The following is a 144,179-nucleotide window of genomic DNA, read 5'->3' as shown; positions in this document are numbered from 1 at the left end:
CGTCTTCTTAGACTTTCAAATATGACACACAGATCTATTTTTAAGCATCTATTTTCAGATGCAGAAATAAACTCTTTCCTTGTTCATGTCTTTTTTTTTTTTTTTTTTTCAAATATTATGGGAAATATGCCTGATGTGACGTTCCCTTCATTCTCAGCACTCTCAGCCAACTTATTCACTGCTCATGCTGGAGACAGTGGGAGCTCCAAACGTGCAAGCACAACACGCCAAGCCCAAAGTTCAGTCTTGCTCTGCCATCAGGAACTACAGGGAGCAAACTGGGCTTTGGCACAACACTCAATCCTTTGAAAATCATTTTATTATAGGTGCATCTGTTTTGTAAGCCATCATTTTTATATTTCTTTTGCTTATAAGAATGAAAACTGGACCCTCAAAACCCTTTGTAATTCAGCCTAGCAGCCATGAAATACAAATATTTCCATAATCCAAGTAAGAATTAAAAGTCAAATTACTTTATGGATTTATTTATATTTGTACACCAGGGACATCATCAAAACAGACCTCAAGAGCTGAAAAACAATTTTTTTCTTAAGCACAGTTTTTCTCCTTCAGTGTTAGGTTAACAGGTTCAACTTTGTGATATTGCAAGCCAAGAGGGGAAAAGCAACTGTACTCAGTGAATTTAATGAATCCGATACTCATGGTACAAGGCATCTAAACATGTGTGAAAGAAGTGTGAACATGTTACAACAGTGTTTTAGTGCAAATGTTCTCAGACTCATCTGCACAAGTGTGTTGTTGAGATTTGCATGTGGCTGCACCATGCCCTCGGTTCAGCACAAGCAGAGGGTGATGCACCCAAATGAGCTCCATCCCTGTGCCACAGGGACTGAGGAGTCCGGATGTGTTCCCCTTCCCTGCTGCATATTTACCACACAATTTTAATCATGGCTTTGTGGTGAGTTTGCTTCTTTTTTTTTTCAATAACTCGCCTTTCACATTTGGCGGAATCTACTCTTTTTACCAGTTGAAATTTGGGATTATGTTAAAAAAAAAAAAAATAAGAAGAAAAAGTGACCTTTTGATGCAGCCTACAAAGTACTCCCACTAAACAGGCAATAAGTGAATCTAATAGACACCCCAACCCACGCCAAGTCCCATAAAATCAGGGTGTGAAGCATAAGGGAGAGAGGGATTCATATTAATAATTCATTCCAAGCAACCCCCTGGAGCAGTTTTACTATGATATGCTATGCAGAATGCTTCAACACACTAATTAATATTTTCAAAGTGTTCCACGAGCCCCTTTTAAAAGCACTTTTGCCATTCATTGAGCATTCTGCATTTTCTAAAGGAAAGATGAGTTTTGCCCCCCAAACCAACTGATGAGCTGCCCTCTTCAGCCGAGACTTTCGGAACGGAGGAAAGTATTGCGAAGGCAAACACACCAAACATTTTACATTCACTGGATTAATAGCCTGTGCATCTTTGCTCTTCAAATCCAAAATTAACTGGAATAAATTATGCTCCCTTTGCAATACATGTAACCAAAAACGCAGGTGACCTCAAGAGATATCTCGTAATTGCAGTGAAGAGTCCCTGCCGCATTCCCGTTCCTAAATAACACAGAAATAAAAGCACTCTAAATAACTTGATATTGATACAGCAGTAACTTCTTATGCACAGTATCTATTGTTTTTGTTTGTTTTGTTTTTGTTTTGCAATACATTAGAGCATATCTGCTATTTATTCACAAACAGCACAACTCCTTACTCCTACTAACAAGAAAATATAGCAGGGATTATTCTATGATGAAAAAGTGGAGCTTTATGAGGAATGGACCTAAGCCAGTACTTTCACATCAGTAGAAAAACCTATCTGTAGCTGCACATCAGCATAGGTCTCCCCATCATATTTCTATTAAATGCACTATAACACATTAAAAAAAAAAAAAAAAAAAAAAAAAAAAAAAAAAAGACCCAGGGATAAAACATGACCCACACATGCTCAAAAATCACAACAAAAGAATTTCTTTAGTAAAAATGAGGCAGAACGTACAACGTGAGTGAACTCTGCCCAAATGGTTGTTTCCTGTTTTGTACCAATAATCTCTTTTTTAATTAAGCACTGAAGAATTCAACTAGTAAATTATTTTTAACCTCTGACACGCCAGAGAATATTTTGAAAAAGTCAGGGGTGAGAAGCGGTCTTCTAATAAATGAGACCCTAATCTGGCACTGGGATAAATTGCAGAAATTGATGGGTTTGAGATGGAAATGGTGGAGAATTAAGCTGTCTGTGGAGCCTGGGAGTGTGGACTAAATATGCTCAAATCTCCTGCGTGCATGCAAAACTCAGGCCCTCCTTGTCCTTTGAAGAGCCAAACAGTGCATTTTTGCAGAATCCCTGCACAGGACTCACTGCACCTCACTCTGGGGCAAATGTCAGGGTTTAACCTGAAAGAGGTGCAGTCAGCCAACCTCTAGAACAGCTTGTATGTTAAACTATCTTGACCTTAATGAAAAAGAAAAAAAATAAGATTGTCCACCAGTTAGATGGATTAGCTGCTGTCCAACAGGCACAAAGCAGGGTAGGGTCTGTTACTGCACATGCATTTACAGCAGTTTTGCTAATGCAAATAGTAATAACCAAGGTGATCGTGTTGGTTTTGGACACTCCCTGGAGAATGCCCTCAAACCCCAGCCTGGCTGTGGTTGGAAGATGCAATCCCATACAGCTCCAAAGTCCTGCTCCCTGCTGCTCCCAGAGCCTTCCCCTTGTACCTAGGAGTGTTAAGGCAAAGCCTGGCAGCCCACAAGCACCCAGAAAAGAGCCAAACTGTTCAGAGAGACACCAGGGGCAGGTAGGGACTGAACCACCATGCTGGGAGCACACACAGATCAGGCCATCATCCCCCATTTAGACATGCAGCATGGAGCCAAGACCCCAGTGGTGCTGTTACCCTGCCCAGCGCCCCCATCCCACTGACACCCCCAGCACACCAAGGAGGAGCTCTCCTGCCAGCAGAGATGCCCCCCAGCAGCAGCCCAGTCTCCTGGCACCACCAGGATCCTTTTGTGCACAAGGGGTCAGAGATTTGTCCCTTTTTTGCAACATTTGCTGCATCTGCCCTTGATTTGGCGACACAGTGACCCACTGATACCTGTGTTTTAAAAGGGCATGGGCACAGTTTGGTAGGGTTAAATCAGAGCACGGAGAGGTTGGTGTGGGGACAGCAGACGTGAGGGCCATGATGAAGGCCCTCTGAGCTTCTCTCCTGGTCCAGCTGCTGGCGCTGTTAGGGGTGGGTTTTCCAGCAGTGAGATGTTGATGTGAAACTCGCTTCCCTTGAAAAATGGGTTGGCACACGCTGCCTTGGCAGGGGCGGTGATACTAAGCGCTAGTGGCTAAGACCTGGTGGAGAAGCTTAAAGTTCTGCATCCAATAGGTGGGTGATACCTTCAGGTGAAGAAGGGAACAAAGGAGGGAGATCTTGTGCTTTCCCTGCCAGGAAAACATATCGGGTCAGCGACCTGTACACAGACCCAGGGCAGGCTGCTGGCTGAGCAGCACCGGCAGGCTGCGGAGCCAGAAAATCCTTCCAGAGCCTGACCACAAGACCCAAACCCACCTGGCAGGCAGGGGGAAAGGAGCAGAAATTGCTTCCACGGCTGTGCTGGTGTGCAGTGATGTGCTGACTTTTCCGACAGGCACACACATACCTCCCAGACAGGATGATATAGCCATCAGGGTAGCTGCACGGCGAAGAACAGGATCTGCCCCCAGCACCCCTCCGCCTCCCTCCCCTCCTACACGAGCTTTAATATGGAGTAAATTTAGCACTCCCAGAAGTTGCCAGATTGATAGCGACGAATTCTTGTTTTTAAAAGACCCTTAATAGCTGAAACTGTTTGAGAAAACAGCCCACACTGACTTTTGTACAGCTTAGGCTGTGCGGAATAAGCTATGAAACGCAAAATATGACCTTTTCCCCCAATAAATGTCCAAACACAAGCCTGCCCTTGGGCTTGCCTCCGTGGGCACCGAGGCTGAGGAGGGGCCGGGGACAACCCGGGACATTTGGCCTTGGAGGGGGACTCCAAGTTGCACGCTGCATCCCCCCAGTCCCTTCTCCTTCGCTTTTGGCAGGGGGGAAAGAAAAAACAGATTTTGCATTAAATGCAGAGTTAAATGAAATCGTTTGAAAGCTTAAGAGTGCCATCGTGTGGATAAGGAGACCCTGCTTCGAGGGCCGGGAGCAGGGTCGAGGCCCTTGCCCCAAAAGCCCCATTTCAGGGGTGCAGCAGTGAGACCCCCACTGGGGCTGGTGCCCACCCGGCCCCAGCCCCTGTGCGGAGCCCACCTGGTGCTCAGGGTGCCCCTCGTGAGGAACACCGCTCCGGGATGCCCTCTGTGTCCCCCCGCTGCACATTTGGGGTGGGAGGGTGCTGGTGGCAGGCACAGAGCCCCCCGGCCACTGGGGAGAACCAGGCCGGACAGGCACCAAGCCTCCCAAAACGCCCGTGTGATTCGGGAGCACAAATCCAGCTCATGAGCCTAAGAAACACAGAAATGTTTCCAAAGCCCCCTTCTCCCTCACCAAACACAGCGGGCTTTACTTTCCTAACGAGTCTATTTTGGGGTCCACTGACTCATCCACCCCACACTTGCTCTTCACTCTTTTTTTTTTTTTTTCTATACAGTCATCGTTATTTTTTATTGTCATTGCACTTCATTACCAGTTTAACCTTTTCCCTTTTTTGTTTATAGAACACACTTTGTCCTGGCACAAATCACATGAAACTAAATAAACCATGTTACAGGGAAGCAAGAAGAAAATAAATGTCTTCATTCTGAAGCCATTTCCTTTGTGCTTTTGGACTACAGGGCTATTTGCATCTCAGAGTTTCATGTTTTACTTGACTTTACTGCCAAATTAGAAAATAAAATGATAAACTGCTATTTTTGCTTTTGCTTTTGCTTTTGCAATCTATAAAGAATTACATTTGCAATATTGAAAATCTGTGAGGTTCTAAATTCCATACATATTTAGGAAATCTCAGCTATTTCCATATTTTACTGAAAGCAGACTACGTTTCACCAAAAAAAAAAAAAAAAAAATATAGTAAAAAAAGCAGGGGAGGACCTTTTTTTCTTCAGGTTTGAACAGCCATAGGCAACAAAAGACTTTTCTTTTTGTCAGAGTAACTGCTATTAATTAATGAAATACAGTTAACAAGATATTTAAATGCACGGGACTGATCCCTCTCTGAACTTGATGGCCAAATTCCTTCTCTATTCAGGAGCTCTGGGTTAAATATCGGTGAGTTTTGAGCCAGCAAGGTTTTAATCCAGGCCCACTGAAGTCAGTACGGTGGCTCAGGCTGCCTTAAGGGGGGCACTTTGAGCCCCAGAAGAAAGCTCTGTCCTTACATATCTGCCCTTAAGCCATCCAGGCCCCATATCAGACCTGCCTCGAAACCATCACGCTCTGCTAAAGAGCAGCTTCTGGACTCCCAAGCGTTTGCTTCTTTCTTGAAGAACTTCCAAATTCGACCGCCGTGGGGGGAATGCTAAAAAGACAGCTCATTTCCATGGGGCCACACAAAAGCAACGCCACGTCCCCTCCGAGGACAACTGCTCAACACCTCCTGCCTGTTTCCCAAGCAGCACGGCCATCAATCACCGCGACGGCGCACAAAGACCCCGCGTCCCTTCCCGGGTGGTTCGGTGCCTGCTCCTCTCCACGTCCTCTGCATCATCTTCTTACGAAAAATAATAAAAATAAATAAATAAAACACCGCCAAGCTTAGGAAAAAGAGCAGCATTTTACCCAAAATGCTTTCAGGGGCGTGAGCTATCATCCACCCCACCTCATCCCTGGGTCATCCCCTCTTCTCCAAGCACCAGAACCTTTCTGGGGACCAACAGCTCCCCAGTGACACTTCCAGCGTGTGCTGTGTCACCAGGAGAGGCAGAGCCCCAGCGCCCCATGTCGGACCTGGGGGTTTCCCCTACCAGGGGCTGCAACCTCAGCTTCCTGTGCCCCCACGCTGCAGGGGGAAGCTGCACCCATCCACTGCAACTGCACCCAGAACAGACAGGGAGAATACCGGGGTGGGAAACTGCATCTAATTTGTTTTAAATCCACAGAAGTCTTAATCTTTTGGGACGTATTTTTACTTTACATATTTGTTAATGTGAAATGTTCCCGTTGCCAAATATGCTTAATATGCAAGTGGAAACCGATTCTGCTTTCACCTCCTTACTCTTCCTAAAACAAAAATAAATCTGCTTTTGCATTACACAGATTTCCCTCGTACACCCATCCTTTAAAATGCCAGCTGAGAAAGTATAAGCACAAATGTCACCGGGAGGGTGGGATTTTCCTTTGTTGTAAAAAATGTTGTGTCAGAAAATTCCTGCGCTCTGCTTTTCTAAACAGATATTGTTGTGGCTTTGGAAGAAATAGTACAAAGCTTTTAACACGGGGCACATTTATTTCGAGTGTTAAATCTCAGCAACTGAAAGTGGCTCTTACAAACTTCATTTTAAAAGCAGACTAGACGCGGGCTATTACAGCCCTGAAATTGAATAATTCATATTATTTGCAATCACTTAGGAAAGCTGCTGAATGCAAACGAATAAATATTTTGAGAAGTACAGAAAACTGTCCTTCAACAACAGGGAAAATAGAGACTTGCCAGCAGGAAAGAAGAAAAGCATCTTTGTGTCAGACACATTTTGCTGTGTGATGGCACGAGTAAAGGACCGGTTTGAAGAGCATCTGCCCAGCACAGCCAAATAAAAGGTTCATAAGAAATTGTCTCTGGATGGCTGTAAGCCCAGCCTGACCGTGATAAGCCCAGGATGTCCTCAAGGGGCTGCCCGTGGACAAGTGGCACCCCCGGCAGGTCCCAGCCACCCACCACTCGCTATGGGCTCGGCTCTGCAGCCCCGTCCGAGGCACAAGGCTGTTTAGGGTCTGGAAGAAGCCCTGCCTAACACGCATTACTTCTATTACTGCATTTGTCATCAGTCATATGATGGTAATAAAATTTGTAACTGTTTCACTTACACTAGTGCTGCGATTTACCTAGTCTAATAGACAATGCAAATGCTAAAAGGCACATATACATCTTCATTATATAAGCTGGTGCCTGAGTCATTTTCCTCCAGAGACAGTTTTATTCATTTTTATACAATTTGCCTACTGTACAGTGCAGATGGTTTCTATTAAGTAAAATATCTGTTTGCTTCCAAATTTTTAGTTTTCATGATTAAATTACTTCAAAATGATGGTACATTGTATTATCCTCTTTCATGACTTAATTTAGTTGCAACAGCACAAGTATAAGCTCTAAAACCCCGTTTCATCCACTTAGAAGGATGGATATTTCGGCCACATGCTGAGAATTTCTTAGGTCTGGTTTACACTTGCCGTGGCATTTTCCCATCGGCCGCACGCGTGCGGATTATTTACCGCATTCACACCCTAACGGAGGGCTTAAACAAAAGCGTGGGACAATGCCACAGGAGGAGGAAAAAAATAAAAACAGCGAGCGGAGCCCATTGCTCGGCAGCGGGGCCGAAGCGGCGGCAGGGGTCTCGGAGCCCCCCGACAGCCGTGGCGCTGCTGCCCCCGGGTGGACGCGGGCCCACGCTGCACACCGCAGCCCCCCGAAAGCCCCCCGGGGTCCGTCTGTCCAGCCGGGGGCTTCGAGCAGCCGGGGGGCTCCATTGGGGTGGCTGCAGGCTGTTGGTGTCTCTCTTTTGCTCTTCTTTGATGATCCCCGGCACCCCACTCTGAGCAGACATCCAGAAGGGGAGGCTAAGGGGAGACCCCATAAACCCCGTCAGTCCCTAAAGAAGAGGCTGCCCGAGGAGGTGTCGGTCTCTTTTCTCAGGGGACAAGTGAAAGGCAGTGAGGCAACAGCCTCAAGTTGTACCAGGGGAGATTTAAGTTGGATATCAGCAAGAATTTCTTCATGGAAATGGTGGTTGGGCACTGGGACGGGATGCCCAGGGGGGTGTCAAAGAGATGTGTGGAGATGGTGCTTAAGGACCTGACTTAGCGATAAACTTATAGTGTTAGGTGGTGGTAGGACTTGGTGATCTTAAGGGACTTCTCCAACCCAAATGATTCTATAATTCTCCAACTGTGGTCTCTCCCGAGCCTCTCTACTCCCCCGTTACCCCAAAGAGCGGGTTGGGTGCCTGGCCAGCAGCCCCTGCCTTTGCACAGGGCCACCCCCCTTACACCGAGCTCTCACACAGCCACATCCTGCCCGCGCACGGGTAAAGTGAATCACTGGGTCCTGCCACACTGTAATATAAAAACCCCATCTGGGACACGGAGCTACCACAGCTGGCTGCTTTTGAAGTCCGTAGCAGCAGGCAGGGATGTAGGAGGTGGGTCAGGGGTTGTAGGGTGGGGAAGGGGGAGCGCCAGGCCCTGGCTGGGGTCTGCTGCCTTAGTGAAAGCGCACTGGCTTTGGGGACAGCAGAAAACCTGCTGGGATGAAAGACTGGCACAAATAAATAAACAAAAACAAGCCACAGCATGTCTCTTAGCCAGTCCTCGATGCCAAATATGACCTAAAAACAAGCTAACAACACTTTCAGGCATGCACAGAGCTCTACTAAATGCCAGAAATGCTAGCAAGGCAAACTGGTAAGGGAATAAGTGATCCAATTTCATGATCTGCAATGGCAATAAAAGTTCCCTCCCAGGGACTGGAGGATAGAAGCAAATCCTAAACAAGCGGCAGCCCCAAGCCGAAACAGTTCTGGTGGCTCACACAAACAGTAGCATAAAGCCTTCCTGTTCCCTGCCCAATCCAAAAAGAAAGCTTGTCATGTCTTCCAGGATGTACAAATCTTCTGGAGGAAGATAAGAGGAAGAAACACACATCTGTAACAAGTCTCCACAACGTCAAGTAAAAATCCATTATCAGCACAGATAATCTACTGGCAATGGCAACACATACTCATAAATCAGCCAAAGCAAAATATTACTTTCATATCCGTTTGAGATGTTCAGGGAAATAAGGATCTCATCTCTTTAACTGACACAAAAATTATCTGTTACATCAGAAAAGACAGATTTTGAATGTCAGCAAAAGCAACAAGGATATCTATTATACTCAGCTTGTCCACAGCCTTTGTCCTTGATAGAGGCCAGTGGAGAAAACCTTACAGGAATGAATAGCAGCCTCTGCTGTGGTCAGAGTAGGGCACATAACAGACTCCACCAGAAAAGTTGCCTGGATGCCCACTCCACACCCGCAAACATCATCTTGAAGGAGATAGGACACGGAGAGCAGATCACTGGCTAAAAGCACCCAGGGGGACAAGACTTACGGTGCATCACAGAAAAGCAAAACTGGAAGCCAAACACTACTCCTGTCTCCAGCCTGGCAGGAAAAATGGCAGGCGAAAATGTTCTTATGAGCCTGGGTAATGTAATCACACACATACAGAGGAATGGAAAGCAACCACAAACACAGATTCCTGATACAGGCTGTAATCTTACAACTGTCTTATCTCTAAATTTAGAGATTTGTTGAAGATAGGAAGCAGGACATTGACATGTACAGCATGCTGGGTATCAGTGAAATGTACGATTCTTGTTCTCCCATCTGCCATCTCTCAGCAGGGTAAAGAACTTCCTCCTACGACACATGAATGGCCTTCCATTTTAGACTTTTTCTATGGAAAGCAAATGAAAACTCTCAAACTTTGGATATATCAAAACCATCTTGAACGGTCTTTCAAAAGCCACCTTTCTGATAGCTGCACCAGCTGCACTTAGTGATGCCAAATAATTCCTTGATGGATATCCAGTGAGGTTTAAGATGTAACTGGAGCACCTGCAGTTCAAATCCGCAGGATGACTATATGTGGTTGATAACACGGAGAAATGTGGTTGCCAACAGAAACAACACTGCAAATGAATTACAGGTAAGCAATTCAAGTAAAGCCAACATTTTTTCAGAATTAAATCCCACAGTATGATAACCACAGAATAAAATCATTTCCTGGCTCTAGCACACAACTTCATTCTCTGTCTACACGGGATCTTTGTAAGCACGATGCCTGAAATATGTAACTACAAAGTTGATATCAGAAGGATGATGTCAAGCTTACAACCAATGTCCAATGTGAACGACATCGCTAAACAGGAACGGACTGTGCTGGAGCTGGATTCATATGCAGTTAGCAAGAAAAAAAAATGTTGACCCCAAATTCTGAAGATACTACTCAAAGTTTTTCATTTTTGAGCTTCTGTGCTCTTAAGATATGTCTCCATTAGCAATTTTGTGCACTCCCAGGACAGGACAGAATCGCAATGCCTTTGAAGGTTTCTGGTCCCTAGAGGCAGAAGCAGTTTGAATTTTAAGTTCACCAGGAAGTTTTGTACTTACTGAAAAAAAGGAGTCTGCAGACTAAGTGGAACATACTGAGGTGCCAAAGCAAAAGTGCTAAAGTAAATTAAGCATTGAAACAGCACTATAAAGCATAAACAGAAACAAAATCTTAGTATCTGGAGTTCTCAGAGAAACGTCCAATAATTTCTTTAGGCAGGAGGAGGCGAAAGCAATATAGTACTTGAAAAGGTGCACTGATTTTCAGCTACCAAGCAAAATGATGATGAACAGAAGACACAGTCCTATCAAAAAAAGTAGAGAGCAGAAGATGGTCACTGCAGGGTATTGGGTATTTCTGCAGCCACACATCACCGTACTCCCTGGGTGAGAGATACCAAAGAAACGAGACCTCTGAGTACAAAATTGGCAGACGGTTCATCTAGAAGAGAAATATTGTCTGTTCTGGAACTGACTTATCTCTTGGATATAACATTAGAGAATAAACCATGATGGCAAAAGGGGATAGTGCTGTGAAACCTTCCAAGGGTGGGAAAGGCCAAAAAAGTCAACCTCCTTGCCCAGACAAAGAGGGGAGACAGAAGCTCACAGCATGCCAAAATCGGGGAAGAAATAAGCTCTTACCCTGAAAGTGCAGTGGGCTTCTGAGCAGCCTGAATTCAGAAAGCCTGTAAGACAGAAAGATAGTGTCCAACCAAGCTTTACATGAAACAAATATAGCCAAAACCAGAAACTATGTCTCCTGTTCAGAGTGAAGGGCAGAGAACACAATAATTGGCCGTGGTAGTGAAATAAATAAGTCATATCAATGAAAACTCTCACAAACAGAAACACTTTACACAAAGTTGCCTTTACTGTTAATGTCATTTCATTTGAAGTGTTATTAATGCACAGTGATTACTTGTACTTCAACAGAACAGCAAAGAGGAGTGTTCTGATTTAGTACCACTCGTAACTGACCATGTCAGAGAGACAGCCCATCTTGTAATGAAGGGGAGCACTTGTCCCAGAGTACATTTTGTTACACAAAAACTATAGCATGATGTGCTATACATGTATTATTGTGAAGCTTTGGGATAATAATGCATAAATTGGAATGTAAATGCAGTATTCCAGAGGTGGAGGAGGAAAACCAAAGAAAGAGGAAATAGGGAAACTATTCTCTTTGTGAGAGAAAAAAACACCTTTAAAAAAATTTGAGTAGAGTACACGTTTTAAGTGCAGTGGTATATAATGACAAGCACCACTGCAAATGGCAAGTAAGTGAATTAATCCCCTGTTCAGCAAAATGTTTAAATCATCACCTTGACAGGACCATTCACATGCCTTTGGGATCAGGTTCTCAAAGGGAAATTAAGTCTTGATCTTAAAGCATTGGAGTGTGAGTCAAGAAACATACTTTTCAGGCTCTGCTTCAACACAGGTTTCTTTGGGATTCTGAGCAAGTCACTTATGCACTCTGTACATCCATTACAGCCATATAAAATAGTGCATCACTGCTGTGCTCAGGGATAAAACCTTATAAGCACTGAGATGGTCTCTCAGGAGATTTTTAAGGCGCCTTATATAAGGAGAGCCATTTTTGGTTGAGACTGCAATACAAATAAGAGCTGTTCACAGGTATTCCCAAATCAAGGTCAGCAGACCAGGTCTGCTACCACATCCAGAAGAGTAAATATGCACCTTCGTTCATATCCCCTGATATAAATCTCTTTGATTTATATCTCCTGCAATCAGAATTGTGACTTCAACTTCAGACAGGTGGCCAGTCCAGCAAGTTTATTTCAGTATTGTGGCAGTAGTCATTAAACCTGATAATGGACTAACACTTACAGCAGTAAAGAACTTGCCCTGTCTGCTGAATAACTCAGGTTCTAGTGAAATGAGTGGATCCATCCTGGCTGCAGGCCAGCTGAGAAGTAGAAAGATTTATGAAAACTCTCAAGAAAACGTTTCAAACAGCTGTAACAGAAAGGAAATCCATGCAACATCTGAATCACAGAATTATTACCCTGCCACTCCATACAGTATTGCCAGGGTCCCTCCAGCAACTACATTATTTAATAGACCATTTAATAGACTATTACGAATCCAGTTGTCTTCATTACAGCAAACAGGCAAAATGCACAGATAATGGAGCTGTTTTGTGGGTGGAACAACTGCTTGGAACAAAAGGTGAAATAACACACAGAGAAGCCTCACAACTGGCAGAAGTAAGAGTGCATTATATGGGCTGAAAAACAAAATTTCAGATACTAAACAGTTTCATTCTTAGGCTAGCTTCGACAGCAGGAAAAAATAAGTAAATCAGTTTCTATGAATGGGAGGGTGGAAGCATGTGGTGCTAATTACCTGATATGCATCACATTTTAAAGTGCTTGCACAGATGTTGACCATTTTTTAGGGTGAGTCAAGATACTGTCTGGTTCTTCAGGACAACTGCAACACCTGCAAACAATCAAGATGGAGACAAGGTCCAGCATTTCACATCACTTTTGCTGCATACAGTGATTTAATATTTGTAGGGTCATGATTCAATCCCGAAACTGAGTGTGGATGAGCCACGCTGTGTCTGATCCAAGGAGGCACTGGACGCATGCAAGAGAACAGAGAAAAGCATGTTCAGGAACATGCCGAGCGCTCAGCACATGACAGCACCAGCTCCTAAATCAGTCCCACCCACAGCCCTGCTGAAGCATCACGGCCAGTGCTGGGTTTGGAGGCTGGAGATTACTGCATGGAGCTAACAAACATGGTGCTTAACCAAAATGCCGTGGTAAGGTTGGGGCAGTCAGGAAATGCTTTTTTTGCTGATGCAAAAACTTTGCAGATTAAAATAAAGAGTCCTTTTCAAATGTAAAACTTGCAGCACTTTCCAAAGTGAGAATCGTAAAAAGTTACTAGTTCAGAAAATATACACTAAAATAAAAATTTACAAAGAGTAACTCCCTTTTTCACAGTTTCCCAGCCACCTTGACTTCAGCAGTGGCTTAGCAATCGGCCCCAGCTGAGGAGCAGCTGTCTGAGAGATGAAGCTCAGAGCTGCGGGGCATTCCCTGCCTCCTGCTGGTGATAACACCAGAAAGAAGATTTCTTCCCCTTTTCGGAGCAGCAGCACTCTCCTCCATGATATGTGCCAGGGCTGCAATGGGGAGGAGGTTTGGGGTTCTTGTGATCCCAGGAGGAAATGCTGGGTGTTATTTCTTCTCCTGTTAACTCCATGCACAGCCAGCTCGGAGCCACAGCAGCAATTCCTCCTGATCCTAGTGTTCCTGTGGCTGTCCATCCCTTATGAAGATCCTGGGTGTCTGCCACTGAAGGGGCCTCCAGTGTTACTTCCTGACATGGCTTTTAATGAATCATTAACTAAACATCAGAGTAAGCCACCCAAAATGTTTTCGATTTTAGTACTTCATAAAGCAAATTCAAGATAACTTTAGTATTTTCTATATTTTAATGAAGCAGAATTCAGGAAACTTATAAAGTTTTACCTGTTCTTATGACAAGGCAGAGTGACAACACCTCTGAAGCTTACAGAAACCTCTCGCAGCATTCCTAAGCAAAGAAGAGGTCCCACTGAAAAGCAGAGAGACGCAGTATGTTTAATACTCCTACACAAATCAGGGAAATAAGTATTCCATATAGCCTCAAAAGGAGTCAGGAAAACATATAGCTGTTATTTTTTAGACCCAAGACAGCCAGGCATTTTAAGCCTGATGTCCCACACTCTCTAAATCTCGGGGTGCCTTGGGGCTGTGGTGGGTGCAGACCCATGCAGACATCCCAGGGCTGAAGCTGTCAGGGATCCCACACCTGGGCACAAAGAAGATTTGTTGTTGTTTTTAAAACAGTCTTTCAGAAGAGTTCCACGTGGTTCTGTATAGCTAGAAGAGAACTAGCCACTAATCTTGCTTTCCCACTCTCCGTGGTGTAAATTAAAACTCCTCTAGGACTGTTTACTGCAGAAAGACAACGTGTGGTAGTAACAAGCCATTTACAGCAGTGAACCCGAAATAAACAATTTGGACACTTTGATTCTCCACACACTTCAGCTTGAAAGGGAAGTAAAATAAGCATGTGGACTTGCAGCTCTGCCCATGTGCAAACAATTTTAAAGACAATTAACCTTTCATTTATAAGACTAAAATATAGTGCTGTGTAGGAGCAATCTATCGTGCCTGTGCTTATAACCAGTAGCTCTCACTTCTGAAGATAACTTAGAGAAAAAGCTAATCCACTCTTTCAGAGCCCCTGCTGTGTCTTGAAACAAACAGGAATCTACAATTATTCACATTAAACATGCTAATATAATCTGAACAGAAAATTGGATCACTAGGAAAAATAAATTCATATATGAAAATTTTACCAGAGCCATCATTAACACAGATCAGGATGTCTAACGTAAAGTGTGTGCTCCAGTGGTCTTAAATACAAGAAAAAGTATGTCCTGGTAAATTAGTTCTCTGGAGGCCAAAGTTGAGAACAGAATAAGAGCATATCTTCATTTTCAGCAAACATCAATTCTTTTTCATGGTAATATCATTAAACAATCCTGTCAGCGCAAAATTTCTCAGGGAGCGTTCCGGGACAAAAGTCCTTTTTCCTCTGGGATTTTTATCATGCCAAGCAATCAATATTTTAGCAATGTTTCACCCATTTAAGTGCAAGCCCTGCCATAGCAGGCAGATGATAACGTGTTCATCTGTGCAGAGCTCAGGGCATTTCCAAGGCATGTTGTCACCTGGTGCATCACCGCATTGTATGATGCGTTTAAACTTTTTCTTGGTCACAGGAAGATAAAATCACTAAAGAGGTGCTAAAACTGAATATATAACACTCGGGGAATATTGCTTGGGACTGTGCTTAATTCTCCCTTCCTGCTGAAGATGGGCAGGGTGAGTTCATGGTAAACAGATCCACTGGAAGCGCAGGAAACCAGTGCTCACAGCCAGACCTCGCTCCATCAAACCAACCAGGAAGGCATGTTCCCATCTGGATATTAAATAAGGAAGCGGCCCTCTGTTCTGAATGAGCCCAACATCCACATTTTACTATGCTAGCCACATTAACAAGGTTTTGTTTTTTCTAATTTCACAGTGTATCAAAACAGACACGAAATGTTCTAAATTGCCAGTACAAAATTGTAACCCGCTCTAGAGCCAACGACAAAGCCTGATAGCTTCCTAGGGAAAACACGTTTTTCAGCAAAACTGAAAACTCAGAAAGTGTAAAATTTGTACCAGCATTTGCGTTGGCACCCAGGGTGCAGGTGCTGCTGCATGGAGCATAAAAAAGAGGAGAAAACGGGAGGTTTTCTTGCTTTGCAGTTGAGATTCAGCCTTCACCAGTTGTGCAAGACTCCTCACCTCACAAAATAATTTCAAGAGGCGGGCTTTGAAAAAGAAAAAACATTTAAATTAAAAGGTGTCACCACCTGCACGTAACTAAATGAACTTGTTTACCTCGCGGTGCCCAATAAACATTAAAACTTTGGCTTTTATTTGTCCCAGTTGTAATCCATGGAGTGCTACCATGTTTCTTTAACATCTGGGACTCATCTTATCTCTGCTAATGACTCACTGGTCTGCAGAAAAGGCATGCTGAGGCGCAGATGTGCAGTGTCACACAGGCTTAATGGCATGCAAAGGGAACAAATAAAAAGGTACGTGTTAACGATTACAGGGGTAAGTGCACGCGGTTCAAAAGGTGGAGGATTTACATTGCGAGTGGGGAGGCAGCCAGCAAAGCGCTGCAGTCGGGAGCAAGCAAGGCTGACTTCCTCACTTCGGCACGGTTATTAGGCTGGGGAATGGGCTTTGCCAGAGATGCACAGTGCAAGATCTACCTCCTCCGTGCCAGCATCCACGTGTTGCCGCTGCTCGTGCTGCACCCAGCCGAGTCTATGGAGGAGATGGATATTTATAAGACATGTAAAGTTACGGTATGCAAGGACACATCAGTCAAATCCTATTTCTGCTAAAGAAAAGGGAGACTTTTTCAAAAGTGGTCCATTAATAGAAATTTGACTTTGCCCAAGACATGTATCTTTAAACCGCACCGTTGAAGAAAAGCTATTTCAACAAGTACTTCTTTTATAATAAATACAAGGAGATTCACAACCAGAAAGGAAATTGTATTTAGGAATAAATTTGTGTTAGGATTTTATTACTAATTCATTACATTCTTAATCTGAAAAATCCTGAAGCAGCACAACTACTTTAGAATTATCATTAATAATTACACTGATACTGAATTCTTTTATGCAAATAGTACAGTAGACTTAGAGATAGGACCCTTTGTAAACCTCCTGAGTGTTTGCAGGAAGTTTAATTCATTTCATATCTCCTCTAGTTTGCAAATGAGGTGTGAAACAATTGTCTGCTTCTGGAAGGTGTCAGCATTCAAGTGCCACACAGAGTCCATACGCAGCTCCGTTAAGTTAATGGATTGGTATATACTGTCGTCCAATATATCCAATGTCACGCAGCCATCGAGTGAGGTCATCCAGATACTATTAATTATTACAATTTATTGAGCGCTGACAGCGTGCGTGGCACCGTATGGCTGGCCTGTGTCACTTCGCAGTGAGCCTGAAGTCTCCGTCTGCTTGCCATCCCGTGGGAAGAGGCCGCGAGGGGCACATCACCCATGGGAAGGGGGCCAGGCACAGCCCCAGAGCACAGGACCACGCTAGTAGGAAGGGGACCAGCTCTCTCCTGCCATTGGGAGCGCCTCTGCCTTCCCCAAGGAGGGCTGAGCTCCTGAGCACACAACCATCAGGATGGCTGATTAACGAGATGCTGTAACCAGCCTCCCAGATACCTTTTTTTAAATTATTTTTTATTATTTTTTTAAGGGAAGACATCTTGTTGCCAAATATTTCTGTGAAAGAAACAAGACACTTTTGCTAAAGAGATTTCATTTGAATATGTTGTGTCTGAGCCTCATCCTGGAGTGTCTCAGCTTTTGCATCACCCTCTGCTAATGAGTTTATCTCCCTGGGTAGTATGTGTCTGGTAAATTTTTCAAGAACTGATCATTAGCAATGTTTTGTATATTTTATTTTCCTGTTTTCACTGTATATAGAGTTGTCATTTTTAATTCATTGCCCACTGGAATTTTTTGAAGGAAAACTTGCATTCTCTTAAAAAGAATACGAGCATGTTGGTACAGATTTTAATAGAAACATACTGTGCTGCAGGTGAAATCTTCTGATTCTACATGAGAAATTGGGTGACGCAACCAGAACTGTGCAGAGAAAGCACAGGGATAAGAAATGTGCTCATCCCATGCAGGAGAAATACTGCACCAACAGGTTAGAAAAGAGTCCTAAATTGTCCCTGTACATACCATGGCCACTGCAGTTTCTGAAGCACGTTGCTCCTTCTGGACTCTGCCACCAGATTAGAGAACTTGAGCTCAATAAATTGGGGATTTTGTTGGTGCAAAACCCTGAAAAATTCAAGTTTAATCCTGATTTATGGGGAAAAGAGTAACATAATCTTCTTACATTATGTTATTTAAAAGCACATAGCAGAATTATCAAGTAGTTTAACCTAATTTAGCTTTTTTTCTATTAGATTTGCAAAACAAGACTAAATAAAATTAGTGTGCATTCACATAATGCTTCTTTTCATAATGTTTCAAGAAAAATCTGGCAAAGAAAATTCCATATTGTGATACAGTGTTATAATGTAATAAAGTGCTTACTGTTAATGCACCCTTATTTTTCAGTTTACTACACCACTACATCAGAGCACTGACGTTTTTCTCTATTTCATCATACAGGAGTTATGTGTGATTTGCAGCTTGCTGCAGTGTCTCCCAAGTTTCAGCTGAGTCCCAAGGAGATCACCACTTCAATACCACCCCAGTGAACTTCCCATTCAGCACAGGCTGCATGGCCTGGAAATAAAACCACCTTTCCTCTCTTCTCAGCTGTCTTCACCCATTTTTTCCTGCAGAGAAACACTGGGCTCTGTGGAAGCACAAAGCACTCCATCCCCAACACCTTCCCACAACATGGAAGACCGAAGAGAAGTCCTGCTAACGAAGCCTGGGTATATAAAGCTATATAGCACAGAAGTTGGTGGGTCTTGGTCATTTCTTTCTCCTCCTGAACTAAACCTCAGAACCACAAAGCTCAGAGCAAGCAGCTCCTTTCTTGCAGCTCCATTCATGGAGAGCAAATCTACAGCCTTTAAACACAACCTCAAAAGCACACTGATATGGGTTGCTTAGCTGTCGCCTCTGAATTTGAAAATCCCAGGTTCAGAGTTTAGTGTACAAAATAGATTATATAAACAGGGCTGTTTTCAATGCACTTGAATCGGTATTTTAGAAACCATTTTCTCTTGCACTTTCGCAGTGAGAGAGCACACAGTCTGGTTTGGGATTTCACTGTCTGAAGCACTCCAGGAGTGCAATGCAAATCAGCTGTTATCACAGCCCATCCACGCATCTTCCCGATGCAAAGAATCCAGATTTCACATCTCTGAATGTGTCACAAACTAAAGAAAATCCATCAGAACATCGCGCAGAACACTTCTGAATTTCTACTTGAAATCACAAACGTCTTCGCTATGATGCTCATTGATCATGAGGCCAAGCATTTAAAATATCGCAACAAAACATCCTGACAACTCCAGTGTCTCTCAAGGAACATACAGAGCAGAACAATGTGGACATTTTGCTGAAAACTGTGCATATTATATGACAGCATATTTATCTGTTTTTGTTCATCCTCTGAAAACACGTTTTATTGTGACTAAAGAAGATGGATAGTCTGAATAAGTTATTGGGTAACTAAGCCCAGATACCAGAGGACAAGGAAATATTTGACATTTTAGTGGTAATTTTTAATCAGAAGACCTGCACAGAAAAAAAAAAAAAAAAAAAAATACATAAAAGAATACATAATAAAATGATTCCACAAGAGAAAAATGTATGACTTCAGTCTTACCCATAACATTATAAATGGATTTTGTCAGCTTGCAGTCTTACAAAGCTCGTTGATAGTAAATTAAATTTGGTCAGTTTATAAAGGTATTGCTTTCATGTTTCTCTCATAAGATCTTACATTCCTCCGAGGTTTGGAATCACCTTGCTTCTCCTAGCTTGTCTTCTGTCTTCTATTCTTCATTACACAACAGATGACCTATCAGATATTCTTCTTCTACTCCAACAGATTTCCCGTTGCCAACCTTCAATGAGAATAAAGCCTGCAAGCCTTTTTATCTTCATTCTGCTGCTGTTTCCGTCGTGTGTTTTTTTTTTCCTCTTTTTTTTTTTTTTTTTCCTAAAGATCGTTTGCCAGCACTGCTTTCTCAGTTTTACCCAGTGGAACAAGCAGTGTCTTCTGAACTGACAATTCTGACTTTTTGCTGCTTGTGATTTTTCTAAAGCATGACAACTACTTGCATGAAGACATGGCAAACCTTTTCAGATAAGGAACTCAAAAAAAAAAGAACAGCCTTTCAAAGAACAGTAGTGGTTACTGCAGAATGAAACAAGTCTCTTATGTATTAATTTAATTCAGTCATACCTTTTCCATGGCAAGAACAATTAGAATCATGTTGTGTTTTTTTTTAACACATTGTATTAAATTATTTTTTTTCAGAAAACATGCATTATTATACAAAATTCAGAATGTTTTTTTTTCTAGCAACATACAAAAAACTAATAATATTTGATATTTTTTATTCTGTATGAAAAATATAAATTGAAATAAGTAGAAATTGGATCGCCTCCATTGTATTACAGGAAAAGGAAGGTTAGAGACATTATTTATTGAAGTATTATTCTCTGCCTGTATGGGATCTGCCACTTTGCAAATTAATTATTGGTCTATCAGTAGTAATAGGCAGGCAGAGATGGATGCCGTGGTTGCTACTGGTTGGTGTTTATTCTTCGTAATTAAGCATTAAGGAGCTGACAAAGACCCAGCAGCATGCCCCAGCTTCCCATCAGGAGCAGGTGAAGCTGCAGAAGTGAAATGTGTTCATCCCCATGCCCCAGGTGCCCTGGTTTTTCTCTGGCAGAACATACTGGCTCCTGACTGTCCATGTGGTTAATGGAGGGGCAGCAACCAGGTAACGCAGAGGGGAATCCATCGCATGGCAGAATACATTTGGGTTTGATATTCCTTTAGCAAAATGTCTGGGAGTTTTCCCTCTCTTCCTCCTCGCTACTTTTAAATAGGAAGGAATTGTCAACTCTCCACCCTTTCAGTGCTTGCAAGGTGTAGGGTCTATTTCTCAAAAGGTTGCCCAGACTATGGAGAACTAAAAGAAACTGACTTGTTTCTGAAAGAAAGAAAAGGGTCCTTGAATGCGTGCCTAGGAACTGCTTCTGTAAAGCCCCTGGTGTGACTAATCTAGCAGTGTGAGTAATGAGGCGAGGCTGGGGAGGGAGCGGGGGCACTGAGGGAGCTAACAGCATGGTGCTGCCTAAGGCAACGGCTGGGTGCTGGGGTGCAACAAGGCAGGCTTACGGGCAGACGTGAAATAAATAAACAGTTCTCGAGTCTACAAGTCAATAGGGATGGTTGCATCAAGGCCCTGCTGTGAGGGCTGAAGCCTGGATCAGGAGGATGCGGCTGAAGGGGACTCAGACGATGCTCAGGTACCGAGGGATGCTGCCAGGGGAAGGCTTTCTCAGGTCTGTGGTTTGAGTTGTAAAAGAATTACTAACAGTGATGACAGAGGCAGTGTTTGTTTTGCACAGCTCTCTGTATGGCAGATACAAGTTAGAGGAAAAAAAAGCTGGATTCTTTTCAGAGTGAAAGGCATTGCCCACGCCTTTATCTCTGCTCTTCAGTGGGAGTTCTCATCAATACCCCACCTAGGTGAAACGCTACGAAGACATATAGTACTGAGGACAGCTGCTGCTATAAATGCAGCTGGAGGAGGGTAAGTCAATAGATCCTTACCTACAGAAACAAAACTATTTTATCCCTCTTCCGTAATGGATTGGGAGAACAGCTATCAGGTTATATTATCTTATTGTAAATGTGAATGGAGGCAAATAGCCTTCTCCAGTGCTAAATTAAAAGGAGGATTGAATCAATATATGTGAGAAGATGAATCAAGTGTCCATTTCCTTGAACTGATAGCAAAAATAATGTGGTAATGCATGAGAAGCCCTACTCTAACATTGCTAGCGTGTAAGTATAGGGTTTTCACTCAGCGCCAGCAAGAGAATGGGGCTCTTCTGGCTTGGGAAGCCAAAAATGAGAGCTGATGTAAAATGCATTGCCAAAAGAAACAAGCACTGTGAGTTCAACTGTTTACCAATAACTTTAGCTCGGCAGCAAATCTGTCAACTCATTTGTTTTTCTTGTCTGCCAGACTGGAAGCAGTGCAAAACAGATCCTTTAAAATCATTTATTATCATATCTGCTATTGTCTGTGCATGCTGGCAGCATCTCCACCATAAGTGATGGCCCTGTAACAATTCCAAACTGGCTTTAGGAGTTATTTTGAAAAACTAAGAGGCAGCAATCAGTAATACATCACCTGCTATCTGCTGACTTGCCTCAGGCCAGGCAAAACAGTTTATAGGTGAGAGCATGCAATGTGACTCAATCACACCTTACCTCCTCACAGTGTATCTTTCTTCTTAATGCCATCAGCACTGCCCATTGCCTTAAATTTTTCAGAGGATTAAACTACAATTGCAAAACAGTGCCATTGCCACTGCCATTATGTTTTCAGCAGTACTGATTAATCTCACAAGCTTTCAAACAAATTAGCAAGTTCCTCACTGAGATAATGTGCAAGGGAAAAAGAGGTAAACGAGATGGTTATTGACATTATTAATGTATTGATTTTGGAATAAAGAGCCTCTATTCTGTTTCCAGCCCTGTCACAGACTTTGGATGTGACCTTGAGCTTCTCACTTCCTTCATCTCATTTCCCTACCTGTACAATTGAGACAATAATAATTCCTCACCCTTCACCTTTGTGCTGCAATGGGCAACACAGATTATCTTTTGACAGCACATTAAAGCGCCTTTCCTGAGCACACTTAGGTATGATATAATACAGATATGACCTTTTCCTCCCACTGACAGTTTTCCTTAAAAAATAAACATTTAAAAAAAAAATCTATGTGAATATGGCTTAGAGCCTGCTTAGTATTTCAAATAGCCTTACCATATACTTGTACTATCCGTATCTGTAAAATCATCATGCAATAACAGGTTGGGAGGGACCTCAAGAGAATGTCTAATTCACACAGAGCAACAGTTTTAAGCTTTTATTCATAGGTAAAAAAACTGCACAACACATTTACCAATGGTTAATCTGAAACATAGCCCAGAACAGCCCAAGACAGGACTATTCTGCAGTACAGCAGCGAGAACTCCTTTTTCAGGGAAACTAAGGCCGATTCTCTAATTCTGTCAACAATGCTCATCTTTGTTTCAGTCCTATTTCAGCAGCCTCTATTCATCCTTTGATGAAATCCCTAGATCCACGGGCCTTTCTGGAAATTAACTGCTTCTCTTTCTCTTCCCTTTCAGTTATCACTTTCCTCTTTTGCCCTCTTTGCCTGACTCTGCTGGCCACCCAACAATGGACCTCGACCTCTCCTGGCAGTGAGGTCAGTGGCTGAGCAGCCAACCCACACAGACAGTGTAATGTCCATTTTTACAGAAGTGGCTCTCAGACCTGCCTCTTCAGTCACATTTTGCCTCCTTTCATTGAGCAATGCCTTTCACTCTCTCTTGACACCTATTCTGCCATGCAAATTCTAATTTAAAGTAACTAAAATTGGACTCCTGATGTCCTCTTAAGACAATCTCCTTCCTGAATTCACTGTCAGCCCTGTTAATACTCTCATCTCTCCTGTCATTCAGAACTGTAAATGAAGTGGCCATTAATGATGGCGTCGTATCTTGAACATTTTAGCCAATTAACAGTGACTAAAATGACAGAGATGTGAAGATAACGAGTACCTGTGCCATAGTTTGTAAATGTATCCACGCTCAGCTAGAATTTCAATTTTTATCAGTGAAAAATATTATCTTAATATACTTATATAGAAAACATATTGTACATAGTATGGATGTGCTAAATCTAAAATCTGGAAATAAAGCCTATTAACCATTACAGGTTTTCTGTAACTTCTCTGAAAAATATATTAAATATTAGAAAGAAATGCTTAGAATGGTCCCTGATTAGAATAAGTTTTTAACAGATGATTGATGAATAGGATGAATAGGATAATAAGATGAAACATGAAAGTTTATATGTTAGATCTGCACTTTTAGAAAAGTGATGCATTCACATTATCCCTACATATATCTAATTCTTTCACAGCCCTAGCAAGGTCTTACAGAGGAATTAATGTGTTTTTAAAAACTGTATTATGGGTGAGAATGAAACTCCTGTATATTCAAACACCTTCTAGCAACGGGGACCTAATGCAGGTCACGTGCGTGCCTCCACACTACCCAGTGAACACAAAACCTACAGGTATCAGTCCTGCTCAGCCCAGGCTCTCGGATACAGACCCAGGTGGAGAGCTGAGCACCGTGCAGATTGACAAAGCGTATGTTCGTGCACTGCAGGATCTCAGCAGTCATCATGTTTTTCCCTGAACCGTTACCGTGTGGTACTGTTAGGCAGAGAGGGAGAAAGAAGAACTAATAAATCAGCAAAGTGCAGGAGGGAGAATTATGGGCAATACTAGATCAAAATGTAGCTCTTGCTTGCAAAAAGTAATTAGTGTAAGGACTAGCAAGAAGGATGCAAGCCTCTGAAGTTCTCTGCATTCTTCCCATATGCACCAAAAGTTGTGTTCCTTGTAATTAACACAGATAACAAATAAAAGTCCTTGTGAAAACTTTTTTTTTTTTTTCTTTTGAATCACAGATAATCTAATATATCTCAGGTTTTATGCTTCCCTTCCTACTTGCTACAACAGTTTCTTAAACATAATAATTGCTGACTTAGCCTGCCAGGCTCTGTCATGTGGAGAAGCTACAAGACCCTTCTCCTGTTGCAAGACTGTCGTCCTGCTGCATCTCTCACATGCCTTCTGGCTGTAGATGCTTTCAGGATCCCCCAAAGGCTTCTTCACTCTGTCAGAAAATAAGTGAGCATCTTGTTTCTGTGCAAGATGTTGTTTTCTAACTTTTTTTTTTTTTTTTTTTTTTTTTTTTAAATTTAAGGTCTGGAACAAAATAAGGCATTGTCTTGAAATGGAAAAAGCACACGCTCTGCTGTCTGCCAGGTCTTGCAGCTGTTTGAGGAACATCAAGTAAAGTCGTCCTGGCTGAGCTGTGCTTTGGTTCAGAGAAGAGCGTTCAAAGTTCACAAGGGGCAGAGATTCCCCCTGTGAAATCACTAATGGCAGGTTTGCAGAGTGTGTGTCAGTCCTGCAAAGATACTTAACATAGATCAGACAAATTAAAGTCTTACACAACCTCAGCTGGCTCATTTAATTCACTGTAAATGCACCTTGAAACTCCAGATGATTCTAGGTGCTTGCATGAAAAGGAAGTCGGTCTTCCTAGATAACACAAAGGAAAATTCAGAGTAGGGCTGAATAATCTTTTCCAATCAAAGACTCATTTGGGATTCCAGCAATGTTGCCAGCACAAATGAAAGCAAGACTTGTCATATTTCTTACCAAAAAAGAGAGAGAGAGAGCACATATCCCAGCATTGTCTATTGCTAAATGATCGGGACTTTCATCTGGGCTGCAGGGACTCCAGTCAGTCCCTGTGATCTGCTTGATTCAGATGAAAAAGCATAAAGGTGGTATTTCCTAGACCAAGGTGAATAATCTGACCACATTGGTATTCTTGAACTCTCACACCCTGAGCATGAATTTCATCCTGAAACGGAGACAGGTCTTCACATAGAAGTCTTTATCAAAATTGGAAGTCCTGGCTTTTCCTGCAGGTGTGCATCTATCGAGGGAAAAAGAAAAAGGCAGTAACACAATTCCAGGCAGGGCAGTTCAAGGAGTTCTGCATAAGGATGTAAAGCAGTTTTAATACATAACATTAGACATATTAGCTGAAGGACAATTTGTTAGGCTTCTCTAACTGGGTACTGCTTTTAGCACTGCAAACGTAGTCCTGGCGACACCCCCTCAGCATGGATAAGTACTGAATGCTTTCTGAAAGTGGCAATTTGTTCACATAAAAGTGAGCAAGATACAGTGAGAATTCCAGTCACAGGCAGTGCAGCAGCTATGGCTGGACTGGAGAGGCTGTGCTGGGCTCTCAGGGGCATGCGGTGACCCATGGGGTTGAGCCCCTCAAGACAGAGCTCTGCTGGAGCCAGGCAGGGGCAGCAGCCACCAGCCAACCCACACAAAGTCTCCTTCTCATCCTTCCATAAACCAAAAACATATATGCAGAAGAGCTCATCAAGGTTGTGAAGAGGACTTAAGGAAACAGCTTCAGAAACAATATTAGGTTCATCATAAAAATAAAAATAAAATTAAAAAAAAAGAGAGAGAGAGAGAAAAAAAAAATGAAGTCAAGAAAAGGGAACTATCTGCCCCGAGGCAATAGTGCCCTGTGCCAGTAAGAGATCTGGCTTGCAGCCTTTTAGCAGCAACTTACTTTACACTCATTTGGGGTGAAATCTGTGTTAAAAGCAATGGCTTCACACCTTGACTCAGCCTCTCCTGCAGCAGCCCCCATTGCTTGTCTTCATATCGTCCTTGCTCCTCTCAAACCCACAGGGTGTGGTTCGACACCGCAGTCACCTGCATTCCCCCAGCACACTGCAGGAGCAGGAGACGGGCAGGAGGAGGCCATCATCCTCCCTCCTTGGCCTCTGCACCCTGAAGGCTCATCCCCAAGCCAGGCGTCTAGCTGGTGTGCTAAAAAAACCTTGTGCTTGTTGCATCGGGGCTGCTGCTGGTTGCTGCTATGCCCTGGAGTGGCTGTGATGCTGTAGAAGAGCAGCTGAGAGCAGCCCATAAATACACACTTGCAGCTCATTCCATATCGAAGCACTTTGATTTACTTAGGAAATAAAGTATCTTCTGTTGCTCCATTCAAATGTTATATACAGATTTAATCACAGGCCCCATGATACTTGGTGTTTTTCGCAAAGCTGTGCTTCTTGACATCTCAGATTTCTTTTTTTTCTTTAAGTACCCATAAGGTAAAAACCAAACAACAACAACAAACACAAGCAAAATACAGGGACGCCAATGACATTTTGCTTTTTAAATCTTATTCTTAAGCCAAATGACATGATCTGAGGAACTCACCTTAATTTTGAGTGCTTGGGATTGCTCGTGCACTACGAAACATGCTCTGTCATTGGCATATAGCACATGACAAGGCTTTGAATACCACAAGTGACTAGACAATGCTGTAACAAAAAGGAACGCAGTCTGCTGGGGGGTAAAACAAGGAGGAAAGGAACAGAAGCAAGCTCCTGGATTCAATTTAGGAGAAGAAAAGGGTCCCTTGAAAGCAATAAGAGCTTAGGAAAAGGAGTAAGGAGAAAAAGCTAAAAAAAAGGGAAAGGTTGAAACAAAGATTTGAAAGGGTCACACTTGTATAAAGATGCTTATCGAAACCACCAAAGCTTTGTCAAGACTGAACTTCTGAACCTGCTGAGATATCAAATCCATCTTTCACTTCCCTGGATTCAGAACATGTCCTCACACTTCCCCTCCGCGTTTCTAACCTTCCCTCCCCAGCTGCTCTCCAAGACATTTATCAGTCCCCGGGGAAGGGAGCTGTGATTCAGCTCGACCCCTGCTAGCAGGCCCCCAGCATTTAGCTCAGAGACCTTCAGCAGTAGCACCGAGGATGGAAAGTGCAGGAGCCACGGGGCTGGGAGCTGGAAGGCAGCACCAGGAGCAAGGAGACAGCAGCAGGAGAAGCAGGTGCAGCAGCAGGGCTAAAACCCGCTCAGGCCTCCTTGATTTAATATGTGCACTAGGTTCAGGAGAGCTTGCACTTACTGGCCCTGCTGATCCTAAAAACTTACTACTTGTGTACATGTGTTTATGTATATATGTATATATATATTCCAAAACTATGTCTGATAATTTATGAAAAAGACAGTAAAAGTTTCCACATGAACATATTGTTGTGGATTGTTGAGCAGATAAAGAGAGAAAAGCCATAGCACATCTGGCTTTTTTTTTTTTTTTTCCTTCCAGAAGCACTTTTGGATGTGTTTCTCTTTGCTGGAGGGTCTCTAAACACCTTACTGAGCTTCCCTGGTGTCTTGGGGTCATTCATAGATTATCCAACTTGAAAACTTTCTGGTTTGCTTGAATACATTTCTTCTTCACAGGTATCAAAAGTTCGTAATCCTTGGAAACTGTACTGACAGCAGCCTATCATGCCATATCCTCTGACCTTGGATAATTGCTGACTTTCTTCATAAACACTTCATGAACTCTCACTTAAAATGGACCATACCTCTGAGCTCTTTCACTTTCACTTTCAGACAGCCTCTTTCATTCAGCGACCAGGATTGTAGTTTCTGAAAGCATTCTTGGTAGTCTTTTGCACTGAATCCTCTGAAAACTCCCTCTCCTTCACATCTTGTCTACATTTCCTAAGCCATGTTTTTGGTGCTTCATACACTGTGCCTTGGGAAAAAGAAATACCTTCCAGAAGTACTTTCTAAGGGCACAATGTCCCTTTTGCTGCTGTGCTAACACACTTCTCGCTGCCCACGTTAGCCAGGGAGCTTTGTTTGGGGGAATCCTTTGATTCCGTTTCCTGACGTGTTTGCCAGCACTGACTGCATCACAGACAGCCTAATTGCAATTTGGCAGCCTCCTGCATCAGTGGAGGGAGGTTTGAGAGCAGGTGTAGGATCCCCCAGGCCCCGGGCACTGCTCTGGTGCCTCCTCAGCGACTCACATCTCCTGGCCGAGGTGCCACCAGTGGTGACACACGAGGACGGGCGGCGAAGAACCAGGCTGACAGCAGCGGTCCAGGGACGGACAGACAGCAACAAAACCTCTGTAGCATGAAGGATATTTAAAGGATGAAATAACTGCTAAGCACCTCAAAAAGAAAAATGCAGAAGTAGCTTTTGTCTCTAAGTGGATGTAACACTCCGAATGTATTTGTTATTTTAAGCAGTTTTGTCTTTCTTAAATGTCTGGCCGTAGTCAAATTTTGTGGCCAAATTCAGCCCTGCTGTAATTAGCATATCATTTATCTATAAATTTGTTTCTCAGTATGCCATTCTTCCTGCCAAATGCCTATTCCTATTCCAGTAATCATAGCCATGAAGAAAAAAAAAAATAGATTTATGTACCTCGTGGCAGTGTTTTTTCCCAAGGCAGATCTGCAACTTGAAGCACATTTCCCCTATGTAGCTGTGGCAATCACCACCCTTTTACATTTGGGGAAGATTGTGTCTGGACTGCCAAATTTGCAGGTCAAATCTACATCGATTAGAGAGAAACGGACACTCATATTTCCATCAAAAACCTAAGCCAGCAGCAGTCAGGTGGGTGAAACAAAACCAGGCTGGAACAATCGGAGCTGGGGAGAGACCGATGCAGCGCTAAAGGGCATCTTTGGGAACTGTCCCACTGCCCTCGAAGCCTTGCTGGACCGAGCCATCAGTGACCAGGTGCACATGGCCCTCACCTGCCTTGCAGTAAGCTGTAGCTGGGCTCTGCCACAACACAGTCAGCTCTTGGAAAGTGAGCAATGAATTATTGCAGCGTCCTTCAGCAAAGGCATTACAGGAACAAAACGCTGGGTACCGGACCACCTGTAAATATGTCAAAAATCAGAGCAGACACAAAACTTAGGCTGCTGTGGTTTAAGTCTCTTCTCTGTCTTTCCTGGAGCCACAGCTACACCCCCCTGCAGATAAACATGGTGCAAGGCAGAAGGAAAAGACGCTGTGGAGCCCTCCACACTTGCAAAGGTATCTGGTTAAAACGTGGCCACATGACAGAACCAGGTTCAAGGTATAAAAACCCAAGGATTGAAAACTTTGCTCATATATATTCTTCAAGTGGTGTTTAATACTGCTTCTTTTGTTTGTTTTGACAATGGATCTTATCTTTTGGTAAGGGCTGTGTTCAGGACTATTATTACCCTATATAAAAGCCTCATAGTCTTTCTTTCCACTTGTTCAGCACACCAGAGTGGCATAGCAAATTTAATCGAAGAACGCAGCTCCAGGGAGAGCCTTTTGAGACTCTCCCCTTTTTCATAATGCTGTTATCTCCACTTCCTTGTGTTGGGGATGCATAAAAATCACAAAAAAGTCATTCTGAGTATATTCTTCCTGATAATTATTGTCAGACTCCGAGATAAGTACCCTACGTGATGTAATGTGTGTTAGAACCGGCTCTCTGAATGCAAATCCTGCAACTCTTATAGGCCCAGACAATGGTAGCCCTAAACACTAGGGCCTAGTATTTTGCCACAGACAAGAGAGAGCTTTGATTTTTTGTGTTTTGATAAGGCACAATCTGGGTGCCTTTATCTCAGCTGTTATATTTAAAGATGACATTCTAGCCTTGCAGCCTTGCCTATTGTTTTGACCCTGATTATCTCCAAATGTTGTTGTTTAGTCAAACTCACCAGTTTAATGAAAGGCCTGCTCCCAATTTAAGGAAAATTATTTAAATGCAGAGTATCCTATACACTGTGGTTTCGAAAAGAACTAGGCGGTTAATCAAAAGTTAATTGTATAATTCTCATGCAGATTAGGGCCTCTTGCAAATGAATCCCAGGTTGTGATTATTAAAAAAAGGGAAAGTGCTGGAGAAATGCACAAGGGTCTTCAGTCTGGTAAACAATCAGCTAAGGTTTAATTTGTGGTAAACAAAGTGCTGATACACTAGGGGTCTCCAAAGGAGACAAAAAGGTGAAAATAAATTAAAAAACAACATACAGATATGATCTTTTTGTTTTTAGGCATCTTTCAAAAACACCAGCTAAATGAATAAAAAGTAATCCATTAATATTTACTGGCAGCATCCTGGCAATATGCAAATGACAGCAGTTGTATAATTATACTCCAACCCTCGGACAGGGATCTTGATCATGAAATGTCGCCACCATCTCCAATAAATACCTATGTGGTGCTCCCAAGTACAATAAATGGCTATAATGAACAGTTTGATTAATCGCAAACTGTTTCTCTATTTGCCAATAAACAACCTTGGCAGAAAAGAGCACAAGTGATATGTTTAAAGCCTGTAAGTATGCTCCAAAGGTATCTGAGCAAAGGAAAGGAAAGTGATGCTTTCTATGCCAAATAAATATTACAAAGTTAAAAATAAAAATAAATAAAAAGGTTGTTGAAGTCAATCTTTAAAGCCTATCATGATGAAGTGGTGACAATTACACTGACTGAATTGTTTTTTACTAGTTAGAGCTATCTGTGATGAAAAGTAAGTGATGTGGACACAGTTATGGGAAGGCCGTATGTGACTGCAAAGCCCACTGATGTGGCGCTGTCAAGTGGGACTGGACAGTAAGAACCAGAAGTGCTTGTCTGTCTGCCAAGAATTACTCTATTATTAGCTTATTTATTTACTGATGACAATATGTTTGGTCCTGTTCAAACCAGACCTCGGGAGCATCCCCAGACCAAGACACAAACCACCGCATAAGCCCTCATCCCGAGAGACAGATGCTTTTTGACTGGTCTTCAATTTAATACAGGGTCTCATGGACAACTGTACAGCTGACCCTGGCTCTTCAACACACCCTGAATCATAATTTTTTCTCTGCGATGAAGAGACTTATCCTTTAGCTTTCAATTAAGAACAGGATCCTCAGCCAGATACTGCTGAATTAAGCAAAAACTTCAAATGTCTTCTTAGCTGGCCACATTCAGTCAGACTGAACAGTTTTCAAGAAAAGAAAAGGCTTATGTATATTTAGATAATTATATTTATATATGCACAGGCTCACAAATATAAATACTTATGCATCTCTGTCTATATATGTATATTTATGTATGTATAAAACTATAATAAACATTTTCAGATTTTCAGCAAGAAATAGTAATGCAGCAGTCACAGTCAGATCCACAATTAAAGCATTAGCAGAACATGCACAGGTTTTACCAGAATTTGGCACAGTTTCTGAATGTATTAAATTAAATATGGAAGCAGGAAAGAAAAGCAGGGACTAACCACAAGAAACTATAATTCTACCTTCAGTAACAAAATGCTACCATTAACTACAGTTTCAAGAAGAAATAAATGCAATACTCAGAAATTCTAAATACTCAGAATTTTTTTTAAAATATATTATAATCTGCCAAGTATAAGGATTTTACAGAAATCATTGCAATATTTTAAAGACTATTTATTTAAAAGGTAATCACCAAAGATAGAAAGCCTTCTATAATTTGTGCTGCAGCCTTCATCTGGAGGTGAAGGGAATGCTATCTGACATTAATTAGTAATTAAGGCACACTTGTATTTGCCAGTAAATTGAAAAAGATTACTAAGAATCAAAAATGTCTCTAAAGGGGGTTTTATTTCCTTTTATTTTTAATTATTTATTAACTGTATTATTTTTACTTACAGCATTTTATTTTGAATGGAAGGCAGGAATAATGCTGCCTTACAAATAAAAACCTGGAAATTATTAATTGCCCATTATTAGCTTTAAAAAACATCAACGTTCACTTCCATATATGTGCATCATCATAATTAAAATAATTTCCCAGGGAGCCGAAGTCTGCCTGAAAACATTTCGAAACTCTGCTGTGGTATTACTGCATGCAGCTGTAGGTGCTCCAGAAGTGCACTACAGCCAAATAACTCTGCAGCAGGAATCTGCTGCGCCAGGTCCTCTGGATGGAGCTTGTCTTGTGGTGACCTTTGCAACCACATCTGCAAGTCATCTGCCACCATCTGCCCCCGTGTTATTGGCATGGTTTTGCCCTGCATTTGTAAGAGCGGAAGCAAATGACATTCTCTGCAAAAAGCAGGAAACCTGGAGCGTCTCGAGACGCAGGGCCACCATACGGGCTCCTGGGACAACAGACGAGCAATACCCACTGCACACAGAGTTTGAGGTTATTGTTTCTTTTAACAGAGGAACCCCAGAACATCAGAGACCTTTAAATAGCATTGCTTGGGGTGCAGGTAAGGTTAGCGTTGACTTTTCACATGTTTCAATCAGACCTTCGTAGATACCTAATAAATCTTACATCAGAGAAAGACTTTTGAAACTAAATTGTTCAGTAATATGCATTTTCAATCAAAACACAAGGGAGACTTTAAAAATTTACTGAGCATAAATAAAATATTTGATCTTTCCGATTCTTATTTTCCAAACCCTTACAGACACTTCATACTAATATTGACATTAAACTTCAATATTGATGTAGGAATGATGAAACAGAAATGTGCAGTATAAATATTTTAATAGGATGCAGTGGGACGTTTCCACAAAAATAAGTGTTTTTCAAGGCATGCTCATGCTCGTTTCCCCACTAGCATGAAACACAAGTCCCAGGTGGCTGCTCCCACACCTGATGAGGCTACCAAAGCCCCATGGTTGTACCCACAACCTGCAGGCATCTGCAGGCAGAGAGGCAGGGCAGTGGCAGCAAAGTGCTCAGAACTGAGCAGGTTCTTACCTTGCTCTCAGTGTTGGTGGTCCCCACTGCTCCCTGGCTCCAGGCAAGTCTGCAGAGATGCTTAGAGAAGGCTGCAGACTTCTCCCCAGCCTCAGCATGGCTGGCAAAGCCCAGGAGCAAACAAATCATGCCCCATGGATGCACCTCTCTGATGTGGTCCAGTCCCATGTACCCTGTGTCACTCATACTCCTCAGGTGAGTTGAGACATCTACAGAGTTATAGTTCCTACTAAAGCACATTAGATGCCTGCTCAGCCTAGCAAGTAAAATCACAGTCTCCAAGGCACATGTTATTTTTTCTTGAAAAGCATTTTGGTGTCATTTTATTTCTTTTTTATGAAAATCCCCTTTTTACATTTAGTCATGTTCTCATTTCATTGTGGAGGAAAAAGCAAGGGATCTGAGCCAACATGAAAAAAGAGTCTAATCTACTTTAAAAACAACAACAAAATTCAAGTAATTAGAGCCAGGTTGCATGGGAATCATTACAGAAGTCAATATCCAGCACCAGGAAAGTTATCTACAAAGTACCAGATGGTCACTAGTAAAATAAAAGGATGTGAGAACTCAAATGCGATCTTTCAGGGAAAATAATAATAATAATAATAATAATAATAATAATAATAATAATAATAATAATAATAATAATAATAATAAAGAAAAAGGAAGAAAAAAAAAAAAAAAAAAAAAGATTGTGAATTTTCCTTGGGGGAAAACAAAAATTACTTTCTTCAATTTTGTCATGAGTTTGGCTAATCGATATGTAAACATAAAGGCTGAGCTGCAGAGTAAGCTCCTCTTGCCTTTCACATGAGTAGAGAGGCCCGGCTTTGAGGTACTCAAGCAGTGAATTCAAAGCAAGAATTTGTCAAAATACTTGTCTGAATAGGACAGAGCATATGGAGTAAATAAGGAGAGAAGGGAACACTCATAATACCTCTCCGGAGGTACCTCCAAGCCAGCAGCATCCCTGGGCCATGTGCCATCTCCGTGTCCGTGCAGACAGGGCCCAGTGCTGGGGCCTGGCATGGTTTCTCCTCCTCACACAGCCTGTCATCCTCACACGGTGTGGCCTTCCTTCACTAGGCAGGAGGGCCAGGAGGTCTTTGCAAAGGTGTGCAGATGTTTCTCCAGTTTTCTCTTACGCAATTATTGCAAGTGAAGCTCAAGAAGTCACTCCCCCAATTAACCTTGGATAACAAAATTAACTAAGAACTCTTCTCACGTCCTCCTGAGAACTTACTTTTCACACCATGCCTTTAGGCATCCTATGGCATCCAGCAAAAGTCTTCTTTCCCTGAACAAATGGGATGTTGCCTTCTTTGCCAGCAATGGAAGTGTGCCCATGTGATCGCTGTCAGAAAGTCTGACTAAAGTCTCCGAAAAACTGATTGCACCCACTGCAAATTAAGAAAAAAGCCTCAGCGTAAATATTTAGAGACTCGTATCAGACTGCCATTTCTACAGCATACTTTTCAAAGTGGACTTTACAATAGGAAATAGGTACAATAGGAAAATAATTGAAGGTGGTAGATCAGTTGCTAGCACAGTTATTCAGAGCACTTAAAGTAGACGCATCTTGGCCTGTTGAGGGTTTTCTGTTAATTTTGTTAGGCCTGTTTTGAAGTGATAGATATTTGCAGAGATGCAGGCAAGCAAGCAACAAGCAGGCATGAGCTGCCTACTGAGGCAGAATTTAATTGCAAATGTGACAGGGAGAAAGGTCCCAGTCAGAGACAAGAGAGCAACAAGCCCTGGCCACCTGAAGGGTTTCAGCAAGCATCCTGGGATCATGGGCTCTTCAGATCCCAACAGCACAAATTTTTGGGAGCCCCTGGGCTGAGCTGCACATGGGCTGAGACCTAGGCCTGCAGAGACACGTCCTAACCACAAGCTCAGAAGCTCCAGCCTTGAGTTTAACTGAGGAACTTCCTTCTGCTTCACCCAAAAGGAGGCTCAAGACCAGTGATGTTCTTGTACACAGGACGGCTAATTCACCCTTAGTGCCTGATGAATGACAGCAAAACGCACACTCAGGAAAATCTGATTTTTAGATGATGAACTCCTTACTTCATAGAATTTTTACTAATATTTTGGCTATGTCTGAAGAGAGTAACAGCTGCAGTACAGGAAAAATAAAGGAAAAATAATCAACTTGGAACAAACTGTCACTGATTTCCTTGTAGTCCATGAAGTTAGGCATATTTAATCCAAGCATGTGTTAGGTTTTCAGCCCTGGGCCTAGGGCTGAAGTGTGCCTCAGAGTATGGTAGATAGGTGGCCAAAGTAAAGCTAAGTGTCATTTTTAATTCTCTGAAGCTCCTTTGCAATGTAGGGTTGAAGTCTTTTGCAATCTGTGAATTCATAAATACATAAACACGATCATTTGGCATGAATTTAGTGTAGGTTTTGATTGTATCTAGATATCACTCTTAGCACTCTGAAGCAGCCAATATTAGTGTTATTTCAGCTAAAGAATAACTTAATTGTCTGGTAATTAAGAATTGGACAAACGGAGGAATGCTAAGCATACTGCCCAGTACTTATTTGGCTTTTCTGTAAAGGGTTCAGATAATTTTCATAATTTTATATTTACCTCAAGTTTTAAGACACTGAGGTCACCTATGCAAATTCCCTACTGTTAGCTTAAGTGCAGAAAATATGCAGAGGCATTAAACTGGTAATTTATACTCTTCCATGAATCAGTCAAGGGCTGTTTTCATGAATGTCAAGACTGAGAAAAAGAGGTTAGACAGCAAATATACATTAAAATTATAAAGCACTCAGTGATAAACATCTAGAAGACCCTGTTTTAACTTCTACATTATTTCTGCCATCCATTAGATAACAGATCAGTATTTCTACTATTGCAATGAAACTTGAAATACTTTTAAGCTCATACAAAATGAATTCAGCTGTACAGCTTCATGGATGTTACGTTTGGTGTAACAACCTACAGAGGAGTCACTTTATTTTAAATGAATTAAAGATGAAAAGTGACTCCATGACATCACCCTGACATTTCCTAAGATGGCAAGAGCAAGCTGATGTCACACATATTCTAAGTAAACATGTTGAAATATATTAGCTAATATTTTTATCTGGACAGCAATCAAATTAAGTCAACAGAAAACAAAATAGGTTGAAAGCAAACATTTCAATTTTTACTCTCTTGAACAGGAAAGAACAAATTATTTATAACACTGCAGTTTTTACGTGCAGGCAAGACCTTCACTTTAGACTTTAGGAAAGAAAAAAAAAAAAAAGTATTACAAGCAAGCTTCTTTTCAAGTCTGCACAAATCCAAATTTCATAGGTGTACAAGCCAACATACCCAGAGGACCATGATTCATAATTCTATCTAGAAATGGGCTAAGTAGCACTTTTTCTAATGTGAACATTGCAAGAGGTTGGGAAAAATACCAGATGCCTGTTTTTTTGTTTTTGTTTTCACAGAGACAGACACTGTTTCTGTCTCTCATCCCGGTCCCACTGTGAATCACATAGACAAATACTGGCACTTCTCAAAATTGCATTTCACCCAAGCCTAAAAGGCAAATGGCAGTGACTTTGCAAACCTAGAGAGACTCATTCGGAAGAGTTTGAATCTCTGTCAAACAGCTTGCTGCAGCTTTAAATAATAAATAACATTTTCCACATTATTGACACATTTGTCATACAAACAAATGATGGGAGAGAGCAATGCCCATCTCTGTCTCCATGAGCCTCAAGGCCCACATCCCTCACCTGTTGCACAGCAGTGAGATTAAATGCCAAACCTGACACCAGGTGGAAAGCTGTTTTTATGGTTTTATCTACTTTTTTTTGTGTTGGCTTCACACCCAATTTTATTTTCAATGACAAAGCATACTAGAGTCTTTACATTTTAGCAGGAATATCTGGTACTAGGACGAGATTACAGCAACAGCAAACGTGGCAGCTCAAGCTAAAGCACGACTGATTACAGCCCTCCTAACTCAGGTGCTCTTAATTTTCTCAAATCCCTGTGGGGCTGAAATTTTCCATGTTTGCTCTCCGCACAGAGGCAAACAGTTTGTTGTTGAAAGAGTCAACAGAACCTGTTTTGCTTTCTGTAAATGTTAAGGGAAAAGTTTTCTTTAGTCCTGCAATCCAGCAATGTTCACTTGCAGTTCATTGACAGATCATTTTTGACCATTTCCAAGGTATTAGTGTCTGTGAGGAAAAAATGAAGTTTGAAGAAAAAAATGTTTGCACATTGGGAACTACAACTCTCAGAAAATTTAGAAAGCTCATTTGTATAATTGGATTTTTCAGCTAGGATTTTTTTTAGATCAAAGTTGCGATCACTTGTTATTCAGAAATTTTCTTTAATTGTAGCTTATGTTAAAATACACAAATACACAGGCCTTTCAAATAACAACTGGAGGAAGGAGAAACATTACCACCCAGTTTATTGATGCCAAAACCAGGCTACTGAGAAAAATTGAGATTTTGGCAGAATGAAGCTCCCTTTGCATGACAGAAGGAAGCCAGAATTTGTTTGGTGATTCAGATAATTCAATACCAGAATCAAGATCAGAATGAAAGTTCTCGGGCAACATCAAATTTACTGAACTGGAGCATACCTCCCTGTGCCCAAGCTTTGCCACCTAAAGAATGGATAAAATAATCTGCACTTCTCATTAGTAAAAAAAGAACAACTTTCTCGTACTCTGTTCTCTAATATGCAAACATGGAAGAGGCAGGTAAACTCTTTCAGCCTGTAAGATAAGTAAAGGCTTATTCCTCATCCTCAGAATACAGCTTAGCGGAAATAGTTTTGTTGATGCGGAAGCATGTTTTATAAAAATAAGAATGAAGGTACGCACTGTTCCAAGTAAGTTCTTTGGCTTTGCCGTAAGGGATGGAAAGTGCTCTGAACATCTGCTTTCAAGTATTTATCCGTACTTATCCACAGCTGCAATCTTTCACAAGGCAAGATCAGTCTTTATCTCCAACTGGATATACCACATTACATACAGTGAACTCAGTACATTTTTCAGAGAACAGCATATAAACTAAAACCTTTTCTGCTCTGTAGACATTAGGAAGTACATGGTGGTTTTTGTAGAAGTAAGGGATTTGTATAACTGTCCTGATATTAAATTCCTTTATGGATGGTTGTTGGACAGCATCTCGCATGTCAGTGGGCTGATGTTCTCCTCCCTGAGAAATGGTTGTGTCCAAATAATGTCATTTGTAATGGTTAAATAAAGAAGAAAGAAAGAAGATTTAAAAGGCAAAACAATATCATGCTAAACTTTGCTAAAATCTTATTGTAGTAAACCCTGCTGAACTGAATTTTATACTAAGACATCCCCTAGGTAATAGATGAAGATTAAACAACACAAAAAGAGAGTGCTGGTTAGTTAATCAGACCAGCACAACCACAAATTTTGCTTGATGGAAATGTGCTTAGCCAAGGAGTTAACCAGGTATTAAGTATGCAGAAATTATGCAATCTTTAAATGCACATATTGCTAAATTAAGATAAAGAGATTTCCTGGGTACTCAAGAGAGGTTGGTCACAGGGAACCAAAGTTTCAGAAATATAAACTAAACAGCTCTGGAAGTTTCAGTGTTCATTCTTCGTTTTCTCTTTAACCAGAATCAAAAGGAAAATTCTATGTAAACTATGTAACTTTGTTTACAGTTGTAAAAAATGGCCAGTCTGTGGCCAGAAACTTCTGAGGAAAAGTTCTTCTAAAATCTTCTGATCTCTTCTTCTTCTTCTCTCTCTCTTTTCTTTTCTTTTTTTTTTTTTTAATATTTATTTTTGTTTTTGCCAGATTAAGACAAACTTTTGCTAAATAACATAGGAACACCATAGGGATTAATCATCATGTACACAGAAAAGGACATCATCACTCGTAAAATTTCAAGTTTTCATTGCAGTAGCCAAAAAAGTGCAAAGAGTAGATGGGCAGTTACTCAGAAACAGCTCAAATTATCTGCTGCCTTTGTGTCTGAAAAAAATCTCACACCCAGGGAAACAGGAAGCTTTAGAGAAATGCAGCCTAGGCATTCATTTATTCAGCATTATTAATACAGTCACCTGCTTCTCAATTTACCTGAAATAAATAGTCTGTTTCTATTAACAACATTTTGTAACATTTGAAATAAATGCAGAATGATGAAATAAAAAAAAAATATATTTGAGAAATGATAATTTTCTTGTCACAGGCCAACAGCCACACATTATAATAGCTTGCTGTATTTCTTGCATTTGTTTTCCTCAAGTGTTTTTTTTGTTGAACATCTCCAGTACCAGCTTTTTGCACAGGACAGCAGGGGCTTGGGGCATATCTTTTTGCCCCATTGGAGACTTTTTCCTCAGTCTCCCATGCTATGGAAGTACTACCACACGAGTGATGCTGAACATTGCTCTTGCCTTTGTAACATTTCAGTTCTCCCCAGTCATCCAGTGTGTTTTAACTAGCTATGACGAATAACTGCTGGTGGTCTCTTGACACATAAACCAGATGTTTAGGAACAATAGAGCTGAAGAACATAGCTTTGGTGCCGACTTGTTGGCAATGCCTTAACACATTGCTGTTCTTGCCTTGTTTATCAGGATATATTACCAAGATCTCACTTTATAAGAGGGCATGAAGACAGTACGTATGGAAACAACCACACAGCATAAGATACTGACTGTAATTGTCCAAATTTCACAGCCATGCAGAAGAACAATGATGACAGCTTCACAGCAGGAATTTATTATTTGAAGCTAGCTACCACTTTTATTCCATATCTTTAATGTCCCAGATCTGCTCAGCTTTTGCTATTTTCTGAATATTTTTTTCACCACCTGTGCCATGTTTTGCGATAACAAAGTTCGTCTACAAAAAGTTTGTCTACAAAGTTCGTCTATTCCTGCATTATGAACTGTAAGAGTCTGAAACAAGATTTGCTTTCATATGCAGACCAAACCACTGGGCTATGCAGGCAACAGTCCTTGCACAGCTACCTAATCTGTGTGCAGCAGTTCATGGCCACACCAGCTGCCCTGTGATCTTCAGGTAGTGTGGAGTCTCTGCAGACTGGCTTCACTTTCAGATGATTTTAAATGCCAATTGTCTCTAAAACAGTGGATGTTTAAATTGGAAGCTGCGCAGCCTTATTTTACATCACATTGACTGCAAAGACTCTGCCTTTGCCCAAATCAAATTTGATGCTCACCTGGCATGATGGAAAATGTCAACATTTTCCAGTTTTTCTGGGCATCCATGTTTGTGCAGAGGTTTATGAAAGCCTTCACCTCTATTGACAATGAAGGTTTGGTTTAATACAGCAAAACTCACAAGTCAGCCATTGGAGCCAAAGTGACTTTCTGGAGGAATCTTTACAAGCAGCCTCACTAACAAATGAACAAATGCTAATTTTTTTCTTCTGGCAAAGGCTTTCCATCAGTGGAATGTTATGAGGTTCATGGGTAGCTGAAAAACAGATGATGTATAATAGTATATGTTCAACAAAACATACATTGTTCCTAATGTTCTAAGGATTTTACTTCTAATTGTATATATACAATATATACACACACACAAAAAGTTTGAGCTTCACTGCACATAAATGCATGTTTAGAAGACGGCAGCAAACACTAGGCTATAGTACAGGCTCCCCATGAGACAAATATAGACTTACTTCATCTTTCAATTCTGGCATGCACTTGGGTTTTATGGGTCTGGTACAAAGCCTGCTGAAAAATCACTCCATTGACTTCATATTTCTTTGAATTAAACTCATCTTGACTGAAAGCACCAGCTTCTAGTGTAGGTTGGCCCCTGGAAATACATATTATTTTATCCATTAACCACAAAGAAATTAATTCCTAGTTATGTATAAAGTTCCAGCTCTCTCTCCAAATCATTCCTTTTGCTTACACATTTCTGCCATTGTGCTAGAGACAATATTTGGCACTCAGTTGATGGCCTTGGTATAGTCCTCAGTAAATATAAGGGACTATACAAAAGCAAATGAAAGATCAGATGTCAGACCGCTTCCTCTTTCAGCTCTGAAAGGCTGAGCATTTTGAGAGCAGCTGTATTGGCTCCAGTGAATGTTTTGTCGAGCTCTACAAATTAGTTTGATGTAATTCTACTTCTGAATGCCAGCAGAAGGACAAGTTAGTTGCCTTTTTTTTTTTTTTCCTCTTCTTCCTCAGCTATCCAACCCATTCATATTTTAGTGCTCAGAGGCTGTACTTGAGAAGTGATACCCTAGATTACCCCTAGGCGGTCCCCTAGCAGTGTCCAAGCATTACCGCAGGAATCTGGCCATGTTTGTTCAGCTTCGATAGAAACCTCGACACTCCAATTTTCACTCAGTTTTTCTTTTAACATAATCCTGAAGTACCACTTTCCAGTAATTGCAAGGTCACAAACTATTCCTATGACAATAACCAGTGTTCACCAAAATCTGTTAGTGTTTTGAATGGGATTGCTTGGATGGGATTTTACTGGGATTGCTCAGGAAAATACCTAGTGAGGTTGAACGACATTTTCTTGAAACATCAGTAAACTATATAACACGCAGGCCACAACATCTGACAGTTAATACATTGAGGTACCACAGACCCAAAACAAGTTAAGTTTCAGGCTTCATCTGGTAGAAATTAACATAAACCCACTAAAGTACATGGAACAGCGCAATCACATTGACTTATCTATTTTCAACACCAATAAAACATGTTCTTATGTGGCAACATTTCTGTGCACAACCCTACAGCATGTTTTTTCTCCTCTGTTCCTCACAAAAATTTAATTCTACCTGCCTTACATCAATGTGTTTTTTATATTTCAGGATATCTAACGTGTTCTTCAAGACATCAGACAAGATCTTAGCAGGTTCACATAAATAGCAGCTTGGACAGGACTTTTCAGGTTTAGCTATTCCCCTCCATTTGTCTTTTCCCTTCACAGTACCTTTTTACTCCAGATCATGCTTTATTTTCTGCCATCTTCAACCACTGGAGTGCTATATAACATTGTTTTGTTAGTTAGTGCCTGCTAGATATAACACAAAGATTCAAGACCTAAGGAGCAAGAAATCACAAAACGAACACAAAGCATTAAGTGGTGATACCAAAGTGTAGGGGGAAGAACAGGGAGCTGACAAAACACAAGGATGGGAGCAACATTACAGGGGGAGATGTTTCGATTACGCTGAGGAAAGCATAGCCAGTGGTGAGCCTGTCTTGTAAATGATCTCAGCCTTGACCCAGCTTTTCTCTCCCATTTTTTTCTGGAAAACACTTTGGAGATCGTTCTCAAGGCCACGTAGCTCCAGTTTAGTAACATTCTCTCTAAGCCATCACTACATGATCTGCTTAGATGCAACACATAGGAACTGAAACCTCGCTAAGATCCCATAAGAGGTACCTAGTTCTGAAGGTAGAACCTTTGACCAGTTCCTGACTGAGCAATGATATTGGATAGTTGTGAAGACTTTGAAATTTTCTGGTCTAATTCTCATTTCAGTGAATGTGAAAACACTATGATTTTATTTATGTACTTATTTATTTTTCCTGAGATGCTCTTTGGAGGACAAAATAATTAAAACAAATTTTTAAAAATTATATTTAATTTTCACCCTCATTGAGGATAAATATTTTTGAATGTTTAAAGCAATGTAGTGCATAGATTTTTTAAAAATGATCAAAAACTATATCCTGGACACAAAAAGTACAATACTTCATTTTTGCTACTGCTTTTGAATAAGCACCAAAGTGCACCTCTCTGGAGATGTGTGCTCAATATGTGCTCAGAATCAATTTGTAGTATATTGTAGTGATGGACTGGACTGGAGCAGCTACAGTCAATTGTGTCAAAGTGTATTTTGGGCAGCCTTTAATCTGAAGAGCCACTCGAGTGTTGTGTAACTAGGTACGTTAAACTCATTACATTTTTGATAGAGTATAGTAAGTCCCTATTCACAACAGCCACTTTCAAATTTGTGACTTTTTTTTTTTTTTTTTAATAAGAAAGACCATAGTCTGCATCACTAGCTGACAATATTCGAGACCATTGTATAGAATAAAGTGATTTAAAGTGACAGTGATCCTCTGGAAGGACTCTGTAGCCTGAAAATACTGCGTATGTCACCACGACTTCATTTATGCTTTGCATATCTATTTAAAAAAATAAATACCGTATGTAAAAGGGGGTCATTTATATTTAGGTTAACAATTCATTATGCATTTGTACTTGCAAAGGTCAAATATTTACAAATATTAGCAAACAAGAAGCAATGCAGTGTGAATGAAAAACTTTTGTTGAAAGAGGGAAATGAGAGAACTTCAGTGACTTGCCCCATCTCCATACTGGCTTCCAAGACAGCAGCTGATGTCTATTTACACTCTTCCTCCTCAGAGCAAGACTGCTTTTTGCCAGGATTCCACTCTGCACAAGTCTTAAAATAAATAAAAAAAAAGAAAATGAAACGAAGGATACTTTCACTTGCCCACCCTAACAAAAATACCTCTTTCTGACGAATTTGCCAGAGTTATTATGCCTTTCACAGAACTTACGCTTTTTCTAACTGATCCTTTGCGTGAGGAACACAAATAGATCAGGCTCTGTATGAATACCCATACCCACTGTGACCGTAGCTGATAGTCTTCAACCATTATTGACTTCTAAAAGCAACGCTAGGGAGGGGACACTGCAACTATCATTCAATCCCTTGTTGCCGAAATAAAAACCCACTAGCAGAAATTCCATTTAGCAGGGATAAAAGATAGAAAGCAGAAACTGTATTAGCAGTGCCATTCAGCTGCAGCTCTGGGTTTTCTCTTTCTCTGAACTCTGACCTATTCTGAACTGTAGACAAGGCAACCGGCACTTCCCCGGAGGAAGGAACACATCTCTGCTGAAGAACTTCTCATCCAGGCTTTGACCTGGATGAGCCAGACTTGGAACCAGGCTCTGAGGGTGCCTGGCTTTGTGCTGGAGCTCTCAGCTTTCTCCCAAAAGTAGTCCTGAAAGGAAAGCCTGCCAAGAATAAGCAAACTGATGTATTCATATGAGCAAATTACGTGCCCCTTGAAGTAGTACACACCCAAACATCACCAGCATTACTCAGGAAAGCTAGAGATGCTTGTGAAAATGAATTAAGATAAGCTTGGGTCCACTTGAATCAAAGGTCAGGAAAGACTACATGCAATCAAAATATCATAAAGGAGATAAAAATAATCATAAAGGAGGTAATGACAATGACATGAATAGGCTTAGGACATTACAAACTACTAATTTTTCAATGCTTTCTCTCTTTTGCTGGGCACCTCAGAGGAAGCAGGGCCTGAGACACTTTGCAAAAAAACTCTGCATAAAGAGAGGTGAGATGGCAGCACACTTTGTGTTTGTAACAATGATCAAAAAATTACCTAGCAATATGCTTTCAACATACACAAATCTCAAATGCAAATTTGTATGTGAACCTAGAGTCTCTGGGTGACAGACAAAGATGGTTTACAGCCAGACAGAAATTTATATGACATATAGCTGGATATACAATATAAAGATATTAGATACAGCTACACCAAGCTCAGAAAAAGATAAGATTGCTACAGAGATTATAAACAATTAAGAATTATTGATACCCTTTTAGAAAGTCGATAACCCTTTAAGCCACATGATTAATTTCTTCACCACTTAAGTTCTAAGGAAGGGAGCCCCACCATATGGATGTCCTATGTCTTCGCTCTCTGTTCCTTCTCTCTCCTGAATTCACTCTGGCAAAGATTTAGGTTAAGGTTTCTACAAGTGAAGCACAGGGTATGACATCTGTCTGTAGGTCTGCAACAGGAATTTGGGAAAGAATGACAGGATCAATTGATAGCCCGAGAAATCCGACGCTGTTAGAATCAATAATGTGTGTCTGGAGCTGGGTTATCAAAATGATGTGGCCAGAGTCCTGCCTGAGCCTTCTAGTGGTCCTGGAGCTGATGAGCACAGGAAAGGAGAAATAAAGCAGTGCCAAGGCTTGAGACAGGGAAACGGTGCTTGGCAGCAGTCCTGGACTTGCCTCCTCCCAGGATCAGATCTGCTGGCACTTGTACCAGGAAGTGATGAGCCACAGTTTCTGCTTGTGCAACATTTTCAGGATGGGGATTAAGAAACCATTCTGCAGGCAAGACTTACTAAGGGATGTTATGGAGACCCAGGAAGCAGAGCATTTTAGGTTGAATTAAAAATATATGTGTATATATGCATATACATATATATACATATATATATGCACATACCACGTTCACAGACTAATTGCAAATTGCATTCTAGCATCTAAGAAAGCATATATTAGTTTATATCAAAGCAATTTTATTAAAAAATAGGTGGTCATGCAACCATCGGAACAGCTCAGGGTTGGAAGGTCTGGTTGGAAAAACCAATGCCTGCTCACCTGGAGAAGAAGAACAAGGGCTCCCAGTGTGTCTTACCTGGTTACTTACTGAAGGACTTTAGTAGCTAAGCCAGCCCACACTTGCACTGGAGTGGTAAGAGCAACGGCTCTCCTCAAAACCCTGAGAGTCCTCTTGGCCATTGGCTTTTACAGACCCCTTGGACAAGTTTCCTGGCCTCAGCTGTACAAAACTTCTGGCCTGGGCTCAGCTGAACCTCTGGGGAAGAAATATCTTTGAGGATATTCTAAAAAAAAAATACACCGAACCCTTCATCCAACCTGAGAGAGTATATAGGAATACCCAATTTGATTAAGGAATAAGGCAAAAAGAAACTCTTTGTTGAAGGTAAATCGAGAACTTTTGAGGACAGAAGTTACAAGAAGCCAAAACTTCAATACTCAAAGTTGAACACTGTTCCCCATTTAGGAATGATATGATTTTCCATCTGAAAAAAAAAAAAAAAAGCCTGGATAGCCTGGATATTGCTGATGAAGGGTACGTCTATGTAGACCTTAATATGAAAAAGGGAACACATTTTGTTTGAACATTACAGCCGTTGGCATCTGCTCAGCTGCTTATTAATTTTTAACCATACCTCTCCCTGTGCCGCATTCAGCCCACTTTCGTTTCACTGCAGCCAACGGTGTTACCCCAGGGGTGAGTTTGCCCCACTGCAATGTGCTGCGTGGTGGCCTCTGGTGACCAAATTAGCATCTTTCAGTTTCCAAGAAGGTGAGCAAAAGCCCTTTAAAGCTTAGTAGAAAAAAATAAAAAATAATAATAAAAAAAATAACCCTGCCAAATAGTAAAATTTGGCCATCGTTATTGCTGACTGCTTTTCTTTTGAAAAGCAAACTTTGTTGTCAGCTAACTCGGGTTTCCAAAATTAGGTATATTTCTATTTTGAAATCTGTTAAACTACAAAGAATCCTATGGCTTTAAGTCTGGGTTGGCACACAGGTATTATTACTGTTATTAATTATTTATGTTCATAACAAAATCTGCCTTACATTTCTGTCACTTTTTTTTCTATCAAAATTCAAGCCAATTTTCTACAGAAGTTGATACAACTTTGGAATTGCCAAACTTGACTTAGTGTGTCATAAATAGCATGGAACTAATAAGGCTCAAAGTATCTATAGGATATATGAAATATTCAACAAAAAGATCAGAAATTCTATTTCTAGATGCAGAAACTTCATGATTCTGGTTTTCTGAATATGGGGAACAATTTTTTTTGTTTGTTTTATTTTTGTTTGTTTGTTTGTTTGTTTGAAAACATGTACAGGTGACATGTGCAAGGCAGAATTACATGGGAAGAAACTGTTAGAATTGTGCTGGAACTAATGGACTGACAGGGGCAGCTGGCAGTCTTTATCCCATGATGCTAAATTAACAGGACTAAAACCAAAAAAAAATCTACTATAAAATGGGAGATTATGAGAGAGAAATTAAAGTGCAGGAGATAAAATGTACCTGTTGTTTGTAGGCTGATCCCAGTGAGACAAGGATTTCAGAATAATAGAAAGGAACTATAAATACTTGGCAATTCTTAATCTATTTTAATATTAGTAGCTTGTAAATGCCTGCAACAACAGAGGACTTCTTTGACAAAAGAGAAAGGTGAGAGAGTCTAAGAAGAATCACATTTTACAATTTTGTAAGAAAATTAAAAGTGTTGTAACAAATGCCTCATACACGTTTAATTGTACCGTATTTTCTAAAGCCAAATCTATTGTAAATTCTCTTATACTTGTATCCATATAGTTCATAGTGAATCCTTGAAAAGTTCATCTTCCCATTACAGTCTCTTTTTTAAATATACATCTGGGAAGAAGACAGGTTTTTGTTTGTTTGTTGTTTGGTTTTGTTTTGTTTTGTTTTGTTTTTTTCTGTTTGCTTGTTTTAACCTGATGAGTAAGTGCTTCTAGTTGAGGCAGCTATAGGCTCAATTAATTGTAGGAGGAAGTCAGCTTCACATACAATCTATATAAATCACACATTTAAGCATGTGTATTTTTAATAAGTGTTCCTTAAGAGCACATATGAAAAAAGATCAGCTCAGTATTTCAAAAGCAAAATTATTCAAGGTTTGATTCTATTTCTGCTTAGACTCAGCATCTGCTTCGCTGGGCAATGGGTGTCTCTTGACATCAAGTACACGTGAAGCTAAGGGAAAAATGTCAGGAGAACGGTAATAAAATCTAAAGAAATAGTTCCAAAGTAATGTTTCTTTCTGCATATGTTTCTGTATCACTTCAACAATACCTCAAACAAATCAGAAAGCTTGTTTGAGTTTTTTCACTTCTAAGTCTTTGATTTTATTACTTCTGTAACTTTGGGCTTTGATTTTAATTGTTTGATTTTATGAGTAGTTTATAAAAGGACAGCTTTCATGTATGCTTATTGTATATTCAAAAATAATTAAACTGCTAATGGTCAGTTATTTACAAAATCACTTGCAGGAGACAATATAAATCAACTGCTGATGCCAGAAAATAACTTGAAGCAGGAAAAAGATGGGTCTTGGTACATGAAGGTTACTAGAAAGATTAGTCTAGGAACAGCAGTTTAAGTAATCTAATGTTATACTTTTCAAGATTTTTCCCTAGGAAAAGAACAAGACCTATTTCTTTTACTTCTCATTTACATTTTCAGCTTTCCTCATAGACAAATATTTACTTACCTGTCTTAACATGATTTCTTTTCATTCTCAAAAGGCGTTTATGTAAACCATTCAAATGAATTCATGCCTCTGTATAAAAATAAAATAAATGTTTCAATTCTGGGCAACCAGTTAAGCTCCAAACCAGAGCCGTGCCAGGTGCTGGGCATTCAATTGTCACTGACTTTGTTGGGTAGTAAAGGTGTCCAGAACCTTGCTGGTTCAACCACAAATCTTTTGTCTGCATAGTAAAGCACCTATTAATTAAGTACATGACAGTTCATAATTCTACTTTAGAGAATTGGGAAAACAGAATTGTTTGTACTGATAACATGCAAAACCAGTTCTTTATCAGCTGTTTTCTACCATTACTATACCTTTTGCAAACAGCAATGCATTGATATTTGGTCATGAGTAATAATTCCGTTGCCCTGCTGCCAGAGTACATTACACGCTCAAATACACGTTGTGAGTAGGCATTAGAAAATAAACTTCCCTCTTGCATTCTTCAGCTTTGCATGCTAATTGTCACGCTCCTACAGCTGAGAAATTACATCAGCCATCGCAGTGCTGGAAACGCTCTTCCATGCTGTTTTGCCAGTACACTTCAGTCCTGCCCTTCTGCATCCCTGTTATTCCAGCCTTTGCCCTCTCTTGAGCAGACGCTGCCAATTGTGTTAAATTGGGTAGTGGTTTTGGAATTGAACAAATTGGGACTAGAAAAAGACCCCAAGCTCATTTTCAATTTTGTTCTGAGCTCCTATTTGAACTCAAGTAGTTAGGAAAGCAATAAATAGGCCAGGGCCATAGGGGAACAGCACTTGATGTACATTTGGGTCAGGGGCTACCACTAGGATTTCTTTAGAAATCCAGATGATATTATATTGAAAAAAAAAAAAAAATCAAACCACAAAAAAGTTTTGTATGGAATATTTTGGCTAGTTACAGACACACTACTTCCATAGATACTACAATAACAGCAAAACCTCAAACGAGGTAAGAATAATATTTAGAACAAAGTTTATTTTACCCAGTTATTTACACATAGTAAAGTTAGCTTCCCAGATGTCTCATCTTCCATTTTAAAATTGTTATTCTACACTATTTACAAATAATTACTATAAAAAGAGAATAATTGTGGAGACCTTATGTTTAAATCTGTTTTTAATAAAATCCGTAGTTTAGTCTGTAATAAATCAATAACAGCTTAATAGCTATTATTATTATATACTTACAAAATAATAGTAGTTTACTACTATTATATAGTAAGCTATAATAATAGCTATTATTATATACTACTATTATATAATTATTATACTATATACTATAGTATATACTATACTATTATTATATATATTATTATGTATATATTATATATATACTTTAAACTGCATTCATGATTATATTATCCAAGTTTCTTATAGCTGTATAATTATGCAAGCACACAGATCTGTCTGCACTTTTTTTTGTTCTTCACTTTTTTTTTTTACGTGATTAAAAAGGAACATGGTGATGGAAAATTGGTTGTTTATTTTTAATAGAGACTTTATTATACTTGTTTAGAGTTTGGTGGGCTGTTTAGCTCAAGCTTGCTACACTTTTCTGATGCAGAGCCTGTTAAGGATTTACCTGAGAATGGGCAAGCTTGAAGAAAATATATTTGTGCTTAGAATGGAAGGTGATTAAGTTCACAAGGCAAACACACTCCCTGGACACTGGACACACAGTGAAGCGTTTAGCTCACAGTGTGGCAATGTAGTGGATTTGCCCCCACAGAAATTTCCTCATGAGATTTTCATAAACAGAATTAAAAATATAACTTTAATATCTTCAGCTGAAATTTTGGGAGCATCAAGATCAAGACTCTTAGACAATCGCAGACATATCCAGGTTATCACATGGGACAATGTGCTACATGAACTGATGCTATGCATTCTAGATGTGGGGTGATCCAAAGAATGGGATTTCTGTTTTAATTGTATCTTTGCAGAGATATTATAATCTCATTATTTTAGAGGGCTCTACTTGCTTCTTTTTAAGGCACTTTTAAGGATATGCATAATTAATAGTACATGAATTCTTTTATGTTCATTATTGGCATGACTTTTGAAGTAATGAAGGGGATATTTTACTATTCATACAAATAGTTTTGATTAATGCAAACAAGCAATTGTTGTTTACCTCTCATTCCTTCAGATTTGGACAATGTTTATTAATGCTAATTTCTGAGTGAAAGAAAACATTGAAATAGTTCTTTTAATTGAATGTATTATTCAAATAAATGACCAAAGAATACAAATATATATATATATATATATATATATATATATATATATATATATATATACACACACACACACACACACCATGAAACACCCATCTTTGCTGGTATGGAGATAATACCCTTTAGGGACACTCTGGTATGTTTCACTAACCCTAAATTTACTTCCAGGAAGAATAAAATCCACAAAAATCTTCAAATTGTTTACAAAATTGTCAGAGTGGTATGAATAGTAATTGGAGGCGTTTATTCTCATTTTTTTTGAGATCCAGTTTCTATCACTTTAGCAGTCAGAAGTTTGCAGCCCTTTAAGTGATACAGAATATGTTCATTGAATTAGAAATAAATTAGGAAAACAGTCCAGGAAACAGAAGTGACAAAGCTTAGAGCTATACTTTTGAACAGTCCAAGAGCAGAGTGTTTTTTTTTTAAAATGTAACTTTTACCAATGATATGATACATGCTGGATTACACAAAGGTTTCCACTTTGGTACAAAGGAATTAAATTTTCTGAAGAAAGTGATAAGCGTACATAAGCAAAATGCTCCAGTCAATTCACACCACTAACCATAAATATCTGAATAAATCTAAGTTGTCTGTTGAGGAATTGACTAAACTTTCTTCAAAACGGGACACAGATTTAGAACAGCCTGATAGTATCTGTCTCAACATTATTTGTTGGTATCCTAAAAAGACAAAAGAGATTCTGAAAAAAATGAAGACCTCTTGCTTATACAGTGCCAACTCCTGAGGCAGGTTGCTACGTTGATTTTAGACCTGTGTACAATCCTTTTATCTAAATAGAAATGATATTCATTACATTAAATGCAGAAGAGCACTAGGTTATAACATCCAGAATGTCTACTTACTGAAAGACTTTTCATTCATGCTTATCACAGGGAAACAAGACTTAGCCATAAAGTTGTTAAGTTACTTTTTGGTAAGAAGAACATCTAAACAGAAATATTTAACCTGGTTCTGGGTAGGTCCTGAATGACATGCAGATGTAAAAGAAAGCATTTAGTGAGTATGGAAATATCTCACTACTTGGTAATTTGTTTTTATACGTTAACTTCAGGTTTATGTGAACTGACTTCCACCAGCCGTACAGACCACCACAGCCCTCTCATAATCTTGTCTTCAGCTAAGGTGAGAAAACTGGAGACTGGGGTATGACAGACATCAAAAGTGAATCTGATCTACAACAGCTCTAGCGCTGGTTTCATGCTTTGCCACGATAGTAAATGAGGTAAGGAAACCCTTCCCTGTGTGTGATAACACCTGGCAAGGCCAACAAAGTTGCGGTTCCAACTTGCAAGAAGTTTTGGCCAGGACTGGTAGCCAGCACACTGCACACTCTGCACGATGCAGAGGTGGCACAGAAGTACCAAAACCTTAACCCCCAGCCCCCAGGTTGATAACTTCTTCCTAGTAATGACCAGAAAGCAGCATGGCAGTAGAGAAACACCTGTAATGAGATCTGCTGTATAAGTAATTTGAAATAATAAAATAAAATAAAATAAAATAAAATAAAATAAAATAAAATAAAATAAAATAAAATAAAATAAAATAAAATAAAATAAAATAAAATAAAATAAAATAAAATAAAAGTTATGGAAATAAAGTTACTGGTTAAAGCAGAAATAGTTTGGGAGATCACACCTTCAGACAATTAAGAGCAAACAGGGTGCATTAAACATTTTAGAAAAGTACTCTTCCAGATCTAATAACAGTACGGAAACTTTTGGAGGAGAAAAGGAGAAATGATGACTTTTCTAAGTCTTCCTACAGCTGTTTTCCATTCTTCTGCATAGGGAATAAGCAAACCTCTTCATTTTCACTTAATCATCTTTTTATGCTTTAACTTAAGCTTCAGTGTCAGCCAGTTAAAAAAAATTACAAAAATTCATAGCTGCTAATCAATCTATCTTTTTTGAACATGGACATTTATTTCATTTATTTGTTTGAAACTAATTTACTTGAAATCAGGTTATGTGACTGTAAACACTAAAACTGTAACTGGCCTGTTCTCAATGCAGTTGAGTGACTGATGCCACGTCAGAATTCAAATGAATTAAATGATTTCAGTTTAACAAATCATTGCCCAGAGTACCTACATGTAAATATTGTACAGCTGGTTACTCACTTTAATCTCTCAGTGACTTAGACAGAATTAGCTCTTATTATATCTCGAACTTGATGTTTGAACTGATTTCTAGTAAGGGCTATGTGGTCCTGAGCCAGCATAATATACATGTATTTTGCACATTGAAAAAGTCTTTCTGTCTTCATTCCCTGAGGCAAGTGTATTTCCTCTTTCCTTCTTGCTTTTCACAAGGGAACTGGTCTTTTCAAAATATTAAAAAAAAAAAAAAAAAAAAAAAAAAAAAAAAAAAAAAATCAACCTGGAAAAGGCTATCACTTTCCGAGATATTAAAAAGTTCTTAGCATGTGTAGTCTAATGACTTCTCTTAATTACCAGATCGGCTCTGTCAGATCTGATCATTGCTCTGTGTACATGTACAGGTATGAGAACATGAAAAGGCAGGGAGCAAACTAATAAACACCAACCCCACAACCATATATTTCAGGCTCGGAATTTCAGAATTTAGCACGAGCCAGGATTTGAGGCAAAGGCGGGGGTATGCTCTGCTAAGGTAACAAAGCAGCTCGAGCTATTTTTTTACACAACAGCAACATTTATCTTGGCGTTTTAAAGGATGATACTCACAAATACGGTTAAGTCATGTATTCAATTCTGCCCAACTACTGGTGTGAAATTTTAATCAAAAAACTAGAGAGCTCATTCAAAAAAGAAATTAGTGAAAAAACTTTGGTCGTCTCTCATCAGTGAAAACTGATTTAGTTATGCAAATTACTGCTATGAATATTAAACCACTGATGAAAGGTTTTTAATGAAGGGATCTTTTGTTTTGGAAATGCAAGGGTATATGCTTTAATTTCTTGCTAATTTACTGTTCTTTGATAATGTTCGCATTTTCCCCAAAGTGACTTCACTGATGGGTTTAATACTGTGAATAGAACTACAGGCCAACAATACTGGTTTTGACAAGCCTTCCCCTGTGTAACTATAGATCATGATTTGCAGCCCCTTATGCACAATTCTATTAGGGTGAATTTTGTCTACAGGGCTTTCCATGAAATGAATTCTCATTTTAATGTTAGCCTCCTGCAGTTTTTAATTTTTAATCTGTAATATGAAATTGCAAATTTTACAAACATCATTTGAAAAAGCCACTAGGACAGAACCGAATGCCAAAGTTTACATATTGCCTAATTAGACTGTTATGAGAAGCAGCTTATCAATGTCAAGCCAAAGATCATCAAAAAATCCAATTACTAATTTGAAAAACACATATATTTATAGGTTCATTTTGTTTAATTTGCATCCGATTAGCTTAATAATTGTTTAAAAATTGTATTAAGGTTAATAATTTTGGTTCCGTTCTCAACACACCTGGGCTGTGAAAGCAGTTTAGCAAATTAGTCCGCTACCCTACCCGAAAGAAAGCTCAATTGCAATCTTTTCCATCATAAAGCCCAGAGAATTCATTACTCAGATGACAAGGCAATTTTAGGTATGAAAAGACATTAGATCCACTTACTGGCTGTCTCTCTTCACAGCTGTATTACCGGCCAAGTGCTAAGAAAGAGAGAGCTCATTCTGTGGGGGCACTTTGAACCTTTTCAAGGCAGGCACCTTGACCTGCAGCACGGTGCCTTGTACAGGACAGCTGAGATCTGCTTTGCTAGCCTAGGACAGCACAGGAGGATTTGGACCCTTAAAAGTTGGAAATAAAAGTGGCCACGCAGCTTGTGGCACTAAGGGTTTTGTTTGCTTTTTCCAAACTGTAAGGGAAACTTTAAAAGCACACATTTATAATTACAGCAGTGAATAGGTCTGTGAAATAGACGCCCCCCTCAACGTTACTTAATGACTTTAATTCACGTGAAAGGTTCACCCCACTGCCATTCCTCCCTCATTCTGTCCTCCCAGTGAGGCCAGTAGTGTCCCGAGAGCACACAGAAGTGTGTCCAAAGGGAATTACTGAGTCTGGAGGCACAGGGTGCCTACAGAGCCAGGTCGGGAGCTGGGCTGGGATAAGCTCCATCAGGCAGCTGGACCAGGCCCGTTTCCACTGCAGCGGACAAGCAGCCTTTGCCCTGAAACTCAAAAGTCAAACTCTGTCGCTGACTTCCCTTATTAAAATGGGAGCGTGGTTGAGAGGGGCCATCTCTTGCCTGGGGATGCCAGTCTTTCCCTGTAGTTAATGGAAAGAAGGAGGCTTCTCTAGAGGGCGAAGGCGAGCTGAAACCTCAGCTGGAGTGCCCTGGAGGTACTGCTGTGTCTCCACTGACTACACAGGGATCTTGGGAGGCAGGTCTCCGGGTGATCAAATTAGTCTTTGTGTCTGCCTCATTCCCTAATTGTCATTAGATATACCAACTAGTGAACAATGTGCAGCATAACAAAGGAGGCACACATATAAAAAGGAGCAGAATTAGCCTGCGCTAATTGGTGGGCCTGACTTTGCTGATGGGAACCAGGCAGTTAAGAGGAAGGCTATGAAGTAATTCACTAACTCTAAAATACACCTCAGAACACAGCAGTAAAATGATTTTATCTTGGTAATTTGACAGACTAGAACAGCAACAGATGAGTTTTTCATTTGCTTATTTGTTTTAATCTGGCCCAGCTACCAGGTCAGACTGCTAGAAGTCTCGGCTGTAGCTGTAAATTTAGTTGAAGGCTTTGACTTGAAACTTGTTCTCAGTGGGTCCGATTAAAGTGAATTTGGCCCTCGTTTTACATGTGATTTCTGACAAAATGATCTGTCTTGCTCTCCTACAGGGTGTTATTATTGCCCTTTATTTAAAAATAGGTCATTTGGAGCTTTATGTACATATGCAAAATATTAAGTACAAAATTCACACAACTTCCACAGTTGGTTAGCTTGCAGAATATTTCTCTCAAACAAAACCAAGGATTTAAAACTTTGCCTTAGTAAATGTGCTTTTAGCTTGTTAAGAAAAGCCCAATCTTTAAATATAATTTAAAGCTCTAATTAGTTGATTTTAGGCAAATTTTTTGACATTTTAATGGCAAGGATACCTGGATTTTTTTCTGGTATTCATGAAGATATTTGATAAAAAGGTAGATGCAACTCTGTCTGAATATAGCAAAAAACAAGTTCATGGGATCTTTTCTAAGCCATACAGTAGCCATTTAGATTTTCTTATATGCTTTCATAGCTATCCAGGAGCCTGGTAAAGGCTCTTAATTGCAGAACGTCCCAGTTTCTATTCCACTAGCACTTCTTTAACTATGTCTTTTCCTCCAAAATACAATCCTGTCACTGAGGAAATGAAATATGAAAGTTAATATTTAACTTTTTTTTCCCTTTTTAGAAAAACAAACAACAAACAAACAAACAAAAAACGTTTAGATATACTCTTCAGATAGCTGCAAGTCTGAGCAATTCTCTCGTCTCCCACTCTCAATGGCAAAAGATGCATTTCTAGAAACGGCACGCAAGCTTTATGGTTAATAAAATAGTTTATTGCGCCATTATTGTTAAGAAGTTTTTCTTGCAATGGAAAAGCATTCAGGTACACACTAAAACAACACCAATCCCACAAAATATTGTGTCTGTTCAAGCATTCAAACTTGATTAAACTTCTCTTTCAAAGTACTGCTGCATCACAGTTCAGTGAGCCCAAATCTCTCCCAATGCTTGGACACTTGTGATAAAGGATGTGTGTCAGAAACGTGTTTTAAAGCGCTGTTCTGAAGTTGGAATAGTTCTAGACAGAGATATTGAACTACCTGCTAGGGATAGTTGCTCAAATTAAGCATAAGAAGGTACTTGTATCTACCCTGAGTACCATAAAAAGCTATCAGATGACCCAATACAACTGACAGTTAAAATTCTACTTCTACATCACCTTCTTCCAGTGTATTGCCTCCCCAAATTTGAGCCTTTCAAGTGCACATACAAGCACGAGTCACAAGCCTCAGAATATTCACTAACTGATTTTTGGAGATGCAAGTAACCCCAAAGGCTTTTTTTTTTTTTTTTTTTTTTTTTAAAGAAGGGTGCAAGTTCCACCTGTTTCAGTTTTATTTTGTTTGTTTGTTTTCTTTTGTTTTTCTTCCTCCCCTGAGGACAAATCATAAATTATATCCTAAAGAAGCAAGAAAGGAAGCTGAAATAAGAATCTATGGAGACAACATCCTCAAAGATCATCAATTACCTGATATCTTTTAATCTTTGAGAATTGGCTCCATCAGATCTCAGCCTTTGGGAAATTATCGAACCTGATAGTGTTTACAACTCAGCATCAAGGTTAACAACTACAATCACACTGTTCTCTCAAAATAGCATTGCACCTTAGTGTCAAGTCAGGAGAGGAATGCCACGGAAAGATACAAATTAAAAGATGGAAAATTCAAACCAATACAGGTTTTCTTGTAATTAAGCAGCTGATCTTGTTATCAAGAAACTTTTTTGAGCTATGAATTCACAGTAGTCAGAAAAGATATTGGATATGAAAGAGAAAGTCAAGAGTAAATGACATATCTATATATAAACTATACCATTGATTACAATACAGGTTTGAAATATTAAAATCTAATGTCAGGATTTTTTTTTTTTTTGAAGACTTTTAAACTCTCAGTGGCAATCAGGTTGCTTTTTCAACCTTATTTATTCAATTAAAGTAGAAAGTCCTTATATTTTTAAGAACTGTGGAGATAAGTTTATGGTATAGGCTTACAGTTTACGCTGCCCAGAGTGAACCAGTGTAGGCCAGTGATGACCAACAGCACAGCAGCCAAAACGTCATTAAAGGCTGTTCACACTAACACTCCAAGAAAAATAGGACAAAGTCTCCTGCTGAAATGTTACAAAGTTAGCTGTCTCTATTGAAAATAAGGCCTAAAATACTTATTTCTTCTTTAGTACTGGTTAAAGATTGCTTAGAAAATATGAATACCGAGTTAACTAAACGCTCAGCCTTACAGCGAATATTTTAGTTAGCCATTTTAATAAAGTGTGACCAGGCTCTTAAACAAAAATAGAATAATAAAAAAAAATAATAAAATGGACTGCATATTTACTATCTTACTGTATCCATGTAAAACGTTATTTAAAATTTTATTTAAAAGCCTTTCTAGAGAGTATATATTATACCATTACTGAAAATTATATTATCTTTACATACTTGCAGGTATTTATGGAATGTTCTTGTTTCTTTTGGACAGATAAAATATATATATGTTTTTGCCTTTCAAAATATAATTTTCAAATATATTGAATCAAAAAAAAAGTCTGATGCACTGTCAGGCACCTCAATTTCTTCTACGTCTCCCTAGTTTGGTATAAAGGAAACAGTCTGCTGATGAAAAGAAAGGCAGCTATGATATTCTTTCTTATTTTTATTTTACCTGGCCATGGATATTCACCACCACTCTTCACCAACATTATTTAGTACTCATTCTCTACTGTTCTACTGTCTAAATCTCTCTCTCCCCCTTAAAATATATTCATAAATATAAAAATATATAGGCACATACAGAGAAAACTATGAATCCAAATAAAGTCATGAGTAACTGTAAGCATATTTTTATGAATCCCTGAAAGCTACATTAACTATAAACAAACAAAAAAAAAATCAGAATTAAAGTCAACTTTATTTTACTCACTATTGTCAAACAAAAACTTTCTAGGGCAAGGCATTAAAAGCAGTGAGGCATATATAGAAACTTAATTACATTCTTTCAAAATCCATAATCAAAACATCCTAGTTCAATGGTCACGTAGCACATGATGTGGGGGACAAAAGTTTTACTGCAGATAAAGACATTATGGCGACATCTGCCTGGCACTTTAATACCTCTTTATATTAAAAATTACATACACTTCCAATGCTAAGGATCAGCTGTTTCTCCACCTTATGTTTTCAGTTTATGCCTCATGAAAAATACAGAAATATTTCTTTAAGTGAAAGCCAAACAGTGTTTGGAAATAAATAAATAAATAAATAAATAAAGTCTTTGCCATGATCACTTATAGTTCATACCTGGGGACAGAAAAGGACACTGTAAAGTCACATCCCAAAGGTAAATAAATCAAGATAGTGATTGAGTTATAATATCTCCACATAGGATATTTTACAATTTATATTGAAAATGAGCATTACAGCATTTCTGAGTTTCTCTTAAATTATTTTTGTCACTTTCTTTCAGAAGTTCTTTATAGGTACCCTTGTTTTTCCCTTGAATATTTACCTAGCATAAGACTCAGAATATTTTAGCTTGAGACTCAGACCATTTTAGAAGATATTTTAGTGTAATAAAAGAATTGCAATTTGCATTCTTTAAGGACACCACCACCTTTCAGGGTTCATTTTCCCAAGGAGTTTCATTAGAAAAGAAGGAATTGCAAATGCTTTACCTGATTCCTGTGCCTGCCCAGCTGATTTCACCTTTTGTAGGCATAACCAAAAGAGGGTCATTCAGAAAAAAATCAAAAAGCCTACCAGAAACACATTAAATGAAGCAGAATGAAATAGAAGTAGGGCAGTTTGGGAATTATTGTCAGCTGTGTTGCAGCTCTGAAGGGCTCTTTCAAGCTAGGCATTCAATTTAGGCAAAAATATCTGGCTTCTTTTAGAGTTTATAACCTAAAGGGTATTGATTTGGCAGTATCAAAGTCAGTGAAGATTCCTGAGCCGAGTGTCGGTGTACACTCAGGAGATGACCAATGACACAAGACATGGGATGACAACCACTCATTTACATTCGCCATCAAAATTTTTGAGAAAAGAGTTAACTTGAGACTCCTAGCTATACTTGAGAACAAATTGCAAGATATTTATGCGTACTATGTTACAGAAAATAATCCTATGACTTACATTTTTTCTTGTGAGGCTGTGAGTCTCACGAGATGAAGGTTGACCACCTGTCCCCCTGAACTACTATAATGGTACAGATCTGGTCGACACGCCTAGGGATGGATACCATTTTTTCTTTACTCAAGTTTAGCTTGTACTAAATAGTAATATAAAAATAGAAAATAAATTAATTCACTGCCACAGAGATATTAAATGTATATCAAGTATTAATTATGCATTTAGTATGTTCAGAAATTGGTAACTCAGCTCTGAAAAATATATATAAGTGTATAACTTTGATAACTTTATATGCATACTTTACACATACATAGAAAGTCACAAACTAGGAGCAAACAAAAAATGAGATATCAGACAAAATCACTGGAGAAAATATATATATATTAATTAGAATCAGAAAATATGCCTGTGTTCAGCTGTATTTCTTAATAAGGTTATAACGTTTGCATGTGTATGGTTCAGTGGAGATTGTTCTCTTTGTAGGTGTGTTGGTAGGACTTTGCTTTTCTCTGAGATTCTAGTACTAAAGTAGGTTCTTTTTTCCTATTCTGTGTTAAACAGACGCATAATTTACTTCAAACCACTGTTACCATTGCTCCCCAAAATGATGTGCATAGGCTGCTGATCTTTAAAACCTGTTAAAATACATATATATACATATATATATATATCAGTTTACTAGTTTTGAAGAGACAGACTTCAAAAGAAATCAGAGACACCAAATACTTGAGTTTAAAATCCTGTTTAAAACCTTTAATGTAACCTGTAGAATTACCAATTCTGCTGCATGAAAGTCACAGAAAATGTCTTAAAACAAGAGTGTGGCACTCTTTCTGCTAGTGTCAGTTAGGACAAGACTGGTTATTAGAATAAAAGCAAGGACAAAACTAACTATCATCTTTAGTGGGGAATTTCTTGCACTGCCCCAAAAGGTCGTTAGGACTTCTTCTGCTAAGCGAGGCCCCATTTCTGTAGTATCTCAGCAGACAGAGTCAGCTGCTCTTTATGGACTATTATTTACTTATTAATTAGATATTTCAAGTCAATTTACTTAGTCTGAGCATTAGCTGCTCAACAGAAAACAACCACAGAGCAGTTACTTTCCTGTGGATTGCAGCCCCAATTAATAAGCCCGAGTGGCTGCATGGGGAGCGAGCTCAGGCCCCGCGTGGCAGTGGGGTTAAGCAGTCACAGCCCGGCTTCTGGCACGCTTCGTTAGCCCCCGCTCATCAGCAGACCTGTGCGGACCACAGCTGAAGTGGTGGGATGTGTGATACCCTAACACAGTGTGCCAGGTGCTATGAAAGATGATTTATTTGCTGCTAGTGGTGTTATCTAGTTAAGGGTGTTCTCTCAGATCTTTTGAAATGGTTTGTGAAAAGGAGCCAATGATCCCCCCTCCTGCTTCTTCTGCTTCTTTCAAGAACTTTGTTTGCAAAAAAAAAAAAAAAAAAAAAAAAAAAAAGAATACTGCCCCGTTAGGAAAGCCTTAATTAATTAGGTTTTGTCCAATGAGTCAAGAGTAACATTTATGCAGAAGAAAAGCTTTTGTGTGGTGAATGTCTTGTTTGCACAACCTGTGACACTCAACAAACCCAAACAAAATGCCCCTTTGCTCATCTTGATGACGAGGTCTTCACTTTGCACAGCTCGGCGCAGAGGCTAAGACGCCCTATTATATCCTAATTGCAGCTACCAAATGGAAAACAAGGCAGCTCCTTCAATGTAGTGATGGAAACTTGGCAAGTGTTCTTCCTCTACCCGCACAACTCCGTGCCTCTGCCCAAGGCTTACATCTCCTCTGGTATGGAGGCCACCTCACTATCGAACACGTACTAGCTAAATTAGGGAAGATGGTATGATCCCTTATCATTAAGGCTGTGTGAGATGCAATTAAAATGGAGCATTTGCTCACAGCACAAGAGTTCAGCCCTCTTATCTCTTATTCTGAAAAAAAATAAAAAAATAAAAAAAATGGGGTCTGCCTTAGGACTTTGATTTGTTAGAAATTGCTGCCTTGAATAATTATGGGATGATATCAAAGACTGAAATGACAGAGAGCAACTTAGAGGCACTTGCTTCTCTTACACAACTGCAAAAACAGAGAAAATTTACAGATGGGGGCACAGAAGACAGCAAGGCTGTGGAGCTGACCTGGAAGCATACTTATATCATGAGCTTCCAGAGGTTAAAGCACTGCAGTTATTTCCTCTTTCTACCCACATTGCATAGGGAAAGCAACCAAGCCAAATGACAAATTGATCCAAAGCATATCACCTTCAAGGGGTTACAAATGCCAAGCTGCTTTGTCCTGTTTCTCTTCTGAATCCGTTGGTGGCTATCACCAGGTTTCTTTGGAAAACAACCAAACCAACCGAAAGGGATACTTCTAAGCAGCAGCCAGTAGGGGCCGATACAGGATTAGGTTCATGAAAATGGCTTTGTGAAGTCTCCCTGTTGCAGTTAAGGAGACTGAGTCACAAATAGAACATGAGAAAATGAGAAAATGAGTGCAAGGAAAAACTGGAGTTGTTCAACATGCAAGGACTTCATATAGATCCAGTAAAATTGGTAAAATTCTGTAAAACTCCAAGGTTACTAGTCTAGACCTACTGCTTGAGTTGTTGCTGATACAAGAAGCATGAAACTACATGACCTGGAATTTGGGATGATCATAAATCCTGCACCACAGACCCAATTAAACATTTTGGGTGAAGATGCTCCTCTCATTTCAGAGGCTGAAATCTAAGCTGGTGGAAGCAACCCCTCACTCCTCTTACGGTAACACTTGAAAATGCAGATTTCACAAATCAGAACTTGCCCAAAGAGCCATTCATCTTCTCCAAAAGAAGCCCTAAGAAAAACATCAGGAACATAAACTCTATCTGTTCTTCCATAGAAATCTATTACTTCTCCTAGACTATATGAAAATGTAGGTTCTTAACTGGGGTCTTAAAAATGCAGTTAGATACCTGAGCTGAATTTTTTTTTTTTTTTTTGCATTTAATAGAGTAGCAGAAAGCTATCACCCTTTGAGATGTGGGCACAACAACACAGGCCATCAGACGCTGACCATTAGAAAATATTCTCCAAACCACATTCAGTATTCCACATCAGCTGCAGCTCTGAAAAGGGCAACATCACAACCTCATACGCTCACTGCTCCTCTTCCCAGTGCTCACCTCCCTTTACAAGCACTGCACAGTGTGGCCATGTTTACAAGAGAATTGCCTGCATTTCAGAGACACCCACATTACACTTCCAAAAATTATGGCATGTGGCTAAAAAAAAATTAAATATGGTTGTAAGAGGACAGTAGTAATTACATCCGTAATTATTCCTAAGAACACAAAACACAGAAGTCCCAAATTGTTTACAAATTTAATGGCTTACAAATCTGTACTCAGTAAAATGATTGTTTTTTTCTTTAAAAAATAGCATTTTCATTCATAGTAGTTCTACTAATAAATCTATAGTTTTTAAAAGAATATTTACAGAACTCTAATGAAAAAATAAGACTTAAGCACATAAAATTTAAGCAGAAAATAGCTTACAATTACACTGGCAGTAAAGTAACATGGCTTCCTGGCTACTGTACTCATTACCATAAAAAAGGGGATAAATACAAGCATAAAAGATTTATTTTTCTGCTTGCCATTCTGCACAAGCATCGCATGGTTTAGGAACCACTATATGGATCTACTAAAACAGGCAGCGTCATATCTGCAAACACATTAAGAAAAGTACTCTGATAATATCATCAGTGATTGCTTTACAAAATCTGAACTTAAAATCTGAGCGTAAGTCAAGTCACATTAAAAATTCCAATTTCATTTACAGAATCATTCTAAAAACTGACTCTTCAACTGTTAAGTCTATTTTCTCGTTCTCGCACTTGTTCTTGTGCTTGATCTTGTTGTCCTGTTCGTCCCTCCAGCAGTCTGAGTTGTCTTCACATTGCCTTCAAGTTTTTCTTCAGTTTTGTTTCTTTTCCCTGTTTTGGGTGATCTGTTTTCACCATTCTCTATTCGTAGACAGAAATATTAAATGTAAATTTACATCATAAATCAAGCATTTTTTAGAAAGTCAATCTTCAGTTACATTGTTTTTTAAGGGAGATGTCCCTAATGACTACGTTCCAAAGATTACATCTATGAGTTCAACAAACCAGTTACAAAACCCACACTTCTGCACATCCAATATCCTTTAAAATAGGTCCCCAAGGACATACAGCTATTTCTGAAAGTAGGTTAACATTAATGAGAGCACCAAAACCAATTAGCTATTATTTTAGCTAAAAATTCTTCTACTGATATGTAAAAGTAAAACATATCTAACACTGAAGAAAAAAAACAGCAAAAATGAATGTACAGCAACTATTTTATTGTCCAGCTAGAATTGCAAAGTCAGGCTTGTAGTTCTAACAAACACACTGGGCACCTATGGAAGAATCTAGATGGCACAGACCAGTGAAGCTGCTCCAAGAGATGAGCATCGACCCAAGCACCACCACTAAAATTCATGTGGGGAAAAAGGACCTCCCCCCAAAAGAAACTATCCAGACCGGTAGAAAAGCACTGGAAGAGATCAGTCCTTTGGGGAGCGCATGTAGTAGTGTCAAGAAGTGAAAACTAGCAGAAGTGTGAAGTCAGTAAACCAAGAGGGGAGCCTGGCACAATAGATGTACGTGTTACATTTGGATAAGCACATGTAACAGATAAAGAGACGAAGAGAAATGAAACCGAGAGCATGGCCAAATCACAATAGGATTAATGCACATAACCTGCCAGAAAATTCCTCGTGTATCTATAAAGATTCATTATTTCCATTTGATTATATTTATTTGACGATAATTTCTTATTACAACGTGGTATCTTTAAAATTTTATCACATCCAGCTGAAAGGTTTAGGGAATATTTCAAGTGTCTGAAGCTAGAGCTCTATTGGCTTGGGGAAAATAAAACTGAAAAACGGGAAAAGTGAGAGACATGTGGAACTTCTGCTGTCATTTGAGCTTAAATGCAGCTCCAAGCCCTTCTAGCACCAACTTCATTACAGCACTGATGAGTCGTACAAGCTACCCAAAAACTGGACATAAAAAAGCAGGAGCTTAGATGGTATTTAGGAGAAAACAAGCACAAACAGTGGGTGCTACAAACATAATTATCATGCTATGCTCATCACCACCTGTAAGTTAGTTAACTGCTGTTATTTAACCTGCAAGTTACGGATTGAGAGAGCAGAAGAGCATGAGGGCATTTGAATAACTCAGCAGAAGAGGAATACAGCTGTCAGATGCCATACAATCAATCCATTCTGCTTTGGAGAAATATCTGGTTTGTATAGGATAACCTAGCCCCTTCTTTACTTACCTCTCTTTGCTACATTAAAGACCCACTCTCTATTTACATTACACTATGGCAGCCAACAGTAATAACAACGTGTACAAAATTCTAAACTTAGCTATATGTAGAAAATATAAAACAATTTTTTTCCCCTCACCTGATTTTAATTTTTTGGGTGGTACATCATCTGCTGGCAACTGACATTTTCTTCTGCGAGAAGTGGAAGTTGTCTGTTGGGTAGGGGTAACCTCTTTTCCTTTTCCAGACTGATTACTTTCTTCAGAACCCGTGGGTATCAAACACTGCGTTTCCGAAATGTTGCCGTTTTCAGGCAAGTTGCCATTATCACAAAGAGAAGTAGCTGCCTCTGGTTTGAATTGTACATTTTTCCTCTTATTTCTCAGTTGCCTATGTTTTTCCTGGGATGAGTTATTTTCCAGAGCTGTACCTTCACCTTCCTTAAGGATTCCATTTTGACCTCTGTCTTCAGGCAAGACAAGCTTTTCCCTGAGAAAGGTTGAACTAGTTTCTTCAGATTTGGAAGGAACTATTTTCCTTCTGCCTGCCTTCGATGGATTTTCTTTTCCTGATTGGGTTACTTCCAAAAGTATACCCTGTTGCTCTTCGGGAGTTTCATTCTTACCATCTTCTGGCAAACCTTGAAGTGAACTAGAACTAACAGCCAGTGAAGTGATACTACACTTTTTCCCTGAGTACCCTTTTGAAAGATCAATTTTTTCTTCGGAAGAGGGTTTTTCAGAAATCATTTTTTTAGCTTTCCTATTATTATTTCTGCTACTTTCTTTTGATAAGTTACGTTTTCCCTGAGCAGGAGTAGAAATTGTGGCTTCTAACAAGATGGCAGCTTCATTCCTTCTGCCTCTTTTTGGTTGATCTTTTAGACTTGAAACAACTGCTCCTAACGGAACATTTTGATCTTTAGAAGCCTCTTCTTTACCATCATCTGCTGGCAAACCACGTTTTCTTCTAAGAGAAATGGAATTAGTTGTGTGTGACACTGGAGGAGTTTCTTTCCTTCTACCCCTTCCTAATGGCTTTGCTTTTGCACAGGACACTGATTCCAAAAGCACGTTTTGTTCTTCATTAGTACTCTCCTCTTTATCATCAGTTTCTGACAAGCCACGTTTTCTCTGGAGAGAAGCTGAACTTTTTGCCTCTGCTGCTGGATCAATCTCTTTTCTTTTGTCCCTTGCTGATGCATTTGCTTTTGCCTGCAAAGTGTTATTTCCCAATGCTGGATTTTGATCTTCTTTCACAGTCATCTTTTTATCATCACCTTCTAGCAACCCACGTTTATGTCTGGTAGAAAGAGAATTCACTGTTTGTGATGCTACAGCAACCTCTCGCCTTCTTCGTCCTCTCAGTGGAACTTCTTCTGTTGAAGAGGGAATAGCTTCCAAAGCTGGATCTTGATCTTTTGTAGAAGTCTCATCTTTACTATGATCTTTAATTAAGGTTTCTTTTTTTGTAAAGGTAGAACAAGCTGCTTGTGGAATGGAATCAACTTGCCTTCTTCTGCTCCTCCTTACTTCTAAAGGATTTTCTGAAGCCTCACGTTGATCATGTTTGCAAGCCATTCCTTCCTCATTCCCAGGTAAATTCCTTTCTTCTCCTAGAGCTTCGGAACTGGCTTCCTCAAGTTTAAAATTAACTTTTCTGCCTCTAAGTCTTCTATGTGTAGTTCTATTATTTTGTGTTTGATTCTCTTGCAGGATTTCAGGTTGCTTTGGTTCATTTGCTTCCTGCTCATTTCTTGTCTGTTTTTGATGTCTATGAGCAATGCTGTCACTGTTTAGAGCAGTTACCGATGTGTCAGCTGTGTTGTTCTGGTCTTTCATTACTTGGTGTGCCTGCTTGACACAACTAGAGGCTGAAGACTCTTTGGGAGAAGATTCCTCTGTTTCTGACTTACATTTAAGCATAAGATCTAGGCTGTTTACATCCTGGGCAAATTCATCAGCCTTTTTCTCTGAAGAGTCTTTTTTCCCTCTCCTGCTTCTAGTTCTGTTTGCTTCTTGTTTGAATTCCAAGTTGAGAACAGTAACTGGCATTTTATCTGTCTCTCCAGAAGGTGATTCTGACTTTAATCTTTGAGATGCCTTTGTAGTATTTTCCTGAGCATTTTCCGCTTCATCTCCCAGAGATACTTTCCTCTCATTTTTGGTGGCTGATTTTGTTTCGGTAATGGTTTCATTTGAAGTCTCCTTTGCTTTCTGAACATTCTGTGTATTTTCAAGTGCCATCCCGCACATGTCTGTTTTTACTTCTGTTGGCTGTTTTCTAGCATTTCTTGAAGACTTACCTCTTTTTTCTGTTACCTTTACTTCAAGTTCAGTTCTGTTTCCAGATGCTTCTGTGGTGGCAGTCCCAGAAGTCTGCTCATCACCTTGTAGTAATTTTGCTGATTGGTCTTTACGAAGTTTCCTTGTTGTCCCATGAAGTTCCTCTGAAGGAGCTTGTTCAACCTGTTCATTCCTAGCTCTTCTTGCTCTTTTGGGTGGAAGCAGTGCTTCTGTGTTTTCTATTTTTTTCATTCCTCTAGACCTCTTCTGATGCAATAGAAGAATTTCTTCTCTGTCTTCTACACTACCTTTGTCAGATGCGTTTTCAGATTTTTTTAAATCTGTTTGCAGTTGGTGATTTTCATCCTGACTGCTACTAGATACACTTTCTGTCTTTCTGCTTTGATCATCTTCAGTTACAGATGTGCTACTGATGTCATACTCCTGCAAAGTCTGTTTCCTATTTGCAGGATCTTTTTGTAGCACTGAAGAATCTTTTTCACGAGACTCAAGATCCTCACTAGGATGTTTTAACTCCTTTGGTTCTTTAGTTTTACCTCTTCTCGGTCTTTGAGTATCAACTTGCCTTTCCACAAGTGAAACGGTTTTAACTGTTCTCTCATCAGGATGCTTTGAAACAATTTCTTTTTCCATGCATGGATTTGTTCTCCTTCCTCTTCCTGTATTTTTAGCTACTGAAGTTGAAGTACTGATCTCTCCCGTCTCTTCTTGGATGCTCATTTTCTCCAGACCTTGCAATTCTTTTGAATTTAAATCCTTTTCACGCTGCTTTGTTGAAGGTGGATGTACAGTCTTCCTTGATCTGCCCCTTGTTAGTCTCTGGGTAGAGTGGTCTTCACTAGTTGACAACTTTTGTTGAGAATCTTTATCTTGCGAAATATTTCCTTTGTCTTCTAAAACAGTTTTATTCCCCCCTACAAAGTTTGTAATATAGAAAAGAGCACAATCAAAAGTTATACATTACTATGCCTGATCAAAGTATCTCTTGAGTTTTAATTTTCCTAGTAAAGTGGTCTTGCTCAAATGAATCATATTTAATTTGAGGAAGTAATAGGGATTTGAACAGAATCCTAGAATAAAACCCAGTTTAGTACACAGAGTTATTTGTTTTATTTGACAGGTAGCACTCAAGCTTTAAGATATATTTTGAAAGTCTTTGCAAATAAAGGTGATTTTAAGTGGATACCTTATCAAGGTTTTTTTTGTTTGTTTGTTTGTTTTTGTCTTTTTTTTTTTTTTTTTAAACACTGGTATGTTTGGAGATGCCACTGTTATTACATCAAACTACTACACCATTTCTTTAACACCAGTAGAATGTCAACACTGATGTTTGTTACAGATTACTACTCAAATTCCCTGAGCTTGCTTTGCTCCTTCCATACTATATGATTTGGAATTTTTACAACACGTTGGAACTTCCTAACAACACACAGTCCTGTATATTCATTATTACTCTAGTTAAAATAAAAGTATTTGTACTTACCATACTCATGACTGCCATTAGTACAAGCAGTTACAGTATCTTCTTGCTTAGGATCCATAACATTTTCTGACCTGACCTAAGGAAATACGCAATAATCAATACATTTGTGTGTTTCTGACAGGACAAGAAAGAGTTAACTAATAGAAAATTAGGAGTGAAACAGTTGAAAAAAGTCTTGTCAAGTACTTTATGAGAAAATGAAGCCAACTTCGTTTGCTAACTGCATCATATATTTGGTACTAGCACAAAATTGAACTTAATACTTGTTATCTGAGCTAGTGTAGCAGTTTTTACAGTGAAAGACAACATAGTAGAGTTTTAAAAAGCATTCAGTAAATGGGCTGAAAATTGTCTAGTAAGATTAGAAAAAGAGGGTTATTGAATCTAAATCATTTGAATGTTTTTAAGTGTTTTATTGTAGTTCTACACAGACCAGCAATACTCATTTTAATCTATGGATCTGGGAGTCAACAAAAATCAATGCTAATAAAATACACAAATGACAAGAGTGATGAAGGTGCGAATTGTAAGGTCAAAATGGTAACCCAGAGCAGCCTCAGCAGCCATTTAGATAGGGTTCCTCTAAACAAAGTACATACTAATACAAGCAAACAGAGTAGAATCGGTGTCCATTCAGCAAGCAGTGAATGAAAGCCTGATGGGCATGAAGAGCAATCAACTGACTACGTGGTAACACAAAATTTTGGCAAAATCTCAGTGCTCTTGGATGTTTAAAGAAAAAAAGTGTTTTGAATTTAATCTACAAGCTATGAAGAAGCTGTACAAAAAAAACATGCATATATCCCACTTATGAAAAGGAAGGCACAGAAAGAACTCCATTGTAGTTTGTAAGTAATTTAAGGGTGCTTTAAACATAACAGAAACAAATGACTAGAAAAAAAGTGCTCCTTCAAATTTGTAATCAGCTGCATCTTCTGGTTTTTACCCATTCACCTGGACAAAGCTACCAAGGAAAACACAGGTTGCCAACTTTACTGTTTTCAAATAAACATCAGGTGCTCTTCCAGAAGGTATTTTGTCAGCCACAGGTCTTGTGTATGAGATATTTTAATAGAAATACAATGATATAAAACATGTCTTATTAGATGGCCTAAGAGTTCACTTCAACCACAGGCTCCAAGCTTAAATAAACTCTTTCCAAAAGCTAAAGAAAATATTTTACCTTCGTTTCCTCTGATGCATCAAACATTTCCTTAACTCCAACATAGCTCACTTCAGAATCAGAATTTTTCTGTCTGGGTTCTGCCATAAGCCTCTCCAGACCCACAAAGTCATCAACTGGATGATATTTCTCTCTTGGAGTTTGCACTAATCTACTAATTCCAAACATATTTTCTATGGGTTCAACTTTTTCCTTTGGAGTTCTGAAAATACGGCTGACCCCAACCATGTCTTCTACTGGCTGATGTTTCAATTTTGGATTTTTCTGGATTAAATTAACTCCTGTCACATCTTTTACTACCTCCTTGTTTTGTACTGGAGTCTCCGGCAATTTTTGTAAGGCATTTTCATCTGTAGTAGTTTCCAGTTTTTGCTGTGGGGTCCTTGTGAGCTGCTTGATACCTGACAGGAAATCAATAGGCTCTACAGGCTCTGGTTTCTGCTTGGGGGTCTTCATGAGCTGCTTGATGCCAGAAAGGACCTCAGCTGGCTCTGGCTTCTGTTTTGGGGTCTTCATGAGCTGCTTGATGCCTGACAGGACCTCAGCTGGCTCTGGTTTCTGCTTGGGGGTCTTCATAAGCTGCTTGATGCCAGACAGGACCTCAGCTGGCTCTGGCTTCTGCTTCGGGGTCTTCATGAGCTGCTTGATGCCAGAAAGAACCTCAGCTGGCTCTGGTTTCTGCTTGGGGGTCTTCATGAGCTGCTTGATGCCTGACAAGGCCTCTGCAGGCTCTGGTTTCTGCTTGGGGGTCTTCATGAGCTGTTTGATACCCGACAGAACCTCAGCTGGCTCTGGTTTCTGCTTGGGGGTCTTCATGAGCTGCTTGATACCAGACAGGACCTCAGCTGGCTCTGGTTTCTGCTTTGGGGTCTTCATGAGCTGTTTGATACCCGACAGAACCTCAGCTGGCTCTGGTTTCTGCTTCGGAGTCTCCATGAGCTGCTTGATGCCCGACAGGACCTCTACAGTCTCTGGTTTCTGCTTCGGGGTCTTCATGAGCTGCTTGATGCCCGACAGGACCTCAGCTGGCTCTGGTTTCTGCTTGGGGGTCTTCATGAGCTGCTTGATGCCCGACAGAACCTCTGCAGGTTCTGGCTTCTTCTTTGGGGTTCTTAATAGCTGCTTGATGCCTGATACAACCTCGACTGACTCCAATTTCTGATCTGGAGTTTTCCTTTTACTTGCCAATTTCACCCAAGAGGCTTGTTTCTCTGCAGTTACTGACACGCTATCCACATCAAGATCTTCTTCCAGCACAGCTTTTCTTCTTTCAGGAGTTTTGGTGGATATTATGTCAAACACAGACTTTGGAGATTCCTTCTCTCTCAGCAAATAGGAGATGTCTTGACAATCCAGTTTCTGCTCTGAAGCATCTGGAGTATTTAATGGTGACACTATCATCTCTCCTGAAATAAACAGTAGGTTTATCTAATTTGGCAAACAAACTAAGCAGAAAATCCAAACATTCCAATCGTTGTATAACTAAGTAAAAAATGGATTCAATCAACCAAAGCTTTCTACAAGCTAAATCCAAAACTGTGTTTCAGCAATTGGTTTGATAATTAGCAAGAAGGCAATTAGCTCCTACAAGGCACAGCATACGTTAAAAAAATTAAGCCTAAAAAACCTTGATGATTTTTTATTTAATCTGATAAAAACCATTAGTATTACTACTCTGAATATTGGATAATTCATTCTTGATTTTGGTTGGTGATTCACTAGATGCTCACTTTTGCTAAATTCTTAGTAAAACAGAATTTAAAGAATTCTAAGTTATTCAGGAACACGACTGATATGCAAAGTCATATGCAAAAGACAGAAAAAAAAAGCTAAGTATCATCTTAACACAAATCTTCCTAATCTGACATTTTTCTTAAGTAGAATCTTTGCAAAATTATACAGCATAACCACTCCCTGCCGTAAGATTTTGTCATTGAATCTAGATGTATCCCCTGACAAATGATTAAAGGATTGCCATGCTTCAACACAAGGTTTGTCTGAAACAATACTTCAGCATTTACAAGTTCAATATAAAACTGAATGAATAAAAAAAACACCTACCAAAAAATGAACTGGAACTACTGGAAAAATGTCCTCCAATACACGATAAAAAAAAATAAGAAATCAATGGTTGCAAGTTGCTTTATCTCTACACTAAGTCTGCCTAGCATTAGGCTACGCACTGTCAGTGAGTTGCAGACACAGCTACCCCAAAGTATACTTTAATATTTCTTTCCCATTAACAACCATACCAGATTCTTCAGGAGTATGCAGTTCAGAAATGTCCATTGAGGTGCACGGTGGTGTAAAATCACTGTTATGAACAGTGCTCGAAGGTGATCTTTTTCCACTCGTATTTTCTGGAGTTTGAAACATCTCAGCCAGCCCTATAAATTATATTCAGAAAAATGAGCACTTATTTTGGAAAAAAAAAGTGCACAGTTTTAAAACCTGTTACTGGTTCTGCCAAATCTCACAACGTACCTGTGAAGCTCTCATCCATATTCAAGTTTTGTTTCAAGATTGGATTTTTCACCACTTTAGGGACCTGTCCAGCCATTCTAACAGTGGTAGAGTACGCTCTACCTACAACTATTGTAGCAGGAGACTCTGCGTGACCTGTGCTAAAATGACCTTTTATTTTTCTTTCTGGAGTCTATAAAGGAAAAAAATAAATAAAAATTAGGACACAAAGATCCCTTTTATTTAAAACCTAGCCAGAATCACTCAAGAGATTCCACAAATTTACTGGTCACGTTTAGCTAATACAGACTGCTGGGCGTACAGAAGTGTTAAATTGCAGCTACTTTAAAGGGCTGATTCATTGTGAAATGCAGCTCATATATTCATTTAAGATTTGAGTGACTATGCTCAATGAGCATCTGAGACAACTTTTCTTAGCTTTCAGAAATGCTCAGGGATTATCCTGAGAGTGTTTCAGTCTTACTCCTTTCCACCTGCATGGAATCCTTTAGGTTGGAAAAGACCTTCACAATCATCCAACGACCAACCTCACCACCACGTAAAGTGGTTAAACCGTAACAGAACCTCTTTCAAACAGCACTACAGCTTCAACTGTAGACAAGGGACAAATACTTACTCCATCCACACAACACAATTGGTTATTTAGATATATTCTTAAGATGTTTTGAATTAATACAGTTCAGTAAATTCAAGTAGATTTACACGCTGTGAGAAAGACACCAATACCCATTTAACATCTTGCCAAAATCTCAAACTTCCAGCTTCTGCAGTTAAATGCCAACAAGCTGTTTCAAGGTTAAGCAAACCCCCAAACCTTAAAAAGAAGTAAAACAAATACCTTTGGCGACTGTGTTGTCTTCTTCATTGGTCTTCCTTTTGGGGCATGTTTTTTAACGGCCTTTGCCTGTGGTCTTGCAACACCCAATTTTACCACTTCTGCCCAAGATTTCGCAACTACAAAGCAAAACAGACACAATAACCTTAACTGTCAGCTGTGTAAACAGGAGTTCACAGCTATTTATGATTCCAAAGGATTTGCTGCAGTCAGAAATCAGAACTAGAAGTCTGAATGTCTGATAACAGCAATATCAAACTATGCTCAAGAGCTATGGGAAAATGCTTTCAATTGGAAAACACAATTGCAAGCTGAATCTTAACGACTGACTGTCCAAGCATCCAGTCCGTTTCCACAACAAAAAGCATCATACAGCACAGATTCTGGAACGTAGTGCTGACCTCATTCTGTCCTCACTCTCTGCTGGAGTTCAAGAAGCATTTGGACAGTGCTCTCAGACATGTGGTCTGATTTTCTGGGCGGTCATTTAAGGACCCAGGAGTTAAACTTGATGATCATTGTGGGTTCCTTCCAATTCGGGATATTCTGCGATTCTGTGAAATATTTTCCTCATTACAAATTTGCCATAAGCCTTTCAGTCTTGCACTTTATTTTACCTGAATTTTTCCTTAACAGAATGTAAGGTTTAACAGCAAAATTTTTTTTTTTTTTTTTTTTTGTTAAGTGAAACATATCCAGGATTAACCAGGAAGGCCTGTGATTCTATCTCACCATATAATAGGACTATCACTGAGACACTGCACACAACATGTTATTCACAACTTTAAAATGATTCTACAGAAAATGAAGATAGCAAAGAATAATAAATTACCAGATGAATGTTGATATTGATGGGAAATTTTAAATTTGACTCTGAAAGAGTCAAATTGATATAATTTGTTTTCATAAATTAAAGACATCTCATCTTTAAGTGTTTTCGTAAAGATTAAATCTTCAAGAACCAGATTCCCTCTCAATTTTTCCAATGGTATCAAAACTATTTTGACCAACATTTGAATTTGAATGTTCAACAATTAAAATATTTGTGTCTCAATGGTTATCATCCATGATGTCTGCCATACACCCAACAGTTACAGGCAGTCCAGTCTACAACTGACAGCGTGTGAACTGGCTAGGGAAAAAGGCATAAAGAAACTAAGCTGAATACAGGTAAAATGCCTGTTTTCACCAACAAAAATTATTGAACTGAAATTGTATCAGTTATATACTACTCCAAATTGAGGACTTGGAGGATCAATACCGCAATTAACCTAACAGAACTTCTACCATTTTTCAGTTTCTGAGTATTAGGATTTGTGTTCTAAATACCATGTTATAAATGTAATTGCTAAAGCAATGTGTAAGTGTGAGAACGTAAAATTTTTGCAATTCTCAGATGATTCAAAAAAATCCCCCAAACCATCAGAATATACATCGATCATTTGGTGGTCTCAGAGTAAAACTAATAATAGGACTACTTCAGTTTTGTAGCTGTTTTTTAAAGCAGTAGAAATCATATTAAAATTAACTGCTGAAACAAACCTAGTAAGTTGGCAGTAGAGGCACCGCTTCTTCTTTTTGAATTGATAACTGCTACAGCACCACTCCTCCTCTTCATGGGAGTCTTCTTCGAACTACATCGTGAACTTCTTGTTAATTTGTTAGGTGTTGCCACTGAGGTTTCATCATCTTGGCTAACACGATTAGATTTAGGTGTTTTCTCTAGGGCACCATTTTTCTCCCCTGTATTCATATCTTTTGCAACACCGTTCTGCTCTTCTGCAATTGGCGATGGTGTTGTGATGTGCGAAACAGAGAAACGTCCTTTTGTGTAAGGTGCTGGAGAGCCTGTAGGAAGCTGCGGTGTTGCTTTTCCAGAGTCAGGGGAAGAGGCAGCTGGAGGTGTCTGGGCTGGCAATTTTTTTGGTGACATTTTTTCTTTTTGCAAACATACAGAAAGTTCCTGGTAGAAAAAAATAATAACAAAAAATTACTGTGCAAAGCTAAACTACAAATGTTCTTTTCTATCTCTGAAAAGTAAATGCAATAGTATAAAATATCATCAGATCGGTAGAAAAAGTCTTAGATGTTACTCTCTAAGAAGAAAGCAAATTGGCAACAACTTTTAAATTTCAAAAGCCTCCAATAGCCTGTGCAAATCCAATTGAACAAATTAACTTTGTTACTCTAGTTTATTCAAAACAGTCTTATTCCCATAAAGTGCACTACAGGCTTTCACTAGTTTAAATCAGCAGCTGAATGTTTTCAGACTTCTGGCCAAGCCACATGGCCATAGCTTGCATAGTCTGGCAACAAACTACTCTTTCTAGATTGCGTCTGTTTTCTGCTATTTACGATTAACTGGTGCCAGTAGATTCTGCTGTTAAGCACAAGCACACAAATATACTCCTAAACATGCATGAGAACAAGCAAAAACGTGTGGTGAAATGAAACACACCCACTGGATAAAGAGAGGTAGACGAACAATAAGCTGCACATCCTCCTTTGGAGGAAAAAGTTTAAAAACACTGATTAAAAAATACCATTTTAATTCCTAATGAATATGTCCACTTCCTAACATACATCTTTATTATTCATTTTGAATTCATTTTTAGAAGTCTTTGAATTTACAAGTTCTGTTTGCATTGCTTAGCTTAGCGACTCGATTAGCCTCAGCATTTATTTACCTGGACTGCAAAGTGCTTCAGCCCCTGAGCCTTTTTCAGCACCGCACGTGGGGAGCCTCCAAACGGTAAGCTCAGTCTTGCAGGAATCGCACCTCGTTTAAGGGGTGAGTTGGGAGGCAAACTTTTGTCAAAGAGCTCTGGACTTAGATGACCACCAAAAGACACTCTTTTTCTCTTGCCTAAAGGCTGAGGTAACAGATCACCGCTCTTCCTCTTCTGAGATACTGTTTTTGTGTTACCTAAACAAAAAATAGCAATAATTGAATATATCTCCACAAATCAAAGAATCCAGGAAGTCACCATTTTAACCAGCACAGGAAACAATGCTTACTTGGGCATTTTAAAGTCAGAAACATATTAGAACGTAACTCATTTACATTCAATTGGAGAACATTTTATAGAGATTATTGGTTATTTTTAGGGTCATATATATAAAAACATGATAAATGTTACAGAACCAACGTATCAGCAACTAATTATATACTTAAATGGAAAAATTCTCACGAAAACTAAGAGATTTTCTCCAATTAAGTGCCAACAAGGCGCGAAATCTATTTACCTGATTCTTCTTCAGCCAACAGATCAGAAACATTCATTTCTGAAACAGCCTCCTTGCCTTCCAGTACACTAGCACTTCCTGAAGACCTTTTTGATGATAATCTCCGAGGTCTTAGAACACTGGCATCTTCCAAATCTGATTTCTGATTACACCCATTGGTGGTCAGATCTTGTTGAGTTCCACTGTCCTGTCTGTCTACAGTCTTATTGTCATGTTCTTCAACTGCATTTGTCTCCAGTGCTTTCTCAGTTCGCAGTTCAGAGGTCCTCGGCCTACCCCTTTTTCTTCCAGAGCTGGATTTCTGACTAGCAGGAGATGCCAGTTCTGATGTTAACTCTCCTGAAGTTGGTGTCTCTGAATGGATGCTTTTGTTTACAAATTCTTTACTTTGTCTGACATTTCTTCTGGGACTCTTGGAATTAGAAGCAGGAGACTCAGAATCTCTCTTTTTTGAATCTACATTTGTCTGATCACAGATTTCTTTCAGCACTTCTACTTTCCCTGATTTTCTTGGTGTATGTTGTTTACTATTTCGTCTCTGTTTTACGCATTTATTTTCTGCCAAAGGCAGTTGTTGGAGGCTATCGTTTCTGCACACTAAATCTTCCCTTTGAATTTCAGCTGAAATTTCTGAAAAAGACTTGAGTTCCAACAGCACATCTCCTCGAGCTGTCGGAGTACCAATATTTACAGAACCCACCCCAGTAGCTTCGTTGGTAGGTGACATGAAACAAGATCGAGGACTCTTCCTTCTGGGGGTTGGTGTAGACATAACATGTTTGTCTACTTCAGAAACGTTTGTCATGTTTGTTGTCTGTGCTATTTTCTCTGCTGTTATTGCAGAGTTGTAGATTTTCACCTCATCCGCATAACCCAAGCGTTCTATGGAGCATGGCTGCAGCAGACATGCTGCATTTCTGTCATTCTCCTTACTGGGTTTGGGTGTTTTGGCTGTAACTTCAGTGCCTTTAGATTTACCTGGCGTACTTTCTTCCTTATGATCTTGCAAGTTACTTCTCCTACGAATACTTTTTGTCATCTCCTTTGAAACAGAAGTTCGCGGACTTCTGGTAAAACATTTCTTGGTAGCACTTCCTACCACTGAGATTTGATTAAGTTCTGAACTAATTACTTCTTGTTTCATTTTATATTCTTCATTATTTTCACTTATGCCATTTTCTTTTCCTTTAGTCGGGTTTACAAGATCACAACTTGATGTAATTTGAGCACTTGGTTCCTGCAGGGCACCCTTACCACCTTCTTTTCCAGCTTTTTCAGGTACATTTCCTCCTTGCAGAGTTTTTTTCACTTTAATCTCATGTTTCAGTGTTTCATAGAGTTTACTAAAGGGAGACATTTCAGTTTGCTTTTTAATAGATTGTTTTATCTTATATGAAGATTTAGGTGTTTGTAGCTTAACTGGTAAGGCTTTGGACATATTTTCCTCTGTACTTTGTTTATTTTCATCAGCATTTTGTTCTTCGCACTCAGAATGATCTACAGCATAAGCAAAGCAAAAACAAAGTTATGTAAAAAAAGCAGAAACATAATTAAAGTTCCTTAAATACAGATGAGAATTCCCTCCTTTCCTCTACCAAGACTAGCAACCAGGCTCCAGGATATAGGACCGTACACAAAGCTCTGTTTACAATAACAATTCTCTCATAATAAAAACATTAGTTGTGAAATGTTTAATAAATTTTAAGTTGCAATCTGGACCTTATCCCACATTCAGATAAGGCAATTTGTATTTCATGCTGCTGTTTTTCTTCAGTGGCTTATATACCTATCTTTCATGGCTGCCACAAGACAAATCTGTGAACACAGAACTAAACAATCACTGAGATCGGCTTTCCACAATTCAGTCAGTTTTCTGTCTTGCATTTACGCAGGTGCTGTATTTTTTTTTTAACTGTACCAATGCTTCTCTAGGGTAAAGCAAGACAATAAAACAGAGCTAGCACCTCCCAAATGAGACAGAGCAAGTGACCACACGCATGCTGGAGGCCTGAAGTAACATGCTTCACTTCACATTTTCCATGCACAGAGCAGTCAACTAGTAGGGTTCATCTAAGAAGTTGCCTTTCTAAGCCACAAGAAGCTGAGCCCTTGTGAACATTTACACATCCACAGTCTCAACACTGCCATATACCAGCATGAACATCTACTAAAACAAATGCTGACATGTCCACTTCTCTTAGATGCAACGGGAAATACACGTAAAGATGTAGAGACTAACAGACAAGGAAAAAGCACACTGATCAACTTTTGGAAAAGGAGATGGGGCGGGTAGGAAGGAGATCTTTAAACCTGATCTTTTGGGATTTCAGCAAAGCTTTCAATACTGTTTCTCAAAAAGTGTTACTGCCCATTTGTCAGAAGGCAACAATGTGTTTTCCCCTGGCATGGGTAAATCACAGCATTTAAGTACAATGCAGTAGTACACTGACACAGGAATGTGTACTGTGCTCAGTTTGAAAAATCTTTAAATATATTTCTTTTGCTCTTTTCAACCTTGTTTTTCCTCCATATGCTTAGAATTAAAATAAAATTAAGGAGGAAGATGAACGCAACCCCCCTCTAATACAGGTACCAACCTGAAGATCTTTTAGATCCTGAAGTTTGCTTATGTAATAACTCCACTTCTGCCACCTGCTGAACATGAAGAACCTGTAAATTTGTACAACATTACAGCAGAGCAACAGATATTTATTTAGCTTTCTACTGAACATTGAAAAACACTAAATTTATAAATGTGTAAGCACTGCATCCTGAACAGGTTTAAAAGCACTCAAACTAAAATAGAGCATTTCACCAGTTAAGAACACTAACCAATACTCCACACAGCAAGAGCTCAAGTCTTGTTTTATTATTATTAGCTCTAAAAGCAGCTGTAGCATATGAACATGTACAAGCACATTCTAAGCTCACTTTTGTACCAGACCTAGTGGAAGAATTTTATTTAAATAAGAGAACATAACGTACAAAAATCTTCAATAGCCACGGTACTCACTAAGTAGCAATATCCCCTTGAAGGGTTAAGACATTGTTGGGAATGAAAAAAAGAAACAAATGCAAATAAATTATTAAAAGATAAACTTAGTTTGATATTTATAAATTCCAACAATTTACTAGCACATAAAACAACATACTTTTGGAGGAAAAAAATGCTCAGGTTCTAGGGCAAACATCCCCATTTAAAAGTACAAGTATATCCAACGTTAATACTTTGTTTCCTGCATCATATCCTCTCCTCAAAAAAAAGATAAGGATTAGTTTCAATAGGTTGCCTATAATCTTAATAGATGAGTAATAGATCTATTAACAGAAACTGATAACTCTAAAAATAGTATTTTGAGTTTAAAAAAGATATGAGTTCATTTGCGTTTTCAAAACAGAAAGCTAGCCTACGATTGAAAACATATTCCTCATTTAAAAAAAAAAAACAGACAAAACCCACAACGAAACAGGGAAATAGAATTTATCCTTATCAATACTGATACCGATGTACTTATAAGTAAGCTTGTCACCACAAATTTACCTGCCGCGTTTCATCTTTTGGAGATCTGGATCGCCTTTTTCTTGGAGTTGATTGGAGAGGATATTCAAACCTGGATGAAATATTTTAAAAATAAAAACAAGCATTTTTTGGTTAAATAGCTGATAGCTAAATTCCCATTATTAAGATAAATGACCTAGAAAGAGTTGTCCCACTCCCAGCAATACCAACATATTGCTTTAAAATACTTTCACTACATCAAAATATTCTCTTCTCCTAGAAATGTGTTTGTCCTTGAAACAAAATCAAAATGATCTCTCCAGACAATTCTATCTTTATTGATTTAGCTTAATATAATATATAAAAGTAATAAAAAAAAATCTTTAAGCCGTCTTGCCTTCTGAAGAAGCTCTATAAGACATTGTAAAGAGACACAAAATAAACTAAATTATCGTTCTGAAAATGGTAAAATGATGTTTTAGGTTTTCCCAATCATCTACTGCTATCTCCTGTATCTTCATCTGGCAGGTAGAGACTGTCCAGAGTTCCCCACACTGTTTGGCTGCAGAACATGTTCTAGGATCAAGGCATTGTCTCCGTCAGAGACAGTTTGTCACTGGCGCTTACCTGAAAGAACGATCAATAATAGTTAACACATCTCCGTGCTTCAGAGGTACAGGTTGCTGAAAACAGCTACCGTTCAGCTGTGTAGGATTTACCGTACTTAAATTTGTCAAGATTGCCTAGAAATAAAACAAAAATTTCAGTAGCCCGATGAGATGCAACAATGCAATACAAATGTCATTAAAATATGCATATCTTACCTCCTCGTTTTCATTTACTTCAATTTTACAATGTTCTTTCGAGACCTGAGGCAACTGGATGCGGATGTCACATTCTGTTCTCCTAGAGGTGAAAATGTAATTTGAGTTTACAGACATGCAGAAGAGACAAAAAAATCTCACTGCTGTAGAATTTGGTGCTTTGACATCCCAAATTTCCGCTAATAATTTGTATGACTGTATACAGAAGAACAAAGGGACAAGAAAATACATTGAATGAAATACTTAATGTGATGTCTATTGCACCAACAGAGTTTGGAACACTAGGAAAAAGCCAGAAAGTTATTGTTACCCCAGGGAAACCTTTTCTCCACCAAAGAAAAAAGTGAATGTGATCAGCAGTTTAAATTCCACCACTTTTCTCTGGACACATACATTTAATATATGCCAACAGACCTAAGGCAAGAGAGTAGTCACTAAGTTCTCCAGGTAAGAAACGGGGGGAATGCTGTACTTGGTGCTAATTTCTGTGATGAAAAGTGGTGGAAAAAAACAGCACTGCAGTAAAAAGGATTGAAAGAGAAACGCGGAGTCTAAAGCTTGGATTCTAAGTCACGTTATCAGCAAAATACACTCTGTCCAAAATCTGTGCTAGTGCTAACAATACAGAGATCAAAAAAAAACCAAAAAACAAACAGTGTCTGAGTATGGCACAGCTGGCTGAGAAGCAGCTTTTTCATCTGCCAGTAAAGCCAATTATTATAGGACTGGCTCCAGTGTGAAGCCACAGATTACCATTAGTGGCCAAAATTGTTAGAATGCAGGCTTGCCCTGCCTAACCCACCAGGGAGCGTTGAACTCATTCACCTTAATTGGATAAAAGAGTTGAGATCCTGAAGACAATTAAGTCTGAAAAAAAATGCAGGACATTAGGCAATGAACGGGAAGAAATGAACCACCTAAGGCTTTCAACTGTGACAAAAAAAATATCAGGAGCTTATGTTTCTGTAATGCCAGAGAATCCATACTGGAAAAAAGGTAAAATAACCAAAAATCTGTTCATGACAAGCCTAAAAAGACATTAAAACTAATTATCATCTGCCTGGGCAGCTCTGCTGAAGCCAAAGAAGAGTATTATTGACACTGCAGTGCTTCCCACAGACTGGCACTACGGGATCTGATGCAGGACTGGATAATTAGTTAAGATATTAATCAATCAATCAGAGAAGTGCTGAGGAAACCCAGTTCAAGAGAAGTAAAAACGTTTATCAACTCTTGATACTAACTCATGCATTCCATTACTGAGGCCTTGGAGAACCAAAAAAATAATTAAAAAAAATAAAATAAATGCAAAAAAGCACTGGTACGATCACAGTTGAATGCAAGCCACTTTCCCTTCTGCACTGGTTGGTTCTCTAGGACCTGCCTGCAGATAAAAGTGCCACCACTTGCTAATTGTACATATGTCACATGTAGATTACTTGTTATCTCATAGCTCTATCAGATCTCTTTGACAGAAGCTTCGGGGAAAAAAAAGAACTTTTTTAACACAGAAAGGTCAAAAAGCGATGACAAACAGTAAGTTCCGCTCAAGTAATTAGTCCAATACCACTTTTCCTACCTTGAACAGCATTCACAAATACAAACATTTATTTCTTGCAAGTAAATATTAAAAAGATTCTGTCCGCAGGAACTATCATTAATATTATTTCAATGCATCCGAGTACTCAGCTCGTTCTCACCTTCCAAATAAACAAGAACTTGCAGTGAGTGGAAAGTGAATTCCATCGGTCCCATTCCGTTTAATTACAATTATTTTCCCAAAGAGCGGCATCTTCAAACATAAGAAGTCTTACCTATGTGAGAATGTCAAAATTACTCATCCAAGCAATGATTTATTCTCATAAATATGTAAAGCAACGTAACCCTTTTTTAATGCCATTCAAAACACTTCCTAAAGTACAGCAGAAGAGCCCTGTGCCCGTGCCACGTGAACGAAGTGCCATTTCCATGTGTTCCCCTGCACCTGGGAACTATCCACCACGAGCATTGGCTGAAATCGTGCACAGGAGCGCGGGCACTACACGTTTGGAGGAAACAACGCTTATAAGTGGTAAGAGCATTCATCACGTGCTCACACAAACTTAGCAATACCGCTTTTACGTATGCGATAGCTGCTTGTTATCCATCAGAGCCTGCAAAGGGGCAGGACAACACGTACAATATTTCGTTCCATGAGCGATTTAAAGCTATTTTCAGGCAAGCAGTCGCTCCTGCTCACCTACTCCTGGCATATTACTTTCCTCTCATGTACTGGGATGTATCTCAGACTTGGCTTTCAAGTAAAGCTGCCTTTGGAGTAAACCTAGAGAAGCCGTGACTGCGGCTGTAGCTATTTATCTGCAGCTCCCTGTCAGTGCCAGTTCTCACACCCGCAGTGGTTTCACAGAAATCCCGCTGCAGGGTGGGTCTCAGAAGCGACTGCATCTCCTGAGCTCTCAGGGAGCTGGCAGCACAGCGGGGGCAACAAACCTGCCTCGGCACCTTCCCCCAGGAGGAGGCTGAAGCACCCGTTATTACCACAGGATCAGGGTCCCCAGCGTTGCGTTAAACACAAACCTGACCAAACCACGACATTTCTCACCCCTTGGCCCGTCAGCAAATGAAGGAACGAAGGGGTAAGGCCTGGCAGGAGCCGGGTCCCTGAGGGGCTCCCACAGACACACACAGCGTGTGACAGCACTGACAGCGCCCCTCCACCAGCAAACCCTTGTGTTTGCCTATGCACGGTGCAGCGTCAAATGTTAATTTTAAAGCAGGCCCTACAAAAACACCTATAACCCGCGTATGGGATTAAAACCCATCATCCCCACACCACAAGCAGCGCAAGGCCAGCACCAAGCAGCGATCCCAGCTTGCTCTCAGCATCCTCCCCGGCACTCCGCTTCCCCAAGCAATAACCGCGTGTGGTTTTAAAGTTTATTCCCAACGCCAGCAGCCCCCCGTCCCCCCTCACCTCGCCCCGTCCCGGCGCTCACCCCCTCAGCGCGGTGCCGGCTCCCTCCTCCTGCCGCCGCCGCCGCCGCCGCTCCCCGCGGCGCCCCCCTCCCGCCCTTCCCGCGCGCGCCAGCGCCGCCTCCGCCCGCTCGTATCCCTCCGCCGAGCCGCTACAGGCACCTGAGGCACCCGAGGCACCGGGAGCTGCTGGAGCCGCCCCGGTGGGACACGGCCCCGCACATCCAGCCCCGGTCGAGCCGCCTCGAGGCCTCCCGGCTCTACCCGGCGCCGCTCGGCGGACGGACTCTTTTAGCCGTAACGGCCGGCGCTATGGCGGAAGGAGACCAAAGCGGAGCTCTGTACGCATTCGAAAAGGAGCGCGGAGCGTCCCCATTGGCCCGAGGGGAGCGGCGTGTGGCGCGGCGCAGCCAATGGGGGCCGCGGAGGGCGTTTGATTTCAAATGGCCGCCGCAGGGCTGGCCCCGGCCCGCCCCGCCTGCAGCGGGCGGGGCGCAGCGGGCGGGCACGGCTGTCGCTGTGGGGGCCCGGGAGGCCCCAGTTGGGCAGCAGCTCGCTAAAAGCTCCGTAAACTAAGGCGAAACTAACTCAGACAACCGCTCCTCCCCTAATTCAAATTGTTTTTGTTTTTGTTTTCTTGACCATAAAAACAGGGCGCTTCGAAGGGGTAACAGTAGGGGGAGCGCGGTAGGAAGCAGCAGTAAAAGTGTTAAAAATTAAACCAGCGTTTTAAGTCTGTTGTCCTAAATGTTGTCCTAAATAGTTACCTGCCATTATGTACAAAAATTTATTCCCTGACAGGAATTGAGTACTAAGGCCTAAATTTGAGACTCCAAGAACTCAAAACAAACCCCATGCTGCTCTGTATGTGAAGATTTAAAAAAAAAAATAAATTGGTGAGGAGTCAGGATGACTCAGGCCTTGACTAGAAGGCCTTGACTGCATAAAAGTAGAAAGCTGATACGGAGAAAATCGTCATCACCACATCCAACATCACGGCCATCCACATTCTTGGCCAAGTCTACACTTGATATCTCTATCATTTAAGCAAAAATTGACTTCCAATCAATGAGATAATATGGTATGAAAAATGACAAGAAACCCTGATTTGAAAATAGCCAAGCAGAAGATGCCTTTGAACCCTTTAAATGTAGACTCGGGTCAGAAACATGTTTTTAAACTGGAAGGACTTCACCTCAGCCCTTTGTGACATAGAGAAGATTATTTTTAAAATGCTCTTTGAAATACTTATGCACAGATGAAAAATTAACTACATTAAGACACATAACTTCCATCATTATGCTCAATTCTTTTTTCATTTTGAATGTTTTTACCGGTGGCCTGGAGTTACAAAGCGCAGGCCCCAACCACCTCACGTTTCATTCTCCAGCCTCCTCCAATGCAGTACATAAAGCCAATTTAAAAGCAAGCCATGTATTTGCTCTCTGATGATTCTCTCTGAGGCCTAAGGGAGTCACAAAAGAGTTTGGACTTCTATAAAAGGGATTAGAGAGTACGGCTCTCTTCCCCTCCATGAAACAGAACAGGAAAGTTCTTAAAAATGAGGGTGTAGAGATAGGCCAGGCAGCAGATGGAGATGCAGGTGACTTAATGCTCCTCCTGCACTTTGGGCATTGGTTAGCCTGGCTGCTCGAAACCTCATTTTCAGGCTGTGGTTTCACAAAAAATGAAAGCCAAACTGACCTTTACCTACTGCCAGAGTTAAACAGAGTTGAGATATTTAAAATAAGCACGAAAGAAACAAAGTACGCCTAAAAGTTCTGAATAATTAGACAGAACAATTTACTCTTACGGATGAAATCAAAAATACTTCAAAAACTCGGCATTGCTAGTCGGTCGAGGGAAATGATTGTCCCACTCTGCTCTGTGCTGTGCGGCCTCACCTCGAGTACTGTGTGCGGTTCTGGGCACCACAGCACAAAAAGGACATTAAACTGTTGGAGAGTGTCCAGAGAATGTCACCATCTACAGGATGGTGAAGGGCCCAGAGGGGAAGATGTATGAGGAGCAGCTGAGGGCACTGGGCCTGTTCAGCCTGGAGAAGAGGCTGAGAGGAGGCCTCATCATGGTCTACAACTTCCTTGCAATGGGGAGCGGAGGGGAGATCTCTTCTCTTTAGTGACCAGTGACAGGACCCAAGGGAATGGTGTCAATCTGTAACACAGAGGTTCAGGCTGGACATCAAGAAGAGGTTCTTCACTGAGAGAGTGGTCACACACTGGAACAGGCTCCCCAGGGAGCAGTCATGGCACCAAGGCTGTTGAATTTTAAGAAGTGCTTGGACTGTGCTCAGTCATATGGTCTGAATTTTTGGGTAGACCTGTGTGGAGTCAGGAGTTGGACTCAAGTTGGACTCGATGATCCTTGTGGGTCCCTTCCAACTCGGGATATTCTATCATTATGTGTATTATGCAGGGTATTAATTTCTGATTTGTCTCCCACAACTTCCTAGCCACCAAACACAAGCTGGTAACTAGCACTAAAACCTGGCTGCGATCTTGTAGGCTGACCACAGGATAAACAGCCTAAAGGAGTGCTGTGGCCTTCAACTTGCATGGTGTTTTTGACATCATACCAACCACACAGAAGCTAAAACATTGCAGTTACTGGGCTCCTTCAAAAAGCAAACCTTATTTTTTACCATAACTAATTTACAACAAAGACAGCCTCCTCCCTCAATTCATGCTGTCTACCAACATCATACTTGTATGGTTTTCCACCCAAGGTGGATGGTGAAAATCCAAGAGAAATTAGACACGTTGAGTGATGCCTGAGGTGTTTTTTTTTCTTTTTTTATTTTTTAATAAAAAAATAATCCAGTGACCTTAACTGCAAATTAACAAAGTTCTACATGTGTGTGTGTGTGTGTGTGAGAGAGAGAGTGGGTGGGTGGGGTGGGGGGAATACAAAGGGAGAAAGGCCTTTTACAAGGTCATCCAGTCTTTTGTGCTTCAGGCGATAAAGATCCTAATATTCAGATCTTTCACAAAGCAGAACTCCTTTTGATGTTATTACTTTTATAATTAATTATCTGGTTTGCCTCAAATACTATTTTTATGTGGTATAATGACTTTAGGGGACTTTAGATATGATAAAGTTAGATGTAAGCAACTTAGATTTTTTTTTTTCTTTTGAATTAAATTACTCTGAAGTCTATCTCATAAGTTTCGGTAGGGGGTTAATTTAGTTTAACATATTAACACAAATTTATCATCTCACCTTCAGCTTGTCGTGACAGCTTTATGCTACTGGATAATCTTTTATTTAGGTGTAAACCATAAAACTTTCAAGCAAAATCAGAACTCTTAACACTGGGTATCATTGCTAATCATTAGATAGCAAAGTCAGATCCTTTTGGGGGTCTTCACAAGCGTGGTTGTAACAGAAGTTACAAAAAAAAACAGTTTACACCACCAAAATTCTTTAAAAGCCTAATTCATTACAGTGTCTATTAGCCCACATTGAATTGAGATAGCAGCAAAATAGCAATTTTTCCGCTATCACTATATGGGCATTTTTATGTTGACAAGGGCTCTGCTGCTTTTACAGGAAAAAAAAAAAATATTGCTCTGCAATATGCCAATAATTGTATATTCTGGTATGATCATACAGTGGTTTATTAGTGCACTTACCACGCAGTATCTTTTCACAACCTTTGTGATAAACGTCTCTGCAACAGAACAATACCTACAAGAAAACACAAATTATAAAAAAAAAAAAAAAAAAAAGATTTTGAGAGTGCCTTGCCTCAAATCCATCTTCAAGAGCAGCAGTGGTCTCTTAAATAATGGATACACGGATATTTGCAACAGTATATCTACAGGAGGGAAAAAATGACATTTACTTCAAATTTTCTGTTGGGTAATATTTATCTGTCAACATTTAATTTACTAGGATTACAAACCACCACATACAAGTTGAAGTAAGACAATTGACTCTCAAAATGGGTTGAAAAGTAGTTTTATATAGTAGTTTGAATCAGTCCTTGAATGTGCTTGCCAGCTTAGACATTTTTTAACTTAAATTAAAGTTAAAAAGAATTAAAAAGAATTAGAAAAATTAACATCTTAATTCCTCATATGAAGGTCCTCATACAAGACCATTTGTTCTAGATTCTACACTTCAGGCTATTGATGCTGTGTAAAGCAAAGCCCAGGGATTAAACAAGTTATTTTATGATGAATCTCTGAAAAAGTATCTATTTCTCTATTTTGCAATAGACTTCTGTTCTTAAAATGGTTTATTGCTCTGACATTACCATACCTAAGATTTTCAGACGCATGTATTCATACAGAGAACCAAATTTTGACAACTTATTCTCATGTGAGAGGAATCTGTGTAAGTTTATGAACAAATAGGATCGGTTTTCCAAAATGGTTCCTATCAAACATGTCTGCTGTTTGTGTAAGTAAACGCGTGTGTACACTCGTTTATTGTGGATGGGGCAGGACTCCACTGAGCTCTGTCAAAATAACTTAAAAGCAAAATATGAATCTACTTCATAGGGCCTGAGGCACTCGTGGTGTTTCCGAGAAGCCAGGAGCAGAGACCACGAGCAGGACAGGCACGGCCTACAGGCTGGTATCAGATCACTGCCACTGAGCACGCACCTTGAGCTTCATAATCTGATGCCACTGCCAACGTGCTGATTCCTTCTCGAGCTCCTCAAAAGTGGTTCAGTTTTGCTGTTCTTGGTGTTCACCCAACTGGCATGCAGTAGCAATTTAGATCTGTTCAAGGGTTATAAATAGGTTGAGCGCCGTGCATGAAAACACAGGAACAACGGGCAGAGGGGAAGGAAGGATTATTTGTGCAAAGAACTTCCAGGACAAAATCTTAGCCGAATTAATAATTTGCTAATTCTCACTGTGTGAGAAGGAGCATAGAAAACGTATAAAAATCATTTGAAGAAAGCTCTTATTAAAATATCGAAATTACAAAATAATCCTAATACATAAAATGAAGAACATTCACAGTAAAGTCCAATTGCTTGAAAAATTCTCAGAGGCACTGAGCAATTTCTGTATGTAGGAAATCTTGGCTTTGACTTGACATTTATGCCCTATACAGAACAAATATGGCTTTGAGCTCGGTTAGTCTATATTGCTTAAACAGCCTATTGAAATAAATTTATTGCGCAAGTAGTCTAAAATGGAAGTTTGTTATTTCTAAAGTCTGTTTTCTATAAACATAACTATCTCCAAGTTGTAAAATGCAAAATCTGCAGAAAGAAACGCAAGTTCAAGGACAGAAAAAAAAAAAAAAAAAAAAAAAGGAAATAGTGCAGATTCTCACAAGATGAGTCAAAAATTAATTGCTGGAGAAATGGAATGACAAAAGTAGGTTTTACATATAATCTATGTATATAAAAATTACAGGCTGCACACTTTGTGTAGTTGTATTATCTCTGTATTTCAGTAGTCGTGATATTTCTGTTTTTTCCAGATTTGTCACTAAAATGGGACATAGTAGAGAGTAGAGGTTATCTGTTGTGAGAGAAACATTTCCACTTGTTGGATCATAATTATACCGCCACCTCCTCACTAAAATCTCTTTTTACTGGATGTTAGAGGCAAATTTGAAAACTTTATTATTAATACAGTATCTGAACAGCAGTTTGTTAGGTACTTGAAGGAATGGAGGATCACATTATCCCAAGTTCTTTCTACAGTTTGAGGTTTGTTAGGAAAGGTGCCTTTTATCACTGATCTTAAATACAGAAAGAGACCAACAGAAGCACACTACGATGACACAGGAGAAAAGTCGTTCTTCGTGTCTCATAGCATGTATAACCCCTACTATTTAGCTTGAATATTTTAATAATGGTGATACTCCTATACTGCTAGACAGAACCGTATCATACTAGAAATTGTGCAGATGAGCAATAATTGTGATAATAATTATTTAAATTAAGCAGTAAGTAGTCAATAATTACTGATTAATGATTGAGATTCTTCTGCCGCCACCACCTCCCTGGGCAACCCGTCCCAAGGCCTGGCTGCTCGTCCTGAGGAGAAATGGCTCCTTGTTTCCCACCTGAACCTCCCCTGGCACAACTTGAGGCCCTCTTGGCCTATCCTACACTTGACTGATGACAGGTGACAGCTGACAGGAGCCATTGGAGCTGTACAAGAGTATTTGGGGGTTGTCCTTGTCACCGTACTGAAGGGCCAGGCTCCAAATCGTTGAAGTGCTACATAAGGGAAGGCTGCACAGGGCCTAGTCGTGTGCTGCACAAGGCCTCACCATGTTGGAGCTCTGTATCGATCACCAGGCCTTAATTATTCATACTCTTTGGGGAGACTCGGCCTGCTAACTGCTACCCTGAATTTATCCACGTTTTATACGTGAATCAGCACTACTTCCAAATAACTACAGGTGATAAGCACCAAAAAATTACCTATCTAGGCAATGGCTTTTCAATCCTTTGGAATGGTTAAGTGAAACGAGCACACAGGGCGGGAATGAAATTAAAAGGTTTAAAGAAAATAATACGGTTTAAGAATAACAACAGAGCTTTGTTCTTGCATCAGAATGTATTAGATCTTGCAATTTGCATATACAAAGAATTCAGCAACATTCACCGGCATTAAAAACACAGCAAGATCAAATTATAAATGTAATAAAAGAAAATAATAGTAGCTGAAACTGTATAATACATACATATATTATAAAGATTTGACAAATTAAATACAGTTTGGTCATACAGAAAAGTTTCAATAACTTTACATTAAAAATGGTACTAGGGAAATGAAAACATTTCAAAATATTGAACACAGGCGGTCAGGCTCATTTTAAAAGTTTAAAAAACTGATACGTAAAAATACCCTAAAAAACACTGGTAATTACAGTATGCATTCTTCATTAAGGCCCAATTCAGCAAAGCACTTAAGGGATTGCTTCGGGAACAAAGAACGTAGGGTGCTGTATGCTTTGTGGAGTAGCGATGTCGTAAAGCAAATGCTTAAATGCTTCGGTGAACTGGAACCCATCTTAACACGTGAAAACAGTCAAGTCACATAGTGACCAAAGCCACATACCGATCAGAATGTACAACTTCCAATCAACTATTTGGCATTTTAAAGTAATTTCATGCAACGTAGGAAAAATTTAAAAGAAAAAATCAGATATATCTATGTCAAGATACAGCTCCCCAGTTACAAGGCTGCTGCAGTAAGCAGCTTATTCACCAAACACAACTGGAAAGCAAGCGTCTCAGATTAATAAAAAAAAAAAAAAAAAAAAAAAAGAAAGAAAAATAAAAAAGGTCATTATGTTTGTGACTTCTGAAATGTGTTACATTTTTTTCTGTTCCCTAACTGATAATATAGGTAGCAACTAAAACCAGAGCACCCACTTAACATGTGATGTTTCAGCTTAGCTCCAGCCTGCTCTTAGCTGCTGCCCATCGGGTCCCCGTAACATCACGCTGCGTTGTGGTCCTGCTGAGGAGGATTGCTTCACGAGGCAACTCTCAGTGTAGGCTTTTATGTGAGATCCCTAGGAGATGGGCTGTCTGACAGACAAATTATTTTTATATTGCAAAGTAAACATTTGGAAAGATCCTAGGATCTAACGGGACTGTAAGAAAAGCTTCTTTGGAAAATAATGAAAATTTCTTTGCATTCTTTTCTATCATCATTTAACCTCTCTGATTCTGTCTGTGCTGCAGATGATCATACTGAAAACCTCACTGCATTGGTTTTCCTACTGAATTTATTTGATGCCTTTTTGAAATTTGATAGAATTCTAGCATGCAGTAGTAATGTAAACTTTGCGTTCTTTTACTCCGCAACACTTTCTGTGTTTTGAGTATATCTTCTAACAAGTCACAACAAATGTTTAGTCTTTAAACAATCGTTTTTAAGTGCATAATTTACTGTACAAATAAATACAGAAGTGCATCAATGGGAAGACAAGAAGCAGTAAATGGCAGTGTTCAGAACAGTGTGCTTAGAAATGGCTAAACTGCGCCTTTTCCATTCAGTACAAAATGAAAGGAGAGGGATGAGCACCTCCCTTGTTCCTTGCATTGTACGACTGTTCTACTTGTTACCAGATACGAAAAATGGTCATGGGGCAAAATAGTGCAAGAACAGTGAAATGATCAGTTTAAGTTGTTTAATTTTAAATAAGGCTTTTATGTTTGCATCGAAAAAACCTAACCAACCGGACAAGACAGGACTATTGCATATTAGTTAAGTAACTGAAGTACATACTTTGTGCTCATTAATTCATATATGCATTTTAAAGAATGGAAAAGAAATACTTTTGAATTATTCAACATTCAGATGCCCTGTGATTTTTTTTTTTTTTTTTGGATTTTCTAACCCCCAAGCACATCCTGTTCTGGGCTATAATAAAAGACTTTTAAAATTTATTTCACCAATTATATTATCAGTAGTACTTTCATTAAAAATATATCTATATACACAATCATATAACCCTTTTAGATAAAGATCTTTAGATCTTTTTTTTTTTTTTGATAACATACATGGGAAAGTAAGAACATAAAGGAGCTTTCAGCTACAGTGCTCAATGTTGCTAGCGCTAAAAATTTACTCTTTTTTTTTTCTTCAAAATTTTAGCAAATACTATTAATTATTTTGTTGAGTGTAATAAAAGAAGGAGAGTAGAGCCTTTTGAAGATGACAAGTTCAGGAACTGCAAAATAGACTCTTCAGATATGCAAAATATTCTCAAATAGTGGCAAACTCACATTATTGTATTTCTAGATTGATTTAAGCTGGTGTAATATTTAGGAAAGAACAAAATAAATGGACTTTTAAAGTTATATTAAATCAAAAATCTAAATCTGTATTTATAATGATTATATCTTATTAAGACTCAAAATAGAACTGCCATCCACTGGGAGGTTCTAAAAAACAGACTTTAAAAGCAATTATATTTTTTCAGCTATACTGTACATTATTACACAAAAATGGCCATATTCTGATACCTCGAAGTCTCCTTGCCCTTCAGTGAGACCAGGAAATAAATTACATGTAAGCATGAGTAGGTTAGCAGTTTGTGTCCCCAGATAAACATCTGTTTTCATTTGCTGTTGACGTCAGTGAAGAAAGGTTTATGGCCAAAACATGTTTAGTTTAACCATATATACCACAGTTCACTTTTTTAGTATGAAATGTAAATCACCTGCATAAAGTTTCAAGAACTGGGAGACAGCATTATTGATAAATAATTGTAAGTGGGGAAAAAAAAAAAAAAGAAGAAAACTTCAATAATTAATTTACTGTTATTTAGAATAAAGATTTCTCTACCATCTTATAGTAATATACTGTATATGAACATTATACTTTGCTTTAGAAGATATTTATATTTCAGAAATAATTTTGTACAGCAAATGCAACTTTTAGGGCAAACACAAAGGCATATTTACAATAAAAGTCAATCGAAATGACACGGAATAAATTAATATAATATACAACTATTTATACAGACAAATTAAAAAATAAGGCAGGAATTTTCATTTGAAATTAGCATAGTCGGAAAATATGTCGATGAAATCTTGTACCACTCTGTAGCAGAATTCATACTGTTCCTGAAAAACAGGAAGAAAATATCAAAACCATATGATTAGGTCAGGAAAAAAAAAAAATCATTCTTATGCAAATCCTCGTGGTAAAGGCAAGGTGCTCCAGTTTGGAGCACTGTGAGTTCACTGCAGCTACCAGTTCCACCTAATTGCCCACCGATTCAAAGTTTCTGATGGCTGCCCACAAGTTCTGTGCTCCTCTGTGCCTCGCTGCTGGCTGGATCCCCACCCTGGCACTGCGAGGAGCTTTGAAACCAAAGGCTAGTGAGCAGAGGACCTCGACATGGTCCTCAACACGAGCCGAGCCACGGTTTCGCCGTGGGTTCTGATATGAAAGGCTTCTCTCTCCTCTCACATGCAACCAACTTTTAATAATAGGCGGATGGTAACACCCTGCCCTCAAAGAGCCACCCACCCGTCAGCAGGGTATTCTCTTCAAAGCCGCCTGTTTTCCCTTCATGTGCAGGAGGAGCTGAGCACGAGTCTACCCTGGTTCTTTTTTTTTCTGTAATAAAAGCAACGGTACCTCTCTTTTGTCAAATACAGGCTGATTCTTGCCTGTCAGTTAAAATGATTTCTTCAAGCTTTCTAGGGGATAGTTCTTCAAATGAACATCAATTCTTAAACCTGTCTCCTCATTTAAATTAAGCTGCTGACTGCACCTGGCTGTTCCCCATCTCATGCTAAAGCAGGTAACTCTTCCTGCGCCTTCCCCAGGGAGCCCGGCTGCTTAACTTCAGGCTTTGAGCTTCCCGGCTGAAACGGTGTGACAATGCAACTTCAAATGCACAGAACTTGAAAAAAAAAACTCTTAAGTTCATTTTTTTCTGAAGTGGAGTTTCACTTGTAAATGCTGTCTGTGTATACTCATCCTCTGGCTATGTTAGCCTGCTGGCTAGTCCTTTGCATCCCAAGGATGGGGCACAGCCCGAGCTCGTAGGCATGCTGATAGCCTTCGACATGATTTGCTGCATTATCAGATCTCTAACGCCTGATAATGAACGGAATTGGCATCTGACTTCACTCATGCTGGAAAGCAGAGTTTAGCAGAAGCCTTTCCACAGGCTCAGCTGGGAATATCAATCCAATAACAGCAATTACACCCTTAACTGACGTTATTAAATCACAGAGCCAGAACCCCAAAAGAAAGATTTCATCCCTGTCTCAACGTGACTGCAGATAATCCAATTCCACTTCAGCCTCTTTCCCCTTTCTGCAGTACAGAGAAAACATCTACCTGGGAAATGAGCTTTGAGATAACTTCCTAAAGAAGTTTCTCATTGCCGAATGGGAGCTGCTATCAAAATACCAAATATCGGCATTATGTGTTTTCCAAAAACACACTTCCATAAACCTTGTTAATGTTTATTCTGTAAGGGAAAGTGTCAGGACCAAGCTTCACATATTCTTTGTAGCTGACTTTAAACAAGTCAGCGTCTCCCTTTCAGAGATGAACTGCAAGCCTGTTTAAGCCTCGACACTTTCAGGTAAAGAAAGAAAACCTGATATATATGGCTTAAAAGGCATTTACTTCATAAGTTTTGTCATCTGGAACTCTCAAAAGATTTTGGTTTATTTAACTGTCACCAGTTCCTAAAAAAACACTGAATGTTTAGCCAAGTTTTATTTTTAGAAATGCCATAAAAAAAAATCTGTAAAAATACAGATTTCTGATAATACCTTGTACATACACAGCCATCATACATAATTTATTTCCACCTGCAAAAAAAATCCTTTGTTCTCTTCCCACAAGAATATTTACAAACACACATCCTTTGACAAAGATCCGGGTTGTTAAATATCATACCAGTGTTTGCACCATATGTGGCCTCTGCAGTCTTAAGCTCTTCACAGCTTGAAATACGTCGAGGAGCCCTTCAGCCTTCACTCGTTCCAGGATATTGCTGAGTGCTATGAACGTACCTGTTCTGCCAGCACCAGCGCTGCAACGGAAACACACCTGGTTGGCATGCAGCAGGATAAAAATGCTAAAAATAATATTGATAGAGAATACCCAAGTACGAATATTAGCCTATTCTGCCACTTCAGACACGCTAGAAGGGAGCCAGCAGTAATCGAAATTCATCCTGAGCCAGGCAGGAGCTGCTCCAGCCCCGTTGCTGACAGCTTCTGCCCTCAAACAGGAGATTGTGAGCAGCAGCAGCAGCACATGGATGCTGTCAGCACCAGCCTGGCACATGAATTACGAGCTAGAAAAGCTTCTTCTTCACATATCCATTAGTCTTCAGCAAAGAAAGCTTCCCGTGCTCTCATGCTCTGCTTTCAGGTTTACTCTGGATGTGGCAGAATACAATCAGAGCCTAATATCAGAGCCAAAAAGATTCTGCTTTCTTAATCACACAAATTACGGGCTATCTGTCACCAAAAAACAGGGGCTGTGCCCTGGAAGGCCAGCAGCTTTGATAGGAAATAACTAAAAGCGGGATGGACTTTGGAATTCAGCAGTCAGCGCTAAGATGAAGCAGAAGGTTCACTGGATTGAACAAGGATAAGCACAAAATAATTTATTAAATTTAAAATTTTCATGTTTTTTAATCATTTATAGCAGGTGAAGTGTAATCACACATCATTGCTTCCACCTTAATTCCATCAAATGGAAAAAAAAATCCGAGAAGCATAGTCTTATGAAAAGATTAAGTGCAAATGCATGTATCCTCAGCTGGGTACATTAAAAGTCCGACTGGAGGGAAAATGAACAGGTACAACATATTAGATGCACTATTCCCTTCAGACAACTACTTTTATCAGATTAAAGAAAAATGCAAAATCCAAAAGGGTTCAGGCTTATTTGTCGTTAGCTAATCTGTAGTAACCTCGTGTGCTTTCTAGAGTAACCCATGAGTGATGCACTTCGGAATAGGTCTACATAAATAAAAAGGTGAGGAAATAAAGATATAAAGTAAAGCTGCACACAGACATCATCAAATGTTGCTTATTCACTTATTCACACATTGTTCTTCACTCCATTGCTTATACTGTTTGTGTTAGATGCTCTTTCCTTCTTTCCTCCCAAAACATCTTTTTAATAAATCCTTAAAGGCCATGTAAAGTTTTTGGTCTGTTTTGTTTGTTTAGCTGTTTTGGTTTGTTTTTTCTTTGCTTGTTTTTTTTTTTTTTTTTTGTTTGTTTGTTTGTTTTGGTTTTGTTTTGTTAATTGGCTGAAAAAATTTGGTATGGAGAACTAAACTGCATTTGAGATGCAGGAAAAACACATGTGTTGTCTCACGGGAACACAGCACTACTCCTTTCATACTCGCTTCCCTCTCTGTACTTCCTTCAACACTTTTCTAAAGGGAAGATAACTTTTCAATTTGACTCTCAGACCTCATTTCTTGAGACAAAGTTCAAAAGCAAAGGATGCTCCAAAAGGGCAAAGACTGGGCAAAAGAGTGAAGCAAGGGATCTTTAAGCAGTCCTGCCTGGTTTATTACGGTGCAGAGAGGAGGAGACAGCAAAGAGAGAAAAAGCACAGGTAGCTATGAACTAACCAGAAGGCAGCAGGAGACAAACACTGGGATTTAGCAGATTGGCTTTGAATTCTGTTGACAACTCAGTTAGCAAAGCCCTTCTGAAACTATTTAGTGCTAGGTCTTCATTCCACATACGAATTATCACTTCTAGCTGCTCCTGAAACCATTCATAGTTAGAAAAAATTAACAGAAGGTTTCACAAGTGTATGCGAATGCTCTGAGAAATCAGTCTTTTCTTGAAAGGTGTTTACTTATTCATAAATTTACATTAATCTACATTTGAAGACTCAGGTATGACTGCATGGAGCAGTTAAAGTGCACTGTACATACAGGCTGTCAAAACAGGGGCAGGACAAAACGTGCAATATTAAAAATCCTAGGATACACTGCGTGGTTGCTTTTATTTTCTTGTTTAGTAAATTTTATAATCGTTGCAGTAAGTTTTGAACAAAATCTAGGAAAAACTCGCATCAAATAATTAAGCTGGTGCTTCACAGAGGCTGCAGCTCAAAAAATGTAAAAAAGTAGAAGCAATACATACCTCAGATAGTTCTTATCTATCTGATTTGTGTGTATCAAAGACGTCAGCTATTTTAACCTCTTATTTTATCGGTTAGAACAAGTTGATACTTTGCCCACTTTAATTATCATGTAGAATTTTACCTCCCTAGCATTTATAAAGCAGCAGCTGTCAGAATTGGTCAAGCTGAAGCACCAAACACAAAATATCATCACCAACATTGAGTTCAGCCACCATCGGGTGGGAAAACCCACCGTCCCCTAAGGAACGTAAATGAAAACTGCAAAGAGAAAACACTTCAGAAGCAAGGAGGAAGAAGTTTTAGCAATTAATACACATTACTGTATGCTCCTATCCCAAAACGCCAACAAATCCAAGAGCTCCCCGGATCATTTTGCTTCAGCAGCTGATGAAAATACTTGTGACACCTCAGGTAGCCAAAATACAAACCATACTTCTCAGAGAGTGAGACCCATTAAAACTCAAATCAGAGCAAAATAAAAGTCAGTGCATTCTGCAGAGAGCAGCTCTAACAAAGCCTTTCCTATTTCTAACTCTAACAGCACCCATGTGCTCTTCTAGCAAAACACTTCCGAACGGTCAGTGAGCATACTTCCCTGCGGATAATGCTACAAGACAATCGGAGTGTCACATAAATCACTACTGCAATTTCCGCAGCATGAAAAGCAACCTGTTGGGTGTCCTCTGCAATGCAGGAAAGCCCCAGAAGCAGCGCCAGGCATCACCGCTGGCTGACAGAATGCGGGAGAGCACAGCTCCTGCACGGAGGATCCCTGTCGGAGTACAGGTGCCAAGCATTGCTCAACAGTGGGATCACAGAAAGGGGAAGAAAATACCACAGTTATTAATATTAAATGTTGTTAGATATAAAAATACCAGGATCTCAGCCTCTGTGCATGCCTTGAAGGAGACCATGGTCCAGCAACAGCAGCTGAACTCATACAATGTGCTCAGGAAGAAAAGATCTAATGGGCCACTATCTAACGTGTATTCAATTACCAATTCTGAGGGCAATGAGAGATAAAATATGTCACGGTCGAGCTCCAATCACAAGACACACTCTACTGCACCAGATCTTAGACGAACGCAGCATAGATGAGGCCCCTGCGAAACCGGGTCTGGATAAGAGCAGCACTGAATTTGCCAGCACCTCTCCCACAGCAAACAGGTCCAAGGAGCCCACAGCAGCAAAAAAGTTCATGTCAAAGGGTGACTTCTTGAGGTTAATAACTTCTTATTTAGAAGACAAAACAAACCAGGCACCTCTCTTCTGCTGACTCTGCCTCTGTGGACTGTCAGCTTGACTTTGTATTGACCAGAAGAAAAGAAAAGGCTTTATTCACTTATAAAAAAATCCAGTATTTTAAAAGGAAAGTGTTATTTCTGAATTAGGCGGAGGCAGAATGATAGCTTTATTACTACTTTTAAAGTCAGCAGATGTAGTGCAGAAATGGAAAAGAACAATTTAAAAGACTGATAAAAAAATAAAAATAAAAAAAAACAACTCTAAAAATAGCATTTGAAAACACAAAGGAAAAGTCCAAAAAATACAGCTTATTAAAAGAACTATGGAAAAAGAAAAAATGACAGTACACTGGTTTTTCTGTCCTTCCTGCTTTCAAAAACAGAGGTACAGTCTGTGTTCAGATTAGGTTAAGGATATATTTCATCATGCCAATAATTTGATTACTTTGATCCTGATAGAACATTTGAGCCACGTATTGCTGGGGTGTTTTACAAATCACTACAAAACAAAACAAAACGAGCAACAACAACAAAAAACTACTATTGTTTCACACTTATCTAATCTCAGTTTTTCCATTTCTCTACCTTTTTCTCATATTTCTTAATTTTTATTTTTAAAGGATGCAGTCTAGTTACAAAGAAGTGCTGTAACCACAGCCAGACTGGAGAAAAAGTTATCAGCTAACTGTGGGAAGGAGAGGGGAGCCTTACCTGCAGTGCACTGTGATCGGGTGATTCCCTGTCTGCTGCTGCTGCTTTTGGACAGCTGCGATCAGGTCAATCATCCCTTTTCCTTCAGCAGGAATTCCAATTTCTGGCCAGCCATGGAAGTGGAACTGCCGAACCAGCCTGCTTTGCTTCTCATGGTTACCCTACGTGCGTGCAAAAAACAGATTCATGCAGCTGTTAATTCCAGATGGAAACACACTTCTTACATTCAACAGCTGTAGCATAATTTTTTCACCATTACAGTAAAGCGGGCTAATTTCAACCTGGTCCATAATACACTGCTCATGCATACCTGATGTGCCTACATTCCCCATGCACCGTGCTAAAAAAAATCAGCTAACGAAATCCACTCATCTTTGCACGATGCTACCTGTGACCTTCAAACTTAAAAATTATTTGTCTTGTCTTTATGCTTGCTGACTAGAAGTTCATATAGGTATTAATGTCATACTAATTCTGGCAGGCAATCTGAATATTGCATCATTATTTCATAGCTAATTAAACAGGATTGTTGGGAATGGACTTCACTAGTGGTGCTAAAATTGTGATTTGATAGATAAGGAAGAAAACCATTATTATGAAAACCAAAATCAGAAAACCCAAAACTATCTAAAATTGTGTTACTCAGGTTTTAAACACCTTCCCAGACGACAGAAGTCAACACAGGGACAAGGACTCTGTGTTGTGAGCACAGTGTGTATTTGTGCCTTATCCACCACCTTCCTTTAGAAGGAAATGCAGAGCCCTTTAAAGTCCTTTTGCTTTGCATGTGCCAACTATTTAAGTGTATAAATTACATGTAACACAATAGGTAGTTAAATTAATGGTATGCTAAATGGCAAGTATTTTTTTTTTCTTCAAACACAGCAATGTAAATGGGTTCCTAAAGAAATGGTTCAGAGAGTGAAGAAATGCATGTCCAAAAGTTCAAAAAATAGTCATCTGTAGAGCATGCCTGTAGCACAGCAGCATTACAGAACAGCTGGTAGGCAGAGAATTTGTATTTGAGCTGTAAATGCTTCCCAGGCATTTAAAATCCTGAATCAAATTCTCTGTACTAGATATATGGTAAATGGTAAAAAATGCAAGACCAGCAGCAACAGCAAAACATTAGCAAAAAAACCCACTTTGATCAAGGACGTGTTTTACTGACCAGGATTTTCACGGGGCTTTAAGCGAAATATTTCCTATAAGGTTCCTTGTGACTGCTAAAATGTCTGCAGTTATCTTTAGATAGAAATTCCAGGATTTAAGTTACGTAATTATATTTGTAAATAACTTCAAATGTAAAAAAACAAAACAAAACAAAACTTAAGCAATTTAAAAAACATACCTGATTATACGTAACTATGAAATCTCTTACACTTATGGCATCTAAAAGACTGTCATTCTTTATTTCTACATTTATGTCTCCATGAGTTACTGAGCCCTCTGATGGCCAGTACTGGAAGCATTTTTCCTGCAAAATTGAGAGAGAATTGTAAACATTCTGTGATATTATTTTTTTCCCAGTTATCTGCATAATGACGAATCTCTGATATAAAATGTGAAATACAGCTTAACATGTTCTAGACAGTTTGCAGTGAAAAGGCTAATAACCAAGAGTATTGGAATAAAATATTTCTACAGTGTAAAGCATTAAGATGAAAAGGGCTCAGAAGTCATAGTTGATAAATACTGCTTTATAAATAAATTAGAAGGAAATTAAGTAACTCCTACAGGCAATGCAATGTAATGTTGTAAAAAAGCCTCCCAAAAACACCAGAAAACATCGCAGAGCACTAAAACATGAGTTGAACCCTGAGTTTGCAACACTGCAGGGATACGGGTCTCTGATAATTCATGAGGAAGGATGCACAAGGAGAGGTTCAGAAGCTTATAGTGGTGAAAAAAGGGGGAGTTCCTCAAGAAAAGATTGTCAGCTGTTCTCAAATCCCAAGCAACTCTTCCACAGGCATTCACACCAGGAATCCCAATAATAGTTGTGATTTTAATGCGAACTGGGCCCTTTTAAAAACCATACTTTTCAGTGTTCTTCCTGACAATTCAAGTAAAAGCAGCAACACTGGCCTACGCCTAACAGCGAAGCAAGAGGTCATTTCAGAGAAGGCAAAAAATCTTGCTAAAATTTGTATAAGGGTTTATACAAATAGTATAAGTAGTGTAAATATTATAAATAGTGTATAATAGTGTTTATCTAACACGAAGACTCATCTTTACTGCACTTTTAAAAAGCAGCTGTGCAACGCCTACCTGCTCCCTCTCCTGAACTTCTGTGAGCATAACGATGGTGTGGCACTTCCACTCCCACACCATCCGCCAGAAATCCTCCACGGTATGGGGCAGCGGTCCTTGAGTGGCAATGAAGTAATCCTTCTGGCGATAGCCCTGCAGAGAAAGAGACACGTGAGTGTAGTGACACGTGAGGATGAGAGTGACCGAAGCTGGTATGCAGAGAGCTCAGCACCCAGCTTCTCTCTGAGCCTCTCTGGATATAATTAATTCTCATATTTAAATAAAAAAAAAGTGGAAGGCGTTGGCCAGGTTCCGTGAGGAAGCCAGGAACAAAGCTGGCAATTATTGTAGGTCTCCCCAGGTAAATCTTGACTCCCAAACACTCTGAAAGCCTTTCCCCATGCTGAATATGTACTCCACCCTCCCACCCCTCCTCTAAGTTAGACAACCAGAGTCAGGATGTCTGTTAACCTGCATGCAGGTAATAGAACCTGTTTCACTCCCTGTTTTTTCAGGACTTAATACAAACCTTAGTTTATACAGCTCACATCAGCAATGTTTAAATTACACAACTATTTAAATTGAAACTGAAAACGCCAGATAAGAAACGTATTTGGAAACTCTCATAAGCCAAACCCAAATAATAAAGCTACTGTTCTTCATAAGCCAAGTTGGCCACGTCTCTTTAAAAAGACTTACAAGCAACATCAAAATATTTGACTTGTAGTCTAAATATATCAAAAACATTTATACTTACATCTATGAAGGAAGCATTGATGTAGTCTGTATACTCCTGCCCTCTTTTCATTGACAGAATCACTCTATTAAAATCATCTGGAAAAAAAAAAACAAACACACACGTCTATTCTTTCTTTTGCTAACTGTATGTTGACTGCTCCACTCTTACATTTGTGAAAGAACAACAACAAAACTTTCAGCTGGAAGCCAGAAAGAGTGTCTTACAGATCTTATCCATGATTTACTGAGCATGTGGAGGAGAGCACTAGCTCTTCTGTGGTTTATTTTTACTTTCACACAGGATATAACAAGCAAGGTCTGAAACTTATTTTAATGAGCAGACATTGCAGTGCTGCTCCAGAGTGGGCAAGGAAACATACAGAAAGTATGCTGGTTAAGTGGATGAAACTGCTGAATTATTCCATTCAGTCCTGAAAAAAATCTGGTCACTACATATTTTACATTGAAAAAGTTAAAATAAATAAATAATTTGTGTGCAGACACTCCATAAGGACACCACACTTTACAGGGACAGGATACTCTGCCTGTGTCGTTGCCCAAGCGTTGAGCAGCCATGTCTGCAAAGAGGACGACAAAACCAAAGGGAAGCTAACTAAACCCTCAAAAATGTGGTCTACCTAAAAATGAAACAAAAACAGTTTTCAAAGCATTTGAATTTTACAGGCAGTATGTAAAAGTCACAACTTTTCCTTCTTCAAGGCATATGCAGTAATTATTTGCAGAATTACAGTTTCCAAGTTTGGGCCTTCCTCTCTTCTGGACCCAGCCAACGCAGCCATATGCTGATATGAGATGTGCTGGTACTAACACGCAGGTAGAATATTTACTTACGACAACCTTAGGATAGCCGTGCACTTATAGCACTTGTTTCTACAGATAAAGTTGATCATCTTACATGGGATGATCTGGATGACTCTAGCTTTTTTCATATTTGCTGGAAGGTTGCCAGTTCTCATGTTTTCCTTCATTATTCGGACATTTGTTAATTTCTGCAATAAAACACAGGTGACGATGAGGACTAATTGAAACAGAAGTGGTTCTCCTCTCACCATGTTCCTCATAACCTGTACCCAGAGGATTCGTTATCAGATACAGAGCAGTCCTACAGTCAAAGCCAGGCTGACTTTTCAGAAAAGCCACTCTGTTGTCCTGTCTGTACAGTATAATTACGAATGATGGTCATGTAATTTTTTTCATACTAACAAATAGTTTTGGGAGTCTGAACATGCTTCCAAAGCATATCAGTAAAGTTTAAATGCAATAGAATGGCAGCAAGTTTTCTTTTTTTTTTTTTTTTTTAATGACACTTCTGGACTATTTGAGCATGGCTTCCAAAAGCACAAAGTCCCCACGCCCTTTGAAAAGTTTCTTCAATTTCAGATTCAGAAATTGAGTTTCACAAATTTAGCCACTTTTGAAAACCTGTCTGCATTACCTTTTTATCAAATTAATTTCATTTTTTTCTTCCCAGCCTTTAAGCAAGCAGAGGAAGGTTGAGGAGCACACTGAACACCATTCCACTCCTGCAGCTCCAGCCCAGGAGCTTTGCAAGCCCGGCACTGAAATAGCGGCCGTTTCATTTCCACATTCTTCTCAAGTGCTAAAATACTTCTCTTTCATAAACTTCACTTCCCTTATCATCCAAGCACAAACTCATTTCATAAGCATTCATACTCATTTCCTTGATATTAGCAGTGTAACTATCCTTTTCAGATTATTAAAATTCTGAGATGCACCACGGGGCATAACGAGGTTGCACGAATGTAGGGCCGGCTGTGCACTACCTACTGTAACCAGGCTCTATACATTTCCAGCTTTTGCTAGCAGAGGGACCAAAGGATAGTGGTATCCTCTGTTATTTATTCAGTATAGGATGACAGTATTCCCAGGACATAGAAAACAAGCACTGCCCTATCCCCAACATTTTTTTGTAGTAGAGATTACATATGAGATTGTGCCCACTAACATCAACAGGCTGCTTCTGCTGGGCTGGGACCTGCCCATCAATGACTGTAGTTACACTGTAGCTGCATTTCAGCAGCTATTTAATACAAACTCAGTTTACATTTATTTTAATTTTCAAGCTGCAAGCAGTTTTTCAGGTACTTCTCTGTATTTGCCAGATACTGAGAAAAAGCACATCCTAATGCCAGTAAAGGCTCTAGTACCAGCAGCAAACCAATAAAAAGAAACTCCCATATCTCAGAAATCACCTTCCAGTTAGTCTGTAATGCCATGTTTAACAGACTTTATGTCAGAGAGTCTGGTAGTGGTTACAACAGAGTTCTGCTCTTCTTCTGTGCAGATTGGCTCAGTGCTCCTGGCCCATCTAAATGCTTTTCAGAATACACAGCCGAGCTAAATGTTGCTCTCTGTACTTCGTGACAGAAGCTAGCACAGTGGACAGCAAAAAAAACAACACCTTAGGAATTCTGAAAAAAAGTGGAATACTCAATGTGTTCACTTGCTTCCTTCCCTCAAAGAGTGTAAATCTTTTGAATGTTGAACTTTTTGCTGTACTTTTTACTTAGTTTTCTTTTCACACTTCCCAATTTCTGATTAAATTAATCCGTTAAAGGAAAAAGAGAAATTCAGTTAACACTGAATTCATTTGATTAAATGACTAAGTCATTTAATGCCTTCAACCCATATATAGAATAAGTCTTTTAGCATAGGAAATGTCACAGAAAAGTTCTAACTATTTCCTCAGCACAGTTGAAGTCTATTTTAAACAGGGATCAAGAAAGACAGCGTCACTGGCATTTCCAGTCAGGGCTTCTCCACAAAACAAGAATGCCTTATTTCTCCACTTTTTAAATATATATTTTTCCCTCCTGGTAGTTGTGGATACTCAGCACAAAACCTGAAAACTCTCCATAATTCACTCTGCTGTCACGGTGGTGACTGAGTTAACATTTCTGTTGACATGCCAATTCGGTCAATGTAACCCAGCTCCGTTTTCCAGCAGTATCTGATCTGGCATCCAGTAGAAGACTGAAAGAATAATTCCGTTTTTCTTCTACAAGCAAACCAAATGCATATAGGAAAATATCCATCAAACGATGAAGGTTTGAACGTGCATTTTTCGAACAGGGTGTTAAGGCCAGGCCTCCTTCACTGATCCCACAGGACCCATTCCCAGTACATCCACTATAAAAATGGGTGGTTCAGTCTTGACAGTCCCTTTCTTTTTTTAGTTGCCCTTCTCCTGCTTCTGAAGTATCTTTTTGTCCCAAGTGTTTCAACATTTGAAAATCTTAGATCCTTCGTACTTACTTTAAATTCTTCTTCCAGCCCTATTTTGACAAGGTTTGGTGCTGCACTGTGCGATGTTTGTAGATGTTTTTCTAGGGATGACACATCTAGCTCCGTGTCACCGTAGAGGTAGTATTCAAGTAAGGCTTGATAAATGAAGGAGTACTGCATCTGGAACAAACAACAGGCATGTAAGCATGATGCACGTCAAGGAAGCCAAACCATACCATGTCTGGCACTTTCATTCACCTCATTTGGCCTACAACTCACTGATCACCAACGTATACCTTAGGGTAAAACAAAGTTCCTGTTACATCACTCCTTAAATTCCACTTAATTGTGCAAGGGGAAACCCTGGACACGATACCACAAGATACCGTGCATTACAGTGATCTATCTCCATGCCAAAGACCGAACGTGCCTCTATCTCCTTCCCCAGCATTACCCTTCTTCTGGGCTTTGCTTATGTCCCAGTTACCCAGGTGTGCAACAGAACAGGGAATATCACACTGGAGATACAGACGCACATTAATCGACTTGAAGAAAACACAAAAAATTGTAATTTCAACCAATTCCTACTTACGTCAGTCTGAACCATCTGTGGACGCTGATTACGGATTCTTGAAACAAACTCAAAAACATCAACTTTCTGTTCAGCATGCATCATGTCTATTATGGCATCTATAACGATAAACGTGCCTGTTCGGCCCACACCAGCGCTTAAAAAGGCGAGAAAAAAAGACAAAAAAAATAGTTGAACTACAAAGTCTGCAAGAACTGCTATGGCAAGGACAGAAGTGGAACTTGTGCTGTTTCTACTGAATTGAAATACTCAATGTGCAACACGTTTTCATTTTTGATTTTGGTAGTGACAGCAACACAAAAGGATCTAAGTTTTTAACCTAAAAAGTTACCATTTCTAAGCTGTTTGAAGAGGTAAGATCACAATTATGTTACTCAAACACCTTTGGTATAAACAAACAAAAACCAAACCAAAACACACACACAACTGTGCTTGAGCAGTTAAAATAATTGTCTAAAATTAAATTTTAAATATTTTTCCTTTTTTTTCTCCTCTTTTCTGCATGACTGCTGTTACAAGTTCTACACTTCCAAATGCTGCTATCTCCAAATATATATATATATATATATATTTTAAATATCCTTCAACAGCCACGAGAGGGAGCAAGATTACTATAAATTATATCGCTCCCGATTTCCAGCTCTTCCTCTCAGAGGAAAAGGGCATGGCATCCTGTGCTAGGCATTAATAGCTCTCCCTTAACCTCCTGTTAGCTTACTTCATACAGCAACTGCCGTGACGCCCAGAAACACCTTCTGAATCACGACAAACGTTTCTCCCCTCATCCCCACGTGCCCAAAAGACGCGGAGTAACTTTCAGCAAGGAAACGGCAGGTTTTAAATCATCTCTGAAGAAAACAATTACCGCATGCGGCCATTCAGTGCAGCCAGGCCTCCCTTCCCTCTCGCTTCCTTTCATTCACGTTTGACCTCTCCCACAGCAGCCGACTCCACCTCGAGCCCTGCTTTCTTGACTCACACTTTATGGAGATTTTCCTCCTCCTGACGTGTCCCGGAGGCCACCCCTGGCAGTGATGTGCCTTCTGCCACCCACCCGCTGGCCTCACACCCCTGGGCCCCTCTCTCGTCCCTCACCCGTGGGTGCCCACGTCCCCTCTGCCTGCAGTCAGCTTCCTGCAGACCAACATCAAATTCAGTACGACAAAAACTTATTTTGTCAGAGACTGCCAATTCCCCTCCCCTCCCAGTGTTTTACCTACTGCTTTTTACTTCCAAATGCCAAATTAGCGTGTTTTTTTTTTTTTTTTTAACCTTCAAAAATCTCTGACTGAGCAGTTTTTACCCAGAATGACTGGATGATATTTTTGTAAAAGCTCCCCCCCCAAATGCACGGTTACTCACTATCGATGAGTTTCCCTTTCCTTTTCCCAACAATTCAATAGTGTCATATCCTGCCTGTAGCGGAAATTAAGTGTCACCTTTCTCATTCGTTACTTCTAAAGCAGGCCAAAGTGCCACACAAATCCCCACCTGGCATGTAGTGCAGTGACAGAATGCTGCTGGACACGTATATAAATATAAAATACCTCATTTAAATATAAAATATCTCATTAGAAGTCTGCAGAGATTTATCTTTATTTTGTCTCTACTTTTCTTAATTAAATTAAGCACAGAACTTCCTCCTGGTTCAAAATAAAGCTCAAACCCAGTATTAGTCTCCACAGAACATCACGGCTAAAGGCTGAAAAAATATAGTGGGTTTCTCAAAGGAAAGGTTATGTGAGACTCCTAAAGTCTTGTTCCTTCTGAGGCTTTTCTTTAAGACTCTTATGTATGACACTTGGGAGAGAAGACAAAATTTGAATGGAAACAAAAAAAGAAGAGGCTGGCTGGGCAGGACAACCATGCTCTTCTCAATAATGCACAGGGAGTCCTCAAGGACTCTCAGAGTATTTCTAGATGTACGACAAAAGTAACAGAAAATAAAGAAATATATGAACCTACAACCATTTCCTTGAAAACAAAACCCAGAAAGACAAAGCTGCTATTCTTTTCTTTTTACTCTAACCTCCCTCAATATGATAATTGTTCCTAAAAAGTCACTTCTTCCTCAGTTGTAACATTACAGTTGCTACAGAGATTGTAATTATTCTTTTAAAAATGATTTTTTGATTAAGGTTTCATTAACATTTAATTTCAAACACCTTAACACAAACTTTTAACAGCAGCAAGTTCACGTGGTTGCGACTGAATGAGTGGGATTGTGTTCTGCATCGGTATGTAGTACATTTCTTAAATTGCAGCATTTCAATCTCTTAAATACAAGCCTTTATTTAAAAAACTTCAAGGCATTTAATGGACGATTTACATAGCAAACTAATTTTATTGTGGGAAAAGTGGAGGATGAATTCTCAGAGGAGCATTTAGTGGCAAAGGTCACAGATTTGTATTACAAGTCTGTTTTTCTGACAAAGAGCATATTTATACCAAAGATCATCCATGGATAAAACAAAACCTTCTGTCTGAGTATTACAGTGACAGCAAAGACCTATCTTTTGAAACTGTTCTTACCCCTGGCTCTAAAAAGCTTAGCATAGTAAGCTCGTAGCCTATTAACAAAAAATAAACATTCAGCCTAAATATTCCGTGTGTAACTCCAGGCCAAACTAATGGAATGGTTTGAAGAGTTCAAACCTACCTGCAGTGAACCACTACTGGCCCAGCATGGGCAGGATTCAACGTTTTGACTTTCTTCAGGAATTTCAGCATCCCAATAGGTGTGAAAGGCACTCCGAAATCAGGCCAGCTGGTGAAGTGAAGCTGTGTGACGAGCCTCAGCGCTTTACAACCATCATGCAGCTGCAGGGAACACACAGACTGAGTTGGACATCTCATTTTCCATGCTGAGATTTATAAACAAACTCCCATGATTATGACTTGTATTCCTGCAACACCTGGATCCTGACTCAAGGATGAGACACTTACAGCATATGTACAATATAAACACGGAGTAGAATTACCATATATTCTTAAAATGCATGTTTGCAGAGAAAACCGGAATAATCCCAAATTAAAATATGTAAAGTACAAAATTCACAATTCATGCAAATAATTTCAAGTCCTTTTTCTCTTATAAAATCCTCATGACACTTCTTTTAGCAACTTCACTGAAACTCAGAAAATTCACTCTAAACATTGAAGACCTACATCACCATGAGGTGCCAAGTTCCAACTTTAGCAAACTGCTTTATCACAAAACCTGAAAGATGGGGATAAACATTTCACATCAACACATTAGAGGACAGCTATGAGTATTATCCACTGTGTCACATGGCCTGTGTGGATTATCAGCACTCTGTATCATACGTGAAAAATAAAGTGAAAGTAGTTCTATATGGCTGGACACAGCTTATCAGCTCTCACTAGACATGCTACCTGAAATAAATATTGTGATTCTATCTGAAGACTTCAACCTGCATTACACTGTAATTGCATTACAAACACAGCAACCCCCCTTTACGGGGCGAGGATCTCTGGGAGCCTGTCCCTGTAAGAGGCAACACACTGTGGATGTGCACGCAGTCATCACCTCTGTCTCTCTTGTGATCTAAAGCTTTCATTGTGCTGAAGACCAAGGTTATGAGAGAAGCCAAACTCTAATGCTGTCTGACTTTGGCCAGTCAGTATCCAGAATCCACAGACCACTCTAAAAGCCCAGCTATATTCAAATTTACTCATTTATCTATCTATACAATTTGTCCCCCAAAAGTTCATCACTCTGCTCCTGTTCTCTTTCCTTGATAATCACAACGAATGCTGTGGCACTTGGCTACAGGCAAGAAGAAACCTGAGCAGAGCCTATTGCAATTCATTAAATGGCTGTGGCCACGATGCATGCTGTCACGCAGAGCCAGCCAGCCCAGATGCAGCACAGCACCCTTCTTGATTTGCAAATATTTAATCTACTTTCCAAATCTATTTTTTTTTTTTAATTTGGCATTGCAACAATTTGCTTGAAAAGTTAAAATGGATGCAGAGAGGAGCGTTGTTACTGACCGACTGGACGCAGAACTTGCGAATGGTGTAGTCCACGAGAACGATGCAATCTTCCACCGACACGCGGATGTTCCCGTAAGTCCAGCACCCCTGATCAGGCCAATACTGATAGCATTTCTCCTGTACAAACACACGGTGCAGTTTGTAACGCTGAATCTGACTTCACTGCTGGTCACACATAAAACAAGGCAGGTATTTGAAAACTGTGCACAGAAGTGCACATTAGAGTATGTGGAGTTAGTCATCTGACAGAAGACAGCTTTAACACTTTGCCAGTGCTATCGATGATTAAATTTATGCAGAGAAGGGTGTGAAAAGCTTTGAAGCTGTTTTTTAAACTATCCAGATCTAAACCACATGGGGGGGGGGGGGGTAGGGGGGGCTTTCTGATGATAGAGAGGGAACTTTGATGTCTTGACCCTTTATTTTTAAGCTTTGGGTGTAGCCAGTGAGAAATGTGAGGGAGTCCTTATGTAGGAGTCATCAGGAACATCGAGTTTTAACAGTTTAACAATTCTGCCTTCTCACACTGGAAACAAGCTCTTCTTACAGACTGCTTTGCAGTTTGAGAGCTTGATCAAGCAATGCTACAATTAACAGTAAAGTAAAGCAGAAGTACCATGGTGAACATGCGAAGAAGGAGAGCCTTTCCTCATCACTGCTGTGAGATGAGAGTACCTGAATTGTATTTTCTTTCTTGTTTTAAATAAATAAATAAATAAATAACACTTATGAAGGCCAGTGTGCCATTTCCCCCAAGCCATGAGCTGCCCACTGCCGTCCCGAGGCAGGTGCCACTGTCACCACCACAGCACGGCTGGCAGGAGAGGTCGCCTCTGAGCAGCAGAACAGGCACCAGCAAGCTGCTGGGCTCTGCCTGCTTTTCCTTCTGGCTTTCACAGCTAACAGGGAAACGAGGTTTGCTTCTAGTGTATGGTTTGGAGGACTTTAGGTATTCATACAATAAGGCTGTGGCACAAACAGCATAGCAAACTTTCCCCCAGAAGGGGAAAAAAAAAAAAAAAAAGACTACTTAAGGATCTCTTGTCAAAATCTCGTGATGGTGCACTTCCTTAATGCTTTGACTTAGCTTCTAAGATCTCCGAGGCAGGAAAGAAGTTAAATGTTTGAAGCTCGTTGCGTCTCGGTGCTCAGCCAATACGTGCAGAAAGTCTCACGCAACAGGAGGAGCACCGCGCGCCGGGGGAATGTGGGAACAGGAAGCAGCAGAATCGCTCTCACAAGAGAGCAGCCTTGTTTTTCAATTGTTGTGTGCATGCCCCAGAAAGGATTTTGAAGCATAATACTCAGAATACAAATGAATAGCGTTTTTCTCTTCATTTCTAACCAAAACCACCCACAAGTGCAGTCCTATGCTGACAAAAAACAAAGGCACAAGAATGTGCCTTTGGCTACGGGTGACGCAGGACAAAATCAGCTATGAGAATTTCATCCTCAAGATCTACCAGCATAAATTTGGACTTTGGGAAGCTAAAAGTACGTTCATTAGCAGGCACTCAGATGAGCTTTCAGCTCCTTTTAGGGGCTGGAAAAGGAAGTGGTCAGATACACGGCTGGCCAGGTGCTGAGCAGCCGCAGCTACTTTTGGATCACAACGTTGGTAGAGACATCCTCTGTCACGCTGACAGCTCCTTACCTCCTTCCTTTCTTTCAAGTTTGTTAACATGACTATAACTGCAGACTTCTGCTCCCATATCATCCGCCAGAAGTCATTGACCGTTTCTTGCTTGGGTCCTGCACACAGAACACAGCTCTGCTCAACAGATGTGCCAAAGACCAGCAGCACCACGGGACGCGCCAACATCCCCTGTGCTGGGTGCCCACCCAGAACTGTGTTTACTACAAACTACTCATGCTTTGACCCATACTGCTTATTTCTTAAAAACAGTAACACTAATACTAAATAAATAAATAAATAAAATCATATTTTCTTTTACACAGTTATTTTTTCTCACTCAAACCCCCAGATGAGAAAAAAGAAGAGAGAAACAAAGTGGAGATGGAAGTGGAGAAAGGCAATTCTCCAAGCTAAGAAGAGTACCTGCAGGTTGAAATACAGTGGGTGCCCCCATGCTCACTTCACTTTCATTTACAGTCTAACCTTTAAAGCTCACCTCACATTTGGCCACCATCTGAACCCGAAAATAACCTTTATAAAACTTCTAAAATTAAATACATTCAGCCATAAAATGCACATAATAGAGAGATGAGAATGAATTACCTTGTGCTGCTATGAATTTATTCTTTTCTTTATAACCCTATGGAAATAAATATCATAGGAGTTAAAAAATGAAATGTCAGTGTGTGCTGGCAGAAAAATGCCTATTTAATATTAATTTACAGTCAAAGTTAGCAGTTTGGCTAGCAGTGGAAAACTGAACTTACATCTATATATGACGCATTAATGTAGTCTGAAGGTGGGACTCCATCTATTTGGGACAAAATCACTCTGGAATGATCATCTGGAAAAAAAAAAGGCATTACAAGCACATTTGCATTTGAATCAGTCTTCAGTATGTTACTTCCTTATAAATATCAGGACAGGCTTAGCATCAGCTGTCTCCCAAACTGCAGGCTGCACCCCAGCTATCTCAGAGGTGCTCTGCTCTGCTCCAGCTAAACCCTGTGGACACCACGAGTGGGTTTTGGTGGCCCTTCACGTCCTCCTGCCAGAGCCTGAGAACGGTGACTGTACGTGCACGCTGCAAAGCGCAGCACTCTCACAAGGGTTTGTGGCTGCGAGAGCCAGACCTGGAGGAGGACATCGCTGCCCAGAGCGGCTGCGGGGGCTCTGCTGAACTCAGCAGCAGCTGCGTGCTGTCCCCAGCTCTCATCAAGAAACTTCCTCCACACAAGTCTTGCTTTGTCCTCACACTTGAGAGTTACTGGGACTGCATCTCCAGAGCAGTGGAAGCCCAAACTTCACTCTATTTTATTTCAAGCCTGAAACACCAGTTTGACATATAGTCGTTAGGTAGAACACTAAGTTTTTATATCACAACACCTGATTAGCATTATAGAAAAACATGACTTAAGATGATCAACAGCTAGAGACATGCCACAGCAAAATAAACAGGTTTTACAGAGATATGAAGAACACCTGTGACCAGTGAGATTATGTTACTTGAATGTTTTCAGCAAATGAACACCGCCACCATGCTCAATGCCAGACAGATAAAGCATCTGATTTAGAAGAAAAGGTAATGTCTTACATGGAAGGATGTTAGGGTATCTGTTTTTCTCCCTGTTTTCTTCCTTGTTTGCCATTTCAAATGTTCCCTGCACATATCCAGGTGTTAATGACTGAAAAAAGACACAAAGAGTCATTGTGTTATAAAATAGCTAACTGCTGACTGCACACAGCATAGGAAAAATCTGCATTTCTACATAATGCCTCTCATCCAACAGAATTAAACATATTTTATTTTTTTCCAAAAAAATAACTTTCATTACTCTGAAACAGGAAACCATGGCCTGGCAGATTTCAGTGCAGAAAACGAGTTCAGCAGTTTTGAAAAATAAGTAATTTTTCCACCAGAAATCACAGTTATTTAGAAGACTGTTAAAATCTGAGCTGCTGCTTTAAGATGCCATCTGCCATCATGATTCATAGCGCCGTGACCCAGCCATGCGGATGCATCGCTCTGTCGAGCTCTGCTCCAATAGCTACTTTTAGCAATAGCAGTTGGTTCAATAACAGAAACAGAGTTTGATTGTTAATAGCTCAGTGCTGAGAACATGAAATATCAACCGTCTTGTCCAGATCTACAGGTGAGGCTCCAACTCTGGCAGAAAGGGAGGAATAAAATAAATCACAATTCGTTAGTATTGAAGCTCAGAGCTCAGTGTAAGAGCACAAGTAAAAATTTTGCTTGTAATCAGCAAGATCTAAGGCTGCAGATAAATTTAGTCAGGCTTAAAAAAAAAAAAAAAAAAAGTCTTTCAGAACAATCAAATGAAAAGCAGAAATGAAAAATGGAGAGGAAGATGGTGAAGATAAAAAGAAGGAGGTGCCAGAGGTGGTAACACTCCATCTCCACAGTCAATGCTGACGGAATACCATCACCAAGAAGGTCACGGGGGCTTCCCTGAAAGCTGGAGAGATATGGCTGCTATGGAAAAGGCCCACGGAAAAAGCAAGGAATGCTGCTCATCCAGAAACACAGCATGAGACTCATGTTCCCTGTGCTTTGAGATGCCCTGCTCATGACAAACAGTGTAAAGGAGCATGGAGGTCCATCAGGTTTGGTATGTTTATCTCCTCAAACAATGCTAGGGTGTGTTGGATCACAGTGAGGTAAAATCCCAGCAGTTTGGGAGTGCAGAACCTCCTTCTCCCACCCCCTTTCTACCTCCTCCACTTCCCCCAAATCTGCTCAGCCTACTCTGAATCACTTAGGGGAAGGGAAAATTGGGAAATGACTGTATTTTAAGAATTAGCTTAAAGCAACTGTCCCTGCTTGTCTGTCATAAAGCACTGTTTGGACTTTCCCCTTACAAACAGAAATCAGTGTTGTCAGGGTTACATAGCATAGAAAGAGGGAGGAAGGAAAGGAGGGAGGACCTCACCAACACAGAAAGAACAGCAACTTGCATTTCTGTTTTTTTTTTTTTCTTTATACCACCTAAACTTGTGAATGTAAGAGAAAGAAGGTTAAAAAAAAGAAAAAAAAAGAAAAAAAAAAAAGAAAAAAGAGCTACCAGTTAAAAAAAGAAAGCTACTTCTAGTAAACTGCCTAATTCCTTATTCAATTGAAACCCATGCTTTTGCTAATTAAAACTAATCAAAGCACATTTACAATTTTAAGAAACAGAAATTGAATTTATGTTTTGCATAACAGTAAATAATTAGCACTCATTCTGAAGATAGCCAAAAAAATTCCCAATGAAACGTCATGTTAGTCCTGCATGTTTATGTGAAAAATGCATGAAAAATAATTACTACTCCACAATAATCTTTCCAGTCCCTTCTCCTTACTTCTGCAAGGCCACAACACCTCCGTGGACACTTCCTAACGTCGCACCACGCTGCCTAAGGAGTGCTTTGGACCCCATGCAAGGACGCTGCCCATTTCAATGGGCTTCACAACCCAACCCAACCATCTCCAGAGGGGAGGATGGGAGTCAGCAAAGATGCACTTGATCATGTCCTCTCCATCCTCCTATGTGTCATGAGGAGATGATGAGTCTTGGTGGCACTGGGTTGTCTGCCCAGTGGGTACGGGGTCACTGCGATCTTATCTGCTCCCACTTCGCAGGAACCCTAAAAAGCTCTGCAAAGTGACAGAGCGGTATGACCTATCCAAGCATCAGCACATTTTCTCATTTTTTTTTCACTGCATGAACCACAGGGACATCTTAAATCAAAATTAAAACTTCAAAGGCGAATTCTTAGGAAGGTTTTCAGACATTAATCCGAAGATTGAGGCAATGACCTAGCCATCATACACTTCAACGAACAGCCAGCTCATTTTGTGTTATGGATAATAAATAGAGGTAAGACTTATTTGAGGGACCAATACAGGAAGGAATATATTTGTTTTGTTTTGTTTGTTTGTTTTGCTGTGAAGAAAGAAAACACGCTTCCTAGTGCCCTATGTATACACAGGAATCAAATAAAATTAATAAAACGAAGATACCGAGGGTAGGAGACTGCTATTTCAGTGTACAAGTGCAACTGTGCAATTTAGGGTAGTTTAGGCTTTAAGGGTAAAATCAAAAGCACTGAAGAACACAATAAATCTAACAGAACTGTCCTCAAAAATCCTTTCTATCTGCTGTGCACTGCTTGCCTACCAGTGCTTGCTTTTTTACTTCCACTAGAAAAATCCCTCGGGGCCTAACTCCTCTGGGCAGTGCAAATGCACAGCCGCTGCTGGCTCGCAGGAGTGCCAAAACATCAAAATCAGCCCAAATCCATTTCAAATTCTCAAGGAAGAGACCTTGTATGTGTTTCCTGGGACGTTATATAGGCCCAGTGAGGTAACCCTGTGGACAGCCTGCTGGGCTGGAGCTGCCATGGCCTGGTGCCTGGCGGGAGCTGAATTCGGGCCTCTGAAAGAGGGGCTGGCACGTAGGCATCCCATGCTGGCGGGTCTCGATTTCTCAACCATTTTCTTTCTCACATTGCAACAGCAGAGTTCTGTTTATCCATTTTCCTGTTTTATGTCATAATATTGATAACTAAAGTTCAATTTTCACCTTTCCTTCCCCTCTCAGGCTTGAGCAAGCAGCACATACAAGTCCGCAAGCAGCCACAGGCAATATAACGGGGAAAAAAACAGCACAAAACCCATCAAGCAGACGTTATGTACCATCACCCACAGTCACTTACAAGCCTGCTCTACACGTGCCTGTTCATTTACAGGTATTGGACCATGGTTTTCAGACTTGGAGCTTGTGTGCAGACAGAAGCTCACCCGCTCGCAGCACGATGCAGAAAACGATCCAAGCAGAGCAGGTTTTAAAATAAAAATAGATTGCTTGTTTCACTCCTGACTGTGGAACATATTAATCAGGAGAGTCAAAATTCACAACTGTGCATCTTGACAAATTAGTTTTCACATTCATTTTGTCGAGTTAGATAAATATATCCACAATGCTGCGTCTCTTGCAAGGCAAAGAAATTATACCTTTTAAATATACCATCAAACAAATTGCAGATATAAATATGCTACCAATTAAGAAGGTAACATAACAGGCTGTCTAATTAATGCATGCATTGGCTTTGACAACTCTGTATTTGACATTTAATCTACTGCTCTGTGCAACTTGCTTCTGCTGCTAAGGCAAGTGAAGAGAAATAATGAAAGTTTGGTAAAGGCTCATGAAATAGGCATGCGAGGGCTGGCTGGCAGTGCCATGTTTCACCATGGACACCGGTCTGCAGCAGCTCACCACAAGCTCTGGTTACAACTCATTCTCACAACCACACGCAGCTGTTTGGGTTATGTGGGGAAAACAGAATCTCCTTTCTGGCTAAGGCAACGCTTCAGAGAAACCCTCACAGCTGAGATACTTCATGGAAACGTATCTACTAGGGCACCACGACCTACGAAAAGGGAAGTGATGGGAGGATAACAGCGAGCAAAAGGTCAAATCACCAAAAAAATCCCAAAACTCATTAGGGCAATATTACAGGCCACACTCTTTTACCCTAAGTACTTCCCATAGAGGTGAGGCACTCGTAATAATTGCTTCCCCCTACCAACAAGAAAATCAAAGTTAACGAGATTCTTATTCCACTTTCCTCTCTACCACAGACCTTCTTTAAATGCTAACCTTTCAGTTAACCTTTCAGATTTTGCCACAGGACAGTGCGAGCAGGTGTGCAGAGGGGTAATGCCCAGGACAGGAATGCTGAAGCAGAACATCCCCCTCTTCAAATGCCCCAAGCAATGTAATAAAAACAGCATTTTGGCCTTAAAACTGACCCAGACAAAATGAAAAAGTGTTAAAGGAGGACAAACTGTACCGGCACACTCACACAACGTATGCTAAGGTTCTGAGATATCAGCATCACACACATATTTTTTAACAAATTGTTGACATTTGTAGACATTTTGATTTTCTCCCTATTTTTCACGATGCAGCTGTTCACCCCAAATCTGATGACTTACATTGAACTCCTCCCGGAACAGTTTCCCTTCATCTGCTGATCGGATCCTTATTTCCTCTTCAAGATTTTCTACTGGAATAGGGAAATACTTCTTTGGGCCCGAAGGAGACCTGCTGAGCAGCATCACCCTTTGCTGTTCTGTCAGTTCAAGGAAAATAAATGTTAAAGCCCTGTTCAGAGCACACCAATAAATTAATTCAAATTGCAAATTAATTACTATGTTGGAGGATGTCAAAACATACTCCTCAAAAGAGACTTAAATCAGTGATAAAGCTGATTTTAAATGAAATAAGAAACCAAAGCCACAGGCTAAGTGACTTCTTCAAGACACACTCAGCTCAATTAGAACCACTACTGGTAAAATCAATGGTTTCTGTACCAGATTACAGTGCGACCAAGTTTTGTTTAGGAAAGAAGAAGGTTCCCCTTCTGCTGAGGAACAGACAGCAACCGAGAGCCACTCTGTAGCACAGCAGGGACTGGAGGGACAATTTTTGGTATTTATCCGCAGGAGATACGACTGGATGACTTCACACATAAGGCACCTGTAGCCTGGCAGACGAGCATGACTTCCAGCAGCCAGGCTTCGAAACTAAACCCTCCCATTGAGTGCATGAACCACTGATGGACAGGCACAGAGAAACTCCAGAGCAGGTTCAGCAGGGCTTGTGCACAACCGCCGGGACTGAACAGGAAGCACCCGGGGTGTATTTAGAAGCCTGACTTTCTTGATGTTTTCTTCCACAGTACTTTAACCAAGTCTTCAGTTCATATGTAGCATTGTGGATTTGTCAGAAAGAACCACTGTAACTGTTCCATTTCATTACATTTTCCTCTTTGTTATGGCCACAAAATTTATAAGCAAGAAACTAATGGCTCCTCCACATGTACTGTTTGAACTTCCTGAGCCCCACCGAGCCACCAGCCCTGGAGGCTCCCTGCTCAAGGAAATAAAAGCAGCACATTCAAAAAAGCCAGGGGAAAACATTTACCAATTCCTGGGAGTACTTTATTTTAGTCCAACTGGCTTACAACACATCCCTATCTCATCCCCTTGCTTGCCTGTTTATGTGCAGGAACAACCTGCTACTTTCACAAAGAGTTAAGGGCTTTTTATTTTATTTATTTTATTTTGTCTTTTAAGACAAAATATTGCAAACCTTTCTCTTAATATAATGATCACAGTGCCAGAAACTTGAATCTCAGTCAGCATCCTAATAAAACATTTCTAAAGAACCTGAACAACATTTACTAAGAAGTATTTGCTGCATCACAACATAAAATGAAAGTTATTTAAAACCAACGCCTGGAAGTTAAGATAAATAGATACAGATAGATTGATAGATAGATAGATAGAGATAGATAGAGATAGAGGAATAGATGCGTATGGACCTCTTCTGATGTTTTTGTTTTTACTATTTTCTCTTTATTAATAATCTTAGAATTTACATTATAAAATAAGAGGCAAGCATAATTAATGCTTGAATAATTGAATTCCTGATGAACGACAGAGTGTGTGCACACACACACAATTCACACAGACAAGGAAAGCAAATCTCTCCTTACCTTGTTCTTCCAAGATCCCATTTGGCATCTTTTTGTCACCGGAGTTCACAACAGCTTTCCGATGTCTTCTGAACCTTAAACACACGCGCCGCGTTAATCTGAGAAACTACGTTTAAAGGTAACATGCATTTTCCCAAATCAGCCTTTACCAACCATGTAAGCCTGGAGAAGCTGTTTCTGTTCATCTTCCCGCGAGCTGCTACGGCGAGAGCCGCTAGCACCACGGCTCCCTGCCCTGCGCTGTGATGGAGGCTCCTGCCGCACCATGCGCACGCACGCTTTCGTTTCCTCATTAGATCATATCAGAACAAGACTGAACTAGTTCTGCACGCAGAGCTCCACACAGACGTACCTGAAAAAATAGCCAGCCAACAGAATGAAGATGATGAACACCAGCAGCAGGATCAGCATGGAAGTCAGCAGGTCCCTGTGTAAATTGTTCTCCTCTGTAGAGTCTGCAAAATGAAAGACAGTCAATGTGAAGCAGTACAGATGCAGACTGCCTCATCCAGCATAGGCAGGACCAGCCTGGGATATCAGAAATCGTTGGTTCTACGCAATGATCTGCTTGCACTTACTAAAAAGCATCACAAATTTATTTAATATATGCAAAGCTGAAATTAAAACCCTTTTTTTTTTTTTTTTTTCCCCTCAAAGGCACACACACGCAGAGCACTCTATCTGTTGCTGAGAGTGTCATGTATATTTTGGGGACAACTGAACTGGTTAGCAACAAATTTACTTGTAATTAAAATAAGTTTAAGTGCTGCAAGGTCCTGAACTACATTTGAAGCCCATTCTACACGTTTCCATGTGCAAGTATCCTTGCGCGCAGCAGCTGCTTCTCAACAAGCCAGAAATCATCCAGGAGTGCCACCCCTTCCTTAGACTTTATCTACTCCAAAGGCATGGTGTCTGTTTAAAACACATGCAACTTATCCAATGCGACACGCCACAATGTATGCAAATACAGGCAGGGATTTTTATACATGCTCAGAATGGAGATAAAAACAAATCCATGTTATATCCAGTATGAACTGCAAGTCTCACCCTTCTGTTAAGTGTTTTTTTTTTCAATGTATGTGGCACTTCACATTTCAGTTTCAATGTGCTTTCTGTAACCTTTTAATGCTACTGAACAACATATAACACATTAAAAACACACAAAAAAAAGAGCATGTTTTGTTTAAGCAAACAAAACTCTCGGCCTTAGTCTTCAGCAAGCAAAATACAGCCTTGCTGCCTGTTTTTCCTTCCGACCAGGCTCGTAAACCCAAGTTTCAGCATCGGGGTGGGCAGATGGGGTCAGGAATTATTGCCCAAAGCTTGTGCAGGTGGACAGAGCTCTCCTTGGTCACAGCCAGATGAGATCCCTGCAGTAGCAGCCCTTGCTCGTGGTATCTGCCAGTATGGGTCTTGGGACCCCCACTTCTCCATCCTTACAGCAGCCTTCCTCAGCCTTCCTCATGTGCTCTTTTTGTCAACCTTCTTACCAACATATGCTCTACCAAAAAGAAGGCAGTTTTGGTTGCTGGTGGCTTTCTTTTCAAACTGTATTAACACATTCTTAATGAGTTCCTCACAATTTCTACAGTGGTCTTTGAATGTGGAGAGAGGCAGCAGTAATACTAACACCTCTTGCATTCACACTTACCTAAACTCTTTCATTTTACTTGCAGCGAACACTTTCTGAATAGGCCACAAGCCATGACATAAAATATCATTCAATCACAAGATTACAATAATTACCTAAAACTACAAAGTGGTCCTCCTAACAACACCAGCCCTGTATCAAACGATATTTTTCCACGTCGTGGGTAATCACCGCTTCAAAACAAATGAGCCTAGTCATATTTAAGTCACGGGTGAGAGAGCAGGAGGCAAGCTTGATTAACACTGTTAAAAAGAAACTCCACAAAGAGGGGAAAAATAAAATTTGGAGAGAAGAAATGTGAGGTTTTGCAAGTAGCATATTAGGGCCTGGAATAAAACCTCCTTTATAGGCATATCCACAGGGCAGACAAGGAGAGAAGCTACCTCAGTCAACATAATAGCACGAAGAAAGGCAAGGCAATAAAATGCACGAAACTTGACATTTCAGTGGTATATGAAGACAAAAGTGACAGGCATGACAAAATCGTAATCAGAAACCAGCACTTGACAGGCTTTCAGAAAATCACTATTGTAGGAAATGTCTGGATGGAATCACATCAGGCAGAAGCAGCCTAACAATTTCTGTGTAGCACTTCGCAATACTGAACTCTCTATAGAAACAATGATCTGGCAAATAAAGAAACAAGAAGTATGTATTTGCCTTTCACAGGCAAAATGAACCGCTTTAGCCCACTTCTGTAGTTTGGAAATTTGAGACTGAATATTTCAGATCCTCCAGGATTTGGGGGTTTTGGTAGTTCTTATAATCGGTTCTGTTTCAAGATGCCTAAGACAAAATGACAGCAAAAATTCTGAGTCACGGGGGAATTAAAATTTCCCGCAGTCCATTACACAACACAAAAGCCCCTGTCTCTACTTTTCCAAAGAGCTGACACATCTCACACCCTATTTTTAAGGGGACTTTGGAAAAGTGATTCATGAACAAGGGCCACAAACTTCTTCCAGTGCAACCCTGGAGCAGTGCAGCCTCCTGCCAGAGGACTGCCCACGTTTCTTTCAGCACAGGGCAGCCCTGCAATGCCTGGTGCAATTCTCTGCATCAAGATCTTTCCTCTCCCCCTACAAGGAGATGAGGTCAAAACCCATGAGTGGCTCTTCCTTCCTCATTTGTGGGCACATCTATTTCTGAAGCCTTGCAGTGGCACATCAGTGCCCTCACCTCTGCAGAGCCAGCATGTAAGGCATCGCATGTTTTTAAAGAGTTGCATTTATTACCTGTGTTTTCTTCAGTGTCTGCACTGGTGATTTTATAAACACAACCAAAAAACTGCAACAGAAAGCTGTGACAAGGCTTAGGCCATTGCAGGTTCACAGATGGAAAGATCTTTGGCCAAGATAACTCTCTACATATTAAGTCGGATTTTACTGGGAGACTGAAACAGAGATGTGAAGTATTTCTTTAATCACTGCTGCTTCCAAAGTTGACAGCTGAAACATGAGTAAGTACATGCAGAAAAGGCAGATGTCTTCTAAAGCATCTTCTGTACCACAGCCATGCTGGGAAAAATTTCCTGCTGCTCCAACACAAAGAGAGCAGTGGCCCCAAACCGCATGGTTTTCTGTTCACAGCTACATGGAAACAATTGTCTGGAGAGCACATTTCAGAACTACAATGAAATAGGGACTTTGAACTTGGCAAAGGATGAGTGTTGTCACCAGAAGGATGGTGACAACCCCTCGTGCTTCCCCTGCCACCCACTGAGTCTGACTCACGGGTCCTTCCCTGCTTTATTCCCTGCACTGCTGTCCCAGTTGTCTTTAAGGCTTTTTCTGGAAATGCATCACCATTTCCTCCAGGGTTAGGATGTTCCTAGTTTCAGTGTGCTAGCGTTAAAAACAAAAGCAACCGCAACAAAAAAGGGAACTAACGGCAGTATCTACACAACAGCGCGTGTCCTGCTGTCCCCCTACCATACTCCCTCCACAGGTTTGCTCCTCTTCATCCCTGGATCACTTCCTTTACATGTAGGACTGGGACAGTACAGTGGCCCATTAATGCAAATGACAGCAACGCCAGTATGTAGGCAGTGCTCCTGTCAGATGAAGGATGGATGGAGAAGCTCTTGGCCACGTCTCTGCTGAAGATTTCAGCTCAGCTTGCATCAGATGTTGCACCCAGCTTGCCTGGTGGCCATGCAAGACCTCATGCCATAACTTAGGGGAGATGTCAGACCAAACGATCTACCTCATGGGAGTGCTGAGTATCTTTTACATTGATCCCTCACTTAAACCACTAAATCTGCTCATGTTTCAAAGAGCAATCAAGCTTCTTCACTGTTAATTGTGGCCTTCCAATGCTCCTCACAAGCCCCAAAGGGCAGATAACTCTTTCCAAATTCACCAAGAGTAACTGCAGGGAGCAGCCAAGCTCCCCAAAGCGTGCAGCCCTGGCACAGAAACCCTTTCACACTACTGCTGAGCTGCAGGTACTGGGGATGCTACTTGCACTGCAGATGCACGTGTGGCACAGGCTGTCCTCGTGCTGTCCTTTGGACTAATTCTGTGCTGAAGATAGACCCAAGAGACATACTTTGGGCAGGCCTTAGCACTTTTCATGGACACGGGCAGTTCTGAAATCTCAGGACTCTGTGAGTAGCAAAATATTTTGCTGCTGCCATAAAAGCTTTTGCAAGTGCTTAACTTCAGTTTGCCTCTCAGCAGGTTTAACAGTGATTGATTTACCATAATCAAGCCTCTTGCAATTACCATGTGCTTTACAGGCTCTGAAAAACCTTAAAGCTAACTCACTGCATGGAGAGCTCGCCTCCTGCCTCAGTTTCCCCAGAGCTGTGCTGCCTCCTGCAGGCTCGGCTGAACTCGTGCTGCGAGGCAGTGCAGGACAAGTGCCCCACACAGCGGGGATGCCCCAAGTCCATCCTGAGCCCCCTCAAGCTACTTTTGGATGATAAAACCCCGTAGCAGTGAGTTGCTGTGCTTCACAGCAGCTACTTGCAGAGAGGAAGCAGACAGACAGTCAATAACCAGGCTTTGATAGGCATAAAAAACATACCCAAAGTAAAAAAAATAATAAAAAAAATCCTGAAGAAAGCCTAAAGGAAACAGAAAGGTGGAGGAAACAAACCAGCATCCAAAGCCCACTTTTCTCCTCATGTTCTTCAGCAGCAAATGAAAGAATCATGCTGGCATCTGCCATCCCGAAGACCAATGGATATGCTGTACTTAAGGAGGCTTGCGGGATCCCATCAATGTCCATATATACCTGTCCTATATACCTAAGAGGACAGACCCAGGCTCCTTTCAGCAGCACCCAGGGCCAGGCCCAGAGGTCTCAGCCCCAAGCTGGAGCCCCAGGGGCTGCCCCTGGCCCTGGTCTGTGCTGGGCGGGTGCCGCAGCCCTGGCACAGGCTGCCCAGAGAGGGGCTGGGGGCTCCTCCTGGAGAGCTTCAAACCCACCGGGACCTGGGGCTGGGCACCCCGCTCAGGTGCTCCCACTCATCTGATAAAGTCATTGTCTCTGCATCTTAATACATTGGTGGTGGAAAGTGTAAAGAGGGGCATGAATACCATGAAAGATTCAGGCAGTAAACAGTGCTGAAGTCCTTTCCAAACATTTAAATTTGAGAGTTTTACTACTGCAGCTCCCAGGCTGCTTTGACATTTAAATGACATAACTAGTGTAAAACAAAACAAAACAAGAAGAAATAAAAGGATCCTAGCTATGATTAACCCTGGATAACTAATAAATATTTAAGTAACCAGAAAATATTTGAATTAAATGGACCAGCATCATCTCTAAACAGTTTGTTATATGTATTTGATAGCATAAAGTTTTATCTACCTGAAACGCATGTGCAAATCCAAATAAACAAATTTAGGCAAATCCAAATAAATAAATACTGCTTTATATTTAATGCAGTTGAATACTGAGTAAGTCACAGTACAATTTCTCCAGTAAATGGCGGTACAATAAAACCCAGAGTATTCTGATTGTATTAAATGGGAATTTCATGGTAGCAATTTCATGGTACTCCTGCAGGAAGCAAAATGGCAGCAGTGCTGAAAAATTGAGTAATACTCAAAAACATCCTATCTTTTTGGATCATTCATCAAATCTGCATGCAAAATGACAACTCTTCTCAGTTATTTCCATACTCTTTTAAACAGAATTTTCTTCATACTTTAAACAGAAATCTTTAATATTTTTTAAAAATATTTTATTAGCTCAGTAGCTATTAAAAGTATTAGATAATCCTATTATCTTGGAACCCTCTATACAGCAATCTGTTTTCAGTGTGCATGTTTTGTTTATCAGACAGAACTCTTCTTTGCTTCTCACAGCAAAGTAACAAAGGCTTTGATATTTCTAAAAAAAAAAAAAAAAGTTTAGTTGTACTAATAATTTCTAACTCGTCTCACTGAAATTAAGATTTAATCAAAATATGGAAGATAAGATTACTCTTACCCACATTATCATGCTCGTATTCAACACAATTTTGAATTAAGGTGAACAGCATCTATGGGGAAGTCCTTTTTTGTTTTAAATAATTTTATTAAAATGTTCTAGGTATTGAAACAGCTAACAAGCTTACTTCTCAATTCCCATATTCATACAAATATATATTACATATTCAGACAAATATAAATAACTTGTTTTTCTAAAGCTGCAGGTGCTATACAAGAGGCAGGGCAAAGACAACTATTTGACAGTATTTCAACAGAGCTATTTATTAGTATCTTGTACATAGCTTCATTTTTATTTATATTAACATTTTACTTAATTTGAAAGACCTAAGCAAAACAAGAGAAAGCAGCACACCGCTGGACCTCTGCTGCCCTGAAGTCTTACACCTTGCTGAACACAAATGCCTAAGACCTGAGTTGCTACAAATACAGACCAAAACGATGAACGTGGGATCCAAAACCCGCTGGTGCCACGTGAGTTTTTTGACAACCTGAAGAACCAGCTCTGAAGCACGAACAACAAAATTTATTTCCAATGCTGCTTGACTGAATGTCAAGTGGCATTAACACCACAAAAAAAAACAAACAACCAAAGCCAGCCCTGCTACTGGCTTTGTCCCTTGCAGCTGGATGAGAAAAGGCCGTGCTGCCACGGATCAGGAGCTCAGCCCCCACGCAGACCCGCCAGGCCATGGGCACTGCCAGCAGCTGCACTTGGCAGGTGACTCTTGCTTGGCTTTCCATCCATAGGGGTGTGAAGTTCACAGGCAGATTAAAAAGAAAAAGAAAACAGCAAAAACACCCCCTTCTATAAAGACTGGATGACAACAACAGCAACCTGAAAAGTTACTGAGATTTTAGCAGAGTGTTCATATGGAACACAATCAGCTTTGTTATCCTTCAGCCAAGGCCACATAGAAGCTATTCATTCCGAAATCCATCTCCGAGGTGAGCACAGCGCCGTGCATGGCCACTGCCTAAACAGATAAATACACACTGTCAAACTGCCAACACCCAGCAGCAGCTGCACAGGCATTTGAAGACACCTAGCTAGGTTTATGAAGGGTAAGGACAACGTGCAGCTCAGATTTGCCATCCAGTCATAGAACATAATAGCAGAATCAATAGTCTTTAATAAAATAAAATAAAATAAAATAAAATAAAATAAAATAAAATAAAATAAAATAAAATAAAATAAAATAAAATAAAATAAAATAAAATAGATTTGGACTAGCCCCTCTCCACACCTGTGCTGTGTTAAGCCAGTTACTGGAGGTCCCGAAGCAAGAGGAAGAAATGTCAAAGAAAGAAGGAAATGAGGAGAAATAGGAGACGCCGTGGTGAATCAGAGAGTAGAAGATTGCTCTCTGGTCTTCGAAAAAAAATGTTTTATTTTTCACCTGACCTCACCTGAGGCAGGATACCTGCACTATTATCCACCTCCAGCTCTGCCTTAGATAGCTCACATCACTGAAAAGACAACATAAATATTGTAGTTCCTCCTGCTGTTCTCTCTGCTGTTTAAGCAACTCTGCCTCTATTTCAAAATATCAGTGTGCAAGTTGTGTATTTCCCACACGTGGGAAAGAGAAAGTAAAGTTACAACACCAATAAAAGAGAGGTCAAACACAGATGTCATCAGGCAAGATTAGAACATTATGGAGAAATATTCAGGATGTCACTGCAGGGACCTCACCTGAAGTCCTTTTCCCTCCCTATTCCCACCCCTGCCAATTAAATGATGGCCTTACTTGTCGTTGTGGTGGGTTTGGGTAATTCAGTTCCATTGGGTGGTAAAGCCTGCACGAACAGAAAGCTAACACAGAGTAGCAGGAACGAACAGGGATGTTCCATCCTGGATCTGAAAGACAAGAAAAGCGTAAGATAAAATTTTGGGTCAAATTACTATTACCTTTTTCCGCTCTTCAGAACAAAATTAAAGAAAAAGCAATGCTTACTTTACGCAAGGGAAGTTTTAAAACTTGTTGCCTGCTCACTTAACTTTCTTTGTTGATGCAAAGGGGAAGGAAATGCAACTTGTCTGCATTAAGAATTCATTACAAATGCTTTAAGTGCAAGACCAGGAAGACAGCATTCAGCCATCATTCAAAGATGATTACAGAAATTGGGGCAGAAAAGCTGTTCTGTGTCAGCAACACACGGCAGCTGAGGACATGGAGGCAAGGAATCTGGAAATCATTTCCAAAATACAGAAGTATCAGTAACTGGCATCGTGAGAGTAAACAGGGCAGAAATTGGGCATAGAGGTTTGGTGGATCCTGTCCTCGCTGCAGGTATCACACCTTTTGGGGCTGTGAGCTACCTTTCTATGTTTTCTTATGTTACCTTCATTCCCCAAACACACGCACGCAGAGCACCATGATGTATTTTTTTGGAGAACACATGTGCCGTAACTATCAAGCTCTAAAATATGGCATCAGAACCTCCTAAATACAGAATATTTCATATTTTGTGGGACCAGAAAATAATTTCCAATGTAGAAAAACTTAGAATCAAGGTGATGAAAATGGGCTGCTGCTTTGGGGACTGTGGAGAAATTCAGGAGCTTGCTGCAGGAGCAGGGTGAGTCGGCAGCTGGAGGCAGACAACCTGCTCCAGAAGCACTCCAGTCCCTCAAAACTGAGGCACATTTTTATAAAGGAAAAAAAAAATTAATCTTGTTACTTTTCCTGAGCATTTATCTAGTCCCTAATAGTCGGGTTAATTACAACAGGCTGCCGCCCCAGGCAGCAGGCAGTCTTGTTTGATTTTCAAGTGTCATCTTTGGCAAAAACGCTGCACCCAAGCACTGTGGGCTCATGCTGGCTTTCACAAGTGGCAGAACACGGCCAGACGGTGGGTCTGCGTCCATGGCTGAAATTGTAACAACAGCACTACGGCACGACAAAGCTCCCCGATGTTATCAGCATAAATATTTAATAGCACAATTTACACAGGATATTTTATAGTAGCGCTTAACAACAGGCCAAAAAAAACCCACCCAAAACCAAACAAAAAACAACCAACACAAACATGAGAATAGACATGAGAATAACCACGATGAAAAACCTCCCTTAATAGCAGCTTTCACCGCCTCTTGCCCATTCACCATGCCCATGCCTGTTACCCAAACCTCAGTCCCAGTCTCTTCACTATGCATAGGGCTACCTTCAAATTCAAATAACATCTCGTATGATTATAAACGAAAAAGGTAAAAATAAGAAGAATTAAAACAACAAGAGAACAGTGAGACTTGAAACTTGTTGATCTTGTTCTCAGAAGGAGATTGCCCCAGCAGGGCAGGGCCCCTGTTCCCAGCCCACCAGCAGCTCTGGGATGCCCACAGGTGCCTCAAGGAAGGACACAAAGTCGATTTTGCATAATCTTATATTAAAGCTTATTTATTTATTTATGTATTTATTTATTCAAGGCTCCATAAGATGCAAAGTAGCCTTCCTGCCCACTGAAATCACAAGGTAAATTGCCAAGGTAGCTCCTTCCAGAAGCGACTGCCTGTGCCTCTGTACGTTGCCCCTACATCTAAATATGTGACATTTCAAACTCTTACAAGCAAAAACACAGAAAACACAGAAGCAAGAAAACATAGCATGAAAACAAAAAGACAAAATGTATATTTTTAGCAAAAAAAAAAAAAAAACACATAATGCTTTCTTACATGGGAGCACACACAATAGAATTTCTTTATTCTTGCTCCCATTCTTACATTTTGGAAGCTCCGTGGATCTAGCTGAATTTTCTTCTTTACAAGAATGAACAAAGAAAAAATAATAAAAAGTGTTATTAGCATCAAACCTTATTTTCCTAAATTCCCCTTTTCAGTCCAGCCTCCTTCTTGACAGATCTACTCTCTCAGTTCCCTCTATTACTGTTTATAACGTAAGTAGACCAAACATCTTACAAATTAATCCTGACCTGGCTGTTCATGGGATTAGGTAACTAATTACACATAACAGCTAATTGCAAAATGCTTCAGTGGGACTGCTGCACCAGACCTGGTCTGCCAGCTCCGACCCAGCCGAGCCGAGGGATCCATCCTCCTGCTCTGAAACTCCCCAGGTACGAGGCACTGCTTCAGCCAGGTCTAACTGGATGAAATCAGAGCCACCGAGAGCTTTTTATGACAGTCCCCATAGTGACCATATTGCTAACGACTATGTGAAGTCTTATACTAGGCTACCAGGAGTGAGCTAAACAAATATATATTTTTTTTCTGTCTTCTCTATCCATTGTAAGAGGTGAGTAAGAAGTTAATATTTATAATAACATCATACGGTGAAGAGGCAGTATCTGTATGATGTAAGACAATAGATATAAGACAATCACCTGCACTTAAAGCCTTGAAGTTACCAGGAGTTGTTCAGTTCAGAAGAATGAATACCCCCAGTGGAAGTCAGTGTAATTTTGGAAGCAAGCCATGTCCAAAGGGCTGAAAAGTGTAAGGAGCAAAGTGCCTCACAACCTTGCTGCTGTGAGAGTTTTGCAGGCAGACATACAGCACCAAACATCTCATATCTGGTCTCTTCAATGTGATACAGTGTAGCTTGATTACACATTTGATGCCCCCAGATTTATCAGAAACAAACGCACCTACAAGGTTTATGCAAATTCTGGGATCTCATTTTTGTCTGAAGCCGTGATTAAGTGCTTCGTATTCTTGCTCGCCAAAGGATGGATGAAAAATTATAGCAAATGTTGGGGGCAGATGACAGAGCCTGAGCTCAGTATGACCAAGTTCTGCAAGCACCGAGCGCTTGTCTTCAGACAGGGGTGGATAGGGAGTAAGCAAGTTGAATAAAATACATTAAAATACTGTGAATTTTACTGTGTATGTATATTTATCTGCTTCACATGCTGAAACGCATGCAGTTACTACAGGACCTCAACTACAGCATTTTCTGAAACCAAAAAACCCAACCCCTGTAGACAGAGCAACGCTTTCCTTTCTCAAGGAGGTGCACTGTCATGATAATCTGATAAAGAAAATAAAAAATAGAACAACTCGTCTCCAGAAAGAGCAGGCAGGCAGCAAGGCACCGCTGAACAGGAAAGGACAACCGTGTACACTAAAGAAGCCTCTTGCTGATAAGATCAGAAAGGAAGAAAGCAAGGTGTGAGGTGCATGCTGTCATTATTACACAGCTTTCACAGGGCTCAAGGCCACCTTCCTTCTGCAAGACCACTGCTGCCTGCCTGCAAAAAGCCACAGCAGCTGCTTCAGGAACTGCATGAGGATGTCGTGCATTTTGCCTGCTTGTATCCCACAACATCCAGTCCTTCTTTCATGGATATTTGTGGGTAACTAGCTGAGGCACTTCAGCTTTAACTCCACAGAATCCCATTTTTTGTAGTAGAGGTTATTAGCTATTCCTGATTAACTAAAGCCTTAAAATGATGAAACCTGTTAGAGCCTGCTGCTACAATCACAGTTCTAAAAGTCTGCATTGTTATAGAAAAATGCTTCCATGTCCAGCAGAGAGCCTGACAGCGTGACCAAAAAAAGTCACTGTGAAACTGCACAGTGAGCTCCAATCCTGCGCAGGAGGCATGGCATGTAACGTCCAAATGCAATCCTGGTGTAGAAATCCCAGGAAGATGCAAAAAAGCCCCTGCCCAGCATTTGTCATCGCCACTGGTCCTTGGGTGGCCCAGGGACACGCCACAGTGGATGGCTCAGCCCCCAAGCGTGAGGAAATGGCATTGTTGGCAGGGATTACTGCACTGGGACACACTTAATTTCTGTCTTGGCCACACAAGTAAATCCTCCTCTGACCTGACAGTTTTTAAAATTAATCATTTGATCGCGGTTTTCCAAAATCACTTAAAAAAGAAGCACATCTCTCCAGCAGGGATGCCTGTTTATGAAACTCTGGGAATCCCGCTTGAGAAATTAGCGCAGAATAAATGAAGCGCTCACTTAATGTCAGGGTAGTGTGAGTACAGAAGAGAGAACTTACTTCATAACTCATATCTAAGGATTTAATAATACCAAAAATAGCGAATACATGGAAATAGGATAGTGGGAAGCCCTAAATGAAAAATTCAAGAAGTTTGATAAAAGCTGAATGTTTTGATCTGCTTTAAAAATTGGGAACTTTTGTAAAAATAAATACCTTGGGTATTTTATTTATTTATTTATTTATTTAATTCCTGTAATTCACTATTGCTCAGAGAATTAGGATATCCTAGAATCCAGAGGATAAGGAAAGAGCTTGTGATAGTTTGTCTGCATTCAGGATAAAGGTTAGCTCAAAACTGAAAGGCACGTCTGACTTCCAACAACTGATCAAGCTGCCCTCCTGCAGTGTGCACTGGGAAAAAAGAAAAAAGATAAATGCCTTTAGATGTATGAAAATATAAATATATACATATATACATCTACACACTATCTATCTGTCATACACACAAAGGTCCTCATCTGGGCAATGTAGGTGTAGATGAGCCTGGCAAACTGCGTGAGCTGATGGAGCAGAGTCCTATCTCTTTCTGTAATGACACCTGGAAGCCAAAAACACAATGAAAGACTGCAGTAAGAACCTAAAATTAGTATCCTGAGCTACTCAGAATGACTTGAATTTGTCTTTCCAACCTCCGCTCTTTGTGACTGAGTTCATTTTTCAAAGTGCCAGACAAGCTGATCGTGCGAGTGCATCCCTTGCAGCTCAGCCAGCAAGAAACTCTGCCAGGGATCACTCTACGAAGGAGATATTCCTAAAAATCAGCTGCACAGGCTGCTGCACAGCCATTTCTTAGAGGTGAGTTATAAAAACACTGCGATACTGCCATTAAAACCTATTTGTTTTAAAATGGGACTGCCTACAGCACACTCACTTCCATTTTTTTTGACATATAAATACAGATTTTGCTACTGGCCTCTTCAGGAATAGAAACAGAATGTAAGGGATAAATACTTAACATTTAAAATCTATTATATAATGTAATAGAACTGCTCGCAAAATTGTGTCTGACAATAATAATTCCCGATGTGTATAGACTACGTGCAATAAAGGGCTTTTAAAAGAGATGGAAATAATCAGATTAAAGACTACAAATTAGAATAACCATTTACACATAAGAGATCGAGTGAGGCAAAGTACCAATTAACCGAATAAAATGAATTTTCATTTGGAATAATGAAGCTTGATAGACTGTCTTACTCGCTTAGTCACTTCGTCCCTAATTCACACAGACAAACTATTACATTTGTTTTCACTTTCAGGCGAGGGAAGGTCAGCATATGTAGCACAGAGTTTGTGCCTGGCAAAAATTTACAGCGGACAGCTGAGAAATGCAAATTTCTGCTCTGCCAAAGGCTAGTTTGGTAGGTAGTAACACTATCTGTAGGTGCCCACCTTCATGAACTATAACACAGCTTACAAGAGTTCATTGAGAAAACATGTTATCTGTTAGAAAAAAAAAAATACATTTTAAAGATAAACATCTTATTACAGACCAAAATCAATATTTTTGCAGTGTTTTTGTTTTTGTTTTTTTTTTTTTAAATTCCACTGACCACATAGAGCCAGTCCTACCTATCTTTCTCAACATCACAAGCAAGTCTCCAACCCTACCATGGCTAGCAGTAGTTCAAATCCATTTCAATTAGTAATGCTGAGCTCTCCAGTGAATATAAATCACCGGTTGTCACTAGCAGATTAAGCACTGCATTAGCAGGTCTGCTCCGCGAAGGATTAAATGACAGTGTTTGCAGTGGGGTTGACATGCCACCATTAAAAAGTGACACTTGCCGCATTAAAAATGGTGAGAAATTTTTCAATCAAACAGACTTTACAAATGCATCAAGGATCATGAGGCAGTTGTACGGAGTATTATAGCATTTTTTTTTTTTTTAATTTTATGTGCTTGACTTTTTGGCGCTGCTACTTACTGGGATTAGAATCAAAGCAATTATGGAGATGTGCCATAAATCACAGCAAAAAGATAATTGCTTTAGAAGTGTTTCAAACCAGGAACATATTGAACTTTGGCTGTAGCCTTAATTTTTGGAAAACTCTCCATATTCAGGTAATGTATGCCTTATCTGAAGGGACACTTCTTTTTCATGCTGTGCTCAGTGGCTCTCAATGAAGCAATAAAAAGGCTGTGAAGGCTTTAGGGATGCCATATTTAAAATTACACAGGTGAGACTTAGAACTCTCAGTTTCCACATCACAGAAATCCAAAATTAGGAAAACAGTGCACAAGATCAAGCCGACAATAACAGTGAAGGAAGGACAACTTCAGAGAAATTAGAATTGTTTCCAAATTCAAAGCTACGCTTCCATGCTGAAGTAAACAAAGCTTAGGACAATTACTGCATTTTCTTTCTCACAGAGGTACATAGATTTGCATACACTTTAAAGAACTCTTTTCACTGCTTTTGCAGTTGTCTGATCAGCTCTGTCAGTAGCTCTCTCAGCAGGTGCTTTTCTGAAGTGCACATTCTCAATCTCCATCAGCTAGCACTGAGTTGAGATTGGGCTAAGGTAAGTAGGTCCACACTTAATGAAGTATACATAACCAGGATGAAGTCAGCAAGCAAATTACAGTTCTAATAAAATAGTTTGCCATATGATCACAGAATGATTTAGGTTGGAAGAGACCTCCAAGATCACCTAGTCCAATGACTAACAAAAATATTTGTAGATGCAATGCTTTTTCTTTTACTTGTGATGAGTATTATTAAGCATGTCTTTCTCTCAAATCTGGACTGCTACAACCAGGAGCTATAGCACCACAAAATATCCAGGGTTGGAAGGGACCCACAAGGATGACTGAGCCCAACCCCTGGTTCCACAAAGGACTACCTAAAAATGACACCATATGTCTATTGTTCCAAGTGCAATGCACAAGGACACCACCTCAAAACTTTCATACCTAGTAGATACAGAAAACTGCTTCAATACCCCTGAAAACCTCAAATAAAATTCCTGCTGTTCCGTCCATTATAAAAAAAAAACTCATATCTATGTTAACTAAAAATCCCCAAGTAACATTTTTAAAAAGATTTGCACCCATTAACACCCACAAACTGAGTTTTTAATCACAAAGGAGTAAGTTAAAATAACTCCAATCTGAGGCTAAGTGTAAAGCCCCATGGTTTCAATGTAATTAAGGAAATGAATCATTTTTTATATAGGTGCTCACACAACTGCAAGATTCTAAATATAACCATGATAGCTGTAAAAGCACTGAATAACACAGCTGAGCGAGAAGGGCCCTCTTCTGGTAGATCACCTCGGCTGGACCTACACCACTCGTGATGTCTGTCTGAAGCGTGCTTCTAAACCTCCAGCGATGCTCTTCAGCACCCCTCAGCAATGTGTCCCAGTCCTCCACTTGTCTGGGTTCTCTTGTTTTGCTGTCTGGATGCTCCCCCCACCCCATGAAGAGCCATCCCATCATTCCCATTCGAGCTTCCTATGCTTGCAGATGCCCAGGTCCCTTCGATCATATCTTCAGTAAACAATTAATTCTTTCAGCCTCTTCTAAACCCTGGTGATTCTCATGCTCTGACCTTTCCCAGCCCAGATCTTTCCCCAGGTGCTCGCAGGGCATCAGGAAGGCCTCACCAGTCCAAATGCAAAGGACACGATCCGTTCACAGCCTCAGAGGTTGGCACACTGCATGCATGGTGGCACGGGACAGATCAGACAGGGCCCCGCACAGCACTTCCCCAGCTTGTCCTGTACCACTCGTTGCTCCTGCTTCAGCCTTCTGCACCTGCTCTGCATCTGCATGCTGTCCTCTCCACAATGGTTCCCTAATTACTCAAGGCTGCTTTGAATGCCATTAATGTAACACTTCCCATGCAAGCCAAGCCATTAACAGACACAATACATAACACCACACAGGGGACTGTGAAGGCCACACACCTGCACTCCTCAGGGCAGGGTTTTTCCAATTAATCGCTGCTCTAAAGGCCTGGGTTTCATCGCATCCATCTTTCCCCAAATTGCTTCCCAGACAGCATCCTCTGAGATGGGGTCAGGACCTCAGGGCAGCATCTGTGGCTGCTCCATATGGGGCATGTCACACTGCCACAGGAACACGCCTGATGTGACAGGGCATGCCATGTCACCTCCTGCACGTCTTTCCAACTGCTTCCCGGGATATTTCATTGTTTTGGGGTTTGTCCTGGAAATGAAGGTAAGCTGACCGGTCTGTGAACCCTCCAGCTCCCCCTCACCTCCTTCCCAAAGTGGGCTCATATGGTATCTTCTGTCAGTCTGAGCAGTGCCTGCTGGCCCCCACAAGCTCCCAGACACGGCCCCTGTGAGGCTGCTTGGTCTGGGTTGGAGACACCAAGCCCCTTGGGATGCTGTTTGTCCTGGCCCCACCACAGACCGCAATACAGCACCAGCACTAGATGGCCCAGGTGGCCTGGTCCCTGCTCCAGGCAGGGCAGGAGCCTCATGAGCAGCACTGAGCATCCATGGCCCAAGGAGATGCTCTTGCAGACCTTTTTTCAACTACCTATTCACACACGGTACCCCTGAAGGACCGCTTCGTTCAGCGACACCTAAGGCAAATCGATCCCAGTCATCTCGTTAGGGTATGGCTGATAAAGGAGGGGAACAAATTCAGCTCTGCAAAAACAGAAGTTTTGTCGGAAAGCAAAAACTTCACAAGAAGTTGGTTCTTTTAACAGTCACAGGTGCTCCTCCTTCTGGCTTAGCTGGAATTCACAGCCCTTCCCTCAAACAGCAAGCACAGTTCATCAGAGAGATGCTCGTTACAGAGGTAATCTGGACCCCAAATACCAGATCTGAGCCAGCCCAAGTGTCCACCACACTACAGCTTCAGCCAGCAGGGAGGAGGCAGAGACTGAACCCGAAACACCAGACCCTCGATGCCATTGCTGTGCCCACCTGCCCCTCACCTTGCCTGGCATCACTCCAGCCGCCAGCCGGTGCCTCCACACACAGCCTCGAGCCTGCTCCCAGGAGAAGCACAAAGGCTGCTGGAGACGTGTTTTCTGAGCTAAGATAGCTGGATGTCTGCTGTATTTACATCTGCAGTGCTCCTGCAGGCTCACCAGGTAATTCTGTAAGGTGAAGCTCCGTGATATCCCATTTTTTTCAGAAAGAACAAACAGTTTCCAGCTTTTTGCAGTTTTCCTGCTTCTACCTCTAGAACTGATTACCCCGTTTCCTGACCACTTTCACCATTTCCTTTTGGCGACACCCCTGGTTGAGGTAGTGGTTTCTGCAGTGCAGGTCTGTGTGCCTGACAAAATCTACACTGAGCTTGTAGAGAAATGCCTTACGGAGAGCAAGTCCTGCTGCTGCTGGGGGCAGAATTTAGGAAACAGTTAACAGAGCACCTCACATCGTGTTATCAACATCCTGAGCCAGTCCCACAGTTTTATATGCAGAAAAGCTTACCATCAATGCAGAGCCAGCCCTCCCTTTTCCGACAGTCCCTTGTGTGAGAGAGCATTGTATCAGCATTTTGATGAACATTTGAATAACCTCAGCTTTTGGAGCACACAAAGAAGAGCAAACCTACTCAAAGGGTGTAGGAGGAAAGGCCTCAGCTTATTTTTAGCAGAGGAGGTTTATAAATTGCTGAGTTATTACTTTCAACCTCAGCTCACCCCATTGATCCCTTTGCTACCAGGAACCACTAGAAATTCTCCATCAGGGGCCAAATCCTAAGAGACCAGTTCAAGTTTTGTGACAGATGCTCAGCATGGAAGAAATTACCTCCAGATAACGAGTTATAAAGTGAAAAGCCTGGGTAAACCCATGCGAGGAGCAGCTGGTGCTGCACAGCACATGGCCTGCCTCACAAGGCACAGAACCTGCATTTTTTGGTCACCAGCGCCATGGGCACACAGCCTCAGCCCAGCTGTGGTCCCCTGGGTGATGCTCACAGCAGAGCTGGTGTTAGGGGCTGGCCCCCACCCCAGGGCAGGATCAAGCCACAAAATTCTGAGTTGAGATGAAAGCACAAGTAGTTATTATGGTGAAAAAGGAAGGAAAAACATTGAATTATTTTATAAGCAGATGTCTACCATTAGGTCTACGCCACAGCCATTTTACAGCCCTATTTCATATCCAAACGTGTCTCCTGCTGCATAAATATTCATTATCTGTCCTTCTTGGTCTAATTTTAGTTAAATAAAGATCTCTGCAGCAAGGCTGTATTTTGAATTATTTACTATCTCACCTACAAGCTCACCAAAGGAGTAAGTTCACGAAGACAGAAACATGGAGAAAGAAAAGAGCTTTATCTGACAGACCGGGCTTTTCAGGGCACCAAGTAAACAATTAACGTTGGCCGACAAAGAAGTTGCAGGGCTTCTGTATAAAATCTTATAGGAACTAACACTGCAGGACAAACATCTTGACTCATTTTAAAGTCTCATTAATATCTTTGATAATACTAAGCAATTGCTGCCCACACCCTACATTCATTACACTTTACTGAATACGCATGCAAAACCTTTACAATGAGCAAAAAAATTTGCATTTACATTTTTGCAAGTTCCAGTACCACTTTTTTTTTCACCCCCAATAGGCTTGTACAGGAGATTGAAGTAACAAATTAGGGTCACCTTTCCCCATGCGTTGTCAGCAAATCAATTTGCGACGCCTTTCAGACAGAGTTCATCCATAAATTAGGCAGTCTGCAATTGATTCACAGGAGAAACCCTAGAGCAGCAGAGTGAAACACCAATAAAATTTTACAATTAACTTGAGAAGTTGCCTTTTGTTCCATCCCAGTGGTCCTTTTATTTTTCAGATGCAGAAAACATATCATCATACAGATGCTCCCTTGTAATAGATCTATATGAATATTTAAAATCGGTTCTTGAGAACTAAAGCTAATTACATACGATGGAAAATACATACAGGAGAATTATGTGCCACACAATAGCCAGATTAAATGCTTGTGCTTCAGTGGCAAAGTATTTCATTTGGGAGGGAAGGAGGGGAGGAAGGGAAAAACAGAAGCATGATGTATGGGCTGTCTGCACACTCAGACAAACCAGAAAAGGAGAACATGACGTCTGGATATTTGAGAACTCACTCATAGCACATCAAGAAAGATGCTACGCAAAAAGTTATATAGTAGTTTTGTGACTTAAATCACAAAGCACCATCACAAATCACATTGCTAACTGCTTGGGTTAAAACAAGCCTCCCAGGCTCTGACAACTTTCTTCACATGCAGAAACCTTTCTATAACCGTGCTCAACCCCGTTCTGAACTCCCATTAAAATGTGGTAACTCTACGACCTGGTGAATGCAGACCTGGAAATGCAGGAAGGATGCAGCCACCCCGGTACCCAGTCTGGCATCCCTGTAACTGGGAACCCCAGCAGGGCTGGGAAAGGGCTGCAAACCCAAACACTGGCAGCAGCGCGAGCCAGAACTTTCCCAAAGACATGGGAGCAGCAAGAACAATGTTGTTTTGGGGGATTAAAGCTGCAGCAACAGGAATTCCTGCAACGCAGACTGGCACAACACGGCCGGGGACCGCACTTGCAGGACTCGACCCCACAGCTGCCCACAGCTGCTTGTGGAGCCTGTGCCCCGGCACGAAATCATTCCCCCTGACCAGCAATTCTCTCTGGCAAAAATGTGTAAGGAACCATTACAAAACCAAGGAAGCGAGCCAAGCCAGATGCTGAACTCATGCCCTGGATAAATCCTGGTGCCACCTGCTCTGAGATGGCTCCGTACGGCGAAGCAGCGCTCGGCGAAACGTGCCGAGATTCACTCGGGGTAACAGCTGTGTGTGCACGTAGGGGCTGGCTGGGCAAGCACCAAAACCTGCTCCTTGGGTATTTATTGCAGGGACACAGCTGCAGCGGGGACAGACAGCAGCTCCGGGGTCCTGCAGCTCCCCAGCACCGAAAGCCACAGCGATAGCTGGGCTGCTATTGCATGGATACTGCAGCAGCTGGTGGCAGGGGGCTGTATTTCTCTCCTCCTGCAACAGTCACTAAGTTAGCAGATAAATTTAGCTACATAAAGTAAATATATGACAAAAAGCAGCAGCTTTAATTCAAAATCAGGCCTTGGGACATGAAACGCATCTGATTTTCTCATGCATTATTAAGTCACACGCCTACTAATAGGCCACTTCTCTCAAAAAAAAAGATCATTACCAATGCAAATATCTAGGGATGCTGAAGTTCTTTACAGCCTGGAGCCTCCAAAAAATAAACAGTAAGTTCTTTACAGCCTAGGGTCTCAAAAAATAAACAGAAGCCATGCATTTACTACTAAGATTAAGCTAGCAAGCCTCTGAGTTACTTGGAATGTAAAACCCAGGCCGGCAGCCTGTGCTGCACCCCAGGATGCAGGCATGTATTTCAGGGCAGATTAGGCTTTCTTGGGCAGGAAGGGGCAGGGAGGAGATTTCCCTTTGCTCAAGTTTGAAAAAAAAAAAAAGAAAAAAAAAAAAGGAAGAAAGAAAGAAAAAGCATTAGTATCATAAAAGAGGAACGAGAAATAAAAAGTTAACCCTGAGAGGAAAAGCGCTGATGCAGGCTGGAAGAGCCCCCAGGCCAAGTGACAGCAGCGAGCAGCCCGGTGACACTGGTGCTGTGCAGCAGCTTCCCATCACAAACACCGATGCTGGGCTGCGAGGGTGACCCGCCACCGAAACAGGCTGCATGGGAATGCAGCAAATTTTCCATCGCTTCAGCTCCAATCGCAGACTGCCGAAATGTGCATAAACAAGAAATAAGGAAGCAGCACGGCCTGAGGTGCAGCACTGACCACGGCAGACAGACAGACAGACACGTGCTGTGCCAGCACAGGGAACCTAGCCAGGCTCAGTGCCTGCAAATAAGTCTGGCCCCAGCCCGCTCACCAAGCCCTATGGATGTCCTGTTACTAGAGCTTATGGCTGGCTTTTCAGGATCACAGCCATGAATAGCATCAGACAAAAAACGGCCTTAAAACTTTTATTTCCTTTAAACTTGCTTTTTAAAGGAAAGAAAAAAGCAACCCCATTAAGACAACAAGAAAACCAAGAGTATTCCAGCGAAGTGCTTCAAAATCTCTGCACACAGACTGCATCTCTTTATATTAACATGAATCATTGCACTCAAAATTCTGCTTTTCTTTTTTTTTTTTTTAATGTCCTGTTATATCTTTTAAACTTCTATCAATCACTTAAAAGAATGATCAGCAAAACAAATAAGCCAACAAACCCCACCACCACCTGATCTCTGCAGAAGCAGTAGTTGAGGAGAAGTCAACTTGAGGCTCTGCCGATAATGTGTCCCCAGGACACAGCTGAGCTAGGGCAGTGCTGCAGAGCTTCACCTCTCACAGGTGGCCGTGCACAGACATGCCACAGCACTGCAAATAATTGGTGACATTTCCCAGTTTGTGCAGGTGACCCAAAACAGGTAGTCTTGCACATTGGCAGCAAGCTTCCTAAATAAAAATATATTATTTTTCTTTTTGAATTGATGTCAGAAAAAGGAGGAATGAGAACCCGAGGCAAAAAGTACTTCTGTTTCTGTGGCTGACCCAGGATTACAGCTCGACATATCTATAAAAGTCACTGGGACAGGACAGCCGACCCCCAGATGTACATATTGCAAGGCTCCCCATGAAGGTCCCCCCGAGCAGAAGCCAGCAGGGCAGCATTGTGCAACCCGACGGAGGTGGTGTTGTAACCTTGCTCCTTCTGCAAAGCACCTGGTACACACAGCACGCTGGCTTCCTTAGAGCTCTCCTTGTCCATGAGGAGAAACGTGTAATGGAAACAAGAAATAGATACCTGGGAGAAGGTGAAGACTTGGGGCCTAGAAACCTACTGCATTGATTAGGCACTCTTCAGCATGAACTGCGCGATATGTACAGTAAGCGTTAAAAAAATCTTTACGTTAAGCTTGGAAAAAAAGGAGAAATCTTTACAAAGCTAAAGGCATTATTTGACGGAGCACTGTGTGCATTGTTAAGCTTGAAAATTAAGCTGTAAATTAGCATACACTTTGAAATGATGCTAGGTACCGCATGGCAAACGAAGACCATTTCAGATAAAGGTGGTTCTGAAATCAGAGACACGGAGACTTGAAATAAAACCCACCGAGGAAGGCAACGATCTCTGGTGGTTCCACTGACAGCAGACACCGAGCTGCCTGAACTGCCAGCAGCTGCACTGCCCGAGGTGCCCTTCACACGTGCCTTCCTTACCTCCCCTTCATCGTCCTTGTCTCAGTTTTACAGCCCTACAAAGGGATGGATTCATGTCAGTTCCTGGAGGCAACGACACTCGTACTGTAAAGTGAGGCTCTTGACATGCTGTAAAAGACTAATGGGCACTTCAAATTGGGGCTGGAAGCGGCAACTTTCCTCCACAATTACGATTACGGTGGACTGGGGGATCTCTGGGGTGGGCACAAACAGCACAGCCAGCTCTCAGGCCTCCCCAGCCTGCTCACCTTCCCGGTTAACATGAATTTTACCACAAGAAATCAGAGCCTCAGCTTGAAGGTGCTCCGATCATATAGTAAGAACTTACATGTGGGTCAAACCAACCCAACCCAACCCAACCCAACCCAACCCAACCCATTTCACCCACTCCTTCTTTCTTGGTATTTGGGCAACACTTTGGCACTGCGTGCATAGGCTATCTACATAGAAATACAGTACGTAAGAATGGTAAAACTTCCGATATACAAGGAGGAATGCAAAACAGCCCAAGGAACAGGTTAAAAGGTCATCAGGAGGTTTAACAGACAAAGAAATCCCTGCTGGAACTGTGCCCCCCACTCCCCTCCGTGTTACCTGCTTGGGGCCGGGAGCCCTTGGCCTCCATGCGCTCGCGCTGCCGCCCGGCTCCTCTTCCTCTCTCCCATCCACTTACCCAACTGCACGTGAGTTGCACTCTCTGTATCTCCAGCCTGATGAAGCAACACTCTTCTGATAAACACGTCTTACAGTCTCACGTATTTTTGCTACTCTAATGAAGGAAGTACCTCAAAACAAAAGCGAAGGTTGCTGACCTGTTTTTGGTCTCGTTTGCTGCTGACCACACTGCTCCTTCGGCGAAAAAGCAGATGTTACGACGCTGTTCAGAAGCTGCTAACATACTGCAAGGTTGCCCTTTTTTCTTTAAGGAAAACCCACAACACTTTCTAGTTGCTGTTGGTACGGGGAGGACAGGCACCCAGGGGATGTGTGGCTCCCAGAAGCTGCCAGCACATCTCCTTGAGCCGTCTGACACCAGCACACCGACCCAAACCCCTCAACTTCCACATAAAAAACCCTGATGAGGAAGCTGCTTTTTCACATCTGCTCTGGACAGAGGTAGAGCAGTCCTCTCCAAAGGCTAGGTTGACAAAGGCAGCAAAGTGTTTGCGATTTCATCCCAGGTTGGCTAGGAATGATGGGCTGCCCCTGATGCTGGAAGTCCATGCCTAACAATGTCCTGCCCATCATCAGCAGCTAGGCACATACTGCCTCATGTAAGAAAACTGGATACTTTAAACTTTGTTAAGTCAAAAAATTATTTACATTCTCATTTGTGTATTAAAATACACTGCCATATGCAAAAGTAAGTCCATTTCTCTTTCGTAATTAATCTGCCCCTAAAGCTCCTCATTTCAGACAGAAAGGTTAAGACTGCAGCCTTTAGGCGCCAAGAGCCCCACAGATAATTCTCTCAGCTTTTTCTGTCTAATGTCAGCTGGATCTAATTTTTTCTTTGGAATGAAAACGTAAATTTCATTACTGGAACATTATTAAACTTTTCATTTCTTAACCTCTCCTGAACAGCGATAATTCACTCTCAAAACACGGACAATTTCCATCTAAGCCAGTAATTAATCAGGAAAAAGCAGAGCAGTCCAACACAAGCTATACAGTGTGCTATACAGGCTATAGCGGGTTGTGACTCCTAGTACCTGTGAACAGCTCTCAGTGCCTGCACTAGTGCACAACCTCAAGTTTGTGATTTCTTATGCAAGTCAAGAAAGCTTGCCTTAAATAAGGGCTCTCGACTGCATTGATTTTCCTTTTTCTCCTTCAGGTGACATGACAAAATGTATGTCCCCAGTTATACATCTCCACTAACCTGCAGAATGGCAGGATGTCTTGTGACAACGTTTCTGCACTGGCCAGTCCTCTGCTCCTCTCTACACAGTCCAGTCTTAAAGGTGAAAAAGTTATCCTGTTTCTGTGATATCTCACTTCTTCCTTCGTGTCTGAAAAACTCTTCACAGCCAGTACAATTTGCTGAAATTATTATTTCATAGAGTGTTCGTGTGCACGTGTATTTTATGCTCAGCATCGTGCAGCCCTGTGCTGTGCACAGATGGTTCTGCACGCTCAGGGAAGGAGCCGCCAGGTGAGCTTGAGAAGCTGGGTAGGGCTGAGAGCACACACGTACTTGCAAGTCTGCCAGTTCGTTTCCTCATGCTGGAAGCCTGGCACCCCTCAGTGCATTCATTTAAACCTGGATGCTATCATCCATCCTTAATGAAGAAGATAAAACACCCAGGAGACCTTTCATGCTCTACCAGGACACTTGGAGCTGGTGAGCTGGGGACACCTTGGCTGGAGTCACCCAGGAACGAGTTCCACAGCCGACACGGCAATTCTCTGTACTGTAGCTTTGCAGAAGGAGCAAGGCATTTGCAGACACACCGATTGCCCTCTTCTGCCTCCTTTCCAGCCCCCGCTAACCCTTGTTTGCCGCAACTTCCCCAAAGCACTGCAGAGAAAAACCACAAAGCAGCGGCTGGAGAGGCTGGCAGGGAACGGAGCCCGGCAGACAGCACCCCACGGGTTAAATTGGAGGAAAACCAAACTACCTTACTGCACAGCTCTGAACCAAAGTGCTGAGCTGCGGAGGCTTCTCCTGAGAGCACACACCTTTCTGAGCACATACATTTTTCAGGGAGTTTCAAGAAGTTCAGGAGACAGGACTGCTTTTGTACAGCCCAGCACACTGTTATGTGCTCATAGTATTGCTCTGCAGCGTAAAGATAACAGTCCGGGCAAAATACCTATTTTTTTTCTA

The 144,179-nt window shown here is 40.5% G+C and overlaps 2 protein-coding genes across 2 annotated transcripts; both read right to left on the bottom strand.

Annotated features, from left to right (window-relative positions):
- Positions 1-63,108: 63,108 nt before the first annotated feature.
- MKI67 (marker of proliferation Ki-67) lies at positions 63,109-82,248 on the bottom strand (the record flags this gene model as incomplete). Its single annotated transcript, XM_084290578.1, has 16 exons — positions 63,109-63,257; positions 64,736-67,795; positions 68,386-68,461; positions 69,569-70,486; positions 70,727-70,974; positions 71,821-71,955; positions 72,053-72,224; positions 72,891-73,006; positions 74,430-74,850; positions 75,575-75,813; positions 76,134-77,630; positions 78,731-78,803; positions 79,675-79,744; positions 80,260-80,375; positions 80,457-80,538; positions 82,157-82,248. 16 exons carry the CDS (start codon positions 82,246-82,248, stop codon positions 63,109-63,111), a joined length of 7,464 nt encoding a protein of 2,487 aa, XP_084146704.1.
- Positions 82,249-90,098: 7,850 nt separating this feature from the next.
- PTPRE (protein tyrosine phosphatase receptor type E) lies at positions 90,099-119,309 on the bottom strand. Its single transcript, XM_084290009.1, has 18 exons — positions 119,220-119,309; positions 119,067-119,140; positions 117,502-117,638; positions 113,095-113,185; positions 112,268-112,344; positions 112,104-112,140; positions 111,519-111,616; positions 109,862-109,981; positions 108,504-108,664; positions 105,845-105,980; positions 105,283-105,432; positions 102,902-102,995; positions 102,005-102,081; positions 101,266-101,400; positions 100,346-100,471; positions 98,995-99,155; positions 94,814-94,949; positions 90,099-93,012 (listed from the first exon to the last, which is right to left on the bottom strand). Exons 1-18 carry the CDS (start codon positions 119,249-119,251, stop codon positions 92,938-92,940), a joined length of 1,917 nt encoding a protein of 638 aa, XP_084146135.1. The 5' UTR covers positions 119,252-119,309; the 3' UTR covers positions 90,099-92,937.
- Positions 119,310-144,179: the final 24,870 nt, after the last annotated feature.

This window comes from Netta rufina, assembly GCF_964035555.1.
Source record: "Netta rufina genome assembly, chromosome: 7".
NCBI classification, from domain to species: Eukaryota; Metazoa; Chordata; class Aves; order Anseriformes; family Anatidae; genus Netta; species Netta rufina.
This window is presented reverse-complemented; position numbering and strand designations above follow the sequence as displayed.

Coding starts and splice junctions, on each gene's coding strand:
- PTPRE (XM_084290009.1), bottom strand. CDS start 119,251: ATGAACAGAAACAGCTTCTCCAGGCTTACATG. Junction 112,345..113,094: donor ATACCCTAACATCCTTCCAT/GTAAGACATTAC, acceptor TTTTTTTTCCAG/ATGATCATTCCAGAGTGATT. Junction 102,082..102,901: donor AGTCATCCAGATCATCCCAT/GTAAGATGATCA, acceptor TTTTTTTTCCAG/ATGATTTTAATAGAGTGATT.